This window comes from Hemiscyllium ocellatum, chromosome 42 (genome assembly GCF_020745735.1).
Source record: "Hemiscyllium ocellatum isolate sHemOce1 chromosome 42, sHemOce1.pat.X.cur, whole genome shotgun sequence".
Classification (NCBI taxonomy): domain Eukaryota; kingdom Metazoa; phylum Chordata; class Chondrichthyes; order Orectolobiformes; family Hemiscylliidae; genus Hemiscyllium; species Hemiscyllium ocellatum.
The window spans coordinates 23,851,721-23,984,012 of NC_083442.1; the positions used below are offsets into that span (position 1 = coordinate 23,851,721).

The following is a 132,292-nucleotide window of genomic DNA, read 5'->3' on the forward strand; positions in this document are numbered from 1 at the left end:
ATACCTTGGGTCCATCTTACATGTGACAGCTATTGAAACAACTATTCAGTTAGTTCCACTCTCATCTACTCTTTCACCTCAGCTGCCCAATTGTTTGCTTTGCAAATATCTACCCAACCAGCTTTTGAAAGTTATTAAATCTGTTTTCACCACCCTTACATACAGACATAGAGTCATAGAGTCATAGAGATGTACAGCTTGGAAACAGACCCTTCGGTCCAACCTTTCCATGCCAACCAGATATTCCAACCCAATCTAGTCCCACCTGCCAGCACCTGGCCCATATACCTCCAAACCCTTCCTATTCATATACCCATCCAAATGCCTTTTAAATGTTGCAATTGTACCAGCCTCCACCACATCCTCTGGCAGCTCATTCCATACACATACCACCCTCTGCGTGAAAAAGTTGCCCCTTAGGTCTCTTTTATATCTTTCCCCTCTCACCCTAAACCTATGCCCTTTAGTTCTGGACTCCCCGACCCCAGGGAAAAGACTTTGTCTATTTATCCTATCCATGCCCCTCATAATTTTGTAAACCTCTATAAAGTCACCCCTCAGCCTCTAACACTCCAGGGAAAACAGCCCCAGCCTGTTCAACCTCTCCCTGTAGCTCAGATCCTCCAACCCTGGCAACATACTTGTAAATCTTTTCTGAATTCTTTCAAGTTTCATAACATCTTTCCGATAGGAAGGAGACCAGAATTGCATGCAATATTCCAACAGTGGCCTAACCAATGTCCTGTACAGCTGCAACATGACCTCCCAACTCCTGTACTCAATGCTCTGACCAATAAAGGAAAGCATACCAAACGCCTTCTTCACTATCCTATCTACCTGCTACTCCACTTTTAAGGAGCTATGAACCTGCACTCCAAGATCTCATTGTTCAGCAACACTCCCTAGGATCTTACCATTATGTGTATAAGTCCTGCTAACAAGATATTCACTCATCTTCCCATGGAAAGGCAAAACTGCAGGGTGGGTAATTAATTTTGGTTCAGTCAAAATTCTGTGAACAAAAAAAAATCTTAATTCCTTATATGAATGCATACAAACATCTGCGTACACACACACACACACACACACACACACACATCTATTGACATAGAACAGAAATCAGCCAATTGTGCTGACCTTCCATCTGAATGTCCTTTCTCCCCATGCACCTGAATGCTTGGAAAATCTAAAACTTTACCTAATTCTTTCTTAAATATAGTCAGTGACTTGGCCTCCACAGCATTCTGTGATAGAGAATTTCACAGGATCAGTACCTTCTGAATGAAGAATTGTTCCCTCATCTCAGTCCGAAATGATTATAGAGTCTGCAACCAGGGAAAACATCCTCCCTGTATTTAATCTGCCAGCCTGTTAGAATTGTATATGGTTCAATTAGATCCTCCCTCATCCTTCTAAACTGCCGTGAATACAAGTCCAGTCAAACCAATCTCTCCTCAGGCCAGTCCAGACACCCTTTGTATCAGCCTAATGACCTTTCAGAGCACTCTCTTCAGAGCATGTATATCCTTTATAAGTTGGGAGAGCAAAACAGCATGTGAGAAATTTCAGGTGTGGTCCATTTAACATCTCCTAGAACATTTTCTGCTTTAAGGGGTTATTATGGTGCAGTGTTCCTAGCTCCTGGGCCAGTGTAGACCTAGCTTCAAGCCCGACCTGCTCCAGACATTTGTCATAACTTCTCTCTACAGATTGATTGAAATTTTTTTTTAAACTAACACTTTGTGCTTTAGAATAATCCTAGCTTCTCTAGTCTCTCCACACTGCTGAAGATTTAAGGAAAAAAGGGTCATGAAAAGTTTAACATTAGAGAAAAGAAGCTGAGACCAAATATCATAAGCTAGAAATTATAAAATGCAATGTTTGCGGTTAGAGGTTTAACATGTTTAAATATTAAATTTAACTCATTGACTACTTGAAATAAGGAGTTAAAGCACTGATGAATGAAGTAATGAAATCATTGTAAGGGAATATTGCAGTGTCATAACTAAGTTCAAATTACAAAGAATTTGGTTTCGTTATTTGCAGATAGCTGTCAGCTTGCTCAATATGTCGCACAAATGCCACAGATTCAGAAGATCCTGGCTCATTTCCCATTATATGCACAACCTAGAGCGACAGTCCAGTCTCGTACTGAAGGAGTGCCGTCTTGTCAGAAATCCTTCGGTTGAAGTGTTAAACTGAGGCCATGTCTGCTGTCTAAGCCAAAAATATTCCCTTGCACGCTTTCCTGGGAAACCTGGGAAACCTCTTACCCTGACGCTGATATTGGTTATTCATGTATTTATCTTGGCACATCAGTAAGATCATAATAAATAGGATCAGGAGGAGGCCATTCAGTCCATTGAACCTGCTTTACCATTCAGTAAGATCACGTCTGATCTGATTACAGTCTTTGTTCCTCTTTCCTTTTTGCTCGACTCACTTTTCAAATCTAAAAAAAACTGTCTAATTCATCTTAGAATATTTTTTAATGACAGTCTCCATTAATTGCTGGGGAAGGGAATTCTAAAGAATCACAATCCTCTGAGAGTAGAAGCCCCTCATCATCTCTAATTGAACTGGGACATCCCTTATTTTCAGTCTATGGTCCCAGGTTTTCATTTCTCCTGTGAGCGGAAACATCCGACCATTCTTCGACACCATCCAGAATCTGGCATTTCAATAATCTCTCATTCTTCTATACTCCAATGAGTACCAGTATCTGACCTGTTCAACCTTTCCTCATCAAGACAACCCCTATAACTCTGGAAAAAGCCACTAAACCTTCTCTGAACTACTTCCAATGTAAGTGCACTCCTCTGTCAGTATCATGACCAAATTTTTGCACAGTACACTAGCTGTGGTCTCATGAACGCTCTGTACAGTTGTAACCAGATTTCTCTACTTTTTGACTCCGTTCCCCAAGACAAACATACCATTTGAACATAGAACATAGAACATAGAAAAATACAGCGCAGTACAGGCCCTTCGGCCCTCAATGTTGCGCCGACCGAATCCTACCTAACCTACACTAGCCCAATAACTTCCAAATGCCTATCCAATGCCCGCTTAAATGACCATAAAGAGGGAGAGTTCACCACTGCAACTGGCAGGGCATTCCATGAACTCACAACCCGCTGCGTAAAGAATCTACCCCTAACATCTGTCCTATACCTTCCACCCCTTAATTTAAAGCTGTGTCCCCTTGTAACAGCTGACTCCATTAGCGGTAAAAGGTTCTCAGTGTCTACCCTATCTAAACCCCTAATCATCTTGTACACCTCTATCAAATCTCTCCTAAACCTTCTTTTCTCCAATGAGAACAGCCCCAAGTGCCTCAGTCTTTCCTCATACGATTTTCCTACCATACCAGGCAACATCCTGGTAAACCTCCTCTGCACTCGTCCCAATGCCTCCACATCCTTCCTATAGTATGGCGACCAAAACTGCACACAATACTCCAGATGAGGCCGCACCAGAGTCTTATACAACTGCAACATGACCTCAGGACTCCGGAACTCAATTCCTCTGCCAATAAAGCCCAGTACACCATATGCCTTCCTCACAGCACTATTTACCTGGGTGGCAACTTTCAGAGATCTGTGTACATGGACACCAAGATCCCTCTGCTCATCCACACTACCAAGTAGCCTACCATTAGCCCAGTAATCCATCTTCTTGTTACTCCTACCAAAGTGAATGACTTCACACTTAGCTACATTGAATTCCATTTGCCACCTTTCTGCCCAGCTTTGCAACTTGTCTATATCCCGCTGTAACCTGCCACATCCTTCCTCACTATCCACAACTCCACCGACTTTTGTGTCATCCGCAAACTTACTCACCCAGCTTTCAAGCCCCTCCTCTAGATCATTTATAAAGATTAAGTGGGCGGCACGGTGGCACAGTGGTTAGCACTGCTGCCTCACAGCGCCTGTAGACCCGGGTTCAATTCCCGACTCAGGCGACTGACTGTGTGGAGTTTGCACGTTCTCCCCGTGTCTGCGTGGGTTTCCTCCGGGTGCTCCGGTTTCCTCCCACAGTCCAAAGATGTGCGGGTCAGGTGAATTGGCCAAGCTAAATTGCCCGTAGTGTTAGGTAAGGGGTAAATGTAGGGGTATGGGTGGGTTGCGCTTCGGCGGGTCGGTGTGGACTTGTTGGGACGAAGGGCCTGTTTCCACACTGTAAGTCTAATCTAAAAAAAATAACAAAAAGCAATGGTCGCAAAACAGATCCTTGAGGTACACCGCTAGTAACTGCACTCCAAGATGAACCTATACCATCAACTACTACCCTCTGTCTCCTTCCAGCCAGCCAATTCCTAATCCAAACCTCTAATGCACCCTCAATGCCATACCTCCGTAGTTTTTGCATTAGCCTACCATGGGGTACCTTATCGAATGCCTTACTAAAATCCATATACACAACATCTACTGCTTTACCCTCGTCCACCTCCTTAGTCACCTGCTCAAAGAACTCAATAAGGTTTGTGAGGCACGACCTGCCCTTCACAAAACCATGCTGACTATCCTTGATCACATTATTCCTATCCAGATGTTCATAAATCTTATCCCTTACCATTCTCTCTAAGACTTTGCCCACCACAGAAGTCAGACTCACTGGCCTATAGTTACTCGGGCTATCCCTACTCCCCTTCTTGAACAAGGGGACCACATTCGCCATCCTCCAGTCTTCTGGTACTATTCCCGTTGACAATGACAACATAAAAATCCAGGCCAATGGCTCTGCTATCTCCTCCCTAGCTTCCCAGAGGATCCTAGGATAAATGCCATCAGGCCCAGGAGACTTATCTATTTTCATCCTTTCCAGTATTCCCAAAACCTCTTCCCTACATACTTCAATGCCATTCATTCTAATCACTTGTGACTCAATATTCACACCAGCAACAGTGTCCTGTTCCTGAGTGAATACTGACGAAAAGTATTGATTTAGTGTCTCTCCAATCTCCTCCGCCTCCACGCACAACTTCCCACTACTATCCTTGACTGGACCGATACCTACCCTAGTCATCCTTTTATTCCTGACATACCTATAGAAAGCCTTTGGATTTTCCCTAATCCTACCAGCTAAGGACTTTTCATGTCCCCTTCTCGCTGCTCTTAGCTTTCTCTTCCTGGCTACCTTATAACTCTCAATCGCCCCAACTGAACCTTCACGCCTCATCTTTACATATGCCGCCTTCTTCCCTTTCACAAGGGATTCCAATTCCTTACTAAACCACGGCACCCTCACAAGACCCTTAACTCCATGCCTGACTGGTACATACTTATCAAGGACACTCAGTAGCTGTTCCTTGAACAATCTCCACATATCATTAGTATTCTTCTCTTGAAGCCTGTTTTTCCAATCCACGCATCCTAAGTCATGCCTCACCGCATCATAATTTCCCTGCCCCCAGCTATAACTCTTGCCCTGTAGTGCACACTTATCCCTCTCCATCACTAAAGTAAAAGTCACCGAGTTGTGGTCACTGTCCCCGAAGTGCTCACCTACCTCCAAGTCTAACACCTGGCCTGGTTCATTACCTAGAACCAAATCCAGTATAGCCTCACCTCTTGTTGGCCTGTCTACATATTGTGTCAGGAAACCCTCCTGCACACATTGGACAAACACCAACCCATCTAACGACCTCGAGCTATAGCTTTCCCGGTCAATATCTGGGAAGTTAAAGTCCCCCATAACAACCACCCTGCTACTTTCACTCTTCTCCTGAATCATCCTCGCAATACTATCCTCTACTTCTCTCGGACTATTAGGAGGCCTGTAGAAAACACCTAACAGGGTGACCTCACCTTTCCTATTTCTAACCTCAGCCCAAACTACCTCAGATGGCAAGTCTTCCTCCATCGTCCTTTCCACCGCTGTAATACTATCCTTGACAAGTAATGCCACACCTCCCCCTCTTTTACCCCCATGTCTGACCCTACTAAAACATTTAAACCCTGGAACCTGCAACAGCCATTCTTGCCCCTGTTCTACCCTAATTTGCCTTCCTAATTACTTGTTATAGCTGCATGCTAATGTTTTGTGGTTCACATACAAAAATGCCTAGATCTCTCTCTCTAGCTCTGCATTCTGCAATCTCTCTTCGTTCAGTGTGGCACGGTGTCTCAGTGGTTAGCACTGCTGCCTCACAGCACCAGGGACCTGGGTTCAATTCCCGCCTCGGGCAACTATCTGTGTGGAGTTTGCACATTCTTCCTGTGTCTGCGTGGGTTTCTTCTGGGTACTCTAGTTTCCTCCCACAGTCCAAAGATGTGCAGGTTAGGTGAATTGGCCATGCTAAATTGCCCGTAGTGTTAGGTGCATTAGTCAGGGGTGAACGTAGGGGAATCGGTCTGGGTGGGCTGCACTTTGGAGGGTTGGTGTGGACTTGTTGGGCCGAAGGGCTTGTTTCCACACTGTAGGGCATAATCTTAACTCTAACACGATTTTTATGTTGTTCCTGTTAAGGTGAACAAACTCATAACCCTGGCAGATTATATGTATCCTCCTCACAACTTATTTTCTTGTGTATTCATTTATTGTCAACAACTTTATTGATAACACAGACTTTCCCTTCATCCAAGTCATAAATAAAGATCATATGTTGCTGAAAACCCAGCACCAATCCCAATAGATCCAAAGATGTTCAGGTTAAGTAGATTGGCCATGTTAAATTGTCCATAATGCCCAGACAGGTTAGGCTGTTTAGCCGGGGGGGGGGGGATGCGTGGTTACAGGGATAGGGTAGGAGAGTGGTTCTGTTCAGGAAGTTGTTTGAAGGGTCGTTGTGGACCCAATGGTCCGAATGGCCTGCTTCAACACTGTAGGGAATCTATGATTCTGTGAATCTGTTTGCCCTTCTGAAATGATCCATTTATCCTGACTTTTGGTGTTCAGTTGCAAAAAACATGAGTCCTTTCCTTCTGAAGTTATGTGGCACCTAATGAAAATTGGAAGTCTGCATACATTACATCTACAGGGTTTTTTGATTAGATTAGATTACTTACAGTGTGGAAACAGGCCCTTCAGCCCAACAAGTCCACACAGACCTGCCGAACCGCAACCCACCCATACCCCTACATTTACCACTTACCTAACACTACGGGCAATTTATCCTGGCCAATTCACCTGACCCGCACATCTTTGTGACTGTGGGAGGAAACCGGAACACCCGGAGGAAACCCACGCAGACACGGGGAGAACGTGCAAACTCCACACAGTCAGTCGCCTGAGTCGGGAATTGAACCCGGGTCTCAGGCGCTGTGAGGCAGCAGTGCTAACCACTGTGCCACCGTGCCGCCCACAGTCGATCTTGTTACTTCATCAAGCAGCTTTAATAAACTGGTCAAACATGATTTCCTTTTCACAAAACCATGTTAACTCTGCCTGATTGCAAGATAAATATCTAAATGTCCTGCTACTGCTTCTTTGATAATAGATTTGAATACTTCTTGAATGAAGTTAATGCCAATCCATCATTTCCTACTTTCTGTCCTGCTCTCATTGTAAATATGTTGCCAGTTTTCCAATCTGGTAGAACCATTCTCGAACCCTGAGAATATTGATAGATTATATATGTGGTGATTGTAACGAAGTCAGCCAGCTCGACCTCATACAATACGACTTTCTTTATTGGGGCTGTTAATATGGTCCAATCAGGGAGCTTTGGCTAACAGATAAAAAGGGTTTGTTTTCCCCCTCCAACTCTATTTTGATTTAGTCCCTGCCCTCCCCTTCACTGTTTGATCACACAGCATTGCCCTTTGACGTGAAGGGCACTGCTGGTCACTGGCCACTCGGGTGTTTCCTTTCTTCCTGGTAGTGTGGGGGTTAATTATAAAAAAATTTAAAAATGAAAAAGGAAAAAAATGGAAAAAAAAGGGGTTTGCTCACTCTGAGAGCTGGCTGTGAGGGAGGCAGAGCAGGGCCAAGTATTGTGCACGTGTAAATAAAAGACAAAATAAATATAAACAGGAGTGTCAGGGGTTTTGCTAAGAAAAAAAATGGGGAGTGTCAGACATTCTTTTCACTTCTAGAAAAAAAAGGGGTTTGCCAAAAAAAACCCAGAAAACAAACAAACAAACAAACTCAGTAAACAATATAAAGAAACAAAAGAACTTCAAAATAAAACTCCCCCTTACTGCAAAGAAACCAACAACAACAAAAAATCAGTCTCCTCTTCCCTATATAGAGCAGAGTCCTTCCCTTCACTCCACACTGAACCAGCACCCTCAGAGCCAGCTCTCAGAATGAACAGGATGCCTGACATTCCTGGGTTTTTTTTGGCTTATTGAAGCTGTGTTCAGCTGCACGGGCAGCTGTTACTATCACTGTTAAAAAAAGTGAAAAAAAAGGGGTGTACCACTCCAATAGCTGACTCTGAGTAAGGCAGTATTAAAGTCAAGGGCTGTCCATGTGTAAATAAAAGGTGACTTGGTGACGGGATACTGGCTTCCATTCAGTAATTTCAATATCCATTATCTCGACAGCCATTTCTTTTAAGCCCCAAGGATTCAGGTTATTACACCCAGAGTTGGATTTTCTTGGTCCTTATTTCTCTGAGGTTTGTGATAGTTTTAACTTTCTTACTCCCTTCTTTCTTATTACATGGATGCGTTATGTGTCTTCGACTGTGATGTCATATACAAAATTGTATAATTGTAGAGGAAGGTGATGGCCTAGTGGTGTTATTGCTGGCTGTTAACCCAGAGACCAAGGTAATGTTCTGGGTACATGGGTTTGAATCCCACCATGGCAGATTGTGGAATTTGAATTCAATGAATATCTGGAATTAAGAGTCTGACAATGACCGTGAATCCATTGACAATTGTATTAAAAACCCATCATGTTCACTCATATCCCCTTCAGGGAAGGAAAATGCCATTCTTAACTGGTCTGGTCTACATGTGACTCCAGCAATGTGGTTCACTCTTATCTGCTCTTTGAAATAGACCTGACACACCACTCAGGTCAGGGGGCAATTATGGATGATAATAAATGCTGCTCCACCCAGCGACACCCATATTCCATGAACAAATCTGAAAAAATCTTGAAGAAAGGATCCTCTAACACAAGATTATTAATTAATAATGTCTTGTGATGCTTTATCAGGTCTGAAATAGCCTCTTCCTTGCGTGGTTCTAGAGCATATAGTTCTAAGATAATGTCCATAATACACTCTATGTATTCATCCTCCAGGCTACATTTGTCAAATTGGTTTATACAAATCATATGAAAATTAAGTTCAATCTTATTACTGTACCTTTCTTACAAGTATGCAATGTTTTTTTCTTGGATGTAGACTGCGGTATCATTAGTAAAGTCTCCTTAGTCTCACTCTCTCATTAGACAGAGATGACTGGTGGTGAGTTTAACCTGAAGGTTATCATGCCTCAGGCAAGAGGTGAAGCTGACATGATGGGACATTCATGGTAACCTTAACTTGGAATTGAACCTGCACTGTTGGTATCACACTGCATTGGAAACTAGCTAACCGACCCCCACAATATACACTGTCCAATGGCTGTAACTGCTATTCACAGATAATTTACTGGCTATGAAGCCATTTACAGGGTCCTATCTTCTTGCCTTTCATCCATGCCCATTGTGATTGCGCCACCATTGGCAATTATGCTTTTGCTACTCAAGCCCTAAGCTGGAATGTTCTTCTTAAAGCACGATCATCTCTCCCTCTCCTCCTTTAAGCTATTTGAACCTTGCCTCTGACAATGCTTTAGGCCAACGTGCTTGTATCTCTTTATGTGAATCCGAATTTCTTCCTGATAATTGCGTCTACTAAGCCCCTAATGAAGTCGAGCTATGTCAAAGTGCTCTGGGGAGGCAAGTTGCAGTTGTATACAAATGCAAATCCTTTCAATCCTTCCCTTAGGCATTCTAAGAATTCTATTTGCAATATCCTTGTCTTCCAATTACAAAACAATCTCTTGCTCTCTGAATATATATAGGTCCATATAAATAAAGCTGTAGCCTCATCTGCTGGCCAAAGATAAGAATGTCATTTGCATTGAATTTTCACAATCAAAGTTCATCTCTGAAGGTGACTTTGTTACAAGGCTTGTTCTTAGTGCCGACCTGCCCTCTTCTGTTGACTTCCTGAGACTAGAAACTGAAGTCAAAATCTTAGAAAACTGCATTGCCAGCAGCAGTTAATCTGTTTCCTGTCAGCAGCTCTTTAAGTTTTCTGACTGACTTTAATGCATTTAGAGAGAGAATAATATTTACCCTAATCATGCTCGGAGCACTTCCATTAAGATTAAAGCAAAATTTTCTGGCACCACTTTAACCAACACTTTCCATAATTTCTTCCACAGTACAATTATAATGATGGAAAAATAGAATGAATCCCACAGAAAAACAAATGATTGAACAATTTAAAGTTATTTTTCCTCCAAACTTGTCTGCTTCTTTTGCGTCGCCTGAATTTCTACTCCATTGAGTTGGATTACTTTATATTCTTTAAACTACTCCTCAGATGAGGAAATGCTAAAATCAATGAAAAGTGACAGGCTGCTGGCAAAAGCAGAATGATTTCCCTAGCACACAGTAATTGTGTCTTAAGAAGACAGGGGTCTATGGGAATGCAAAGGACGATAGCGACTGATCAGCTGACGGGTCAAAGCATCTTAGAAATATCACGCCTGCGATATTGCGCATTATAGTCTATCAAGTGATTCCCTCAGGCCCTTATCCAACTCAGTCTTGAATTTCTGATGCAATCAGCCCCCTACAACCTGCCTTCGGCAGTCCATTTCAGATGCCCACCACCTTCTGTGCAGTTGAATGGAAGCTGTCTCTTTACCCTCTCTCTTCTAAGCTTGATGATATGCCCTCAAACTGTTTGTAACAATCAAGATTATTGTATTCTGGGATTGTTATGTTCTGTCAAAGCTACTATATAAATCAGCCAAGTTGCACTGTTAAGTGCCTAAATCAGTGTGAACAGGTCCTGAAAGGTAGACAATTGCAGTACTGAGCTTGTGGGCACTTGTCAGAAATAAGTAGATACCATAGCATAAAGCAATCTACTGAGTGAGCTTGAGTTAGATGGATCATTTCGCTGATCAAACATTGTGGAATCATAGATTCAAAAAACCAGAAAAAGCCATTCAATCCATCATGCTTGTGCTGGCTCTTTGAAAGAGTTGTTAGAATTAGCCCCAGTCTCCCTATTGCCCTGCAATTATTTCAAACAGGCATCAAAATTCCTTTTGAAATTTATAATTGATTCTGCATCATTGCCCTTTCAGGCAGCACGTTCCACATCCCAGTAATTGATTCTGTCGAGTGAATTCATGGATTTCCTAACTTTGCCAAATATTCTCAATTTCCATGTGTGGTAAAGCTAATGCAGGTTCTTCATCCAATGACGGATCCACATTTTCCAGGCTTGCATGACTTGCAAAGTGGAAACTGCTCCAGTGAATGTGAAATGTGGAGCCTCACTTTGGCAGTTGAGTCCCAATCAATCTCCAAAGTAAAGTCAAATGGAATGTGCGTCATCTGAGGAGTCTCAGGCATTTAACTGTAGCCACGTTCAGACTCCAGATACGAACAGTATCCAAAGAATAGCAGCATTGACATAAAGTAAAACTGCTGTGTAACACTGCATTGTGAATTTACCATGAGTGAGCCACAAATGGTGCCCCTTTCTCACAGACACTCTTTCTCAATGGAATTTACCTTAGCTCACAATTATAAAACATCTCCTTTATTGTCTGCTGCTGTTTCTCTATTGCCTTGCCCTTTAACCTATTTTTGTATCCCATTCGTTCTGTCTTTGTGCCTTTGTATTTACGCTGAAGACACTAGTTCGGGACCCACATTTCTCACCCTCAAATTCAATGTGAATTTGATCATGTTATGATCACTCATACCAAAAAGATTCTTATACTAAGAGGGTGCATTCTAGTGTTGATTATTCACTAACAGCAATTTGTCACTTTAAATATTGTGCTTAAAGGCTCCTCAAGTGTTTCTAAGTTACTTTAATTATTTCTATATAGTATATATTAAAATCTGTTCAATTGTTGATTAATTTCCAAATGCACTGAAACCTTCAGTTTTATTATCCATCACATGGGATTTTATTATTCCTATCAATTCTCTAACATACCTGGAACCATCCGAATAAATCATTTCTGCAACCTCTCTGACACCTTCACATTCTTTCTAAAGTGCATTAACCAGGATTCTTTCGGAATCACTGACCAGAGGGCACATTAATTGAACAGAAAAATGTAATTTAGTCCTCTTGGATGAGAAGGGTGTTTATGGCTGAATACTCTGGCATTCTGGCTGTGTAATTACTTGGCATTTCACCTCGGGGTGTGATGGATGCCACTAATGGGAAGGGAGAAAAGCTGCAGGTCCAGTCAGGTAGCTGGGTTAACTCCAGGCAAGGTAGGAGGGGTGGGCAGGTAGTGCAGGAGTCTCCTGTGGCTGTCCCCATGGCGAACAAATATACTGTTTTGGAAAATGTAGTCATGATTTGGAGGTGCTGGTGTTGGACTGGGTTGTGCAAAGTTAAAAACCACACAACACCAGGTTATAGTCCAACAGGTTAATTGGAAGCACTAGCTTTCGGAGTGATGCTCCTTCATCAGGTAGTTGTGGAGGACACAATTGTAAGGCACAGAATTTATAGCAAAAGTTTACAGTTTGATGTAACTGAAATTATACATTGAAAAAGACCTTGATTGTTTGTTAAGTCTCTCACCTGTTAGAATGAACATGTTAGTTTCACTTCTTTCATATGTAAATCACAAAACCTTTTTTAAAAGCTACATTCTCAGGTTAACTTTACAATTGGTGTCGGCCCAGATAATGTGTTGAAGGTGTTAGACCTCTGTGTGCTGTTGTCTGTGCCATAATGTTTAGATTGATTCTAATCTAAAAAATGAGTTAACCGAGTCTGGATTCATGCAGTTTTTGAGCACTCCACAACCACCTGATGAAGGAGCAGCGCTCCAAAAGCTAGTGCTTCCAATTAAACCTATTGGACTATAATCTGGTGTTGTGTGATTTTTAACTTGCAAAATGTATGGGGTGATGGACTCTCAAGGGAATGTAGCATGAACAGCCAGGTTTCTGGTATCAAGACAGGCTCCAACATAATGAAGGGTACGCTGAGTTCCAAAGATGTTGTGAAATTTCAAAGGATCAGAAAATATTTACAAGGATATTGCCAGAGTTGGAGGATTTGAGCTATAGGGAGAGGCTGAGTAGGCTGAGATTATTTTCCCTGAAGGGTCGGAGACTGAGGGGTGAACTCATGGAGATTTATAAAATCATGACGGGCATGGTTAGGATAAACAGACAAGGTTTTCTTTCCCTTGGGTGGGGGAGTCCAGAACTGGAGGGCTTCGGTTTAGGGTGAGTGGGGAAAGGTATAAAAGGGACCTAAGGGGCAACTGTTTCAGGCAGAGGGTGGTGCGTGAATGGAATGAGTTGCCAGAGGAAGTGGTGGAGGCTGGTACAATTGCAGCATTTAAAAGGCATCTTGATGGTTATATGAATAGGAGGGATTTAGAAGGATATGCACCAAGTGCTGGCAAATGGGACTAGATTAGGTTGGGATATCTGCTCGGCATGGATGAGTTGGACTGAAGGGTCTGCTTCCATGCTGTACATCTGTATGACTCTCTGAGATAGCATCTCTCCAGGAACCCTGACAATGTCTGTCATGTAATCTTATACTCATGGGCTCATTCGGTATGCAATTGGCCTCCACAGCTCCCTTCCCGTTGAGCTGTGCACTCACTGACACATAGTGCTTCTGCTGTGGGGACCGTCTGGTGCAGACTCTATGGGTGCCACACTTAAAGCAAAGCTGCGCACCATTACAAATGCAGCGAGCGGGAAACTAACATCTGAAGTCTTCTGCGCCATTGCACTTTGGAACAGAAAAATGGCAGAGGGAGAGAGACCACTTTGCCAACAAGGACTTGAAGTCCAGGTGGGTACAGAGGTGGCGGGGCGGCTTATACTTTTAACTCAGGACCAACCAGGGACAGTCACGACAGCAGTCACTACCAGCCTGGTTGGAGAATGCAAGGGGTGCCCACAGTCTGCGGAACATCTACCACACGAAGATGAATGATCCCCTGCACTCCACAAGGGAAATGACACCATCTTTACTCTGCTGTGCCACTCTCTCCCTAACTCTGCCATTGCCCATACCTCCCACTAAGTCTAACAGTCTCGCCAATGTGCACAGCATCTCCCTTCAGTTGCTTCTCATCCCCTTACAGTGCAGGTAGACAATCCTTTATCTGAAATCCCGAAATCTGAAAAGCTCCAAAGTCTGAAGGCTTTTTTTTTTAAGTTTTTTTTCCCATTAACAGGGTTGTTTGATGTGGAAACAGTTAACCCAAGTCCACTCCCACACGATGCGTGTCACTCAGATGGAATTGTGGGGGTATGACCCAGCACTGAAGGTCTCAATTTTGTTACAAGGCCCCATTTTACTGAGTGAGTCATGCTCCTCCAGTAAGATGTTTTAAAATTTCACCATCAAACTGTCACTTACTCTGAAATTTGAAAATTTATGACTTCCAAAAACCAGCTGGTCCTGAGCATTTTGAGTAAAGGATTGTGCACCTGTACTAACCCTGTGACCTTCCTACCCACAATTCCTTCTCTTCTCTTCACCAAGTACCAATGGCACCTCCACTGCCAGCTGCCATTAAAAGCCCATTGCCTCTGGTTATCAGCTCCTCCTCCATGGATTTCTCAAAGGATGCAGCAGCAAGACTGACTCCCGACCAGCTCTGATGCTCTCACACGTTAGTGAGCACTTAATCTTGATCTATATCTAGCTCAAAGCCCTTATCTTTGTCCTCGGAAGATTGCTACCTCTCTCCCGGCTTGTCAGAATTTGGGTCACTCCTCTTTGCCTGTTCCAGTTATGCAGAGCACAGCATGCCGGCATTATGCTACACACTCCTATTGGAACCAGATTGTAAAACCCCTCCTGATTTAGCCAAGTATCAGACTCTCCCCTTGAGCAGCCCCCTCATCTGTTCCACAATGGCCCTGAAGCCAAGGTTCATTGCATTATAATTGCTCTCTGCCTCAGCCAGGAGATTCCTTAAAGGATTCATCAGCCATGGTTGGCGAGGGTAGACCTTATCTCCCAGCAACCACCCTCACATGATATTCAGCCCTCTGAATGAAATAGCAAGTTCAGAGTTAGCAAGAATATAGTTGGTTATGGTAACAATGATCATTAAGGAGTGGAACTCTTTACTGTTAGTGAATTCAACTGTATTACAATACACTCAACATGACGTGTGTACAGTCTATGGTGCCCTGGCCCAAGAAGAAGAAGAAAGAGGTTCTTGGAAATCCCAATGCCTGTGTTTCAGTACTGGCCTAAACACAGGGAGAAGGGGCCAACAATGTGATATTGCACAAATTGCATATGGCTACAGTGCGAAAGAGACCATTAGACCCATCAAATCTTCATCAGCCCTTTGAAGAGCATCACATCCAGACCACATTCATTATTCCTAAACACCACATTTCACCACGTTTAATCCACCCAGCCTACACATCGCTGAACTCTACAGGGCAATCCACCCTAACCTGCACATCTTTGGACTGGAGGAGGAAACCAGAGCACCCAGCCAAACTCAGACAGGGAGAATGTGCAAACTCCACACAGAGAGTCACCTGAGGCTGGAATCGAACCCAGGTCTCTGGCACTGTGAGACAGTGGCACACTGTGCCAAGCTATGATACATCTTTGATACATTTGTGAGTTGAGATTTGGCAGATGTCACGCAAATTGCCTGTGGGCAATTGGAATGAGCCAGTCTCCTACAATTTAGCTGATGCTGGGATGGGATGGCCATTATCAGAGCATGTTCTGCTCCAGAAAAATACACAGCTCCATTAAAATGTCTGCCTTGTGCTTACACTGAGCTTCCAGAGGATATGAGACCAAGCTTGATACACTCCTAGCTGACCAACCCTCCTAGCATCTGAGGAGCATATTTTGCTGTGTCGTCTTCACGTGGACAACATTCAGTTTCTGCTGGAGGTTTCTAGTGTCCCCGGGCTTTAATTCTCTTCAATGCATCAACCCTGTCTATGTATCCATGCAACAGGCAGCCATAGCACTTCCTGTGGCTGGATCCATGTGGCATGGATCAAAGAACACATTGTGGGCAATGTGGGCTCCCTGGGAGTTATCATCAACAACAAGCTCTCTTGGACTCTTCATGTGGACGCAATGGTTACAAAAGCAGCTATGGAAATTTGGCATGACGGCGAATACCCTTGCCAACTTACAAAGGTGCGCCATTAAAAGCATTCTGTCTGGATGTATCACTACCTGGTATGGCAACTGTATCATTCAAGATCAGAGACGGCTACAAAGAGTGGTGAACCAGGCCCGTACAATCACAAAGGCCAGCCTCCCATCTATAGACTCCATCTACCAGGCCCACTGTCAAGGAAAGGCCGCCAGCATTCTCAAATGCTTTGCTACAAAATCTACCCTCTGGGAGAAGGTACAGAAGCCTGAACACACACACCAGCCAGTTTTGTAACAGTTTCTATGCTACTGTTGTTAGAATACTGAATGGATTCACAAACTCTTACCTGTGTTTTTGTTTTGCCGCTGTTTACCTATTATTTACTTATCTATACTATTTAACTCTGTGATCTGTCTGTATTGCTTGCGAGACAAAGCTTTACACTGTGCCTCGGTATTCAATTCAATTCTCAATTCAATTATAGAGTCATAGAGTCATAGGGATGTACAGCACAAAAACAGACCCTTCGATCCAACCCATCCAAACCGACCAGAGATCCCAATCCAATCCAGTCCCACCTGCTGCACCCGGCCCATATCCCTCCAAACCCTTCCTATTCATATACCCATCCAAATGCCTCTTAAGTCTTGCAATTGTACCAGCCTCCACCACATTCTCTGGCAGCTCATTCCATACACATACCACCCTCTGTGTGAAAAAGTTGCCCCTTAGGTCTCTTTTATATCTTTCCCCTCTCACCCTAAACCTATGTCCTCTAGTTCTGGACTCCCTGATCCCAGGGAAAAGACTTTGTCTATTTATCCTATCCATGCCCCTCATAATTTTGTAAACTTCTATAATGTCACCCCTCAGCCTCCGACGCTCCAGAGAAAACAGCCCCAGCCTGTTCAGCCTCTTCCTATTGCTCAAATCCTCCAACCCTGGCAACATACTTGAAAATCTTTTCTGAACCTTTTCAAGTTTTATAACATCTTTCCGATAAGAAGGAGACCAGAATTGCATGCAATATCCCAACAGTGGCCTAACCAATGTCCTGTACAGCTGCAACATGACCTCTCAACTCCTGTACTCAATATTCTGACCAATAAAAGAAAGCATACCAAACGCGTTCTTCACTATCCTATCTACCTTGGAGCTATGAACCTGCACTCCAAGGCCTTTTTGTTCAGCAACACCCTCTAGGACCTTACCATTAAGTGTATAAGTACTGCTAAGATTTGCTTTCCCAAAATGCAGCACCTCACATTTATCTGAATTAAACTCCATCTGCCACTTCTTAGCCCATTGGCCCATCTGGTCCAGATCCTGTTGTAATCTGAGGTAACTCTCTTTGCTGTCCACTACTCCTCCAATTTTGGTGTCATCTGCAAACTTACTAACTGTACCTCTTATGCTCGCATCCAAATCATTTATGTAAGTGACAAAAAGTAGAGGACCCAGCACCGATCCTTGTGGCACTCCACTGGTCACAGGCCTCCAGTCTGAAAAACAACCCTCCACCACCACCCTCTTTCTTCTACCTTTGAGCCAGTTCTGTATCCAAATGGCTAGTTCTCCCTTTATTCCACGATATCTAACCTTGCTAATCAGTCTCCCATGGGGATCATTGTCGAACACTTACTGAAATCCATATAGATCACACCTACTGCTCTGCCCTCATCAATCTTCTTTGTTACTTCTTCAAAAACTCAATCAAGTTGGTGAGACATGATTTCCCATGCACAAAGCCATGTTGACTATCCCTAATCAGTCCTTGCCTTTCCAAATACATGTACATCCTGTCCCTCAGGATTCCCTCCAACAACTTGCCCACCACTGAGGTCAGGCTTACTGGTCTATAGTTCCCTGGCTTGTCTTTACTGCCCTTCTTAAACAGTGGCACCACGTTTGCCAACCTCCAGTCTTCATTGGGGAGACAGGCCGCCTACTTGCGGAACGTTTCAGGGAGCACCTCTGGGATACCCGCACCAACAAACCCAACCGCCCCGTGGCTGAACACTTTAACTCCCCCTCCCACTCCACCAATTACATGCAGGTCCTTGGCCTCCTCCATTGCCAGACCCTGGCCACACGACGCCTGGAGGAAGAGCGCCTCATCTTCCGCCTAGGAACCCTCCAACCGCATGGGATGAATGTAGATTTCTCCAGCTTCCTCATTTCCCCTCCCCCCACCTTATCTCAATCCCAACCCTCAGATTCAGCACCGCCCTCTTGACCTACAATCTTCTTCCTGACCTCTCCGCCCCCACCCCCTCTCCGGCCTATCGCCCTCACCCTCACCTCCTTTTACCTATCGTATTCCCAGCGCCCCTCCCTTAAATTCCCTCCCCCCTACCTTTTATCTCAGCCCGCTTGGCACACCAGCCTCATTCCTGAAGAAGGGCTTATGCCCGAAACGTCGATTGTCCTGCTCCTCGGATGCTGCCTGGCCTGCTGTGTTTTTCCAGCACCACATTTCTCAATCTCCAGTCTTCCAGCACCTCACCTGTGACTATCGATGATACAAATATGTCAGCAAGAGGCCCAGCAATCACTTCTCTAGCTTCCCACAGAGTTCTCGGGTACACCTGATCAGGTCCTGGGGATTTATCCATCTTTAACCGTCTCAAGACATCCAACACTTCCTCCTCTGTAATCTGGACATTTTGCACGATGTCACCATTTATTTCCCTACAGTCTATATCTTCCATATCCTTTTCCACAGTAAATACTGATGCAAAATATTCATTTAGTATCTCCCCCATTTTCTGTGGCTCCACACAAAGGCCGCCTTGCTGATCTTTGAGGGGCCCTATTCTCTCTTAATATATTTGAGAACATATATATTATATATAGTTACCATTTTGTCCTTAATATATTTATAAAAATCCTTTGGATTCTTCTTAATTCTATTTGCCAAAGCTCTCTCATGTCCCCGTTTTGCCCTCCTGATTTCCTACCTCCTTTATACTCTTCTTAGGATTCACTCGATCTATCCTGTCTATACCTGACATATGCTTCCTTCTTTTTCTTAACTAAACCCTCAATTTGTTTAGTCATCCAGCATTCCCTATACCTACCAGCCTTCCCTTTCACCCTGACAGGAATATACTTTCTCTGGATTCTTGTTATCTCATTTCTGAAGGCTTCCCATTTTCCAGCCGTCCCTTTACCTGTGAATATTTGCCTCCAATCAGCTTTTGAAAGTTCTTGCCTAATACCGTCAAAATTGGCCTTTCTCCAATTTAGATCTTCAACTTTTAGGTCTGGTCTATCCTTTTCCATCACTATTTTAAAACAAATAGAATTATGGTCGCTGGCCCCAAAGTGTTCCCCCACTGACACCTCAGTCACCTGCCCTGCCTTATTTCCCAAGAGTAGGTCAAGTTTTGCACCTTCTCTAGTAGGTACATCCACATACTGAATCAGAAAATTGTCTTGTATGCACTTAAGGAATTCCTCTCCATCTAAACCTTTAACACTATGGCAGTCCCAGTCGCTGTTTGGAAAGTTAAAATCCCCTACCATAACTACCCTATTATTCTTACAGATAGCTGAGATCTCCTTACAAGTTTGTTTCTCAATTTCCCTCTGACTATTAGTGGGTCTATAATACAATCCCAACAAGGTGATCAGCCCTTTCTTATTTCTCAGTTCCACCCAAATAACTTCCCTGGATGTATTTCCGGGAATATCCTCCCTTAGCACAGCTGTAATGCTATCCCTTATCAAAAATGCCACTCATCTTCCTCTCTTGCCTCCCTTTCTATCCTTCCTGTAGCATTTGTATCCTGGAACATTAAGCTGCCAGTCCTGCCCATCCCTGAGCCATGTTTCTGTAATTGCAATGATATCCCAGTCCCACGTTCCTACCCATGCCCTGAGTTCATCTGCCTTCCCTGTTAGGCCCCTTGCATTGAAATAAATGCAGCATAATTTATTAGTCCTACCTTGTCCCTGCCTGCCCTGACTGTTTGACTCTCTTCTGTTCTCAGCTGTACCCATCTCAGATCGATCTCTTTCCTCACTATCTCCCAGGGTCCCACCCCCCCTCCCCTCCCCCTCCCTCCCCCCCCCACCCCCCCCCCCCCATCTTACTAGTCTAAATCCTCCCAAGCAGCTCTAGCAAATCTCCCTGCCAGTATATTAGTCCCCTTCCAATTTAGCTGCAATCCGTCCTTCTTGTACAAGTCACTTCTACCCAGAAAGAGAATCCAAAGATCCAAAATTGTGAATCCTTCTCCCATACACCAGCTCCTCAGCCATGCATTCATCTGCTCTATCTCGTATTCCTGCCCTCACTAGCTTGTAGCACTGAAAGTAATCCAGATATTACTACCCTTGAGGACCTCCTTTTTAAATTTCTGCCTAACTCTCTGTAATCTCCCTTCAGAATCTCAACTATTTCCCTTCCTAAATTGTTGGTTCCAATGTGGACAATGACCTCCTGCTGGCCCCTCTCTCCCGTGAGAACATTCTGCACCCTCTCTGAGACATCCTTGGTCCTGGCACCAGGGAAGCAACACACCATTCTGCTTTTTCTCTGCTGGCCACAGAAACGCCTGTCTGTACCTCTGACTACACAATCCCCTAACACAATTGATCTCTTGGAAGCCGACGTACCCCTCATTGCATTAGAACCAGTCTCAATATCAGATTCAATTCAATCAGAACTATAATGCCTTATCAGAGATCAGTGAGCAGTCATATCAAATGAAAACATGGCTGGGATACTGTAGGATATAAAGACCCTCCACAGAGAGGGACCTGAAATGCTTCGAGATATGAAGCCCTCCCAGAAAAACCTCTATATGGACTTCTACGATATTGTACACTAAGCCACTCAAACCTTGTTACACATTTGGATCTTGTGACTGTGGTAGCAACACATTTCCTTGCCCACAGCACCCTCGGCCCCAAGCAGGAATGAAATACGATACTTAAGATTAAGTTATGAGGAGAGATTATACAGATTAGGCTTGTTTTCTCTAGGATCAGGAAAAACTAAGGACACCAGAGTCAGAGTCGGAAAGTGTGACGCTGGAAAAGCACAGCAGGTCAGGCAACATCCGAGGAGCAGGAGAGTCGATGAGATTAAATTAGATTACTTACAGTGTGGAAACAGGCCCTTCGGCCCAACAAGTCCACACTGACCTGTCGAAGCGCAACCCACCCAGACCCATTCCCCTACATTTACCCCTTTACTTAACACTACGGGCAATTTAGCATGGCCAATTCACCTAACCTATTACGGGCATAATTCCTAATGACTCCTGATGAAGGGCTAATGCTCAAACCGTCAACTCTCCTGTTCCTCGGATGCTGCCTGACCTGTTGTGCTTTTTCTAGCACTCTGCCTTTCTTCTCTAGAATTCAGAATGTTAAGGGATGACCTGAGTTAAGTCTTCAAGGTACTAACAGGAAAAGACAGGGTAGATGAAGACGAACTGTTTCATTAGTTGGGGATTTTGGAACCAGGGAGCATAGACTAAGTATTAGGGCCAGGCTCTGTCATCACAAGAGGTGCTACCACATCCAACCCCTTGTCAGCCACTAATAGTCTACATTGGTAGCTATCGATTCTCCCAGGCTGACCTTTACCCATTCCTTTGTCTGTCCAACCAGTCTTCTCTTTGTCTGAGCTCCATCTCCACATATCATTTCCTCCTACCCCCCGCATCCTGCCTTCAGTATATATGCCAACACTTTCCTTGCTACAATCAGTTCTGAAAAATTGTCGCTGGACCGGAAACGTTAACTCTGCTTTCTTTCCACAGATGCTGCCAGACCTGCTGAGTTTCTCCAGCAACCTCTGCTTTTCTTTCAGATTTGTGTGCCTCCACAGTTCATTGGCTTTTTAAAAGATTTATCCTCATCTCTGTTTTAAATCTGGTTAGCAGCATAATAGTGGAACTGGTTCAATGGATCAAATGGCCCATTCCTGCTCATACTTTATACCTTCTGATGCATTACATGCAATTGTGTTATTGCAATCTAGTCAAAGAACCAGCACAGGTATGATGCACCAAATGGCCTCCTTATGTATTTCAACACATTACAATTCTGATTGAGATTGATATTCAGGTCCGAGGATTTATTGAGGTGAGAAAAATGCTGGATTCCAATGGATATAAAATGGCATATCACACAAATAATTCAAGCTGCTGCACTTTCATTCCAAACATCATTTATTATCGTTTATTATTTGCCAGATGGATATTAAATATTTGATGTGCATAACTGTGCATGGACCACGAAACTTACTTGCCTTCCAATGAACTGCTGAATTAAAGGTTCAGGATTCAAAGGAGCTGCTCGTTTGGGTAACGGTTTTAGTCTGACTCAGTTCTGTGTTCCTATCTGTGCTGTCGCAGTCTGAAAAAAGCTTAAACTGTAAAATAATGCTGTCCTGCTGCAAGATGGTTTGTGAGAGCTTTTCCATGTCAGTTTAGCTTCTTCTATTTGATTGTAAGGACACTTTTGAGTCAGATATGTTCTGCTCAAAGTTTTTTCCACTGATGGCTTGGTAACAGTTAAGTCAATTGTCAGGCATGGATTCAAGCTCTGGTCATTGCGTTTCTTTGTTGTATAATGCTGTAATATGCTCGCTTAATCACACCAGGCAGAATATTTATTCAAAGTTCTATTAAAGACAAAAGCTTTTTCCTTTGGTCAGTTGAGGTATGTAAGATTTTAAAAGGAATAGGCACAGAATTGTGTTACTTTAAGAAGTGATTGAACATAGAAATATTTTTTAAAAAGGAGCAGGAGTAAGCCATTCAGCCCATTAATCTTGCTATGCCATTCACTCTGATCATCCAGCTCATAATCCCACAACCATGTGGGCGGCACGGTGGCACAGTGGTTAGCACTGCTGCCTCACAGCGCCTGAGATCCGGGTTCAATTCCCGACTCAGGCGACTGACTGTGTGGAGTTTGCACGTTCTCCCCGTGTCTGCGTGGGTTTCCTCCGGGTGCTCTGGTTTCCTCCCAAAGTCACAAAGATGTGCGGGTCAGGTGAACTGGCCATGCTAAATTGCCTGTAGTGTTAGGTAAGGGGTAAATGTAGGGGTATGGGTGGGTTGCGCTTCGGTGGGTCGGTGTGGACTTGTTGGGCCAAAGGGCCTGTTTCTACACTGTAAGTAATCTAATCTAAAAACCCCCGCACCGCCCGTTTCTACCTCTTGCCCAAAATCTACAAACCTGACTGCCCCGGCCGACCCATTGTCTCAGCCTGCTCCTGCCCCACCGAACTCATCTCTGCATACCTCGACACGGTCCTGTCCCCCTTAGTCCAAGAACTCCCCACCTACGTTCTGGACACCACCCAAGCCCTCCACCTCCTCAATGTTTTTCGCCTCCCCGGTCCCCAACGCCTTATCTTCATCATGGACACCCAGTCCCTGTACACCTCCATCCCCCATCACGAAGGACTCAAAGCCCTCCACTTCTTCCTTTCCCACCGCACCAACCAGTACCCTTCCACTGACACCCTCCTTCGACTGATTGAACTGGTCCTCACTCTGAACATAGAAGGGCTCATGCCCAAAACGTCGATTCTCCTGCTCCTTGGATGCTGCCTGACCTGCTGCGCTTTTCCAGCAAAGCATTTTCAGCTCTGATCTCCAGCATCTGCAGTCCTCACTTTCTCATCCAACTCAATGGTCTGTTCCTGCTGTTTGACAATACCTTTTGATCCCTTTTGCCCCAAGTGCTATATTCTACTGTGTCGAAATCATATGATGTTTCACTCTTGACCTCTTGCTATGGTAGTGAAATCCACAGACTTACCACTCTCTGGGTGAAGAAATGTCACCTCATCTCAATCCTGAATGGTTTGCCCATCTCCTTCGACTGTAATCCTGGTTCTGGGCTCCTTGGTCATTGGGAACATCCTTCCCAAATCAATCCTGTTGAGCCCTGTTAATAGTTTGTAGGTTTCTAGGAGATCTCCCTTCATTCTTCTCTCTTCCCTCATACGTCAGTCCTGCCACTGCAGCGATCAGTTTAAACCTTCGCTGCACTCCCTCTACAGCAAGAACATCCTTCTTCAGATAAGAAGACCAAAGCTGCACGCAATATTCCTGGTGTGGTCTCGCCAATGCCCTGTACAGATTAGATTAGATTACTTACAGTGTGGAAACAGGCCCTTCGGTACAAATCCACACCGACCTGCCGAAGCACAACCCACCCATTCCCCTACATTTACCCCTTTACCCAACACTATGGGCAACTTAGCACAGCCAATTAACCTGACCTGCAAATCTTTGGACCGTGGGAGGAAACCGGAGGAAACCCACACAGACACGGGGAGAATGTGCAAACTCCACACAGTCAGTCGCCTGAGTCGGGAATTGAACCCGGGTCTCTGGCGCTGTGAGGCAGCAGTGCTAACCACTGTGCCATCGTGCCGCCCACAATGGCAGTAAGCCATCCCTGCTCCTGTACTTGAACCCTCTTACCATGAAGGGCAACATGCTATTTGCCTTTTTGACTGCCAATGTTCATAGGTTCCTTGAAATTGGATTTGCACGTAGACAGGGTAGTGAAGAAGGCATTTGGTATGCTTGCCTTTAATGGTCAGTGCATTGAATGTAGAGGTTGGGAGGTCATGTCGCGGCTGGACAGGACATTAGTTAGGCCACTTTTGGAATACTGTGTTCAATTCCAGCCTCCCTGCATTCAGAAGGATGTTTTTAAACTTGAAAGGGTTCAGAAAAGAATTTACAAAGATATTGCTGGGTTTAGGGGTTTGAACTATAGGGAGAGGCCAAATAGGCTGAGGCACTTCCCCTGGAGCACCAGAGGCTGAGGCGTGACCTGAAAGAGGTCCATAAAATCATGAGGGGCATGGATAGGGTGAATAGTCAAGATCATTTCCACAGGGAAGGGGAGAGTCCAAAACTAGAGAGTATAGTTTTAAGGTGAGAGGGGAAAAATGTACAAAGGACCTAAGGGGCAACATTTTCACGCAGTGGGTGGTGTCTATAAGGAACGAGCTGCCAGAGGAAGTGGTGAAGACTGGTACAATTGCAACATTTAAAAGTCATCAGGATGGGTATATGAATAAAAAGGGTTTGGATGGTTTATGGGCCAAATGCCGGTAAATGGGACTAGAATATCTGCTGATTATGGACGAGTTAGACTGAAGTGTCTGTTTCTGTGCCGTACAGCTCTATGACTCTACGTCACAACTGCATTCTTACCTTCAGAGAATGGTGTAAAAAAGACTCTCAGGTTTTGTTGCATATTCCTGTCTTTCAATTTACCGCAAATCAGATAACAATCTTTGTGTTGTTGCTGCCTTAGTGGAGACATTTATCCATATTATAGTGCCCCTTCCATTAGAATGGAATCACTCTACTTACTGTGCATCATCAACTCAAACACTGGGATAACAACTAATGTAATAACTAATGTAGCTGCAATTTGGTCAAATTCTGCAGAGTAAATGAGCCACAGCAAACTGAGTTCCAATGAAGTGTGTTAATTAAATATTAGGTTTAAATTGTTTGCTGAATCTTACCTTTTGAAATGTTACCAATATCAAGATCACAAGAGATGGATTCAATTGGTTCTTTTCTAATTGTTTAGAGTGACCTGCTTTAAAATTGAAAAACTTTGCAGAGACAAAACATTGAAGAAACGAATGATTTATATTTCAGTTGGCTGAATCGAAATGAAAATCTGGTGAATGAACCGCAAATGAGAAACTCATTCAAAGCATTTTTCATTCATGCTTTTTGGGTTCACTCCAGGTTTAGTTTAGCACTTCCCAAGATCTCCCCTTTTCAATGCCTCAGGTTTCCTAACAGAGTCAAAACCTGACTGAGGTCAGGCAGAGAGATAATGAAGTAGAGCGTGTGGTGCTGGAAATGCACAGCAAATCAGGCAGCATCTGTGGAGCCAGAGAATCGACGTTTCAGGTAAAAGCCCTTCATCTCCTGCTCCTCAGATGCTGCCTGACCTGCTGTGCTTTTCCAACACCACACTCTCGACTCTGATCTCCAGCATCTGCAGTCCTCACTTCCTCCATTGACGTAGGGAAGCCCATTCTTCAATGAGGGCCATTGTGAATCATAGAATCCCTACAGCCTGGAAGAAGGCCATTTGGCCCATCAAATCCACATCACCCCTCCAAAGAGCATCCCACCCAAACCCATCCCACTACCTTATTCCTGCAACCCCACATTTCCCATGGCTAATCCACATACTCTAAACAAGTCGGATGCTATGGGTAATTTCCCATGGCCAATCCATCCAATTTGCACATCTTTGGACTGTTGGAGTAAACTGCAGCATCCAGAGTAAACCCACGCAGGCATGGGGAGAATGTTCAAACTCCACACAGACAGTCGACCAAAGCTGGAATCAAACCCGGGTCCCTGTGAGGCAAAAGTATTAACCACTGAACCACTGCAGGCAAAAATTCAATCCAGGTTTTCCGAGTGTCTCTAGCCTGGTTCTCCTGTGTCTGTTTGTGCATTTCCACATAGTCTTACATTGAGTGCAGGAATTGGGAGGTCATGTTGCAGCTGTGCAGCACATTGATTAGGCCACTTTTGGAATACTGCATTCAATTCTGGTCTCCCTGCATTGGTTTGATTGGTAGACCACTTACTTTGGTAGGAGATGAGTGCATGGGTGTATTTAGATTAGATTCCCTACAGTGTGGAAACAGGCCTTTCGGCCCAATCAGTCCACACCGACCCTCCCAAGAGTAACCCACCCAGACCCACTTCCCTCTGACTAATGCACCTAACACTACGGGCAATTTAGCATGGCCAATTCACCTGACCTGCACATCTTTGGACTGTGGGAGGAAACCAGAGCACCCAGAGGAAACCCACGCAGACATTGGAGAATGTGCAAACTCCACACAGACAGACAGTCACCCGAGGCTGGAATCAAACCTGGGACCCTGGTGCTGTGAGGCAGCAGTGCTAACTGCTGAGCCACTGTGCAGCCCCCCTCACAGTACTAGGGACCTGGGTTCGATTCCAGCCTTGGGCCATTGTGTATGTGGAGTTTGCATATTCTCTCCATATCTGTATGGGCTTCTTCCAACAGTTCAAAGATGTGCAGCTTGGGGGAACTGGCCATACTAAATTGCCCATAGTGTTCATGGTTGTGTAGGTTAGGGCATTAGTCAGGGGTAAATGTTGGAGTGATAGGGTGGGGGAATGGGTCTGGGTGGGTTGCCCCTCGGAGGGTTGGTGTGGACTTGTTTGGCCAAATGGGCTGTTTCTGCATTGTAGCGATTCTTCTTCTATTTAGGCTGAGTGTAAGCCTGTGTGCACAGATTAGAGAGAATATTGGCAGTATCCAAGTCAATATTTATCCCTCAACCAACATCACTATAAAAACTTTGGACAGAATTGTGTATAAATTAGTCAAGTATCACTTTTCACAGAGCCTTTCCCTCCATTTAAAAAAATGGGAATCGGAATCTAAAACCACAATTTTATGCCTTAGGGGTGGAAGTGCGCCCAACTCGACACACACTAAAAGATTCAAACACAGCTTCTTCCTTGCTGTTATTAGAATTCTCAAATTTTAAATGTTGATCTCGCTCTCTGTGCACCTTCTCTCCAGCCATTACATTGCATTCCTCGCTCTGTTCTATTACCCTAGCATACTTTGATATAATCTGCCTGTACTTCTGCAAAACAGAACTTTTCACTGTACCAAGGTACATGTGACAATAATAAATCAAATCAAATCGAAACCAAATCAAATAGGTGCCATAGGAAACTGGGACGTGGAGAGTGACCTTTGCCATGGTTGGGCTTGCAAGTGGCAACAAGTGGCTATGTTCAACAGGTCAAATGGGACAATCAGTTGGGTCACTGTGCACCCAGATCCTTGTCTTTTATTGAACAACCTTGTCTGGGCTCCGACAACAAGAATCGAGGAAAAAGAAGCCAAAGCAAATCATTACCAATTGAGCCTGTAAACGTGAAGAAATTAATTTTTATTGCCATGTTCAGATGCAATAGTTCAACTTTGAGCTCATTTGTATCATCTCACAATGTGCGTGAGGTCTATGCATATAGCAATCTGGCTTCTTCGTACACAGCAAGGCTTAAATTTTGGTTCCAACCCACCACTGTTTATTGTTATCATCTTATCTTCCAGCTCCTCTCACCCACAGACCAATGCTAGATCTGCGATAACATAAGTAAATAGTGCGTTTAATTACTAATGGATCTTTGACGCGGCAAATCATTTAAAAACTGAATCGCTTTCAGGTATTTAAATTGTATAATTGCTCGGCTCCATCACAAAACATTTCCCCGAGAGGTCTTTGGTAAAAGTATATAATCAGATTCCTTGGTGCAAAATTGAATCTTCAAGCTTTGCTACCTTGTCTGTCATACTGAAACTAATGGAGCAGCCAGTGTTCGAGGACCATTGGTGACTTTCTTCATGAGGTATGAGGTTATTGCTTTAACAACTTCTTTTTGACCTCAGGAAAGATTTTAGTTTACTGGAGTAGTCCATTTTTACTGAAATGAATAACTGCTTTCGGACGTGACCATTTGATCTGAACGAGGACGCTGTCCAATTGATTTCCATCCTGCCCTCTAGCATCTGCTGGTCTCCTTTATTTTATTTGCCAATCTTCCCTTATCAGGATGCCTTAGTGGTAGCTCTCTCACTGCTGCAGAGTGGAAGTTCTCAAGCTAGTTTCCAGCCCCTAGTGTAGGCTGGCACTTTGTTGTAACGTACAGGAAGCGCCACATTATTGGAAGTGCTGCTTTTTGGATGAGATGTGACAATGAGGCCTTGGCTGCTTGTTTAGGTGAATGTAGCAGGTCCTGCACAATCTTTCTTGTGGAAAGAATGCAAGGCAACATTGATAGAATCATAGAATCCCTACAGTGTGGAAACAGGCTATTTGGCCCAACAAGTCCACACCTTCGAAGAGTGTGTGCCCGACAAGTCCTTTGAAGAGTAACCCACCCAGATCCATTCCCCTACCCTATTACTCTACATTTACCCCGACTAATGCACCTAACCTATGGGGCAATTTAGCATTTACACCTCACCCCCTGCCCTCACCATCTCCCCATCATCCACCCCTCCATCAACACCACCAGCAAAATGGATCAGTAGACCTCTTATTCAAGTTCTGAGGAAGGGTCACCGAAATGTTAACTCTGATTTATCTTCACAGATGCTGCCAGACCTGCCGAGCTTTTCCAGCAACTTCTGTTTCTGTTTCTGATTTACAGCGACCATAGTTCTTTCGGCTTCCACTTATTTAACTGCTTGTTGTGGGATTTTGCCGAGCACAAATTAAGGGGAAGTGATGTCCTAGCACTGGACTGTTAATCTAGAGATCCAGGTAATGTCCCGGAGACCCCGGTTCAAATCCTGTTAAGGCAGATGGTAGAATTTAAATTCAATACACACCTGGAATTAAGAATCTAATGATGACCAGGAATCCAATGCTGATTGTCAGAAAAAGCCATCTGGTTCACTAATATCCTTTAGGGAAGGAAAGTACCATCTTTACCTGGTCCGGCCTACATGTGACTCCAGATCCACAGCAATGTGGTTAACTCTTAACAACCCTCTTGGCAATTAGGGATGGGCAACAAATGGTGGCCTTCATCCTGTGAATGAATGAATAAAAAATAGGGCTGTTGATTTTGCCAAAATGTTGCATCAGTAACTACAGTTCAGAAGTGATACATTTACAGGGGAAATACCTGAGGATGTGAAAGGTGTGATATAAACGCTAGTACTTTTAATAGAGATGACGCTGACTAGAAATGACTAAATCAGATGAAGGAAACACAAATGGTACATGATATCTTGCTGGAAAAAGAGGCACATTCAATAATGTGCAGGCAGGTTAGATGGTTTGGCCTTGTGAAATTGCATTATGGTGCTTGGGTGATGTGCAGGCTAGGTGGGTTAGCCCTTGAAAATGTGTGGCTATATGGATAGGGCGGGAGCTGGTCTGAGTGGAATGCTCTTAGAGGGTCAGTGTGGGACTCAATAGGTTGTGAATGGCCTCTTTCTGAACTCCAGGGATTCTATCAACCTGCTCCATGGCAATATTACAGCCTGGGACAACTTGCTTTTTCTTGAATTTGAACAAAATTGTTGAGGGGAGTGGGATAGCTGTTCCCTGATGCAATCTCCATGGCAATGCCTCAACCAATCAGATTCCACATGCCAACCTTTTCTCATACAGCGTAGGTTGTTGTTCCCATTGAAAAGTGGCATTCTTGCATCTGTCCTGATGAATGCAAAATGGAAAGCTTCAACAACATGCCTCTTTTTCCAACAATAATTACGTTCAGTGAATTATATCTTTTATCTCGTTCACAACTGTAGTTATTTAACAACCCCGCCTCTGTTGAGTGAGCCTTCAGTTTCATGGTATTTCTTTGGAACCTAAAGAGACCAGTTGTTTAGCCCTGACAAGGGTAGACCAGAGGTTTGGCTCTGAAATCTGCATTGGTATTCAAGAGAATATTTGCCCAAATGAAGATGGGAACCACCCCCTGTTCTCTCACCATTGTCTGAGCTTTAGGACTCCATTAATCCCTCCAGCCATATGTGCCTGACTGCTAATATAAAGTCATATCCATAGGAATGGGTTCACATCATGGCCTGTCAAACTGTTATTCGGTCTCCAAATGTTTCTCCTAGGAATGAGTGTGGAAACACCAAACAGCCTTTGTGCCACTGGAAATTAATCAAACCTGCTTCCAGACCAACAATAATACCTTGTGTGATCTTCCACTGTGAGGGAGGCATGTTATAGTTCACTCAAGGAGTCCAGTTTTTTGCAGCACCATGTGATTTTACAGGTGTACTATAATCTGGAGAAATTGATAGAGACTTCACTTCTCTTTCCATCACCCAGCTGACCATAGGAATGCCTCCCCTGACGCTGGCAAATGTTGGAAGGATGTACATGCCAAAGAACTAGTACGCCACTCAGCCCCTTGAGCTCTCCTATTCAATAAGATACTCAGTGGTTAGCACTGCTGCCTCACAACGCAGGGACCTGGGTTTGATTCCAGCCTCAGGCGACTGTCTGTGTGGAGTTTGCATGTTCTCCCCGTGTCTGCGTGGGTTTCCTCCGGGTTCTCCGGTTTCCTCCCACAGTCCAAAGATGTGCAGGTCAGGTGAATTGGCCATGCTAAATTGCCCATAGTGCTAGGTGCATTAGTCAGAGGGAAAATGGTTATGGGTGAGGTTACTCGTCAGAGGGTCGGTATGGATTTGTTGAGCCAAAGGACCTGTTACCATACTGTAGAGAATCTAATCTAAAAAGATCATGGCTGATCTACGTGTAACCCCAAAGCAACATTCTCACCTCTCCCTGATATTCCTCTCCATTCTCTTGATTACCAAGAAAGGGCAGTACGGTGGCTCAGTGGTTAGCACTGCTACCTCACAGCACCAGGGACTTGGGTTCACTTCCACCCTCAGGCAACTGTCTGTGTGGAGCTTGCGCATTATGGCTGTGTCTGCGCGGGTTTCCTCCGGGTGCTCCTGTTTCCTCCCACAATCCAAGATGTGCAGGTTAGATGGATTGGCCATGCTAAGTTGTCTGTAGAGTTCAGGGATGTGTAGGTAGGTAGATTAGCCATGGGGAATTCTCGGATAGGGAGCAGGGATGCTCTTCGGAGTGTAAGTATGGAATCAATGGGCTAAATGGCCTGTTTCCACACTGTGCGAATTCTATGATTGTAAGAAACCATAAACTTTTGCCTTAAAAATACTCAACGACTTTATAGAGGGGCATTGATAGAGTAAATAGACAAGGTCTTTTTCTCAGGGTAGGGGAGTCCAAAACTAGAGGGCATAGGTTTAAGGTGAGAGGGGAAAGATTTAAAAAGGATGAAAGGGGCAACTTTTTCACACAGAGGGTGATGCGTATATAGAATGAGCTGCCAGGGGAAGTGATGGAGGCCGGTACAATGACAACGTTTAAAAGGTTTATGAATAGGAAGGGTTTAGAAGGATATGGGCCAAATGCTGGCAAATGGGACTAGATTAATTTAGGATATCTGGTCAGCATGGATGAGTTGGACCAAAGTATCTGCTTCAAGACTTTTTAAGATCTTATATGTTTTACTCAAGTCACCTCATACTCTGCTGGCCTCCAGCAGATAAAAGCTAAACTGGCTCGGCTGTCTTATGATCTGGCCATTGAAACCCAAAAAGGGACCCAAACCCCAGGCTTCTAGGCCAGAGTTGGGGAAGTTACCCACCGTGCCACAAATATCTCTGTGGGCTAATACCTGTTGTCAATCACGATCTCCTCCTGATGGCACATTAAGCATATTTAATGAATGGGCTATCCATCCCAGCAAGCCACCAGTCACCTTGTAAGGTACAAAGTCTCTGCAGCCACATGTGAGAGTAGGCCAAGGACCAGATACCATCAGCTCTGTGAAAGCAGACTCTGTGCAATCCTAGGATCAGACTGTAGTAGGCAGGAGCAAAAACGGGAAGACAGATTATCTGAATGGCAATAGCTTGGGAAGAGGGAAGATGCAACAAGACTTGGGTATCTTTGCCCACCGGTTACTGAAAGGAAGCAAACTGTATGTTGACCTTCATAGTGAGAGGACAGGAGCAGGGGTGTCTGATTGAAATTGGACAGGGCCTTAGTGACACCACATCTGAAATGTCGTGTGCAATTTTGGTCTCCTTACCTGAGAAAGGATGCTCTGCCTATAAACAGTGTGCAATAGTGGCTTACCAGACTTATGGGATATATGATGAGCGATTAGAACAGTTAGGAGTAGATTCACTGGAGTTTATAAGAATAAAGGGAGGTCTCAGAGAAACCAATGCAGTACAAGTTGGGTAACACAGGCAAGATGGTCCTGATAACCAGGGAGTCAAGAACCACGGTCACAATCTAAGGAGGAAACAAGGAGGTAGTGAGGACTGCTGATGCTGGAGATTCAGAGTGGTTAGATTGTGGAGTTGGCCAGGCAGCATCTGAGGAGCAGGGGAGCTGACGTTTTGGGCAGGACCCTTCATCAGGACTGGCTTCAGACCCAGTCAGAGCTTCATCAGAGCCATTTACACTTGAAATGTTAGCTTGTTCTCTCTCCATGAATGCTGCCTGACCCACTATGATCTCCAGCATTTGTTGTTTTCAGTACAGATTCCAGAATCTGCAGTAACTGGCTCCTGCTCTCACAGTCTAACAATACACGGGTCAGCCATTTAGAGCATAGAACATAGAAATTACAGCGTAGTACAGGCCTTTCGACCCTCAATGGTGTGCCGACCTGTGGAACCGATCTGAAGCCCATCTATCCCAGGACTGAGATGAGAAGAAATTTCATCACCCAGAGAGTAGTGACGCTGTGGAAATTGGTCACAGGAAGCAGTTGAGGCCATAACATTGAATGTTTTCAAGAAGATAGATAGATAGTAAGGGTAAAGGAATCAAAGGGCATACAGTGAAAGCACAGACTACTGGGTTAGATGAGCAGCAGTGACCATATTGAATAGTGGAGGAGAATCCTAGGGCCAAACTATCTACTCCTGTTCCTATTTCCTATCTTTCTGTGGTTCAGGTAGCACTGAACCAAGCCATTTATTGTATTGTGTTTGTGCTGCCTCCTCTACAGTGATATCTAATTATTTTCATTCCCTTAATCTTTCTCTCCAGCCTGCAGGTTTTTCCTATTCATGGATACATTTAATTGCCTGCTGTAAGTTCCTAATATTCTCACGTACTTAAAATGTGTTGCTGGAAAAGCGCAGCAGGTCAGGCAGCATCCAAGGAGCAGGAGAATCGATGTTTCGGGCATGAGCCCTTCTTCAGGGATATTCTCATGTAGCCTTCCAGATCATAGCAAGATACTGCATTAAAAAAACCTGTCCAGTTTCCCCTCTGGTTCTTTCGCCAATTACCTTGCATCTGTATCTACACTTACTAAACTATCCTGATTGTTTAAAAAATGTGTCTCTTTGTCTGTTCCAGAAAGATCACTAGTAATCTTGAATTTCTCCAGTAAATATTCTCTTAACCTATCGAAAGGTGCTTGATCCTGAAAGAATTAATGTTGATATTGCATTAGACTCCACCCAGTCCGATAATGTCACACACTGCTGGGTAAGATCTCTCTGGAGACAGAGACATCACCCTTGGCTCCTGATAGGAATTATGCTTAGCTGGTTGATGTAACTTGGAGCTATTGACATTATGCAATAAACTACATTTTGTTATTAAGGCACTTTCCTCTTCTTGTTAAGACTCAAGAGCAGCATATCCTCTGTCACTACAAATTAGATAGGCCCTTAGACTGAGCACAAAAAGAGAGGGTTAGTGGCAACACTCTATCCTGAACTCAAGCAACCAGTTGTTTGGAAAACCTATAAACATGGCGATCAGCGATTGCATAAATACCATGGCTAACAATGATGGGAAAAATAATCTGTTCAACCATGACAAAACATTTTCAGAGTTAAGGTGAGTTTACCAATTGTAGAACATTACCATTTTAAGTAGGTACAATCAGTGATCAAGTGAAAATGCATAAAAGAGCAAAAGGTCAGGCAGTGAACGTGCGAGATGCAGCATGGCAAAAGGCAACACACCCAATGGGTAATGAGGCAACGTTTATAGATGAGATCACTTACACTGTGGAAACAGGCCCTTCGGCCCAACAAGTCCACACCGACCCGCCGAAGCGCAACCCACCCATTCATCCCTTTATCTTTGTGGGCAGCACGGTGTCACAGTGGTTAGCACTGCTGCCTCACAGCGCCAGAGACCTGGGTTCAATTCATGCCTCAGGCGACTGACTGTGTGGAATTTGCACATTCTCCCCGTGTCTGCGTGGGTTTCCTCCCACATTCCAAAATATGTGCAGGTTAGGTGAATTGGCTGAGCAAAATTACCCGTAGTGTTAGGTGTAGGGGAATGGGTCTGGGTGGGTGCGCTTCGGCGTGGACTTGTTGGGCTGAAGGGCCTGTTTCCACACTGTAAGTAATCTAATCTAACTTAACACTATGTGCAATTTAGCATGGCCAATTCACCTGACCTGCACACCTTTGTGACTGTGGGACGAAACAGGAGCACCCAGAGGAAACCCATGCAGATACGGAGAGAATGTGCAAACTCCACACAGACGGTTGCCTGAGTTGGGAATTGAACCCGGGTCTCTGGCGTTGTGAGGCAGCAGTGCTAACCACTGTGCCACCGTGCCCACAAATTTATAATAATGGCACAAAGGTATAGACCAGGAAGGGTAAATGGGGAAAAGCATTTTCTCTCTGAAACAAGCATTACAGAAGTAGGCCACATGAGATTTGACACCAGATGACAAAGGAATGGCTAGAAAATCAGTTCCCACTGAGTCCACAGTATTGGAAAAAATCAGAGAACATTTGAGGTGACTTAAGGATAATTTTGAACAAAGATTCTAATGGAAGAAGATATAATAATTCCCAGATTGCAATATTTCTTGGGCATTCACAATTTAAATGGTAACTTCATCAGGAAGATTTATTAAGGTTGCAGCCTCAGAGGATTACTTTAGAAAATTGTGCTGGGGACATGTATTGTGTTTTAGACAGTGAAAGTTAGGAAAATATCCATTTTTTCCCCATAAGAAAATTGCGGAAATGTTCATTTTGCTGCAGAATGTTGGAAAAGTTTCAGAAGATAGGATACCTTTATTTTGGATAAAAGCAGAAATATTCTTGGTAAGCAGTTCAGAGATACAGTATTGTTATAAGATAGAATGTAGAGCTTTATTACAAGGATATCATGCAGTAGAGTTTAGAGGAAAAGAGAACACATACAAAATGAATAAAAGCCACAGTTTGTTCCTGCAATACAAACCAAATACTGCCATCATGACCAACATATTCTACAATAGTCTGCTACACCCAGCTGTTCTTAACTGGATCAGGGGTTTGATTTGACTTGTGGTGCTTGACGCAGCTGAGCTCTGTCATGAACAAAGAAAGCTTTGTTCTCCCAAATGTTCTCATCCTTTTCCTCAGAAGCCTACTCCCATTCCCAGTTTCTTAGTATCCAGCACATCACCTCATTGCCTGCTCCAGTTGGGCTGAGGATGGCGCAGCAGGATGATATGACACACTCTGTCTGGGGTATTCTGAAGGAAGATGGACAGGTAGGGCAAATCCAACCCCACCGCCCTGCAGGCAAAGTAAATATAGTACAACAAAAAAGTTTAAAAGTTTGCAGACTAAGAATAATTCAATCTTGCTGCTATACACAGTTTAAAAGTTTGAAGATACTTTGAGACAATGGAAATAAACAGCATCAATTCAATGCAATATTACGAATATTGAAGTCATCAGCAATTATCCTTGGCAGATAATTAAATCATGAGGAAAATAGAACAGTGTGGAGATGCTACAGGTTGAAAAGAACTTTAGAGTACTAAGAATAAATATCCACATTAAGAAGAAATAGAAAGAGAAACACCAGTAGCTTCAGTGGCATTGCTGTAATAGTATTAGTGCTCAACACCAATAGCTGCCAATTTCCAAATGCCAACCGAAAACTCCTTCATTGGTCAGAGAATTGAGTATAGGAGTTGGGAGGTCATATTGTGGCTGTACAGGACATTGGTTATGCCACTTTTGGAATATTGTGTGTAATTCTGGTCTATAGGAAGGATGTTATGAAACTTGAAAGGGTTCAGAAAAGATTTACAAGGATGTTGCTGGAGTGGAGGGTTTGAGCTGTAGGGAGAAGCTGGGCCTGTTTTCCCTGGAGTCTCGGAGGCTGAGGGTTGACCTTATAGAGGTTTACAAAATCATGCGGGACATGGTTAGGATAAACAAACAAGGTCTTTTCCCTGGGGTGGGTGAGAGGAGAAAGATTTAAAACCAAGGGGCAACTTTTTCATGCAGATGGGTGAGCCATGTATGGAACAAGCTGCCAGAGGAAGTAGTGGAGGCTGTTACAACACTGGATGGGTATATGAAGAGGAAGGGTTTAGAGGGATTTGGGCTAAATGCTTGCAAATGGATCTCGAGTCTGGTCGGCATGGATGAGTTAGACCGAAGGGTTTAGATTAGATTAGATTACTTACAGTATTGGAACAGGCCCTTCGGCCCGACAAGTCCACACCGACTCGCCGAAGCGCAACCCACCCATACCCCTACATTTACCCCTTACCTAACACTACAGGCAATTTAGCATGGCCAATTCACCTGACCCGCACATCTTTGGACTGTGGGAGGAAACCGGAGCACCCGGAGGAAACCCACGCAGACACGGGGAGAATGTGCAAACTCCACACAGTCAGTCACCTGAGTCAGGAAGTGAACCCGGGTCTCAGGCACTGTGAGGCAGCAGTGCTAACCACCGTGCCACCGTGCCGACCACAAACAGACTCTTGGGTCTGTTTCCATTCTGTACATCTCTTTGACTTTATAACTCATCTGCTTCATTTTTGACCATGTCTTCACCTTTGACAATCAGTTCTTCATTCAGATGCATGGAACAGCCATGCAGACCAAATTCGCACCCCAATATGCCAACATTTTCATGCACAACTTCGAACAAGATGTCTTCACTATGCAGGACCTCCGACCAGCGCTATACACCAGACACATCAACAACATTTTCTTCCTTTGGTCACATGGCAAGGAATCACTGAAACAACTATTTAGTGATATCAACAAGTTTCACCCCACCATCAAACTTACCGTGGATTACTCATTAGAATCTTGGACACACACACCTCCATCAAAGATGGACACCTCAGCACCACGCTCTACCGCAGTAACCTAATGATGATGCACTTCTCAAGCTTCCACCCTAAGCATACTAAAAGAGCCATCCCCTACAGATAAGCCCAGTGCATACACAGGATCTGCTCAGATGAGGGGGAATGCGATGGACACCAGAAGATGTTTAAGGATGCACTCATAAGAACAGAATACGATGCTCAACTCATCGATTGTCAATTCCTTTGTGCTACAACGAAAAACTGTAATATCCTCCTCAGGAGACAGACATGAGATATGACTGATAGGATACCCTTCACATTCCAGTACTTCCCTGGAAATTACTACGCCATGTTCTTCACGGCCTTCAACACATCATCGACGATGATGAATACTTTGCCCTGATCTTCCCTAAGCCTCCACTTCTCATCTTTAAATAACCGCCAAACCTGAAACAGAGCACTGTTCACAGCAAAGTACCCAGCCTTCAGGACAACATTGACCACAACACCATACAACTCTGGCACAGCAACCTATGGAAGACATGGCAGATCATCGACCTTGATACTACCATCACACGTGGGAACCACCCACCACATACACCCCCACTATGACAATGACTGAATGGACACCGCACAATGAACAACACAGTGGGGGAACATTTCGGCGATCCAAGACATTCAGCCTCTGATCTTCGGATGAGCATCTTCCAAGGCGGACTTCAAGATATGCAACAATACGAAATCACTGAGCACAGGCTGACAGCTAAGTTCCGTACCCAAGATCAACCATGATCTTGGTTCATGTCACACTACAGGTAATCCCACCACACTATATATTCCCACACACATTCACACACTTACACAGACCCACTCGCACACACATACATGCACTTGCACTGTCTCAAATACATAAACGTGCAAACACTCTCCCACTCTCTCAAATGCACACACACAACTCTTTCTCACACATGTATGCATATACACTCCCTTTCTCACACATAGACACACATTCTCTCGTGCGCATGCACACACACACATACAAACATTCTCTCTCTCTCGCTCACTCACATGCTCTCTGGGGTGAATTATTTCATTCAAGATTCTTTTCTGTCAAAAAATAAAACCAGACCTCAGGTTAAAACATAGATTTGATGCAGGACCTCACACCTAAAATGCATTGTCTAACCTGAGATGTTATCTCTTGTGGATTGATAAAAACGTTAATTATCTAAGGACAATGTCTTCAAAGGAATCTGGATTTTGCCTCCAGGAGGTAGAATCTGGAGTCTACTCCTAACTGATTAAAGGATTCAACAAGAGCAGAAGATTTAAAGTTGCTACCTTTTTGCTTATAAACACTGTGTCCAATACCTCTCGATCATACCATGATTGAGGAAGGAGCTGAGCTCTGAAAGCTTGCAATTTCAAATAAACCTGTTGGACTATAACCTGATGTTTGATTTTTGACTTTGTCAAACTCAGTCCAACTTGGGCAAATCCACATCATAGATTTCATGTCAGAGATAAACCAAACAAAACATATGATTGGAAACTTTGAGAAAACAATTCACAAGATACAAAACTCCTTTAAACCATTCGCTTGATCCCTCTCCGTGGATGTTGTCTGACCTGCTGTGGTCTCTAGCATTTGTTGTTTTTAGTACAGATTCTAGCATCTGCAGTAATTTGTTCCTTCAAAATTAAACTCTAAATCTCAAATTGAGCAAATATATTATATTATTCAGTAGGACTTTCAGCAGATGATGTGGTAAATCTCCAAACTATAAAAGCACAAATACTATATGAAGTTACAACAACTTGCAATGATAACAAACAATACATAAAACAAAGAAAGAAATGTTTATTTATTGAGAAGAAAAGGCCTGGAAAGAGACTGCAATAAGAGATAAGTTCAACATCAACATAGTTCTTACATAGCACCATTATTGACCTCTACAGATTAGTGGAAAACTCTTGATGATGAAGCTTTGAAATTAGAATACATAAGAGACAAGTTTGTTGTTGGAATTATTGCTGAGTCTGTCAGACTTATTCAAGCTCAAGGAACGTATGAGTTTGGAGAGAGCTATTCATATTGTGTCAGAAGTTGGAGTCAGAAATACAGGACGATGTGAGTTTTCAGGTCATCTATGATTATGTTGAATGGTGGAACAGGCTCAAGGGACCGAATGGACTACTCCTGTTCCTATTTCTTATGGTTTTATGGCATTAAATCCTCAGAGGAGAAGAACACCCTTACTACAGAGTAGAACCTATCCACTTCATAAGGTGCACATCTCTATAGGTAAACAAAACAAGCCAAAACAAAGAGTAGAACTAAAGGTTAAACACAGGCAGGTTAGACAGCATCTGAGGAGCAGGAAAGTCCATATTTAACTGGAAGCATTGACTGTCCTGCTCCTTGAGTACTGTATGACCTACCTGCCTGTGCGTTTCCAGCTGCACATCTATTGACCCTGGCTTCCAGCATCTGCAATCCTTACTGTCTCCAAGAACGAAATGTCACCTCCTGAAAATGCGTGACCATGCAAGATATAGTTTCAGAGCAGCAAAAGATTGTCAGAAAAACCCATCTGGTTCGCCAGTGTCATTCAGGGAAGGAAATTGCCATTCTTACCTGGTCTGAGACAAAAAAAAACCTGCAGATGCTAGAATCCAAGGTAGAGAGGCAGGAGACTGGAAGAACACAGCAGGCCAGGCAGCATCAGGAGGTGGAGAAGTCAACATTTCGGGTGTAACCCTTCTTCAGGATCAAAGACTTCTCCACCTCCTGGTGCTGCCTGACTTGTTGTGTTCTTCCAGCCTCCTGCTTGTTGTCCTTACCTGGTCTGGCCTACACGTGACTCCAGGCCTATAGCAGTATGGTTGACTCTTAACTGCCCTCTGGGCAATTAGGGATGGGTAATAAAAGCTGGCCTAGCCAGTGACGTCCTCTTCCTGTGAATGAAAAAAGAAAAACAGACACTTACACATCCAAAGAGGATATGCAGTAGAAGGTCATTGTTTCAAAAAACAATCTCTGCATTAGTCAATGAATCTGTATTTGAAAAGGTATCTGAAAAATTCCTGGAAGAACTGGTGATTCCATTGATTTGAGATTTACAATATTCATGCATGTCACTTTTAAGTGTTAAGCACCTGTTAATTTTAAGTGTGATATGGGTGCAAGTGACATGGTCCTGTCAGATCAAAGCTGAAAATATGTTGCTGGTTAAAGCGCAGCAGGTCAGGCAGCATCCAAGGAACAGGTCCTGTCAGGTCAAATACAATGGTTGAAGTTACAGAAGCTACCGCCTACAGAGATGAAACAAAATTGTACAGAAATAATTCCTTCATTGAACAAGGGAAGTGCTATGCAAATGCAAGTCATTCTTATGTTTCTCATCAACATCAAAATATGAGCATAGCTGCAAGCCACATTCTGTGGCAGTAGCTTACAATCTGCCAAGTCTTACTTAAAACAAAATAGCTCCCTGTACACCGATAACATCTAAAAGCTATCATTTAAAATCCTTTATTTGCTGTACCAACCTTGCTGAACCCACACCCCCTGAAACTGTTCATTACAGTCCCTTGTTAGTTCTATTCAAAGACTGACAGCTGGCTTCTATTTGAACAGAAACAAAGTGTGGGAGTTAGTGGGAACCTATTTAATAATTTCCCATGTTAAATATTATAATTTCCATACAAATTTATCCGCATTGAGAGGTATAATTTACTATTTGTTCCCAAATACCCTTACCAAAAAAAATCCTCTCCAGTTTAATTACACCAAGTGAGTGTTTAGTTCAGGCTATTAAACATATAATCTACTCACTATGGAATTCCCAATTTCATTTTTTTTATTAAATCTATTTTTCTGTTCTACAAGAAATAATTGTCTGTAATTTTTCAGCGAAATCAACCTCACCATTTGGTCATTATGTATAATTACATCCCTCAGAGAGGCCAGGAAAAAAAAGACTTCAGCACTATATCTCCCAGATTCTGATTATCACCTCTTTAAATGTCACTTACAAAATCAACCTCACTTTCGAAAACACATAGGCAATTGAATTCCTACTGCATTCTTGCATCAAACTATCAGTTTAGTTAAATTAAGTTGTTATTAAAATTTTGCTCATTGCATAAAATATCAACTAGTGTGCTCATGACAGTAAGAGAAGGCTAATATTGGCAGACTGAATACTTGGTCAGTGTGGATTTAAAATTATTTAAAGAAGGTGCGTTGAATTTACAGGAAATCTCCTTTTCTCTCTGCCTAAAAACATTTGTGGACGGCACGGTGGCACAGTGGTTAGCACTGCTGCCTCACAGTGCCTGAGACCCGGGTTCAATTCCCGCCTCAGGCGACTGACTGTGTGGAGTTTGCACGTTCTCCCCGTGTCTGCGTGGGTTTCCTCCGGGTGCTCCGGTTTCCTCCCACAGTCCAAAGATGTGCAGGTCAGGTGAATTGGCCATGCTAAATTGCCTGTAGTGTTAGGTTAGGGGTATGGGTGGGTTGCGCTTCGGCGGGTCGGTGTGGACTTGTTGGGCCGAAGGGCCTGTTTCCGTACTGTAAGTAATCTAATCTAATCATGAACTCACAAAATGTTAGTCACGGTTCAGTTACACCACAGCATTCATTGAGGTACTCAAGAGGGCACTGGATGTTTTTTTGAATAGCAATGTAGAGATATGGATAAAAGGCTGGAGATTGCCACTGGATAATAGAATCAGACTCGAAGATTGAGCCAGAATAGATAATGAAGTTCAACTAGATAACCGCAGGTTCTATTATCACAGGGGAGGCCCTGGCTTCATGGCATTATCACTGGAAACTCAGTTAAAGTCCCAAGTTTGAATCCCACCATGGCAAATGGTGAAATTTGAATTCAATAATGAATCTGGAATCAAGGATCTAATGATGACCATGAAGCCATTGTCAATCGTCATAAAAACCTATCTGGTTCACTGATCGGGAAGAAAATCTGCCATCCTTACCTACTCTAGCCTACTTGTGACCCACAACAACTCTTAACTGTCCTGGAGCCAATTAGGGATGGGTAGTAAATGATGGACTAGTCAGTGACACCTACATCCCATGATTGATGGGCCAAATAGCCTCCTCCTGCGTCATCATGATTCTGTGAAATTGTGGGCTCAAAGTTCACTCCAGAAACTACAGCATGCAACTTACGGGAAAAAAACTCCAGATGTAAGTGTTTACAAGGGGAAGTGCTAGATGAGCTGTTAAAGTGAGGCACAGCTTGTTGTAATGATCACACTTCTTTTTTTAAAATCGTTAATTTTCGATTGTGGATCAAAATGGAAAAATGATACTACCTTCAACACGTGAAACTGTGGATAAGGATGTTGAAGTTTTAAAACAAGTGACTGAAACTCATTGACAGTTGTATTTACACAGTTCCTTGTTCAAGCTGTGCAGGGGAGTGATGGTTGGTGGGGAGATGGTGAACACTGATTGGCACAATGGGTAGGTGTTCAGAACAGTTTTGCTCAGCAACAGACTGGTGATTGGTTTTCAGTCAAAACAGTTGTGTAGGTCATGTGTCAACAGCATAGTAACACCTCTCTGATTGGCTCCTGGGCAGGTGTACTGTTTGTGTACAGAAATACAGCAGCAGAAAGCCTTCAGGCTCTAGAAAGTCAACATCTCTTTATTTTTGCAGGGAAGTAACAAAGAATTGGAAATATTCTCACTCATCATTTAATTATTAGCTGCTACGTTTAACCAGTGACTGAAACACTGAGCAATCAGTGTGCTGACTGCCTTGCGTCTGCAGTAAAGAACTGAATGGACTTGGAAAGAAGAGAAAGAAAATTGGAGGTCAGAAGTATTCAGAAGAAGCAAATGGAAACCTCATTGAATTCTGTGGACTGGTGCTATTGAACTGTGTTTCCCTAATATTTTCTTTTCAACCCATAACCCATAAGCAGGCAGCACGGTGGATCTATGGTTAGCACTGCAGTCTCACAGCGTGAGGGACCTAGGTTGAATTCTAGCCTCAGGCAACTGTCTGTGTGGAGTTTGAACATTCCCCCGTGTCTGCGTTGGTTATCTCCAGGTGCTCCGATTTCCTCCCACAATGACGTGCATGTTCAGTGAATTGGCCATGCTAAATTGCCTGTAGTGTTCAGGGATGTGTAGATTTGGTGCATTAGTCAGGAGTAAATGTAGGGTAGGGAGAATGGGTCTGGGTGGGTTAGTCTTCAGAGGATTGGTGTGGACTTGTTGGGCCAAAGGGCCTGTTTCCACACTGTAGGGATTCTACAATTCAAATTAACAGATCATGCAAATTGGTTACTGTGTTTCCTACCTTACAAAATTGACGATACTATAAGAAGTATGTATTTGGCTGCAACACATTTTGGGAAGTCATGGAAATTGCTATGTAAATTTAATTTCTTTCACTTGTTTTCACCACTCTGACTTGGAAGTATGTCATTGTTCCTTCGGTGTCTTTAGTTCACAATCCTGGATTTCCCTTCCGAATTGCATTGTGGGTCAACCTACAGCTCACCCCACCTCCTCAAGGCCAAGTAGAGTTGGATAAAAAGTGCCCACATCCCATGAAAGAATAAAAATGAATTCTGATTTTGACTTGATTCCAATGGCTGCTATGGTATCACTGTACATTATATCACTAATAGATAATGCAATGGAATAATCAGACAAGAATTGTTAGCCCTGTTCCACCTTCCAAAACACTGCTGCTTAACTCTAAAGCTAGTGTATGTCACCATAACGTAAGGATAGGATTGGGATCATCTGTGGTAACATTTATAAGTCAAATGTCCTTCTAAACTCAGACTAGTGAGCCGTACAATGACCAGTTGAACAAGGTACAATACAGTTGACTTTGAAGCTATATCGAAATCCATTGTCTCATGTGTAGGTTCAATCCAAATGGATTTGTTTCTTCAAAGAAACAGGGAGGAACGTTTTTTTTGCCCACCCTGGAACTGACAGGCCTGCGCAGCCATTCCAGACAGCAGTTGAGTCAACCACATTTCTGTGGATATGGAGTCACATGTAGATCAGACCAGATAAGGATTGCATATTTCTTCCTTTCAAAGACACGAGTGAACCACATGAGCTTTAACAACAATCAATGATAGTTTTCCAATTAAAACAGAAGGTGCTGCAGAAACTCAGCAGGTATGGCAGTATGGACACCGACAGAAGCAGGAGGTAATGTTTCAAGTCTGATATGACTCTTCTTCAGAACTGAAAAAGCAATGGCACTTACGTTGTTGGGAAAGAGAGCATTGATAGTTTGATCACCATTATTAACGAGACTAGCTTTCCATTCCAGAGATTTTAATCATTAAATTGAAATTCCATGCACTCCTGAACTGAAGCTTGAACCTATGACCCAAGCCTGGCCCTCTGGATTGCCAATACATCATGATCAAACTTGCAGGTGCTTAGGTCATCCCAATATACTTTACAGGCAATTAAATGCCTTGCGAAGTGTGGTCCATTTGTAATGCAGGAAACCATTGCTGCATGAAAGCAGCACTTTGTCCATTACATTGTTTCCTTACTTTATAAACGCAATCACCTATGTTCAGTTAAAGAAGACAGAAGCAAATTAATAGTCCCTCATGTAATGCACACTCTCCTTTTCCACAAACCTATTATCTCAATTCAAAGAGCAAGAATGGCTTTAATTAAATTAGCATGGTTCCACTACATTACTAGCATTGAGGACTGAGTGCATCATTTGATTTTAATAAGTAAACATTCTCCACAGCATGGGAGCTCTGCTTATTATATTAGTCATGCAAAACTAGCCACAAGGGACAATCATTAGAAGTCAGTGCAAAATCCCTTTAGCTGCCTCCTCCTAGATAAAAGATTCTCTTACCTGTCTTAATTATAATTGTTCAATGAATTTGCATTTCATTTATTTCAAGTCAAAGTGATTAACAACTCAAATTGTATTAACACCACAATAAACTGTCAATGGAAACACCTCAAGTAGCCCATTCAGTCCCTCAAGCTTGTTCTGCTCTTCATTGGGATCATTGTCAATGTGTATCGCCACTCCATTATTGTAATACCATCCATCATTATTATTCCAGGTCCTGTTAAATAAGCAACTGTTTTAGAGTCATAGTGATATACAACATGGAAACCAACCCTTCAGTCTAACTCACCTATGCTGACCAGATAACCTAATTTAATCTAGTTTCATCTGCCAGCATTTGGCCCACATTCCTCTAAACCCTTTGTATTCATATACCCATCCAAATGCCTTTTAGAGTCATAAGTCATAGAGATGTACAGCACGAACACAGACCTTTCAGTCCAACTCATCCATGCCGAACAGATATCCTTAATAAATGTAATCCCACTTGCCAGCATTTGACCCATATCCCTGTAAACTCTTCCTATTCATATACCCATCCAGATGCCTTTCAAATGTTGAAATTGTACCAGCCTCCACAAATTCCTCTGGCAGCTCATTCCATACATGTACCACCCTCTGCGTGAAAAAGTTGCCCCTTAGGTCCCTTTTATATCTTTCCCCTCTCACATTAAATGTGTGCCTCTCTAGTTTTGGACTCCCCTACCTATCCATGCCCCTCATGATTTTATAAACCTCTACAATGTCACCACTCAGCCTCTGATGCTCCAGGGAAAAACAGCCCCTGCCTGTTCAGCCTCTCCCTATCGCTCAAACACCCCAACTCTGGAAACATGCTTGTAAATCTTTTCTGAACTCTTTCACGTTTCACAACATCCTTTCAATAGCAGGGAGACCGGAACTGAAAACAGTATTCCAATAGTGGCCTAATCAATGTCCTGTAAAGCTGTAACATAACCTCCCAACTCCTTTACACAAAACACTGACCAATAAAGGAAAGCACACCGAGCAATGTCTTCACTATTCTATTGGCCTGTGTTGTAATTTTACCAATTTCTACCACTTCCTCTGGCAGCTCATTCCATACACGCACCACTCTCTGCATAATAAAGTTGTCCCTTAGGTCCTTTTTATATCTTCCCCCTCTCAGTTTGAATCCAGGCTCTCTAGTTTTCCCTGGGGGAAAAAAAGACTTTGTCTATTTATCCTATCCACGCCCCTCTATAAGGTCACCCCTCAGCCTCCAACGCTCCAGGGAAATCAGCCCCAGCCTGTTCAGCCTCTCCCTATAGCTCAAACCCTCCAACCCTGGCAACATCCTTGTAAATCTTTTCTGAACCCTTTCAAGTTTCACAATATCTTTCCTATGGTAGGGAGACCAGAACAGAATACAGTATTCCAATAGTGGCCTAACCAATGTTCTGTACAGTCACAACATGACCTCCCAACTCCTATACTCAATGCACTGACCAATGAAAGCAAGCATACTAAATGCCTCCTTCACTATTCTGTCTACTTGCGACTCTACTTTCAAGGAACTATGAACTTGCACTGCAATCGTACTGGGTTCTGTAATGAAGATGAGGCATTCCAGGACAGTAATCACAGAAAAACAGGGAGTCACCCCAGTGTCCAGTCCAACATCCTTCCATCAGTCAAAGAAGCAGAATAACTGGACATCCAATCCACTGCAGGTTTTGGGATCTTGCTGTACCCAATGCGCGTGTGTTGCATTTCCTCACAAAACAATCTCTACATTTGTGGGAGATCGCTGCCAGTTGTAGGAGGCTATTTATGGTTCTATATAAATGCAAATGCTTCTTTCATGCTGTATTAGCTCCACAGTGACAATATCATTGATTTTTCTTTACCTCTGCTTTGTTACACCTACACGCATCTAAACCATCCATCCAAGATAAATAGATGATCAAAGAGCCTTGAAGGAAAGCAGAGGATAAATACTGAGCAGGTGACTAACATTTACTACTGTGTTCTCCAGCTCGCCCTTGCATGCAGTGGAATCATCCCTGCCTCTGAGTCAGGAACCCCAGGTTCAAATCCTACCTGTGAACAGGTTGAGGTTTCTTTTTAAAAGTCTAACCCCTGATCCATTAAGTACCTGCTGTGATAATTGGGAGCAGTGAAGATTCCATGCCTAGTTAATAAATTGTAGCTCTTGTTGTTGTTTTGCTTTCAAGCTCTGATCTTTGCGGGCCCATTTTGATTTTTGTTGTCATCAACATGATCATTATCACCATCGAGAGCAGCAGCTCGATAGAGTCATAGAGGTGTACAGCATGGAAACAGACCCTTCGGTCCAACCCGTTCACGCCAACCAGATATCCCAACCCAATCTAGTCCCACCTGCCAGCACCCGGCCCATATCCCTCCAAACACTTCCTATTCATATACCCATCCAAATGCCTCTTAAATGTTGTAATTGTACCAGCCTCCACCACACCCTCTGGCAGCTCATTCCATACACGTACCACCCTCTGCGTGAAAAAGTTGCCCCTTAGGTCTCTTTTAGTTCCCCTCTCACCCTAAACCTATGCCCTCTAGTTCTGGACTTCCCTAACTCAGGGGGAAAAGGCTTTCTCTATTTACCCTATCCATGCCCCTCATGATTTTGTAATCCTCTATAAAGTCACCCCTCAGCTTCCGACACTCACAATAGGTAATCCCAGTTCTGTTGGAGGCTTCTCTCCAAAGCACAGAATACATGGTGGCTCAGTGATTAGCATTGCTACCTCACAGCATCAGAGACCTGGGTTCGGTTCCAGCCTTCGGTGACTGTCTGTGTGGAGGGAGTTTGCACATTCTCTGCGTGGGTTTCCTCCAGGTTCTCCGGTTTCCTGCTATAGTCCAAAGATGTGCAGGTGAGATGGATTGGCCATGCTAAATTGCCCATTGTGTCCAGGGAGATGCAGGCTAGGTGGGTTGACCATGGCAAATGTGGAGTTAAGTGGATAGGGTGGGTTGGGTGGGATGCTGCTCGGAAGTTCAGACTTGATGGGCTGAATGACCTCTTCCTACATGTTAGAGCTTCTATGATATGATTCAATGCCAGGGCTCAGCACAGAGAGAATTAGGGTATATCAGGGCCCAAGAATTTGGACCTGGAACCCTTCTAGGCCCACTGTGCTCGGGTCAAAGGTGAGGCCTCAGCTTGGGGGTCAAGGGCCGGATCCTCTGCTCCAGCCAGGAGTCACTGTGCTGTCTGCTCTGGGGTCCAGGCCAGGGTCAGAACCGACACCCGTGATTTCTCTCCCTGTCCTGACTGTTAGCCGTCCATACACCACTGCGCAATGTCACAGAGGACTAAATAAGGCAAAGCTCTGTAAGTATGGAAGAATGGTAACCAAAAGTAAGACATCATCTACCAATGGCCCATCCATTGACAAGGCTCAATCTTGCTTGTGCTAGTTTCTTTGTGACCTCTTTTCCATGGACATGGCTATCACGGTGCGCGTACTTGTTTCCCTCCAAGCCAAACGGTGGGCGACACGGTGGCACAGTGGTTAGCACTGCTGTCTCACAGCGCCTGAGACCCGGGTTCAATTCCCGCCTCAGGCGACTGACTGTGTGGAGTTTGCACGTTCTCCCCGTGTCTGCGTGGGTTTCCTCCAGGTGCTCCGGTTTCCTCCCACAATCCAATGATGTGCGGGTCAGGTGAATTGGCCATGCTAAATTGCCCATAGTGTTAGGTAGGGGGTAAATGTAGGGGTATGGGTGGGTTGTGCTTCGGTGGGTCGGTGTGGACTTGTTGGGCCGAAGGGCCTGTTTCCACACTGTAAGTAATCTAATCTAATCTAATCAAACACTCCATCCTGATTGGAACAACATTACTGCTCCTTCACTGTCACTGATTGGAAGTTCTGAAACTTGCTCTGTTCTGGATATTCCTCTTTCACAGGGAATGTAACGCCCACCATCATCTCCTTAAGGGCAGTTAGTGATGGGCATTAAATGCTGGCCCATCTGGCAACACCCACATCATGTAAACTTAATGAAAGAAGATGTTGTCCATCGTTAGTTGTCCTTTAGAACGTGGTGTCAAGCTGCTTTCTTGACCTGCTGCATACCTTGTGTGTGTGTGTGTCTGTGTGTGTGTGTGTCTGTGTGTCTGTGTGTGTGTGTGTCTGTGTGTGTGTGTGTGTGTGTCTGTGTGTCTGTCTGTGTGTGTGTGTGTGTATGTGTGTGCACGTAGACCCACAGTGCTGTTAAGGGAGCTCTAGCATTTTACCCCAGCAAATGTGAAGAAATGATGATATACTTCCAAGTTAGGATGGAGCATGACTTGAACCGGAACTTGCATGTGGTGATGTTCACCTGCCCTTGTCCTTCTAGATATAAGTTTGCTATCAAAGGAGTCCTAGAGCATCTTGTACATGGGACGCACTGCTGCCCCTGTTCTGCTCTGTTCTTTTTCCTTTCCCTCTCTTTGGTTTCCTTCTTCTCTCAGCACTAGAGGCAAATACTAGCATAGGGCAGGCGCCAGGAGCAAGGACCTGGAGCAGCAGCATGGGGAAACAGCGCTGGGGCATGGTGCAGGCAGCGAGTCCTAACCAGAGACGGGGACAGTGGAGGCGGTCCTGAAACTTACCTCGGAGCAGCTGAGTGCCGGGACAGAGCGGTCTGAGGCTTGGAGTGGAGGAGGGGCGGCTATTGGACTAGGATCTGGCGCAGGCGGTCAGACCATGTGTGGAGACCCTGTGCTGAGCTGTTACAATGTAATGGCTACTTGAAATTTCCTACCTCACTGTATTGTCAATCCATTAATGATGTCTTACTTTTAACTTGTTGTGTTTTTAATTCCATTAGTAACACAGCTACTTTTTATTCCTCTGCTGTATCCAAGAATCATACCTAGGTACTTGTACCTAAAGATATCACCATAAGAAGGCAGACATTGTAAAAGCTTTTCACTGCACTCCTATGATGGAGCACACGTGACAATAACAGGACATTGTATATGACAATGATAGGGAGAGTGAAAGCTGGATAAACTGGATGGTAGTGCGCTGACCAAGCAGTCGGACTTGCCCTGGCTTGTGTTGAGCGTCTGAAGTGCTGTTGGAGCTGTATGCGTTCAGGAGAATGTTCCATCATGCTACTGACTTGTGGATAGGAGACAGGGTTTGGCAAGGTGGGAGATGAGTTACTCACCTGGGAATTCCCAAACTGTTTGAACAGTAAAGTAAGTGGAGAAAGATTCAGTTTACCTTTTAGAACTGGTGGCCTGTGCACCAAATTTGTATTGTTGAAAATGTTTTGCTGGTTAAAGCACAGCAGGTTAGGCAGCATCCAAGGAACAGGAAATTCGACGTTTCAGGCATAAGCCCTTAATCAGGGCTTATACCTGAAACGTCGAATCCCCTGTTCCTTGGATGCTGCCTGGCATGCTGCATTTTTCCAGCAACACATTTTCAACTGTGATCTCCAGCATCTGCAGACCTCACTTTTTACACCAAATTTGTATGTACTTTTCTGAAAGAACAGTTCAGATGATCAAATCACTGCAACCTGATTGGTTGCGTAATATTCCAGTTTTGTCACATGAACAACAAAGTTGTGTGTAATCATTTAATGAAGCAGTCATTGTAAGGTGGGTCATACTGAAACTTGAGCTTTTGATGGGCTTTACAAAGAGGCATACAAAGTTTTGCTAAATCTACATAGAACTTTCCGATCCCACTGTAGCCATGGTTCCCAATTCTTGGCACCCACATAACGTGAAGGGGAGAGTAAAAGTGTGGCTGGAGCATGTTTGGAGCAGTTAGAACTTGACCACAAGCTTTGTAGTACCGTTGCAAACTAGGCCCCCTATTGAATCACTGGCTGAGGAGAATAATATTCATGCTTTCAAAGTCTATTTGCACAAAAATCCTCCAGAACACAAAGCATTTGAGTGATCATTTCTTTTCCATTAGATACTTGACATTGCTGTCCTCATTAATGCACTGGGACAGCACGGTGGCTCAGGGGTTAGCACTGCCGCCTCACAGTGCCAGGGACCCAGGCTTGATTCCAACCTCAGGCAACTGTCTGTGTGGGGTTTACACATTCTCCCCTGTGTCTGTTTGGGTTTGCTCTGGTTGCCTCCCACAATCCAAAGACATGTACGTTAGGTGGATTGGCCATTGGAAATTGTCCCATAGTATTCAGGGATGTGGAGGTTACGTGCATTAGTCAGGGCTAAGTATAGGTTAGGGGAATGGGTCCGTGTGGATTACTTTTCAGAGGGTTGGTGTGGACTTGTTGGGCCGAAGGGCCTGTTTCCATATTGCAGGGATTCAATGATTCTTTGTTAACATGGAAATCAGATACGTACATTTTCTAGAGGTCCTATTACAAGGCTTTAATCTATGATCGTTGAATTATATTACTCATTTTGGAGGCCTGTTCCATCTCGCTCACTCATCATCGTCAACAGCTGGGACTGCTACTACCACAACAAACAAACATTATTATTGATGGTTCAGCCCTATTTATTGATCCTGTTTCATTAGCCACCAGCAACAGCAGTTAATAAAAGATAACTGAAAACTCCAGTCACATTTTTCACTTAACATGCTCTGATATTTCAGTCGAGCCCAGGAGCAGTGGAACTATGACAATAAGGCCATTTCTGGCAGATTTTTTTTCTTCTTACAGAATATCACTGACAGGAGCCTTTGAGCACATCGCTTTCCTCCCAAGCTAGAGATTATGCATGAAGATTCGAGGAGGACGCTGACAGAAGGGCACAGATAAAAAAAAGTTGTACACAACAGCAGAAACATTTTAACCACCACTTAATGACTTGCAGAAGAGAGCCTTTGGAACAAGAGCAGAAATTGGTGAGCTGATGGGTGGCCAGAGAGATGTTTACCTTCATCTTTATTCATTCACAGAAAGAGAACACTATTGGCTGGGCCAACATTTATTGCCCATCCTTAATTGCCCACAGGGCAGTTAAGAGTCAACCCCAGTGAGTCTAGAGTCACATGTAGGCCAGACCAGGTATGCACGGCGGATTCTTTCTCTAAAGGGAATTAGTGAACCAGATGTGATTTTCCGATAATTGGCAATGGATTCATAGTCATCATTAGATCCTTAATTCTAGGTATTTATTGAATTCAAATTGTCCCATCTGCCGTGATGAGATTCGAATCCAGTCCCCCAGAATGTCATATGGGTCTCTAGATTAACAGCCCAGCAATAATATCACTATGCCATCACAAGATGAGGGGACTATTATAATCAGGCCAGCACAGAAGAGCAGCTGAATAAATGATAATTAGTGCTGAGTGCAGAAGAGAATGGGTTGGCTGTGCTGAAAGCAACTAATGTCATGACAGTACCAGGGTCTAGGGACAGTAAAGAACATGGAAGGATGGAATCAAACTCTATTGGACTTGATGCAGAGTCCTAGAAGTCGCACTGTCCCCAAGTGGAACACTGGAGTAGGCCAACGCCAGAAACAGTGGTGTAGGAGTTTGGTTGTGCGTTAAAGTCATTAGAACCTCGGGAGAGTCTTTGGGAGCATTCAGATTATAGAAATGTCAAGGCCCCTTTGATCCTCTGAACATGCTAGGATCCTATGATACATTGTGTACTCTGTCACCTTGCTTGCCCTCCTAAAATCCATCACCTCTCACTTTTCAGGACTAAACTCCATTTACCATAGTTTCAGCCCATCAAGGCCTTCGACCTGGTTATTTACCACACCACCAATTTTTCCATCAGTTATTATCTGTGATAGGATCCATGTTTACAGCCATCACAAACGAGTCAGAGAAGTTATAGAATCCCTGCAGTGTGGAAGCAGGCCATTCCACCCATCGAGCCCACACCAACTCACCAAAGATCGTCCTACCCAAACTCACCCTCTATCCTATCCTGTAACTCTGCACTTTCCATGGCTTATCCACCTACCCTCACATCCCTGAGCACTATGGACAATTTAGCATACCCAATTCACCGAACCTGCACATGCTGGAGGGAATCCTGAGGGACAGGATGTACATGTATTTGGAAAGGCAAGGACTGATTAGGAATAGTCAACATGGCTTTGTGCATGGAAAATCATGTCTCACACACATGGAGTTTTTTGAAGAAGTAACAAAGAGGACAGAGTGGTAGATGTGATCTATATGGACTTCAGTAAGGCTATTGACAAGGTTCCCCATGGGAGACTGGTTAGCATTCACAAAATACAGGATACAGAACTGGCTCAATGGTAGAAGACAGAGGGTGGTGGTGGAGGGTTGCTTTTCAGACAGGAGGGCTGTGACCAGTGGAGTGCCACAAGGATCCACTACTTTTTGTCATTTATATAAATGATTTGGATGCAAGCATAAGAGGTAAGTTAATAAGTTTGCAGATGACACCAAAATTGGAGGTGCAGTGGACAGCAAAGTAGTTTGCCTCAGATTACAACAGGATCTTGATCAGATGGGCCAATGTGCTGAGAAGTGGCAGATGGAGTTTAATTCGGACAAATGTGAAGTGCTGCAGTGTGGGAAAGCAAATCTTAGCAGGACTTATACACTTAATGGTAAGGTCCTAGGGAGTGTTGCTGAACAAAGAGACCTTGGAGTGCAGGTTCATAACTCCTTGAAAGTGGAGTCGCAGGTAATTGGATAGTGAAGATGACATTTGGTTTGGTTTGCTTTCCTTTATTGGTCAGAGTATTAAGTACAGGAGTTCGGAGGTTATGCTGTGACTGTACAAGACATTGGTTAAGCCATTGTTGGAATATTGTGTGCAATTCTGGTCTCCTTACAGTCAGAAATATGTTGCGAAACTTGGAAGGGTTCAGAAAAGATTTACAAGGATATTGTCAGGGTTGGAGGATTTGAGCTATAGGGAGAGGCTGAACAGGCTGTCAGGAAAGAAAAAAAGTGGGTGGCGTGGTGGCACAATAGTAGTACTGCTGCCTCACAGCGACAGAGATCCGGGTTCAAGTCCCGCCTCACGCGATTGACTGTGTGGAGTTTTCACATTGTCCCAGTGCCTGCATGGGTTTTCTCCGGGTGCTCCGGTTTCCTCCTACAGTACAAAATTGTGCAGTTTAGGTGAATTGGCTATGCCAAATTGCCAGTAGTGTTAGGTGTAGGGGAATGGGTCTGGATGGGTTGCGCTTCGGCGGGTCGGTGTGGAGTTGTTGGGGCGAGGGGCCTGTTTCCACACTAAGTAATCTAATGAGGCTGGGGCTATTTTCTCTGGAGCGTCGGAGGCTGAGGGGTAACCTTGTAGAGGTTTACAATATTATGAGGGGCATGGATAGGATAAATAGACAAATCTTTTCCCTGGGGTCAGGGAGTCCAGAACTAGAGAGCATTGTTTTAGGGTGGGAGGGGAAAGGTATAAAAGAGACCTAAGGTTCAACTTTTTCACACAGAGGGTGGTACGTGTACGGAATGAGCTGCCAGAGGAAGTGGTGGAGGCTGGTACAATTGTGACATTTAAAAGGCATTTGGACGGGTATATGAATAGGAAGGGTGTGGAGGGACATGGGCAAATGGGACTAGATTGGGTTGGGATATCTGGTTGGCCTGGACAGGTTGGTTCCATGCCGTACATCTCTATCACTCTGGACGGCAGAAGGAAACCGGAGCATTCGGAGTAAACCCACACAGAACAGGGAGTATGTGCTAACTCCACACAGATAGATAGCCGGGGTGGAATCAAAGCCAGGTCCCTAGTGCTGTGAAGCACGTCTTGCTAACTTCTGATCAGACATTAATAAATAAAAATAGGGGAAATTCAAAAATTAAACATACCCAGAGCTAGTCTCACAGACCTACCAGTTGTAATCATAGAATGGTAACAGGGCAGGAGGCCACTTGGCCCATTGTACCCTCTCTGGAGGTGCAACTCATTGGTCTTTTTTGTTCCATTAGCCCTGCACATTCATCCTCTTCCAATCATAATGGCTGGAAGACATCAAGGAGCAGGTTTCCTGGGTGTACTTTATATTACAGAAACTGTGCTAGATAGATGACTTTGGAGTAAGGCAAGCCTATGAAAAAAAATATTTTGGAAAACAATGCATGTCAAGACTATGCATTATCTGGACAGCTCATCTCTACATTTCTCTCTTCTGATACAGGAATTGCATCTAACTTACCATAACCTTACATTACCGCATATTAGGGATTGAAAATCTACACATTGAAATGGAGTTATTATTGTAACAGACCAGAAAACATAGGTCAGGTCCAAGCCGCCTAGGAATAGTTACTTCCAAAGCGAAAACCTTGTGACTTGTATAGTATCTTTTCGAACATCCTTCGATGCAGTTTTCATTCGAAAGAAAGCTAATGTGCCAATGGCTGCCACTGTAGTGTATTGAAAATTGCAATGTTCATATACAGACGTACCAGTAGAGAAATTCCGTGAGGAAAAGATAACCAATATGTTACCAGGTGGAGCATTTTTAACTCAGGACATTACTGGGGTTAGAGGGTTTGAGCTATAGGGAAGGATGAATGGGTTGGGGCTATTTTCCCTGTAGTATCAGAGGCTGAAGGATGACCTTATAAAAGGTTTCTAAAACCTTGAGGGGCATGGATAGGATGAACAGTTAAGGTCTTTTTTCCAGGGTAGGGGAGTCCAAAACTGGAGAGCAAAGGTTTAAGGAGAGAGGGAAAAGATTTAAAAGGGACCTAAGGGGCAATGTTTTCATGCACAGGATGGTGCATGTATGGAATGAGCTCCAGGGGAAGTGGTGGCTAGGTGCAATTACAACATATAAAAGTTGTCTGGATGTGTACATGAATAGGAAGGGTTTAGATGGATATGGGCCAAGTGCTAGATAAATTCCAAAGGGACTAGATAAATTCAGGATCAGGTCCAACTTGTCTATAGTGACCAAAGGATCTGTTTCCAGGCTGCACAACTCCATGAGTATATGACGACTTCAAAAACCTCTGGCCGAGTATTTCTACCCGAAGTTCTTCACTCCCCTTCTTGACAATGACCACACCTGAGATTGTCGGTTGATACAATGTACATTTAATGACATAGAACACATCTACCTCTGGGCTCCCCCATCATCTTATCTATTATCAAGAAGCAAGCAGCGAAAATAATCCTACATTATTTTTGCTGCTTACTTCTTTTCTGGGCAGTAAACAACCCTGTGGTCATAAGTACAGGATAGCCTCTAAATATTGAATGGGGGGTTCACGCGGAATGGCTGCTGCCAGAGAGTGGTAAGAAAGTGAAGCTTGCTAGAGCTGAGTACATGGACTGAATGACATCAACACACTGAAGGGGGACATATAATTAGAAACAGGAGTAGCTCTGCTATTCAGAGATAGGTGCCCAATAACGACTAGGCCCGAATCCACAACGCCAGATCTGCTGGCTTCGCAGTTAACGTGTCCCTCCCAACCTCACGGCTGCTGCTGTTCCAAGGTAAGTCCCCTGTAAAGGCTAATGGATGTGGTGGATGCGGATACAGTTACATTTAAAATAAATTCAGACAAGTGCATGAATAGGAAATAGGGATATTGGCTAAATGACAGGAATGTGGAAGTAGAAGTTTGGAAACATGGTCATCGTGGACTAGTTAGCCTGAAGGGTCTGTTTCCATGCTGTATGACACTGAGCAGGCCTACCAGTCCTACTCAAATTGTTGGAAAAGCTCGGCAGATCTGGGAGCACATGTGGAAAGGAGTCAGAATTAATGTTTCTGGTTGAGTGACCAGAGTGACTAGGAACAGAGTTAATGTTGAGTCTATCAGGACTTCTGCAGAATTGAAAAGGGCTGGAAAATGATAAGCTTATGCTTTCAGAAGAGGAGATGTGGAGGAACAATTGGTGGCACAGTGGACAGTGAAGGCGGCTACCCAAGAGTACAACGTGACCTAGCCCAGGACAGATTGGAGACAGTGGAGTATATACACCAGTTTGTACAATCAGCTTCCTTCTATTCTGTAAATTCCAGGCATCTTTACATCCATGTAATTGTTTTGCAAGAGTCTATAAAATACCTTTAGTGTAGTTGTCAATTCTTTTAGGAGGAGTAAATAGCTGTTAAAATAATGAATAAAATGTATTTATGCTTTAAGACTGTTTTGATAGTTATGTGCTGTATCTGTTAATTTGGCAATCTACAGGCTATGGCTGTAACCGTCTCTGGCTCGCTCTCTAAATCAGAAAAAACCCATCTCTAGCCATTGCAGAATAAATGCAGAAAAAACAGCACATAAAAGATCCAACTCCCACAACAAGCCGCAGCCTCCAATCTCATATTAGTATGTCTATGAAAGAAATATAAGTGCAAAGTAATGGGATTAAATAGTAGTAAAAACTGAGCTGGTGGAAGATTGAACAGTAATATAAAGAATTGTTTAAGAAAAGGCTTCAAAAAGGCTCCTATTTTCCAACAGGAGATTTAGAAATAACAAATGATGCTGTAGGAGGAGGATAAAGAGGTCACTTAAAGCAATTGGTCCATTTCAGAACATTTGACATTTTCTGGGTCATTTTTGCACTTGTCTGTTATGCAATTAGCAGCTGCTGGGCAGAAGCAGTTCGGTAATTTGATGGAAAGCTTCATTTTTCTGAATCATCTGAACAAGAAACTGTTGGAGGTGCTAAACTCCAATGGGGGGGGGAAAGAGAGAGGAGGAGGCGGTGTGGGGTAGTGGGGGGGGGGGAAAACAGTGGAGCCAGGCACCAAAGTTGGATACCAGTTAACCTTTCTACTTCGCAAAAACAATTTTAAAAATGCTTGCCATCAAAAATACATGGTCACTGGAGAACATTCATACAGTAAATTCAAAATGAAAAGATATTTTCAACCCCACCCCACCAGCTTTGTTTGGATTGGAGTGTCCCAATAGGAACATGACTGGTTTGAATAGAGAATGTGCACATGCAAAGAGGATGCCAGTGTCATCGTCGAGTCAGGAAAAACATCAACCAGTTTCAAAGAGGAAAAATGATCTAAGTATGTGTAGTTTAGGTGAACTGGCCATGCTAAATTGCCCATAGTGTTCAGCGATGTGTAAGTTTGGTGCATTAGTCAGGGGTAAATGTAGAGTAATAGGGTAGGGGTCAGGCCTGGGTGGGTTACTCATTGGACAGTCAGGGTGGACATATTGGGCCAAACAGCCTGTTTATACACCATAGAATCATAGAATCCCTATGAAAAGGGTATTTAAATTTTTAAAAATATAGTTTTTCAAATTGACATCTGGTTTGGACAGTGCATTTGGTAAAATGGGAAACTGAAGGTGAGTTGTGGTGTTAAGGCTGTAATCCTCTTTCACTGACAACTCATCAGCTACGTAGCAAGAATTTCACCTCATTGCACAACAGGGGCATAGAGGATGCAGCGCAGCGATGAAATCAGATTCTCATCAGATTCTGACCAAATTTGCTATTGCCACCATTGCTTGGGTGCAATAAGATTTCATCCAATAATACAAGGGTGTACAGAATGACTTACCAGGTTAAACTGCTTAAAAATAGCTGTTGCTTAAATGGTGGAAGGGTGAGCTAATTGAGGTGTTTAAAAAATGGTGGGTGAAATTCATAAATAATTGTTTCTTCTATATGAGAAATCCAGAAGGTATGGCTATACTCTTAAAACACAAACGTAGCACTGAATAATTTCAGCAGGCCTGCCAAAATGTGCAAAACAAAATTAATAAAAACAAAGAATTGCAGTTGTTGCAAATGAGGAACAAAAACAAATTGTTGGAATAGCTCGGCAAGTCTGGGAGCACATGTGGAAAGGAGTCAGAATTAATGTTTCTGGTTGAGTGACCCTTCCTCGGAACAGAGTTAATGTTGAGCCTAACAGGACTTCTGCAGAATTGAAAAGAGCTGGAAAATGATAAGCTTATGCTTTCAGTAAAGGAGATGTGGAGGAACAATTGGTGGCATAGCGGGCAGCGAAGGCGGCTACCCAAGAGTACGTGACCTTAATCAGATAGATCGATGGGCTGAGGTGTGGCAGATGGAGTTTAATCTAGATAAATATGACGTGCTACACGTTGGTAAGGCAAATCAGGCAGGACTTACTTATTGGTAAGGACGGATAGTGTTGCCAAACAAAAGGAGCTTGGAGTGCAGGTGCATAGTTTCTTGCAAGTCATTATGGACCAGACCAGACACCCCTCAAAATGTTTTAAAGGTAACCTAGATCCTAACTTTTTCTTATTTTAAAGGAAGTGGGTGTTCCAGAGGTGATGCAACTGGTCAAACCACTCTGCTTTAAGCAACACAATGTATTTAAACACTACATTTAAAATATGAATGAAAAAGTGCAATGTAGAATAACTTGTCTATTGGATAACCTAACCAAATACTCAATATCCTAACTTAACTAATTAACTGTTCTAATACAGCAACATCCCATTAATATAGCCCTTGGTAAAAAGGTAAATTTAAACAGATTCATACAGGCAGGAGGGAACATCATCCAGAGAGATATTTCAGAGAAAGTCAAAGGAGTTCTTCACTGAAGCTTGCAACTCTTCTGGACTCAAACATCTTGTGGTTGCTACAGCTAAACAAAAAAAAACTAGAAAATCCTAGGCTGGGAGAACTACAGGCAGTCACTCCTCTTTCATTACTTAAATATTTTAAAAAGTTACCTAAAGGCTCTTACACTATTGAATGGAAGAATAGAATAGAATCCCTACACTCTGGAAACAGGCCTTTCGGCCCAATAAGTCCACACCGATCAAATCAGGTCAGTTCCCGAGCCACTTCAGCACCTCTGCCTTAACAATCCTCCCTTACAAGAAAACCCAGGACAAAATAACCTTTTTAAAAAAAGTGATAGAATCACCACAAGGTAGACAGGATGGTGAAGGCGGCATTTATTATGCTTACCTTTATTGGTCAGTGCATTGAGTACAGGAGTTGGGAGGTCATGTTGCAGCTGTACACAACAGTGACATAACCAATTATGTGCAATTCTGGTCTCTCTGCTCTAGAAAGGACATTGTGCAGTTTGAAAAGGTTCACAAAAGATTTACAAGGATGTTGCCAAGATTGGTGGGTTTGAGCTACAGGTAGAAGTTGAATAGGCCGAGGTTGTTTTCTCTGGAGTGTTGAAGGCTGAGGAGTGACATTATAGAAGTTTACAAAATCATGAGGGGCATGGATAGTCTGAATAATCAAGTCTGTTCCCTAGGGAAAGGGGGTCCAAAGCTAGAGGGCATAGGTTTAAGGAGAGAGGAAGAAGGTTTAAAAGGAACCTAAGGGGCAAAGTTTATGCACAGAGAGTGGTGCATGTATGGAATGAGTTGCCAGAGAAAGTGGTGGGGCTGGTACAATTACAATACTTTAAAAGCATCTGGATGGATATATGAATAGGAAGGGTTTAAGAGGGATCTGGGCCAAATGCTGGCAAATGGGACGAGATTAATTTAGGATATCTGGTCAGCACAGATGAGTTGGACTGAAGGTTCTGCTTCCGTGCTGTACATCTCGATGACTAAGTAGAATAAATGGGGAGGGTGATGAGAGTAAAAGGTAATGGGGTTGATAATAGTAGATGAAAGCCACGGGCGAAGAATAGATGTTAGAGGGAGTGAATAGCAGAAAATGTGAGAAAAATCGCAAACATACTGGTTTGGGGTGGGGCAGCAAGGGGAGGGTATTGAAAATATGAGGAGCTCACAATTTGAAGTTGTTTGAACTAGATATAAAGTCCATATCCAAGCAGAAAATTAGGCAGTATTCTCCCTTCTGTTTTGTGCTTCCCTGAAAGACTGCTTTAGATCTGGGAAAGAAACAAGAGCGAGATGGGGTATCAAATTAGCAAGCAACTTGAAGACTAAGGACAGGGCTCATGTGTTCCACAAAGTCATTACCCAGTTTGCAATTGGTCTCAGTAATTTAGGGAAGACTGCGTTGTGAGCAGTGGATACAGTACATGGAAAGGGGTACAGGTAGCACAACTGTTCTACCAGAAAGGTGTGTTTGGAGGCTTGGATAACGTAAAGGAGAGTGGAAAGGCAAGTGTTACACCTTCAGTGATTACATGACCACTGAAAACGTGGTGAAGAAACATCAGGACTGATTGGGGAGTGAGCCAGGTTGTTGTGGTTGGAATAACTCGTATAGGGAGGGAAGGGAAAAGATGTGTTTGACATTACTCACGACTTCAATAGTGATGGCAAAGGTGGAGGATGATCCTTGAAATGCAGAGGCTGGCAAGGAAATACCTTACCTGGTCTGACTTACATGTGACTCCAGACTCCACAGCAATGTGGCTGGCTCTCAAGTGCCCTCTGGGGCCATTAGGGATGGACAAATGCTGGCTTGGTCACATCCTGTGAATGAATAAAGGAAAACCTTAGAGGCAAAAGGTTTCTGAGTGGACTTCACAGGGCAGACGCTCTCCCTTGCTTAGCTGTCTAGAACTAGGAGGCATAATCTAGTATGGAGTCTGAGACAAAAGAGACTTTAAATTTCTCACTCCAACTCAGCAGTGGAGGACCATGGATTAGTAACGCAACTGCTCTGCCCAGGTCTGTAAAAAACTGCAGAGTTGTTAACACAACCCAGTCGATCATGCATGTCACCTGTTGACTCCACAAACTTCTCAATGCTGTGGAAAGACAGGCAAAGACCCCTCTCACTCCAGTTATAACCTCTGCCATCAGACAGAAGATACAAAATCTTAAATACACATACCAACAGGTAAAAGAACAGCTTTTCCCCTACTGTTCTTAGACTGCTGAATGAACCTCAAAATTTCACATCTACTGCTGACCTTGCTTTTTGTGCACCTTCTTAGCAGCTATAGCTTTGCATTCCTCACTGTCCAATTACCCAATGATCTTTGTATGTTATCTGACTATACTACATGCAAAACAAAACTTTTCACTGCACCTAGGTACAGGTGATAACAATAAACCAAATCAAAGGATTGACCACTAAACATATTAAGTGCAGTTAGATATTTGATTAAATCGGTGAAGGGTGATGGGATGCTGGTAGGAAAATGGAGATAAAAGCCATGATCCAATCAGGCCTGATTTATTTGAAAGGCAGTGCAAACTCAAAGGGCAGAATGGCCTATCCCTAATTCAACTTTGTTGGTTCCAGGTCACTGAGAAGAGAAAGAGAAATTCATTGTTTGAATTTCTGAAACTATCACATGCGAAGTCCAGGTGTAAAACAAAACAAATTTATGCTTACTCTGAATTGCTTAAAGCCCATTAATAAAGACGTTGTGCACTGTATCTGGTCTTTCAGAATTATCTGAATTGAAAACCCAGGGGACCTACAATGAAGTTATAGATTGTATTATTAATTGCCTAGATAAGTGGAAAGCAGTGCCGCTGTCAATAGTAATTGATCTAACTGGGCTACAATGCCCATCTGAACCCAGAGGGACTAGTCAGCTTATCCTCACTTTTCAAAATATTTTAAAATGAACTGAATGGAAATATAGAAAGATGTCAGCATTTGCCAAATTAAATCAAATTGAGAAGTTGAATGCTCCAAGGATAGGGATTTCATTAAAAACAGATCCATAGGAATCCAATAACTGTACAAAGAGAGAAATTCTTGTCAACATCTCTACAACAATTAAGAAAAATTCCACAATTAAATTACACCATATATTTGTTTAAGTACCATCTTACCAGCCAGAGTAAATACTATAAATATAATTTCAGCCACTTGTATAGCCATTTGTGCTGTAAGTTCAATTACCTCAGGGTACACCAAGCAGTTTTTAGCCAATGATGGAGTTTTAAGTAGTTACTACAGTGAAAGTCTATACATTTCTACTTCCAATGCATTCACCAATAATGTACCTACTCATTGTGATTTTTAATGTTATTACAACAGCAGGTTATAGTCCAACAGGTTTAATTGGAAGCAAACTAGCTTTCGGAGCGCCACTGCATGAGGTGATTGACAATCCAGTCCAACACTGGCATCTCCAAAACATCGTAATGAGATGCAGTTTTTGAAGAATTCAATTGTTTTAAATGTAAAGTCATTTTAGTAGATTAAATTGAAAATGCTTCCTGGCAATTGAGTGTTTGTACTAAGAGGTTGATTAAGATGGTTCCATCACTTTTTCAGCCAACCCGACGTTTGAGAAACTGTTGCGATTGTAGGAGGGAGCCAAACTCTTCAGTTTGAAGCTGTTGTTTAAACAAAGAACTCTGGTTTTTAGGCCAGCTTCAAATACTACTCTTATTTGACAGGGCAACACAATTAGATTTCATTCTGATCCTGGTCAAAAGATCATGTTAGACAAGCAGGAGGCTGGAAGGACACATCAAGCCAGGCAGCATCAAGAACTAGAGAAGTAAACATTTCAGGTGTCACCCTTCGTCAGGTGGGTGCAAGGGGAGCTGCAGTTGGTGAGGTGGGGATAGGTGAAGACAGAGGGTATGACCTGATTGGTTGATGGGAGGAATGAATCGGTTGGTAGTTGGAAGGAAGGGTCGATCAGAGGAATGGAAGGGAGGGGGAGGGGCTGGGAAGGCAAGGCAAGGCAGTCAGGGGGATTGGGGAGGGAGGTTATTTGAAATTGGAGAACAAATAATCTGCAGTCTAATTTGCTGTGGCAATGGAAGAGGCCAAGGATGGTCATGTCAGAAAAGGTGTGGGAAGGGGAATTGAACTGGGCGGTGACTTGGGGGTGAGGTTACCCCCTGCAGGCCCTGCTGAAAAGCTTGGCAAAGCATGCCCCGAGTTTATGTTTAATCTCCCTGATGTAGAGAAGACCACATCAGGAGCACTGCATACAGTAAACTAGGTTGGAGAGGCAGGTGAACCTTTGTCTCACCTGGAACGACTGTTTGGGACCCTGGATGAAAGTAAGGGGTCTAGTGAGCCAGCAGGTTTTGAATTTTCTTTTTAAAACAGTTGCAGGGAAGGTACCTGGGGTTTGGTGGGGACAGTAGCATAAACCAAGGATTGGGGGGCAGGGGGAGGAAGGAGAGAAGAGGGGGTTAGTGGGGAGAAACTTCCCAGGAGCAGATCCCAGGAGACTAGTTCTGATCATTCTGTTGTAGGAAGGATATTATCATGCTAGAGAAGATTCAGAAAATGTTTCCCAGGATATTGCTGGAAATGGAAAATTTGAGTTATAAGGAGAAACTTTGTTTTCACTGTAGTACTGGAGGTTGAGGGGTAAGTGTTATAGAGACTGAAAATCATGAGGGCTATAGATAAGATTAATGGCAGGCGTCTTTACCTTACAGAGGTGTGTTTCAAGATGAGGGAGCATATATATTTAAGGAGAGAGGAGAAAGATTTTTTAAAAAAAAGGACACTGGTGACAATTGATTGTGTTTACACAGACTGATGTAGGTGTAAATGAACTTCCAGAGGAAGTGATGGATGCAGGTACATTTACGTTTAAGAGGGGTTTGGATAAGTTCATGAATAAGAAATGTTTGACATGGACTGGTTGAACCAAAGGCTTTATTTCAATGCTGTGTGGATCCATGAAGAGACAGGAAATGGTATAGTAAATTAAGCAAGGAACCGTTGTTACCCTTAAGGAATCTCCAGATTTATGTTAATAATCTTTAGAGAAATTAAAGTGTTCATTTCTATATTAAATGAGGGCTACACTTTGCATACCAATTTAGATCTGCTGTATTGCCTTTGCTAATAGAATTACTAAAAAAAGGGATGTGTGAAACGATTGTGAAGGAGAACTGAAAATCAAGACCTCATGACCATTTAAAAAGGCACAAAATCATTATTACAAAACTTCAATATTTGCTATCCAAGTTGGAGCCACATTTAAGATCAATTTGTAAACATATTGAAGTATTTTTACTCATTAGCACCGAGTTTCCTCACAAAGACTTATTTGTGATGAGCAAATTATTTGCTCTTCTGTGAAAACACAGGTCCCAATTCAATATTTCACCATAAAGCATCTCTCACCCAAGTCCTTAACTTTGAAAGGTATCAGCAATGGGTTTGGAGCACTTGCTAAACTTTGAAATTGTCACCTCAAACTCTTGTGGGTTGGCTAAAGAATTTTTTTGCTAATAAATAGAATCACAACTCCTGAAGGAACATCAATTTTCACAGCTTAAAAATTGGGACTTTTTCTCCCCCATTATTTTGAATTCTAACAGTATCCCAATCTAAAAATGTGTAAACAGGCAATTCTTAAATTAGATGAACTACAGCAATAGGCACCATATTGTTTTAAAATGGAGACAGAAATGTATGCATTTGCATAGATGAAGGCACTATTCTGGTGAGATGGGAGTAAGAATTTGCAAAACAACTTCAGAGACAGTACAAGATAACACAGCTACATGGGTTTTATCATTTATTTGTCCAGAATGATACTGACACATTGACGTATTGGAATGACAATGATATAATTTCTCAATAGGAAAAAGACAGTTTTGAAGAATTACTGTACTGTAAAAAGTGATAAAATAATGCAGACACTTTCTATGTAGCATTTGTATTAGCAGAGTAGCTATTAAATAACATACAGTAACAATTCTTCAGCTGTTTTTGTAGAAATGCCCTTTTACGTTGTAGAGAGTTAACAAATTGCACTGTGCAGTTAGAATGACAGTAATTTAGGAGTTAAATAATGAACCTCCAACTGATCAAACAGCAGTACCAAGTTAATGGGGGAAACATGTATCCATGTTTTGCATAATCTTATGACTCAAATATAATAAGATGTTCACTCAGCAATATTACACCAATCTGATGCAAATTATAATTCATTAAACATTAATACTGAATTAATCCTAATGCCTTCACTATATCACCAAATTAAATTCCAAAAGTCACCAATACAGATACAATTTCTATATAACCTTAGTACACAGCAAAGTCTTAATAAAGCATAATTACCATCTTGCTACTTTTAAAATATATTTACAAATATTCAAGTATTTTTGGATGGTGAAAATTGTACAGATGAATGGCCAACATTATTCACTGGAAATCTAGATATGGCAGCTCCAAGTTTTTAAAAAACAGAAATAACATCTACCTTTTTCACATTGTGTCATGATTTCTTAAGTTTACTTACTTTATCTTAACCCTCTGCCTGGGTTAACCCGGATTTAGATTTCACTTGATCAAATGGAGTCTTCAGTGATACCCAAATTTGACAAGTAATTACCAGCATGCCATGATTTGCAGGTAACCACTTGGGAGGAGGAACACAAACCTGGATCCTGGCTATCAGAATCAATTGAAATTGTAAAGGCTGTTTTGGAAGGCTCCCAATGACGAGTCTAGTCTGTGTAGCAACACTTCTAAAGTAGCCCCACCAACCTCAATAATCATTGTATAACATAGATTATCAACAGTTCCAACATAATGTAAGTGTAACAAATTATTAGTGAGCAAAAATTAAAAATTGCCGAGTTCCTGAAAGTTCGCATTTGAGCAGGAAGTATACAGCAGAGAGAAGTAAGTCATCTGCAAATAATAACAGAATCCAGCAGTTGGTCAAATTAAAAAAAAGCTAATGATTCAATTTCTTTCGAAATTGAAAAATCATTAATCCTATATACGTATAAGACAGGAAAATAAAACGTCCTTTATCAAACTGCTAGGAACTTCAGATTTTGGATTAATCACCCTATTTTAATGCTTAGGACTGGATCAATAAAATGTCAACACAAGCATATTGTTTTGCCATGGCTGTGTCAGGAAAGAAAATTGGCATCACAGCAACGCAGTTTATTTCAATGTATTTTCTTCCTGTACATATGGACATAGGGGAAGAACTGCTTTGCTGAATCTTCAGAGCACGGGCTATCAACCAGCAAAAATGTTTAAATTAGAACATTCTAGGTCTCTTAATTCATTCATTCATTTCTGGGGCAAGAATATATTTAGCTAACACACTGGTGATTTTCTGATGCCCACTGGCAATACAAAAATAGGTCTCTCATCTGCAGTTTAATTGTGAGAAATCTGACCCCATTGTGCTGACAATCAGGGACCTAACTTCGTGCTGAATGGAAATATTCTTGGGTCTAGGCTTCCTTCTATTGCATGAAAAATAGCCACCATCAGCAATTTACATTAAAGCCTCTCTTTCACCTTGGACAAATTGTTTTAAACTAAAAAAAAAGTACAAATTAATGTTCACTTTATGATTGTAACTGCCTTTAGGCAAATCAATGATTTGATGAGAAAACACAAAAATAACAGTTTTGTTTTATAGTCTATTGAGCTAGCCAATAACTCCTGTACACTTGCAAGATACTGAGGTGCCAGAGTGCAACTGTCAATTGGTCCTAGGTGTTAGATAAATCAACAAATCATTTCATCCAAGCATGGACTTTGAGACTCATACCCTGGAGCAAAATAATCCCCCTATAGTAAATGGGATAACAATGAGAATAAGTGCATTCATTTTTGATTACTACATAGCACAATGTTTGTGCATAGGATAGAATGAAATACCTGAAATAATTGGAGGTACATTAAAAGAGGGCAGTCAACTATTTTAAACAAAGACTCTGGCATGGAATCAAGCAGCAGTTCGAGCAGTGTTCCAAAAGGATGATCAGTCACATTGAGGTCTTTTCACAATAAGGAACGATTTTTAAAAATCACTTCAATTATTCACAGCAAATCCTTAAGAAAATGAAGCCACTCAAAGATATTTTACTGTGAAACATTTAAGGGCATAATTTGTAGTTCTAACATGCAAGGATTTCTGCTTTGAGAGCAAGTGTTTATGTTCACTTAACTGCTATTTTGCAATGTAGAGAACATTACTTACTTAAATATAGTTACGCTCCAAGTGCTACAATTGCTTGTCCAAATGGCATAACATTTCCTCAAAGTACAATTTGACATCTTAAATCTAGATAGAACATTTTCTAAGTGCTAGTTTCTGCAAACAATAATCCAACATCGAGCATGCCTTCGAAAATGTTAGCTTCAGAATAAAATGATCTAAAACCAAATTGTGTGGGATTAAGATGATTTTAAAAAAAAAGCCAGAAAATGTTAATTGTGTAAATGTACTTTTAAAAGGAAATGCATGTTGACAGGTTATGCACTACTTGTACCACGTGGAGCACTTCTACAGCAGAGAGAGATACAGGTCAAAACAGCCTCTGTGTAAACCAAAACAGCACGAGCAAACAGCTGGACCAGATGTAGCTAATAATGATTATTTATACTAAGTCTGTACTAATATCACAGGTTTCAATGTATAGATTAAATAGTCTTATGTACATCTCACACAAACGTAGCTCTCAATTTAACTTCTTCTAATTTCTCATTATATTATATAAAATTAATCCGTTTTATGCCTCTCCATAAGTGAGCATTATAGACTGAACATCTTAGCAGCTTTTCAAATAATTAATTTTTTTTCTTGAAACAAACCAAAGTACAAAACATTATTCCAAGCACATTGCCCTCATTTCTTTCCCCTGCTGTGTCATCCAACAGTCATATCAAGTTGAAGATATGAGCAGAGACTCTACAATTTGGAATAGAGTTTTAGAAGGAGATAATAAAGAACAAAAAATGTTGTTATTTTTCTCTGATTTGGTTTGAAAGGACAACATTAACTGGCCACGTCTCTGCAGTTGATTTTATGAGCAACTGCCACAGATACCATTTGCGCTCTCACACCTTGGTTCATTTCGTGACCTTTAACCCATCTATCCATGCTTCTGCCTTGTGTGTGATGGGTCAACAAAATTCAAAGTGGATCTTAAATTAAATCATGTATAATAAAATATATTTTCACCTGCTGAGACAGATTTAGAAAATAAATTGAAGTCCCAAATTGAATCTTTCCTCATAGGAATGTATAGCATATAGCAATGTGGATGCAAATAAATTTCCCTGCAGTTACTGCATAAAGTCATACCTTCAAGTCCCAAACCTAGCAGCCCAATGTCTAACATGCATTAGTTTTGTAGTCATCTTTTACTTCATAGTATCAGTTTTCAGGGGCACTCTTCTGGCCCTGACGATATTACATGAGAGGATTATCATCTAGATAATTCCTTACATTTCAGTAGTGTGAGTTGCTATGTCCGTTTTTCCTTTCAAATCAAACGGTCAAACGCTTTCTACAAACATGTAGAACAAGATCTTGATGTGCAACAAGATAAAAATTCCTTGAAGTGAGAAAAACCAAACAACCAGAACAGTTTAAAAATTAAATGACAAAACCCAATACACAGCTAACAAAATAAATTAATCTCCTGTGCATTATGACAAGTTATTTACACAGTTATTAGTGTTCCAGCTTCAAAGTCCACATGAGGCAAAGCATGACTGCATTGCAAAGATATGGTTAATTTAAATAGCAGAGAAGTTTAACCAGGGCAGTGTTTAACCAAAAAACAAGCACTGTTTGCAACTGAGCTTGGGGAGGGCACATACTGAAGAACTGACCAGTCTTTTTCAGCATACAAAGTGCATTAAATAAACAGATCTACCCCTTAAATAAAAAGTCTGCAAAATAAGCCTCAATTTAGCAAGTATGCAGAGAAAGTAAACAAACTGGAAAATAAGCAAATTAAATAGGTTTTCCTCTTTGTTGTCCATGCCCTTAGCTCAATAATTACTGTAGGAATACTGAAGATACCAAGATAGGATGGTTACAAATTATGTTGCCCTTTCCACACAAGGAAATTTAAAGTGTCTGCATTAGCTTGAATTTGCAATAATCAGTACCAGGATTTTCTTTTGAAATCTCACAATATGTGCTTTATTGAAGGGGTCCAATTAGGTTCAAGGGTAAGAAGCATGTTTTTTTTTAAGTGTGAGCAAAGTAATCTATGGTGAACTCAAAACTGAAAGGCCTTCATGTACTCATTGATCATGATCCTTTACAGGTACAGATTTGATCACTGTGCAGCTACATGATTAATTTATCTGGGGTCTTTTGTTATTTAGTGCCATTATATTATCTCTACAAACTGGATTATACAATAAGCATTTCACAGAACTGTTTTGCAGGTACTCACAACGTTGCTCTAGGATACATCAAAACTAACAATCAATACTGGGTAGGAGTGCAATGTAATACAAGGGCAGGGAATTCTGCACCCATCCAGAAAATACCTGATTATTCCTAGCAATATGGTTAGTGTTATTATGGTCAGAGTACCAGATATTATTCTGTGCATGTGTGCGTACACACAGATTTTTTTTCTCTTAAATCTTTTTGCTCCAGTTGGAAGTGACCTACATCATCACAAACACTTTCAATACCAATAACATCACATTTTTAAAAAGGTATTTGCACATTGTTCTACAGCCACCACGGTTTCAGTTTTAAAGAGTATACCACAAACATTAGATGCTTTGAGAAAAGGAAGCTGTCCGAATCATACATATGTGGGGGGGGGGGGGGGGGGGGGGTAGGATTTTTGCATGTCCCAACTGAACCCAGTAGAGGCTCTGTAAACTTGAGGGTACATTAACGCAGCAGGCTTACATCTGGTTGTTGTAAGCGTAGTTGGGAGTGTCCGAGTACTGCGGGCTTTGCATGGTCCCTTGCACTGCGCCGACAGCAGCCTGCTGGGCTGCCTGTTGTACATGTGGGTTCTTCCACGCGCCAGTGGTCCATTCCTCTTGTGCCTTGCTCATGCTGCCACCGCTGCCACGGTAATAGTTGTGAACCTGCAGTTGGTGATTAAATTATGGAATTTAGTCTTCAAAAAAGACAACAAAATTTCAGAAGAAAAATGCCTCAATTAACAGAACCCGAAGCCATGCAGATGAACAGGTTGGTGTTTGCACTCTGCTAAAGCTTCCTCCTGCCAGATTTCATCTCACCTCGGCCTTCTCAAGAAAATGATCTGCAAGTACTAGAAGTCAGAAACAAAAAACAAAGCTTACTTTCCGCAGATACTACCAGACTTGAGTTTCTCCAGCAAACTTGGATTTATTCCTGCTACTTTCTATTCCTTTCTCCTTGAATACATCTATGCTATTTGCCTCAAAAGTTAATTGATAGTGAGCTGCCTAATATAGCCAGTCTCTGGGCAAAAGGTTTCCTCAGAATTCTTTATTTGTTTCATAATAATCACTAGCTCTTTATGACCCCCAATTTCAAAAATCCCTACAAAAATTAAAAAGTGAAAGAGCAAAAATAAAGCTGGGGACAAAAACAGGAACAGAAATTAGCTATCAAAATGATTTGTTCATATTGCATCGTCAGCTCAATAGTTGAGGAAGACAGCCAAATGGCCATAGAACCCAGGGCTTCAATATTTTGCTATTCAAACACTGGGCTGCAGCTGATCCACGGCACAGCGGTACTGATTTAGAGCAAACAAATTAAAGACTTCTTTAAAAAGGTGTGTCTTGGTAAGACCCCAGAGGCAATACAAGAGGAAGTAAGGCCTTAGTGGTATGCTTAGTTGTTAATCTTGAGACCCAGGTCTGAATCCCTGCCATGGCAGATGGTGGAATTTGAATTTAATAAAAATCTGGAAATAAGAGCAGAATGATGACCATATTGTTGGCTGTCAAAAAGAAACCCATCAGGTTCACTAATGTCCTTTAACGGAAGAGAATCTACTGTTCTATACCAGTTTGGCCTACATGTGACTCCAGACCCAAAGCAATGTGAAAGACTCTTAACTCCCCTGTGGGTTTTGGCCCAGTGAGGCCAACATCAATGACTTTTACAAAATAGTATGCAGAGTTTTGGTAGTCTTCTTTGAAAGTGGATATAATTGTGCGATAAGCAGTTCTGCAAGATTCATTTTACTTATCCCTAAGAAGAAGAATTTATGTTATGAAAGGGTAGGCCTATACCCAATGGAAGGCAGAAACACGAGTGGCAATCTTACGAGGTCGGGGGGGGGGGTTTCTCTCTCTCTCTCATGAGACATCAGCCCAATGGTCTGATAGGACAATGACGACTTCAATCTGTGGAATTCTCTACCCCTGACAACAGTGAAGGCTGAGACTTGGAGAATATTCAAGGCTAGGTTAGATACATTTGATCTTCAAGGGAACTGGACAAACAGGAAAATGAGAATTGAGGCGAGATGAGAATCATATCAGTCATGATCTTGCTAGCAGTGAGACAGGCTCAAAAGCAACAAAAATGGCTAATTCAAGCTCTCAAGATCCTTGAGGTGCTACCATCTCAAAAATACAGAGCAAAGAACTAATAGTCTAAAAACAGAATATTCAAGAGAAAATACCATAACACTTTCAGTCAGCTAAAGCATGAGATAAATAACTTGGGTTTTAATAAAAGGAAATGAATAACTTTTAAGTTGAAATAGTAAAAGACTAAAGGAATATCAGGAAGACAGATGTAGCAGCCAGAACTACTTAGTGCTAATATTTCTCAATTTGAAAAATGTGTTACAATAATAATGGTGCAGGTCAACATCTGGATAGTTTTAATGCATGTTTATTCAGCTTTTCAGGGTGCCAACACGTCTCTGGACCTGCCGACTGTGTAAGCGATAATGCAGTAGCTTGCAAATACACAATTAAATATTTATCATTTATTATGCAGAGCTGATTTCTTCCAAATACAGGTCCAGGCGACCAAAACCCAGTTTGTTATCCAAATTAGTGTAATGCTTATTGAACACAGAATCTCGTCAAATGTTACAGATGATAATCTATTCAGCAAAATGCAAAAATGTAGACACTAAACATCGAGGAAAAGGAAGGAAGGAAGGAAGGAATACAAACACTAGACAAATCATGACTAAAAGAAACAGAGCTTGGTCATCACCATCTAAGCCTACTCAATTTATGCTATTCACAGCCAAGTGCAAATACCTACACCACAGGTACATGATGTAGCCATCAGCCTTATAATTTCTTAAGATTGCTATTTAAAGTGGAACCAAACTGTTTAAATTCCATTTCTGCACATGCACAAAGGTGAGGCCATAAAGTCAGAACAGTAGGAATTTCTCCAGAGGGCAGTGAACCTTTGAAATTCTCTACCCAGAGGCTGTGGAACCAAATCAAACACGGCCAAGACAGAAATCCCAACATTTCAGGATGCTAATCAGGAAATCTGCAGAGATTGCAGAAAAGGCAAATAAAAAGCCATGATCTAGGATTGATGTGGAGCTGCCAGTATTGGACTTGGGAGGACAAAGTCAGAAGTCACACGACACCACGTTATAGCCCAACAGGTTTATTTAAGATCACAAGCTTTTGGAACTTTGCTCCTTGGTTAGGTGAAACAACAAAGGAGCAGGGCTCCAAAAGCTTGGGACGTCAAAAAAACCCATTGGGCTATAACCTGACGTTGTGTGACTTCTGACAAAGGATAGCACATGATTTGGAGGTGCCAGTGTTGGACAGGGGTGTACAAAATTTTTTTAAAAATCACAACACAAGGCAATAGTCCAACGGGTTTATTTGGAAGCACTAGCTTTTGGAGCACAGCTGCTTCGTCAGGTGACTGTGCTAGCAAGTAATTTTAGTGAATTCCTAATAATACAAATAGAGTGAGGGCATGGTTGACTTATTATTTCGAGTTGAAAATGTGTTGCTGGTTAAAGCACAGCATGTTAGGCAGCATCCAAGGAACAGGAAATTCGACGTTTCGGGCCGGAGCCCTTCATCAGGAATCCTGAAGGAGGGCTCTGGCCCGAAACGTCGAATTTCCTGTTCCTTGGATGCTGCCTAACCTGCTGTGCTTTAACCAGCAACACATTTTCAGCTCTGATCTCCAGCATCTGCAGACCTCACTTTTTACTCACTTATTATTTCGAGTGCTTACAAGGGTGGGACAGGGTGATGGGTTGGAGTAGATGAAGAGGATATATGGAGAAGGACAACGATCATATCTGGACCATATTTAATCCAACAAATGAATCCTAGAATCATTCAACAACTCCAAAACAAGTTCTGTATTACACACTCCACATGATCAAACCAGGACATTATGCTGAAGGCCATTCTCCTGAAAATGGCTCGAGTGTGTGAAACTACTAAAAGTGAGTGCATCTAAACAAATGGAGACAGACAACACAACTGTGTTAAACCATTATATTCAAATCCTCAGCTATTGTAAAGGGTTAGACTGTGTTGCAAACTTCAATAGTATTGGATAAATCAGCATCTCTAAAAGGATTAGCACAATAAACAAGGAACCGTTTATATAAAAAACACCATGGTTCATTAACTGCTAGAAATTAGTGTTATAGTTCTTTTGTCAGAAAACTACAGACAGAACCCATAACATGCAGCTTTACATTATGTGGACTTTACATTGAAAATTAATTACAGGACATGGCATTTGTTTATACTGGCAATATATGCTAATCTTAATTGAATCCAAAAAGTGGCAGCTGAACTCATTAGGAGAGCTGCAGTGTACATTATTCTAATACTGTCATTAATCAAATACACACTGCACAGATTCAGAACGCAAAAAGTAGAAGGCCCCAACAAAATGAAGCAATTTTTTTCTTGATTCAAGTACAAAAGTTCATCACCTTTACCCTCTTATCACAGAAGAGAATACATCCTGCTAAATTGATTCCTTTTTCCCTAGAATTTTTTTTTTAAAATTGAAATTAGGGTTCAGGTAGACTGCCATGCACTACACTCTCCCATTTATCCAAACCCAACATTAAATCAAGGAAATTGGAAACATCAACAATAAAAATCCCACATCTCTTGATGCCATCAACATTATGGGGGCTTTCTGCTTTACATCAGTGTATGCCATCAATAGCAAGTCTTCAATTCTAAGCTTTAATGTTCAAATGTGCAGCTTAATCTCAGATCAGGTTGACTCATGGATTTAATTAGCAGCTGTTTTCTATGATAAAGGGGTTCTGGTTTATTCCATTATAAATAACACTGATTCAATTAACTAACAAATCCAATTCCTCGGCTCCTGGAAGTTTTTTTTATTCTCGAGAGAATATTTTGTCTTGGTGGGTGTGCAGATCACAGACTCCCAGATTAATGGGTTTTTCAGCATACATTTGATTCATTATCACAATCTCATGAATGAAACAGTGGAACTGCAGGACATATTATTTGATATGAAATAGAAATGAAAACATACAGCATGCCAGGAGTGCACATTTTGAAGCCGAGAGAACAGAGGGAGAAATGCATTCAAAGACTGTTGAGAAAACTCAGGCTATCCGTTAACCTATTGAACCTGTTCAAACAATACACTTGTTAAAAGTCAAAACTAAATCATTTGGTTCATATATCCATTGCCTTCACTGGCAAATAAAATTTATCAAGGAATTAACAGCTTTTTCTTAAATAATAAGGATTTCTTCAAATATCTCAAACAGCACATTAGTATAATTTAACAATGCAATGCAAAATAATCTAGCAACTCCCAACCCACAAGCCAGATTAACAGTTGACAGTCTTGGAATGCATCTCTGGAAGAGGAAAACATAGAACATGATACCTACTATTTGAGGTGAAAAGTGAGCATATAGAAACAGTAGTAAGACCGTTGCAAAAAAAAATGACAAACAAAAAAACTTAAGTGAACAGAAATAATTAAGCTTTTAATATATTTACCCCTTCCAAGTGTGAAAATGCTTACATATCCAGACTGCTGAAAGGGAGCTTTGGGTGCAGATGATCAACTATCAGTGGAAGTTGAATTAACATTCTCAGATACAGTCAATAATTTTGCAAGCTTCAGTGATCATTTCAGTTTGATGCGTTAATCCAGCTTTGTCACAGTCAGAGCCTCTAATTTTTCCAGATTTGGAGGAGCCAGTGTTCAACTGGGGTGTACAGAGTTAAAAATGCCACAACCTGGTTATAGTCCAACAGGTTTATCTGGAAGCACTAGCTTTCAGAGTGCTGCTCCTTCTGACAACCACCTGAAGGAGCAGTGCTCCAAAAACTAGTGCTTCCAAATAAATCTGTTGACTAAGCTGGTGTTATGTGATTTTTAACTCAAATTTTTCTAAGTCACTTCCTTGCTATTTAAACCAAATAGGAAAACAGATGCCACTCTTAAATCAAATCCACTTTTCTGCTATTGTCTGATCATCAAAGCCATGAGCAAGGTAACCAGGTGTGTGAGGATCTTCAACCTTAATTTGGGCCATCTGCTGCTGAAATCCTCACAAATTTTTTAATCATCTCCTGAACAGCCTCCCATAAATCACCCACTTTTTCGGTTCGTTCAAACAAAATTTCTGTCCATATGCTATCCTGCATTCATGCCCAGGCACCCATCACTTCAGCTGTGCTAGCCTGTAGTGGCATCTGTGCCCTCAGCAAGTGCTCAAATCTTACAGCTCTCAATCGGATGTTAAAATCCCTTCCTGGCCTCTTCTATGTCTAACATTACCACAACCTAACAATCATTTATATAAATATCATGAATAAATTTTGGAAATCACCTTTCCTGCAGTGAAAAATATTGTCCTGTACAACCTATTCTGTGCCCTCATCTTTCCCCAATGCACTTTTTTCTTTGAGCACTGTCTCTTATTTGCTGGAGAGTCAGAAAAGTAACTTGGCACCACACAAATACAAAGGATTTGGATGACCCTAGACAAAAGGGAACTGTGCACTACAGGCAAGGCCCCCCCCAAAGAGAAAAATCAAAATACCCTCCTGGCCTGGACCAACTAGAACAAAACCGTTACCAGGGTTTAGGGTCAGGGGTTAGCCCTAATGCAAAAACCAGTGCAGATGTCCATCTTGGGGCAGAAGAGTAACTTAAGCATTTCATTTCTGCAGTCTATACTCAGACAGATGTTCCTATTGTTAATGCTCTTCTTTGCACAGGAGTAGAGAAGGAGAAAAAAAGTCACAAACAGAGAGGGAGAGGCCTATCAATACCCAGCAAATGGATGTCAATAAAACTCAAATAGTAAATACTAATTATTGCCTGAGCTATCAGATCGTGTCCAGTCAGCTGAAATTTTTATTTGATCTTCGCCAACTGGAACTGTGCAAGCCCAGCTGACCCAGGAGTCAGACTGCAGTCCCCCAACTGATTTGTTTCAAAGATTTCACAATTAGTTGGGTATGACAGGAAGTATTCATCAATAGCTGCAAGCTATTTCACGGGTATTCAAGGAACTTTCAACAAAACAGACAGAAGAGTTGCTCAAAAAGTGCTACTTTTCCAATGAGATTCTCTAATATTTCCCCATGACAACCCCTTTTCTGAGATGCTGCTTTCACCTGCATATGGGTTTGGGACCTATGCTCCCCACCCTAACTTCCAGTCGATTCAGCTATCTAAAGCTGACAACTCCACTGTCAGAAACAACTCGTCAGAGCTTTTGTGGAAATTTCAGCCGTATGAATCTCAGAGGCAGATGGATCCTCTGAAACACAATGAAGTGACTGTGCCTTCTTTCGGAGTTTATATTAAAATGCAAAAACGCTGTTCCTTGTAAAGCAGCAACCGGAGATCTCCCTCAATTATTAAATACCATGGTGGCAAGTCCTGAACATCAGTATTGAAAATTAAGTTGCAAGGTGGTACTGCCGAAAAATATTCCCAAATCATGGGTAAATAAAAAGTGGCTTATAATTCATTTGAAATTATATTTTAAAGCAACTTCATATTTATTAAAACTTACTCCTTTGTCTATGAATACATAGCTGAACAGCAGGTGCCCATGCTACAGCCCAATCAAATGAACATTACCTTAGTTAGAGCAACGAAAGACAGCACAGCCACTGCCGTAAACATCACAGTTGGGAAGAGCATCACAACCGCTGAGCCTGCATTTGTTCCAAAGAAGGAAATTGTAGCTATCCAGCCACTGTGTTTGGGGGGAGAAAAAGAGAGGGAAAAAAGTGATACATACATTAGGCTCATCCACCAAGTACTATTAATCTTGTTTTAGGAATGCTGGAGTAAACTTGAACAGCAGCACATATTAAATCAATGCCAATATTACAAACCTTTTACACAATACCTTTATAACTGGGATCACAATGTAAATTTATTGATTTGAGAGGCATTTGTACCCCATGTAGAGTACAAAGTGTTACAAAAATGCATGTTTTTTCTGCATCAGATGTATGCCACAATTCCTGCAACCATTCTTATTAAAAACAATTCTATTGACTTCCCAACGTCTTCCATAACAAGTTATTTTAAAAGTTTTAGGAGTGGATTATTTGCAACTGCTAAAACTACATGGTTGGACGGAAAGCATGTTTTATTTGGCAAAATGATCAAGGGCTACGAAATTGTGCAGAAGATGGATGCATTTGGCAGAGACAGTGGCAAAATTGCCAATATTATTGTTAATTGCAGACAATGTGAATAGAATTGTACAATTTAGAAAAAAACTTGATTACTTACAATTTCCAAAAGAAATCACTGCATAATTTGGGGGCAGAAGAGGCAGGGGTATATCAGGAATGTGAACACAAGATTCATATTGCCAGCTTTATGAAATCTGCTACAACTTCAGGGGTTTCATGTCAGGAGGCATATTGGGGAGTCATAGTTGGAGATGTACAGCATAGAAACAGGCCTTTCTGTCCAACTGTTCATTCCTACCAGATATCCTAAATTAAACTAGTCCCATTTGACAGCACTTGGTTCATATCCCTCTAAGCCCTTCCTATTCATACACCCACCCAGATGTCTTTTACATGCTAAGTGTACCAGCCTCCACCACTTCCTCAGACAGTACATTCCATACATGCACAACCCTCTGAAAAAGATGCCTCAAGTCCCTTTTAAATCTTCCCCTTTTCATCTTAAACCTATTCCCTCTAGTTTTGGATTCCCTGACTGTGGGGGGAAGACTTTGACTTTTCACCCTATCCAGGCCCCTCATGACTTTATAAACATCTAGTCACCTACAGGGAAAAATGCCTCAGCCTATTCAGCCCATAGGTCAAACCCTACAGTGCTGGCAACATCGTTGTAAATCTTTTCTGAACCGTTTCAAGTTTCCTGAAGCAGGGATACCTCATTTTAATTGCATTTGACATTCATAGGGGAAAGAGGTCATCCAGTGTATTTCCTATCATGAAACTAATGTATGATAGGATGATCTGTTCATTCTTAGTATTTATAATTACCAATGTGGCAAATAGGCACAGATTTGGACTCATGACAAATTTTCATCAGAAAATTTGGTTTTACCTCTCCGGAGATATCACCCACTATACCATGGCAGGTATGAGCCATTTTTACTTCCTTGCATTACAGATGAGTGAGGCACAACAGCAGTACTGGTGACCCGATGACACTAAATTCCAGACTCCTTCCATATCAGGAAACCCAGCCTTCCATGGAAAACAATGTCAGGATAGAACAGGAACATGCGTTGGCATTCAAAACACTCACTTGATTAAATCATTCCCATAGTACGATACAGATTGTTTATTCATTCGTGCGCTTTATTTGAAGGCAGATCCTTGGTGCATTGTCTGATGTTTCATCCAGAGACATTTCCATGTCTATCTCAGTTGGAAGTGGAATTGTAGTTGCTGTGTAAACATGATCCTGAGGCACATGCTAACCCCCTAGCCAACAGAACCAACATACTCCAAATGGTGCAGTTATTGGAAAATAAATTACTGTGCACATGAGCACATTAACAATCAAAAATTGCACTTCTACAAAATGTTGAATATTGATTACCATTAATATACATTTGCAAAACTTCCTAGTTAATTGAAACAAAGTTTGCAGCTAGCAATTTCTCCTACAAAATGGGATGTTTTCCAGTAATTTACACCATGACCCACTCTTTAGTCAGAAATCGACTCGCTTTCAACTCCATTCCTTACGAAGCAGCATGGTCAATACTTCATTTACAGCAATCTCTCGGAGCAAAACACATGGGACTTGTGGTTTAGTAAATGAAATTTCCATTGAATCCGTCACACTCTCTATTTGTATTTGCTCATCGCTAAGCCTAGTCCCAAGAAAAAAGTGAAAATTCAGATTGGATTTATTCCTCTTCTACTGCCAAGAGGCTTTCAAATGATATTTGATACTTATGCACTGTGACAGTGTTTACACTTATTCACCTTAAGAACTCATTAAAATGCTGTTGACAGAATAGATTGGAGGTATCAAATGTCCACAGACTAGTGTACACATAGCGACTCAGAACCAAAAGAAAACAGAACAGAAGAATTTAGATTAGATTAGATTGCCTACAGTGTGGAAACAGGCCCTTTGGCCCAACAAGTCCATACTGACCCTCCGAAGAGTAACCCACCCAGACCCATTTCCCTCTGACTAATGCTCCTAATACTATGGGCAATTTAGCATGGCCAATTCACTTATCCTGCACATCTTTGGACTGTGGGAGGAAACTGGAGCACTGCAGGAAACCCACGCAGACACGGGGAAAATGTGCAAACACCATACGTAAAATTGCCAAAGGCTGGAATTAAACCAGAGTCCCTGGTGCTGTGAGGCAGCAGTGCTAACCACTGAGCCACCGTGTCGCCCCCAAAATGGACAAAGCTTGCTGATCGATAGCAGATCACATACAAATCTATTTCTCAGAAGTGGAGAAAAACATTCCAGTGGTTTGGGCGGGGGGGGGGGGGGGGGGGGGGCGGCACTCAAAACTTGGGCTTTCTATACAGTATTTATCATTCTTAATGCCCACTTTTGTGCAAGTTTTGGCAATCAGAAGAAATTAATATGAAATATTGGACTGATTGAAGTTGAGAACGATGCTCTTTTAGCAGCTGGCATCTTATAATTTGTACAGACCTGCTGCAGCCAATTTTCAGCATTTAATTACAGCACCTTTTATCACTTTGGGGCTAAACTTGCAATGAACTCAATACAATATAAACAGCTGGATGGGTGATTCTTCAATATTTTGCAACGAGCAACATTGGTGTTTAAATTTAATGCGCTGGGTAAATCCCTAATCAACAGTCCAACACCAAATCAATATCTAATACTGCGCTCTAAACACCCCTGCAGCTCTCTGAACAGACCTTCTGAAGTGACAAATCCACCATAAAACAGCAAGCAAGATACTGCAGGCAGAAACATCATCCTAAATCATCCACCCATTTCAACAAGTTTACCAAGGGTACATACAATCAGAACATTAAATTGTGACATTTTGTTCATTATGATTATTCAGCTGTTCAACACTAATTTTTCCTTTAACAGATCCTAATAGTACTTATTCTGAAGGAAATGGGAAATAAATACCATTCCAAGATTTTCATTGCAATGTTCATTCCTGCACAGTTAACTGATTAGTCCAAAACTATACTGATTAAGTGTCTAGAATACAAACTACAACTGTCACATTAATATATAACCACTAAATTCTATTATATTTAAAAAATGAGTTAGATTCCACTTATGAATTATGATGTTTTGAGAGTCATTTTGATATAAATTAAACTTACTGAAGCCTACATACTATTTAATTCATTCAGAAGGTATAAATCAAACCAGTTGAATTAACTTGCAGCGAATTTATATTATTAAAATATTTTTCAGACAAGTTTCAATATAGTTATTATTAGATTCAGGATATGAAACCTAGAGTCTACTTTTCTTAAAAATGGGCTGAAAAAGTTAAAGGAAACTTAAATGTTAAGATGATCATAAATCACAAAAAGGTAGCATGCAATTAGGAAGACAAACAGAATGTGGGTCTTGATTGCAAGGGGAAGAGTATAAAATGAAGGAAATCTGGCTACAAACAGCGCAGGGCACCCATGTGTACTGTGCAGAGTTTTGGTCTCCTTACTTAAGCAGGAATATACTTGCATCAGAGGCAATTCAGCGCAGTGTAATCCTGGAAAGTAGTAATTAGCCCATGTGGAAATGTTGAGCCAGTACCCACTGAAGTTTAGAAGAATGAGAGATGATCTTATTAAAATAAATACTGACTGTTGGCTGGGTAGATGTTGTGTGTAGGTGTGTGCGGGAGAGAGAACCACGCAGAAATTACAAACATAATGTCCTTGCAACGTTCTCTCCAAGATGTGCTAGCGCTCTAAGGTTCTGCACACATCAATTGATGTTCCAACAAATTCACCCAGTCATGGAAGTCACTCTGGAACTCTGTGGTTCAAGCACTGAAAAGAAAAATTAGAAGAAGGAGCATAGTCTCCTAGTCAAGATGGAGGCAGGTAGGAATTTCTTCTGGGATGGGGTTTGACTCTTCAGATAGGCAACTCCAGAGAACAGTGGCAACTGGCTAAATGGTATATAATCAAAGGTTGGCCTAGATTTTTTTTTTGAGTAAAAAGTGAGGTCTGCAGATGCTGGAGATCAGAGCTGAAAATGTGTTGCTGGTTAAAGCACAACAGGTCAGGCAGCATCCAAGGAACAGGAAATTCGACGTTTCGGGCAAAAGCCCTTCATCAGGAATGAGGAAAGTGTGTCCAGCAGGCTAAGATAAAAGGTAGAGAGGAGGGACTTGGGGGAGGGGCGATGGAGATGTGATAGGTGGAAGGAGGTCAAGGTGAGGGCGATTGGCTGGAGTGGGGTGGGGGCAGAGAGGTCAGGAAGAAAATTGCAGGTTAGGAGGGCGGTGCTGAGTTCAAAGAAATCAACTGAGACAAGGTGGGGGGAGGGGAAATGAGGAAACTGGAGAAATCTGAGTTCATTCCTTGTGGTTGGAGGGTTCCCAGGCGGAAGATGAGGCGCTCTTCCTCCAACTGTCGTATTATGATGTTCTGGCGATGGAGGAGTCCAAGGACCTGCATGTCCTTGGTGGAGTGGGAGGGAGAGTTAAAGTGTTGAGCCACGGGGTGGTTGGGTTGGTTGGTCTGGGCGTCCCAGAGGTGTTCCCTGAAGCGTTCTGCAAGTAGGTGGCCCGTCTCCCCAATATAGAGGCGGCTACATCGGGTGCAGTGGATGCAATAGATGATGTGTGTGGAGGTGCAGGTGAATTTGTGGCAGATATGGAAGGATCCCTTGGGGCCTTGGAGAGAAGTGAGGGAGGAGGTGTGGGCACAAGTTTTGCATTTCCTGCAGTTGCAGGGGAAGGTGCCGGGAGTGGAGGTTGGGTTGGTGGGGGGGGTGTGGACCTGACGAGGGAGTCACGAAGGGTGTGGTCTTTGTGGAACACTGATAGGGGAGGGAAATATATCCCTGGTGGTGGGGTCCGTTTGGAGGTGGCGGAAATGACGGCGGATGATACGCTGTATACGGGGGTTGGTGGGGTGGTAGGTGAGAGCCAGTGGGGTTCTGTCCTGGTGGTGGTTGGGGGGGGCGGGGCTCAAGAGCAGAGGAATGGGAAGTGGAGGAGATGCAGTGGAGGGCATCGTCGATCACGTCTGGGGGGAATCTGCGATCTTTGAAGGAGGCCATCTGGGTTGTTCGGTATTGGAACTGGTTCTCCTGGGAGCAGATGCGGCGGAGACGAAGGAATTGGGAATATGGGATGGTGTTTTTACAGGGGGCAGCGTGGGAGGAGGTGTAGTCCAGGTAGCTATGGGAGTCAGTCGGTTTATAGTAGATGCCCGAATCAACACAGACACTAGATTTTTTTTTAGCAATAAGAGAATCAGAAGTAATGTGGGGCAAGTAGGTTCAGGCAGCTTAAATGGCTTACTCCAGCATTATTTACCATAATTTTGTTTAGTCAATTGCTTTGCATCCTGTCTTTACGCCAAATCCAGTTTACCACTGAAAATAGCCATCAATAGACAAGTGCTTCAAATTCCATGAGGAGAACCCTTAAAAGATGAAATTTTGCAGATCATAAAGTCTGGACACACTAAATGTGGCATGCTTTGTTTCTCACTTTTGTCTAATCATAGTAATAAATGTGAAGCAGTGCCATCAACATACAGGATTGTTCTTTGGTCTTAGGAAAGTGTTTTTGCCATGACAGCAAAATAGCCAAAGATCACTGAAACGCCACACCCAGAAGACTAATTGTTAATCTGGGCACCAGAGTCTTCATGAAATTTGTTTAAACTTAATAGACACAGTTAATGTTCATAAATGTCAAATTTTCTTGTTCACGATAGAAGCAATATCTTAAACATTTGTTGATAATAGCTTTGTTGTCTTAGTATTTTTAGTCAAAATTTCTAACTGAGAGAACAGGGTTGACTTAACAGCAGCTCCACAACCTGCACTATCAACAATTGTGGTTATAAAAAAAATCAGAAGGGAGATATGGATGGAAACTGATTTACCCAAGGTATGCAGAGGGGACTTTTGAATCAGTCAACTTGGTACCTTATTGATTAAACAGCTGCTGCTCATGATCAGTGGAAAGGAGACGGAGATCACCATAGCTACCTGAAACATCCTTTGCAAGAAATAAAAATGTTTCAAATAGAGTAAATTCTTACCATGTGAACAATCAAGAAATTTAAAATCTATTCATTAATACTATAATTAATAATCCATGAACTAGTTCTATTCTAACAAGCCATCATCTTTGGTTTCATAATGAGAAGTCATATGGGACCATTGATGAAGAGGACGCATGCAAATAAAGATAGATGAGGAAGTACGGGAGGTGGCTTGGTGGGGCATAAACACTGATATGAACCATTTGGGCTGAATGGCCTGGTTCTGTGCTACACATTCTATGGAAAGTATTGAATATCCAAAAGGTAATTCACAAACAAGGTCAAGTACACATACAAGTAAGGTACATGGCTGGAGAGGTGAGCATGTGTGGTTTACAAAACAAAACACTAGTTTTAAAAAGATACTTTTGAAGTTTGAGGAATTGAGAATTCTAGAATGGGGGAGGAAAAGAATGTTCACAGGAAATAAGGGTTGCTTATCCAGAGATACCCCACCTCCAACACTAACATTCAGTAATAGCCAACTAAGATTGAAACTTCACAGCTCACTCACAACTGAGTTTTCCAGTTGCTTAATTCTGACTGGATCCCTTTAATAAACCTGTTTTAGATGAGACACAGATTAAAGTCAGAGATAACAAATGCCAGCAATATTCAAGCCTTAATTACTCAATATACTATAGCTAGTGCAACAAGAAATTGATTCTTACCAGACTCCCCAGCCAGGGATTCCCACTGCTTGAATAATGCTGATTACCAGCTGGGCCATGAACGTGAAGAAGAATGCCATAAAATTGAATGAACTATCTGACCTAGGAGTGCAAGAATAGTACATAATACATTTTCAAGAGCTTTTTTTTTCCAAAGTGGTTCTTCATGTCTAGGTACACAATAGTCTCCAAAGATATAAAAGATTTGGATCAAAAAAAGGGTCAATTTAGTGTTCATTTGAAACATTAGCTTAAAGAGTGAAAACTACATTCAAAATCTCCAAATAGCTGCAGCAATTAAGAATGGTCAGAAAGCGGAGAAAGAATATCTCAAACAAAAAAAACTGCACAAACTTAATTAAAATCAAGGCTGCCTTGCACAATAAAACTGAACAGTACTGTAGCAATTAAAAAAAAACTGAAACACAAAAAGGATGTTAATTAATATGAAGGACATGAATGAATGGCATAGATTATAAATACAAAAAGGTTAGTTGTGCTGGCAAAGATTTTACACACAATTAGTATACTACACAGCCCAAAAGTCTTACATATACACGTTTCATTTGCATTTTCCATAGGGTACTCTGTAACAAAATAACTGTTTCCTTTCACATTAAATAACATACCTGGGAAGAGGGAAGATTTATTTAACGGTTTGCAAAAAACAAAAGGTAAACAGTGCTTATGATAGAGGTTTCAATTAAAATTAATAATGAAATCAAAGTCAACACTAGTAACTTCACTGGGTTGGGTGAGGTGATTATTTGTAGCTTGACTGTTGTTAGGAGGGAGGGTGGAGAGAAGAACAAACGAACGAATAATAGCAAGGATCAGTCGCACCCAGCAGACCCGATGAGGATTACAGATTGGAACTGCTCGAGTCAGTGTCACAGAGGAAGTGCGGCAGCATGAATGGAAAACAAACAAAGAAAATTTTGCTTGCAAAGAACCACTAAACAGACTAAAATTGGTTTGGGACTTTGACGCTTTGTCCTATTGATTCCATTTGTTTCATATGCTAAGAGCCTGCATTCAGATGATATTTTGGCACAGGAACCAGTGCACCATGGACAACAATTCTGGCATCTTGAACATAATTTCAGGCAAAGGAGTAATCCCACTGCATGACCCAAGATCAGAAAAACTGGATTCAATTAATATGGATTTTGTGTCCTCAGCCAAATAAAAACAGAAATAGAAAGCAATAGAATTAGACATGAATCAGAAGCCCCACTGACATGGAGGTTTCAATAATCAGCACAGAAACTTAGACTGAAAAGTAATTTGGTCAGCCCAGCACTATAGTAATTTTTCACTTATTGTATTCGCTTTAGGTGGGTAGCTTTCAAAATGCTATTAGAAACCCTCAAGTCTCTTTCTCCCCCTCCCAAATGAAATTCTACTGCTTGCACTTGAATGGATGTTTGCATTGCTAAGTATAATCGGATGCATGTTGTATGGAGTCACCAGCATACTGGGTCTCTTCATCTGCAGATCTGTATCGTCTCAGCATGCTGCATGCAATCTTCAGAAATTTGGTGTTGCTAACTCCATAACACTGGTGGTTGCACAGAGAAATCTATTAGGTGGCACCAGATGTATTTCTTTACCCCCCACCCAACCCCATTAAACAGAGAACTGTAACTTTCCTTTCCCCTCCCTAATATCATTGACAAATATTGACTCATTTTCCTTAAGATATAATTTGCCATTACTTTTGCAGAGGGTTCTAAGAATGTGAAGTGTCTCATCAAAAGTAAAATGTCCCAAATGTCTTTTTGTTTTCTCCAAGAAACTAGTAAATCAGTGGAAAGAGTTGCCCCAATTTATCTCATCAAGCACCCCTCTACGAAATCTGGACAGTGTTTTCAACAAAAGTGTCCTAATGTTCTCATCCATGTGAATGGGGCTGAGGAAAAGTGAGCGACAGCTCAGAGTACTTACTTGAAGGCTTTGTAGATTGGTCTAAACCAGCAAACATAAGAGCATGGTGTGAACAGAATCAGCCAGAGAAAGGCCAGTCCAAAGTTGACAGCTCCACCTCCTCCAATCAACCAAGCTAGACAGCCAATCAGATTCACTGCAAGTGTGATGCTGTTCACTGCAACAAAGTATCAATAGCACACAACAGCCAATGATCATTCACATTGCAGGCAACTAACATGGAGGTCAGCATTTCCACAGGTAAGGCAATGAGCCAATTAGCAAAGCAATGATATAAGCCAATGCTCGGCAAGGTGTTATGCTGGAGAATTTGTATAATTTTATTAAACATGGCACAACTATTCTGACATCAGCAATGGGAGCAGGCAATCTACCTTTAGGTCAACTCAATACTTATTCTCCTTTCACTATTTTCCATAAACTGTATAGAAGTCACATTCTGAGCACACTTATGAAAACTTCATAGTTACCTGCCATATAGATATTACATAAAGCCCTAGGACATCCAATACTACACTGGCCAATATTAACCTGAAACCAAACTAGGAAGCCACTCATTTTTGATCGTCCCAACCTTTCCATAAAACACTACATCATTCAGAATTTATGGAGACATCAGTTTGTTATGCATAAAAGGCATCCATCATTTGAAGATGAATTCCAAATGTATTTTGAAATTGTAATATTAAGATACAGGGTCTGGAACTGCTCTCAAGGATGGATGCACTGGCATTGGAGGGGATCCAGAGACGGAATGATCCTGGAGATGAAGAGCTTGTCATGAGGACTGGTTAAGGACTGGGTCTGTATTCAGTGGTTTTTTTTAAGAAGTGGTTGGGGTATCTGATTGAAACCTACAGATACTGACAGATCTGGGGTCAAGAAACATAACCAGCTGTAACCAAAATCGTGGAGAAGACTCGACAGGTTTAATTCTGTGCCTGTGTCTTGTGGCCAGATGAATTTAAAAGCCAAGTTCAATGGTTGTTCACCACATGACTGCTTTATCATGTGACGAAGTTAAACGCAGACTGTAGCATCCAATAGATGGGTGATGCTGCTCAACATAAGTTACAATCTGGTCTAGAGCTCTCAGGTAATATATTGGTGCAACGACACAAATTCCCCCTAAGCTGATGCACTGCAGAGAAAGTAGCAGTGATCTTAGCAATCTCTTGATTTGCTATTTCACTACCGCAATAGAAAAGTACAGGCCGACTAAATAGATCATCCCACAATTTCTTGGTGCACTGCAAAATGCAATTCTTCAAATAGTCTTAGAAGCAACATGTTCACAGTAACAGTGCTCTAAAGCTGTAGACAGTTCCTTGTACTACACTTGAATGGAATTATATATGGCTCAATTGTTCTGTGGTATTTATGATGGATACATGCTAATGCACAATAGTTAGGAGGCTAGTGCGTAGAAAATATTTGCCCTAAGAACTCAGTCACCAAAAAACCATTACATTGTACTAGGCATTTCTGAATCCGTTGGGGAAAGGAGTGGAGAAATGTTTGAATAACCATTCTTTTCATAGATGGGAAAATAACTAACTGCTTCTCTCGCCATGGATGCTACTTGAGCTGCTGGGCATTTGCAGTATTTATTTCAGATTTCCAGCATACACAGTATTGCGCTTTTGTCTTTATACAAAATGAGAGTTTGGTTGGTTTTGGTTTTTTTCCATTAAGGAATCCACCAGTTGTTCTGTCTGTTTCACTCCCATTACATAGCTGTAATAGCTTTTTAAAAAAAAAATCCCAGGGCTAATCATAGCCCTGCTAAGGAACATTACATTAAGATTTCACTGCCTAGATAAAATAATAGTTAGATATGTTAACACCTGATTAATCTAACCTTGCATCTTCAGATAAGGTCCCAGAAAAAGCAGTCTTTTAAGGAGGCAAAAACAAAATGAACCGCTACAACCAAGTCTTGAACACGGGACCAAGAGTCATTTTTGTCTTTTCAATAATTGAGCCCACCTTCAGCTATTTGGCTTCTTCAAACTGGAAGCGATATATCACAAAAACAGGACGTGGAGCATCATAACAATGCAGCATCCACCATTCATCAGCACAACACAGAAAAACAAAGCAATTTTTAAAGAGATAATTTGCCTTTATCTCACCACCTGCTAGAGGGCTTCACAAGGGTATCTGATTCATATCAGGAGTATGTTATACAAATTTACCCCATGGCATCCTTTGCTATTTCCTGATCAATTGACAAGGAATCCAGAGTAACATGCAGGAACAGCAGCCAACATTTTTTTCTAAAAAATAAGTTTCTTTCTTCACCAATATTAATTCCAACAAGGCTGCACCATCAAAGGCTGGCCTTAGAGCTAACTAATCTCACCATGTATAATGGCTTAAGTGATTCACACATGAGCAGATTTTCCAGTTTTCAAGCACATCAAAAGGGCCACTATTAAAACCATTAAGCCATGGCTTTGTTTGACCATCACTTTAATTCAGACACACTAGAAATTCAGTATCTATTCAATTCAAATTTGCAACACTCTTCCCAATTGATTTCCCCTTGGGCACACGGGATGCTTGAGAAGGAACGGAGACCCGTTTATGCTTCAAGAAAACGGCTGGGTTTCAAGCTGCTCGCCCTTCATGGGTGTTAAGACTATCGTCATAGCAAGGACAGAGTGAGAAATAGAAGAAAGAAAACAGGTTGTTGGGATGCAAGAGATCTAAGACATCAGGATGCACAGATAACTGAAGCAAAGATCAATGACATAGCTCTCAATTAGCTTAGGCTACCAGGTTCAGAGGCATGCCTGCACAGTACACAACGTGCACTTATATTAGGAATTTACATCAAAGTTTAGCAATGCAGGATTCTTGCACATACAATTTGAGAGAGTAGGGTCTATTTATTGTGACAATGTATTCCACCATGAGCTGAGAGGAAACTTATCACCTTTCTCTAAACTATTGGTTTTCAACAATGGGGGATTTTCCCTGTAAAAACCAACACACTTCAGCAATTAGTCATCTGGAAGAAAAGGATGGCTCTGCAAAGGCTTTCGAGAAAAGAAAGTGAACTTGTTACCATGTTAGAATAGGAACGATTGCCTATGGGGCCTAAGGGGAAAAACAGAAGAGCAGAGCTTGCGCTCATTAGGAACATACCTCACTAAAGGTGGACTGAAACCTGGTCAGAGAAGCAGAAAGTCATTTCAGACCAGAAGGAGGTCGCACGGCCCATTATACTTACTACCAGCTCTCAAAGAAATCTACATAGTTTGCAATCTTCAGCGCAAGTATTTTTTTCCCCCCATCGAAAACCTCGATTCTGATGTGCAGGGGCTGAACGGTTTTACCTGATAAATAGAGAACATCACTACAAGAATATAGCGAGTGTCTTGAATGGTTTTTGAACGCTTTTAGAATAGGGAAGTCCTCCTTAAAAGAGAATAGGATTTAAGAGAAGCAGATTAATGTTTTACAGAATTTGTTTTGCCTTCAACTCAAATACAGCATACCTTCTTCTCTCCCGGTTCCCAATAACCCACTCCTCCTCGGACTTCCAGCTTTATTCAGGTTGCGGGAGGCTGCCACAGTGCTGCTTGAGCACCTTCATGTCAGCAACCAGTTTAAGTATTTGACAGGTGGGTTTGCAGCCTTTCCTATCACTAACCCTCTCCATTTATTCAGACTGCAGGCAAGGGTACAGACACATGCCAACTTGCGCACACCAGTGGCTGGTTTCAGAAGCACTTTATATAGTCTTGATATGGTTTGAACCAGAGTATCTTCCATGTCAGGAGGAGGAGATCCACTGAGTCACTCCAGCATTCCCAATCCTAACAGCTTTCTTTATATAGAGCTGAATGGGTGATCTACAAAAGTATTTCATTCCTGTCTGGCGCAAGACTGCAAAAGAAAACGATAGCAAAATCATGGCTCAGGAGGGAAGTTAGAGATAGGGTATTAGATGCAAAGAGGGATACAAATCGGCAAGAAAAAAACCAACAGACCAGAGGGTTTGTAACAGTTTTATACATCAAAAGGAGCATCAAGGGATTGATTAGGAAGGGGGAAAGTAAAATATGACGCGAGGTTATAGGAAACATAAGAATTGGAGTGTAAAAGTTACTATCTATATGCAAAGAGAAGAAGATTGGTGAAAACTCATGTAGGTCCCTTACAGTCAGAATGGGGATCAAAGAAATGGCTGAACTAAACTCATACTTTGAGTGCCCTAACAAAGAAGGACACAAACAATATGTTAGAAATGACAGAGCACACAGACTTTAGTGAGAGGGAGCAACTGGAGCAAATCTGTAGAGAAATTGATGGGATTGAAGACTATAAGGCCAGATAATCTAAATCCCAGAGTACTTAAAGACTTGGCTGTAGAAACAGTTGTATGCATTGGTGGTCAACTTCAAAGGTTCTTTCGAGTGTAGAATTGGACTGGAAGGTAGGTACTGTAGCCCCATTATTTAACGAGTGTGAGATAGAAAGAAGAAAAAAAGATGCTTCTGGACCAGAAGTCTGTCAGGAGTGAGGATGCCATCAGAGTTAATTATCAAGGATCTTATTGCAGAGCACTTGGAAAACAGTGGTAGAATCAGACACAGCCAGCCAGCATGGATTTACAAAAGGGGAATAATGCTTGACAAATCTACTGGAATTCTGTACTGTTGATTGGTGAAGCTGGTGATTATGGTTTATTTGATCTTTCAGAAGGTATTTGGCTAAGTCCCACATAAGAAATTAAAGCACATGGGATTAGGGTTAGTTTATTTAAATGATAGCAAAATTAATTAAAGGCAGGAAACAGTAGGAATAAATGGGTCATCTTCTGAATGGTAAGTGTGATGGAAGGGGTACCTTCAACTACACTAGGTGTCCAGCTATTCACAATGTGTTAATGATTGAGATGAGGGAACTAGATGCGATCTCTTGAACTTTGAGATGATTGAGGTTGGAGGAAAGGTGACTTGTGAGGAGGATGCAGAGATGTTGCAATGTCATTTAGACAGCTGAGCAAGTGGGCATATGTGGATAATGCCACATTATCCACATATACGATACGCATTTAGTGTGCATAAATGAGAGGATATACACTTTGGTACCAAAAAATAGAAAGACAGATTATTTGAATGGCTGTAATTTAAAAGAGAGGAATATTCAAAGAGAGACCTGGGTGTCCTTATATGCACCAGTCACTGAAAGCAAGCCCGCAAGTGCAGTAGGCAGTAAAGACAGCAAACTGGGTGTAAGCCTTCACAGCAAAAGGATTCAAGTACAAGGGTGTATTATTGCAATTACACAAGCATTGGTGAGGCCACATCTATTTCGGTCTCCTTATCAGAGGAGGAAGGATGTGCTTGCTACGGGGAAGTGCAGCAAAGGTTTACCAGATTGATTCCTGGGGTGGTAGGACCCAATGCTAAGACTGGCTGGGTTAAGATTGTGTGGTGCTGGAAAAGCACAGCAGGTCAGGCAGCATCACACTCTCGACTCTAATCTTCAGCATCTGCAGTCCTCACTTTCACAGAGTTATGATTGTATTCACTGGTGTTTAGAAAAGTGAAGGGAATCTCAGAAACCTATAAAATTCTAACAGGACTAGACAGGTTAGATACAAAAATGATGTTTCGGATAGTGGGGTAAACATCAAAACTATGGATAATAGTTTAAGGATAAGGAACTGAGATGATAAGAAATTTCCTCACCCAGAGAGTGGTGAGCCTGTGAAATTTGTTGCCACAGAAAGTGGTTGAGGCCAAAACAGTGTTTTCAAGGAGGTGGTATATATAGCTCTTGCGGCTAAAGGCATCTAGAGAGAAGGTGGGGAGAAGATGAATGACAGGGGTTCAGATGGGATTAGAATCTGAGTTCAACAATCATATTGGTTGGCAGAGCTGGCTTGAGAGACCAAATGACCTATTCCTAATCACATCTTCTATGTTTCCATGTTAAATTCTCCTTTTGTTCTTATGATGGTGCCTATGATCAACTTAGCAAATCTGAATTATGAGCAAGAGGAGGTCATTCAATAAGATCATTGCTGATTTCCTATTTAACAAGTATATGTCTACAGCCACCGTTAAAATATTCAATGACCCTCAACTTCACCACCTTGAACTAGTGTTCCAAAATCACACAAAAAAAAACTTTTCACCTCTGCCCTAAGACGATCATCCTTCCTAGCTCTGGACTAACCCACAAGTATAAACATCTTTTCCACGTCCATCTGGTCAAAGTCAAAGAGCTTGTATACTTCAAATCATGGAATTCTAAAACATCAGCAAAAACAGGTCTCAATCTGACCAATATTTTAATCATTAGACAGTTTATCCATTCCTGGTATCAATCACACCTCCTCTGAATCCCCACCTTTACATCCTACCTTGAACACAACTGCACACAGATTGAGATCCCCTTTTCAACTGTAGCATAAAATCCTCTCTAAATTGTTTCTAAAATACTTTATCCCTGTACTTCATTAGCGCTTAATTCTTAATATCTTGATCAAACATCCAAATAACCTTGTTAAAAAACTTTAGCTCCAATTTCCAACGGCTCTTTGGAACTCTTGGGTTAGACCCAGTTTGAAAGTGTCAGCATTCAACTTGAAGGTTATATTTGTCATACAGTAGGTCACAAGAACAGTGTGAATGTTGCAGAGGACACAATGCTCAAAGAAATGAGCCATCGACTATTCTGATAATATCCCAGAGTGCTGAAATGGAATTTAGTGAACATATGTGCAGAACTGCACTTTTGAGATTAACTTGCAAAGGATGATTTTTTTTGAAGAAAAATTTATAAAAGCTAACCTTAGAAAAATATAATTTATCAGCTGACCTCCATGCAGAGCAGTTACATCATTAATTAGGGAGTCAGTATCAGAAACAACACAAGTCACACCCAAAAGAAAAGCAAACATTGTTACAAACACCCTTTCAATAACAATCCTCAAATAGGAAATCAACTTCAAAAGATTATATATCCTAACTCCACTTTGTCAGTCAGTAAACATGATATCCATGTACCACTTTTCTTAATGCTTATAATACAGGGACAGTTAATTATGAAGAGTCTTTGAAGTGGTTTAAAAATGCATAGAATTATCTTTAAAATTAAAATGATATTTTAAACATTGATTGCTTGAATTTTTCATCTTGTACCCATCAGGAATGCTAAATCTCAAATGACGACAATAATTTATACTAGAAAAAGATGACGACTGATTAACAAGTCAACTGATTAGACAAAACATTGCTACAGAGAAAGCAAAAGGGAACTTTAAGCTCCCCTAGCTCTCTTACTTCCTGTAGTAGACATAATAGCAATTGCAAGAATGACAAATTTCAAACATTTGTCCTGATAAGTACAAGACAAAGTGCTTCAATGGCAGGACTCTCCTTTCATCATCGTCCAAATTGTGTGTTCAACCAAATAACTAATTACATATAACGGTATAAAAAGGTTTGTGCAAATCATGTGGATAATTCTTATTTACGTGCCCACTCCTGCAAGAGAAGCTATTCACCTTAGTAGAAATCTAATTAGAGAGGCAACACATTTAAAAGATCGGAGCAAGTTAGTGCAATGACTAACAGGACTGCTATAAAATAGTAAGGACTTTCCTCGAGTACATCATTAACCAAGCAGCTCAATAGAACTGATCAATGGGTGGTAACAGACTGCAGGCCTGGATTTGTATTTCTACATGGACATAATGTTTACCGCTCAAACGTTCAGGACATGATAATGAAAGCACACAATAATCCTCTGCCTACCAGCCTTTTGAACTCTGTCCAAATACTTCACATAGATGCAGAAGCAGCCTCAAAGCAGCTGGAATCAGTTGTTTAAACAGTCCTACAGCACCCCTCACAGGCCACTTTAAACATGAATGTAAATATCATTTCAACTGTACTTCAGTTAATTCACACTCCTTCATGCTAGCATGATATCAGATGTGCATTTTGCAGAGATCAATTAAAACTCCCTTTACATAGTGGGTAAGATAGATAAATAGATAGAAAAGCCAATGACTTGCTATCCACTCCTGCATAAATGCAAGTCTAGAACCATAGCTACCTAATACATGAAATGAAGGGAGTGAAAATTTCGTGAAGTCAGACTTGGAGGAGCAAAAAGGTCTTATGGCTCGAAGATTTGAGGAGGTTAGAGACAAAGACAAAACTGTTGCTCCAATCAATGATACTGCTGAACAAAATTGAAGTTTAAAAACTCAACATTTAATAATCACATGCTGAAATCAAATTTTTAAAATGAAGGTCACAGTAATTTTTAAAGTTCAAATAATTTGCTCAAGTTCAGTGCCAATGTAAATCCCTGACAGTGCACAGTTAATCAATTGCTTCAATGCTTTAAAATGGTGAAGTACTGCCATCTACTGGCAATCACTTGCAGCATAGCATCTACCGTTAATGCAAGATTTGATATGCAATGCTGCATTTGCAGGGACCTGGTTTAACACCTTTAAATTAGACATTGACAAGCAGTTCAAATTGTCAATGAATGTGGAGACAGTTAATCCTTCCCAATTTCTGTAGGCAAAATACCAAAATGAAAGAAAGAATGTACATTACCACAAACCTGAAAAGTAGAAATTACCATATAAAAGCAGATTGAGAACACTGCCCTGCTAACACTACCAGGTCTGTTTTTGACTGCTCTGTAACACAACTTTCAACATTCACTGGGAACAGACAAAATGATCTTGAGCTATATTTCAGCTGGACAAATATGACTTAAGAATTGAGATAGTCCATTTGGGAGCTGGACAACTCCTTTTATGAGCTGAAAATGAGCATCTGCAGACCTCACTTTTAACTCCTTTTATGAAGCAAACAAATAAATATTTCTTATTATGTTCTAAGATTACACATCGTATTTTGTACAGCAAGCAGGGCTGCAATTTTCATGTATTCATTTGCAATCAGGCGTTATATCTAGCCTAATGATTCTCTTAGGTAGAGGAATTTCTGTCTTTCATCATATGTAGTTTGCAGCAGTTTGTGCCTCAGAATGGACTATATTCTGACTAAAGGAGAAAAAGAAAGATAGGAGCTGACCAAAATCTGAGAATAGGTTTTCTGATAAGCTCCTTTGGTAAGTGACACCTTACAATGTGTAATGTTTTAAGTGTTGCACGGGAGACGAGGTGCCCTCTTGTGGCGCAGTAGTGGTGCCCACAAGCCTGGATGGAGGGGCCTGGGTTCAAAACCCACCTGTTCCAGAGGTGCGTAATAACATCTGAGCAGGCTGTCGAGAAAAAATGTTAAAATTGAAAAAAAATTAAGGAAAAATTTCATGAGCTTCTATTTTTGGGTACAGTTGCAAAAGTCAAAAACAGCAGGATTTTGAAAAATTGCACATATCTTTCAATCAGGTTTCAATTGGGATATGGTTGTGAGCAGAATAGATTAAAATGTTAACAGCTGTAGACTTATATCAGCCAAACGGTAACTTCCAAACCTGGTCAGGTGTGAAAACAGACTGATGAAAAGAACTACCAAATTGAAGTTGTTGTACTCTTGACTACTAAAATACATAAAAGCATCTGCTTCAATAAGAAATTGTTTTATACAGTTAAACAGGACATTTATGACCATCAGAAATGGTTTCTGCTCATGAGGTTTACAGAGACTTGCAGCTCACGCACTTACGTCATTATGATCTCATCTGGAAAGCCAAGTGATTGTTCAAAGGCTTAACTTAAATATAAGGGAGCATTATGAGAAGCTGATCGATCAATTTTCCAGAGGGGAAAAAGAATGATTTATTCCTCCATTCTTTGATATGGGTTACTGCTGACAAGGCCAGCGATTATTCTTCATCTCTAATTGCCTTTGAACCTAGTAATTGCCAAGCCATTGCAGAGGACAGTGAACAGTCAACCAAATGACTGTGGATCAGGAGCAAAACATCAACTCCACTAGCTAAGTATGAACCTCCTTCCTCCAAAAAAGACTTTAGAGAACCAGATAGGTTTTTAAACAATTGATGAGCATTACTGAGCTGGCTTTATTCCAAGTTCATTAACTCAATTTGAATTCTACCGGTTGCCATGATGGGATTTGAACCCTGAATCTCCAGAGGGTGAACCAGAATCTCTGGAGTACTAACCAATGACATGACCATTAAATTACCATCTCAGCATGATGAAAAATCACATTAGTCTTGTGCTAACATCCAGTTTCTTTATATGTTTTATATTATTGAGTATCTTGCGTTCAATCTGAAGTGTTATGGATTTTATTTTAAAATAATATCAGTTTGATGCGTTTTTCAGGTAGAAAATTCCCATGAATTAATTGTTAGGCCAGTGATACTTAAGCAGCATCTATTAGCTAGGATTTAAATGATTTTCATAATTTCTAATCATTCCAAAACACTTTGGTGAAGTACTTTTGAAGTGCAGTGCCTTCTACAACATGGAGAAACTTGGCAGTATGTGCACAGCAAGGTCCCATTGGAGAATAAATACTAGCTTCAGTTCACGGCTCAATCTGTTATGTAGAAGTGCCAGTAAGCTAATTAAACCAGTAAAGATTGACAATAAACTTGAACCGTTACTGATATCAGATTCCTCAGACAAGTCTCTCGAGGTTTACAGCACAAGAACTAAAGATTTGACAGCCCAAGGGCAATTAGGCAGAGGCAACAAGGGCTGGCTCAGCCAGCAATAGGAACACCCTGGGAAAGAATATATGAAAACTTCATCTGTCTCAACTTTCGGCTGAGGGTATCTGAAGACAAATTCATCTTCCTGTTTTCTCTCCATTACCTTGCAACTTTTCTGCTGTTTATATTTAGCAATTTTTCCCATGAAAGAGGCCATGATCAACTTAATATGTACAAAAGTTGTGCTCTGAAAGACCCTTTGTCTAAAATAATTCCTCAAATCTTTCTTTTCAACCTCAACAGCAATTTTAAGTTGTTCTCACTTACAGGTTAAAAGGATAGAGTAACTATGTATGAGACTCATAAGTTCCCTTTCCATCACTGACAAAAGAACCAGAGAGGGAAGTTTCTCTTTACTCATGTTATTCTATGCAACATCTGACAGTGATGAAACTGAAATTCAGTAGTAACAATCCAAAAAGGACTGGTCAAATCTATGAAGGTAAAAGAATATAAGTGAATGAGGAAGCAGCAAGGTAGTTGGACTGATTAGATAACTTTTAAAAAGAAAAAGTACAACAGTGCAGAGGTGATGAGCCAAATAGCCTCCTTTTCTGATTCAGTAACTTTTCAACCTGAGGAAACAGTTTTACCGGTTAATCCTTTTAAAAAGTTAAACACCTCTATTAAATCTCCTTTTAGGTAGGGATTCAGGGGAAAAAAAAAATGATGTTTCTCATGTAAACCAATACTCAATCTATAGCTGCAATGTTTCTTCACAATTTTGACTTCCTATTTCAGGAAGAGAAAAATCCCACTACAGCGAGGCTCGTCTAACTCTACAGTGAAGCAGCAGTGCAAAGCAAATCACTTCAGTTTCACAACTTGCTAATTTAAAAAAAAATGTGGGGCTGCATCATTCAAAATCTATTACTAAAGAGAGAGTGACAGTTATATTTTTGATTTGTCCCAAGCAACAGATTCAGATGCTTTAGGTCATTGAATTTAAATAAACTTTTAAACATGTGTTTAGATTTCCTGTTAAAATTTAGCAGGTTAATAAAAAATGCTGTCTATTCAGGTTCAGTTTAGTCTCATCTCAATTTTTAAGTTTAAAAAAAAAAGTAGGGTTTAGTCATTATAGGAGTAACATTCTGAAGGGGTTGAATTCCAATCATCTCATCACAGTGGATTGATTGAAGACTGTTCTTGCCAAATCTATACCTAAAAGCAGCACAAACATACAGCATGCGCAGACACAGAGCGGAACAACCACCCTCAGTGTTATACTATGGTTTATCAAGGGTGTCCAAGAAGCATGTGCAAGAGGAACTTGGATCATGGATGCAGAAGAAGAAAAAAAAAGTTGACTTATATACACGAGATTGATGAAAAAATGAACGATTTCTTGGCCAAAATTTGGGGGTCAACGTTTACACAAGTTCAACCATTATTCAAACTGATAGTGAATATGCGTCCAAAGAAATTTACACTAATGACATTCAAAAATTTGAATTGGTGCTAGTATTGTTCATATTCTTCTACATTTTACTATTGTAGCTTGGATTTGAAGTTCTGAACATTTCTCAACTTAATGACAATTGGAGTTTGAATGAACAAACACACAAATAGAACAAGGACTTTCAATAATTAAACTCTACAGTAAGATTGCTATTACTAGAAATATTCTAAATCTGGTCTCTGAATCAGAGTGCACACAGGGTCATGGTACTTTCTATGTGAAATGGCTACTAAATTTCTAAATGAGATTTTTGGCATGCTGACAAGATTAGCTACCTTACACTTATAATCCTGAGCTGCACTGTGTACCCAAATCTTACTTGCAAAATCCAAACTGAAACCTCAGCCCAAAATTTCCACAATACCTGGTACTGAAAGGATGTTTTCTTGGGTAATTTCCAAATCTTCTCCTTTGTACAATCTGTAGTGATTGCTCGCCTTCCTTACTACCACCTTAAACTAGCAGCTCGGCTTCTAAACTGTTGACTCCTTCACTAGTATGAAGTTAGTTTTATTGAGCACTGCTTGGCAATTAGGTACACTTCAATAGTGCTCAATGCTGTTTTGGTATGAGGAACCTCAAATGCAAGACCATATCAGGAACACTGCATGCAGTTTTGGTCCATTTGCTTGAGGAAGGATATGATTGTACTAGAAGCAGTTCAGAGGAGGTTCGCTTAATTCCAGAGGTGAAAGGTGTGTCTTATTAGGTGACATTGAGCAGTTTTAGCATACATTTGATGAAGTTTAGAAGGGTGAGGGGAGATCTATCGGCAGCTTAAAAGACGACACTAAAAGGAGGTTAACAAAGTACAGCAAATGTTACCAGTTATGGGAATAAGAATTTTAAGGCTAAGAGGTGGCAAATTTAAACAGAGGAGCAGGATGTGTGTCAGAAAGTGTTGTGAATCTGTGAAATTCATGACCCCAGAGTGCAGTGGACATCATGACACAATGAATTAGGAGGAGAAAGAGAGTTTATTTTAATAAATACTGGATTAAAGGGTATAGAGAGCAGACAGGAAGTGGAGTTGAGGCCAAGATGAGATCAGCCATGGTTGCATTGAGGAGTGAAGTAGGCTTGAGGGCCAAATTGCCTACTCCTGCTCTCAGTTCTTATGCTGTTGTACACCCATAATCTGACCTTAGTATTGCCTCAAGTTCTGACTGACAAAGCCAGAGAGCTAACAGAAATCAAAAACTATCAAAAACAAAAGCAGCTCTTGGTCAGCATAACGCAATGTTTATGCAAGTGGATATGGTGAGAAATCAGTTGATCAGAAATTAGGTTTGCTTCAAACAAAAGCTCAGACAACGTAATTGCACCAGAAAACAATTTTTAAAGATATATGCAAGCCTAAAGCCTGACACATTTTACTATGCTGTACCATTAAACCTTCCACTTAGTGAGGAGTTAAAAAACCTCTTAACATAACACACTGAAATTCAATGTCTATTTCTAAAGATATCTTCGACAATAAAAAATGCACTGCGGTTTGCTGTAACCTTGTTGGCTGGGTATCCTAACCTTGAAACATTACATGGAGGCCAAGCAACTTAAATTACATCTATAAAAGTAAGACAAATACTGGGCAGCAAAGTGCACCAGAGGTCAAAGGAAATGAATTTAGGACTGACCAATAAGATGCAAATTCGCTACATTTCCCTTCCTCAAAATAAATTTCACACACAGCAATTAACTTGATTAACATACACTGCTTGTAAAACTAACAGCATACAAACACTATTAACTCAGCGTTTCCAGCTCATCTTTTTGGCCTTTGCATCGAACATATATCTTTTCATTTAGGAGCATTAACGTTAAACCCAAAACAGTTACTGAAGCTTTCTTCAATGAGGCAGAGTGTAGTTGCCATACAGAGTACAGCTCCCAACAATCTAAGCTAGGAATAAGCTTCAAAGTCAAGAGAATGTAAAGCTTACAGAAACCCCTAGTTAGGGTGCTACAGCAACTCGGGTGTGGTAGCATCTGTAGAGAGAAACACAGTCCTTTGTTTGAACAGTTCTGATGAAGGGTCACTGGACTTAAAACATTAAGTCTATTTTCCCATCTACAGATGCTGCCAGACCTGCTGAGCTTCTCCAGCCTGTTTTTGTTTTAGATTTCTAACACACAGTTCTTTCGTTTTAGCATCGAAGGTTTCGGTGTTGTCTCCATGGCATTTTCCCATCTCAGAATCCAAAGGTTGTGAGCTCAAGTCTCACTTTGGAGATCTCAGCACATTATTTTCACTGTCAGAGATGTCATCTTCATTTTGAGATTTAAGCTAGCCATTCTCGCAGGAGAAAATAAATGATCAAAATGACAATTCAAAGAGAAACCACAATATTCACTTGGTATCCTGGTTAAAATATACCCCTCAAATCAATACCCAAACTCAATCGTTTATTTCATTCCTACTTATGGGAATTTTCTATGTACAAACTTGCTCCTGCATTAACTTACAATACAACATTGACTACACTTCAGAAGTACTTTATTATTTGGGATTGCTATTATAAAAATAATTTTAAAACTAATATTACCATGTGGTACAGTACTTCAACAGAAGTATGAAGACCATTTAATAGTCAGAATATATAGTACAATTGGATAAAAGTTTGTATAAAATCTGTATTTTTGCATTATCACAGAATTTGTTGACTAGGGATAGACGGTTTAAAGATGGTTTGTGGGCGGTATAGTGGCACAGTAGTTAGCACTGCTGTCTCACAGCGCCAGTGACCTGGGTTCAATTCCCGCCTCAGGCAACGGTGTGTGGAGTTTGCACATTCTCCAGTGTCTGTGGGGGTTTCCTCCGGGTGCTCCAGTTTCCTCTCTCAATCCAAAAATGTGCAGGTTAGGTGAATTGGCTATGCTAAAACGTCGGGGAATGGGTCTGGGCGGGATGCTCTTTGGAGGGTCGGTAGGGACTTAGTGTGGAAGCAACCCTTTGGCCCAACAAGTAATCTAATCTAAACTTGACTAGATTAAATTTTGACTTTACTTAGCTTTGATCCTTCTCTTAAAATATTTGTTCAGTGTTATCAAAACTTTAACAATAAACAGACATCAAATTTGTACCTAGCATTTGTACATCCTTTGTACATTCAAAATTTTTCACAGAATTCACATCATTATTTCATTCATTCATTACTTAAAGAGTCTGAGAAAATTACAATGTATTGGTCCAACATTTAATATCTGAGCGGCTGCAGAGCCAGAGTACAAGGGAGAGAGTCTCAGAAGCCAGCAATGACAAAAGATTGCAATAATTTACCTGACCTGGTGGCTGTTTAACAGCAATATGAATTAACAAGCAAACAGCTCCATCCAGCAGCAAATATCAAGTACTGCAGCAGAAGCTCCTGCAGTCTACTACCCCAGTGTGTTGTTTGTCATTACATCACTGCTTTAACACTGAAATAAACTGCTTATTGACACAGAAGATTCACACTAGCAATTTAATCAAGTAATTGTAAGTGGGATATACTAGACCTATTTTATACTGCTCTAATACAACAATGAATAAATATAAGTCTAGACCAGTGTAAATGCTTTCAGGCAGCTTCTGAATCACATGCATGTTAAGATGAAACTGAGATTTCTCCAGCTCCCTCAACTTTCAAAATTACTGCGTTCAGAGTCAATAGCTGGAATCTATGACTTTGGGGATAAATAAAACAGTTCAGCCCTTCAAGCCTATCATTGCACATTGTAAATGCCACAATAAGATTGTTTCGTGACCCACTAAATACAAAGGAAACACGGGCAATGTTGACACCAACTTTCTTCACAGTATTACTAATTAAGCCCTGGTATCATTTTGGCAATAGACACTAAGCTGCATTAAAGGCTGTGTGTGTGTGTGTGTGTGTGTGTGTGTGTGTGTGTGTGTGTGTGTGTGTGTGTGTGTAGGAGAAGGGAGGAGAGTGTCCATAATTGAATGCAGTTATCCAGAATGGAGCAAACCAAGACTTCATTGTAATTTCCAATCCTTTGCATTCCTGGCCCCTGAAGATTAAGCCCAGCAGTGTTACATTTTTTTGTAATTGTTCATTATCTGTTTGTTATTACATGGCTATCAAGAAGCACTTTCGACAAAGTTACAATCCAAACCACATGCATTTATATTATACATTCTGTTCAGTTTTATCCTGATCTCTTGTGTTGTATAGGGAACTGTTGTGAATGCCTTTGCAATTGGATGAAAATTCATCTTATTTGCTTACTGTAGTTTTCTTTCTTAAATAAAACTGATCTTTAAAGCTTTATAGAAACAAGCAAACAAACTTGAAAGAAAATAACTCAAGAATACTACAAAACCCAAAACTCAATTGAATATTGATAGCTATCCCAAGGTATTGGGAATGAACAGGCAAATACTCAGACTTAAGAAACAGCAGCCGTCCAGGTTGTGAGAAGATTGCAGTAAATGAAAGCAATATCGAACAGTCAAGTTCCAAAGCTTTGAAGAATTATCAAAAAAACATGTCCCAGGGGAGCAGCACAGTCAAAGGAAGAAAAATCTCCTTTCTGATTAAAGTTATTATATTGATTCCTTTTCTGAACCTTGCGGATAATTGATTTACACTAGGTAAGCTGTTGGGGAGTGTGTGGCAGGTAAAGAAAGACAGATTTCATTTAATTTGTGTTATCGAGAGATCCTCTGTATTCTAACTTGACAGCTCTTAAATTGATTGTTCAATGAAAAAGATTTTCATTTGTAATGCTCAATCATGGTTCAAAATAATTAAAGACAATTGCTCAATGCCAGACTAACAAATCTGTTTTGATAAAAAAAAGTGCTAAAGACACTCATAACTAAAACAATCGGGACGGGGGTTCACAGCAAGAACTACATAATTCATGAACAGTTCTTATTCTGTAATGGACAAAAATTGAATTTTCAAATCGTTGGAGAAGGTAAATAGTACATTAATAAATTACATCCCTCAGAATTCACCACACCCACAAATCACAGAATCCCTATATAGTGTGGAAACAGGCCATTCAGCTCACCGATTCCACACCAACCTTCTGAACAGCATCCCACCTAGGCCCATCCCTTACCCTGTAACCTTGCATTTGCCATTTCTAACCCACCTCGCATACGCATCTTTGGACACTACAGGCAATTTAGCCTGGCCAATCCACCTAATCTGCACATCTTTGGACTGTAGGAGGAAACCAGAGCACCTGGAGGAAATCCATGCAGACACAGAGAGAACATGCAAACCTCATGCAGACAATAGTCAGAAGGTGGAATCGAACTCTGGCCCCTGGCTCGGAGAGGCCGCACTGCTACCCACTGTGTCACTGTGCCACTCCAGAAAGTTCTCAGTCAATATATTGATCAAACAGGCTGGGTGCCCTTCTACTAAATCTAAAATCACCTAGCCTTACAGAATACTGGTTTTGTAGTATTTGGTAGTTTGCATGTCTTAAGTCTGAACTTCAATGATATGTATACTTTTTGTTCTCCCAAAAGGAGTATTTTAGGTTGAGCATTATACAAAATGACAAAGGCCCACCTAGGACTGAGATGAATGAATTCCAAATGATATATTGTAACCAAAAAGAGTGTATTTTTGGTTTTAAGTCTGTGACAGTGACTTTGAGTTAGCAAGTAATTTTGAACAGAGTTCAAAACAGCATCTCACAAAAAGCATGAGATTAAGAGATCAGATAAATGCCCGATGAGATAATTGAAGTATTTAATAAATTGAGCTTTCAATTACCTGCAGAAAGGCAGTCAGGAGCCAGAAGGAGGTCAGTTCAGAAGAATGAAAATAATCTTTAAAATCTGATTGAAGATTTGTAGCTCGGGTATCTGTTGTTGTGGTTCTGCTCGCCGAGCTGGGAGTTTTTGCTGCAAACGTTTCGTTCCCTGGCTAGGGAACATCATCAGTGCTGTTGGAGCCTCGTGTGAAGCGCTGCTTTGATGTTTCTTCCGGTATTTATATTGGTTTGTTCTTGCCGCTTCCGGGTGTCAGTTTCAGCTGCAGTGATTTGTATGTGGGGTCCAGGTCAATGTGTCTGTTGATGGACGTTCTTGCCGTTTCCGGGTGTCAGTTTCAGCTGTAGTGGTTATGGTGTCCAGGTCAATGTGTCTGTTAATGGAGTTTGTGGATGAATGCCATGCTTCTAGGAATTCTCTGGCTGTTCTGTCTGACTTGTCCTATGATAGTGGTGTTTTCCCAGTCAAATTCTGGGAAAACACCACTATCATAGGACAAGCCAAACAGAGAACAGCCAGAGAATTCCTAGAAGCATGGCATTCATCCACAAACTCCATTAACAGACACATTGACCTGGACACCATAACCACTACAGCTGAAACTGACACCCGGAAACGGCAAGAACGTCCATCAACAGACACATTGACCTGGACCCCACATACAAATCACTGCAGCTGAAACTGACACCCGGAAGCGGCAAGAACAAACCAATATAAATACCGGAAGAAACATCAAAGCAGCGCTTCACACGAGGCTCCAACAGCACTGATGATGTTCCCTAGCCAGGGAACGAAACGTTTGCAGCAAAAACTTCCAGCTCGGCGAGCAGAACCACAACAAAAGAAGATAATCTATACCATCAGAAGGGCAGTTTTAGTTTTCCAGGCCATCAGGGGTCAAAAGTAGTTGCTAGCTGTTTTAATGTTAAAACAGGAGGGTTGGAAAAAAGGTCCTGAGCATTTCTCAAGAGCTCAGTAAAAAGGTCAATCAGCCAGCCTGTTAGTGTGTCGATAGAAAAGATGGGGGAAGAAACACATACGGTGAAATGTGTAGGAAGTCACCAAAGTGCAATGCTTACAACCTTTGCAGTTTAATAGGAAATTTTAAAAGTGAAGATCAGAATGGGGTTGAGCATCTGTAAAGGATATTGCTGGGAAACAAAAAGGTTGAATCTTTCTTTGTGCTGTTCATAAGAGCTTTCCAACTTATCAAAACATTGTTTTTGCATAATAACCTAGCATACTTCTGTTAAAAGTACTCGGACTGCCTTGTGTTAGTTAATATGTTCAGTGACTGCCCTAAGGCAAAAAAAAGATCGATCAAGTGAGGTTTAATTCTGGAATCTGATTTGTCCAGTATTCTCATCAGCTGGGATCACCGAGACTGAAATAAACCTTCCAACCTCAAAATTACGAGCATCAACTCCTTAAGGCAGAAGCAGAGAAATGTGTCTTTTGCAATGCTTCAAAAACCAACGTGAACATTACGATAGCAACACTAATTATTCAGCTTGCTGCACTAGTTATAACTGGTAAAGATAAGATTACATGGAGTTTAAGGTATATGTATGAGTCAGGAGCTAAAAACTGATCACAGGAGACCTAAACCTTTACAAAGTTTGTGATTACACCTACAGAATATGGATTTGTATCTGGATTCCAGGAGGTAAATGGAATGTTTACAGTTCAATGTTCTACCTCGGCTCATTATTCAAAAGTATGATTATGTATATTTTAATCAGTGTAGACTTCAGTGTGCAAGCAGAGAAGATTAAACCATTTAATTGGTTCATTCAACTTGCATGGACTCTGACACAAACAGAATAGAAATTTCACCGTTTTGAAATACAGACACAATCAACATTAATGCCCTTGAAAGAAAAAGGGTCTGTAACAATGTTTGGAAGGTTAGAGATGTTACTGGGGTCCACAGCACATCTAGGATGCAAACACATTCACTTGTGATATAGTTCTCATACTCACGCATCCAAAGGTAGTAAATGCGTTTTGCCAGGACTTTGTGTGGTTCTGGAATTTCATTAAAATCCTGGTAAAAACATGGTTTCAACGGAATGAACTTCGGGAGCGGTGGAAAATTGTTTTCTAGAAAACAAAAGCATCATGTTTAGATGAATCTACAAGCAGTCAGGTTTAAAATTATTAATAAACAGCAAATCTTAAATTATGGTAAATCTTAGGCGCTACTGAAAAGTTAAAGAATGTTACTTTATCCTGGGTCTACTTCTGGACGGCAACAATTCCTCCTACTCACCCTGTTCTCTTCCTACCATGTTAGTTTTTCCAAGCCCTTAGATGGATGTTTCTGAATATAGTTGGATAACTGGGCTGCATTTCCTTTATTATCCAGCTCCCTTCATTAACGGTTTCTCTTACTTTCCCAGCTCTCATCCATTTAGGTCCTCAGACCCACAAAGTGAATATGCTAAGGTCCACACCATTTCCAAGTTGACTGAAAGCATGCTCTCTCTTGCCATGTTACATTCCCTTTTCCACAGAGAGGGCAGACACACAAGGAGTTTCTGCTTCATTCCTTTTACCCATCACTATTTACCAGGCTTCTGTTTGTACCTCCATAACATTTTTCCTGATCCACGTCTAATATTTCTTCTCTCTGCAGAAATAATGTTCTTTTGCACCAGCTTTTACTGTGATGATCCTATTGGTTTAAGACGTGTATTTTGTTCTGCTTTTGTTTTTGTTTTAAAAGCAAGGTTTTAAGACAGAGGTGTCAGATATCTATTGAAAACTTAAACAGTTTGTTAGATCTTTGGGTCATTATTTTTTAAAAGTTGGAACAATAGAAGCAGTCTGATGGGGTGTGGTCAAGCTCTGGCACAACCAGGATTTTTAGTTTGAGTTTTCAGCATTAGCAGTTGTTGCTAGGTCTGTTGCTGCCGTACATCTCCCCCCTGCTAACTCCGTTCTCTTGATGTTTTTCCTCCTGGGGAGGTATGAGAGATAATCTGTTTTCCGAATATTTTGCCAAAGGTGTGTTTATGAGATGTTACTGTAGTGGAACAGTTACTATTTAGTAGCTAAGTAATCCTTTACTCTTAAGTTTTCCAATAGAATTACAGCTAAGCCAACTCTTTTTTTTTGCTTTCTTTTGCTGTATTTTAAACTGCAGTGTACGAATAGTGTTTTGCTCTTCAAATCTGGTAATTTGACCAATCGAACTGCATCTGGAACGCACCATCTTACACTTATTTCTAAATTAACAAAAAAAAGTCTAGACTATGTTGTTAATATGAGGAGGTCTAGTCTGATCCATAACACTTGCCCTTCTACCACATTTTATATTTTCCTCTTTCTCCAAGTATTCCCGTTCAGCTTTCTATGCTTTCCATCACTTTGCTCAGTTCCTTTGTTTAATTTCTATTCTTCAGACACACTCCACTTATCTGCCCTAAAAATGAAGACTTTTTCTCATCTGCTAGATGCACACATACTGCTCAGCTCTCCAACCAAAATAAAGAGAAGGGTCATCTACCAGAAGGGCACTATTGGACACGCATACCTGTGTCCATCATGGCCACAGGTGGATTTCAAGCTAGCAGATGCTCCCAGCAAAGCATTTCATACTCATCCATTTAACAGGGCACTGACAGCCAGTAAATCTGCACAGAACTGGTTTGCTACTTCTATCTCTACCATGTTTCACTTGCACCTCAAAAGTCAAATGTGGGGTACACTCAATAATCCCACATGTCCACAGATTCACAGATTGTGCCAAGAAGGTCCCGAAATAGCAGCAAGTGGAGAAATATTGGAGGAATGCTGTGATTTTCCTGTTTGCTGTGCTATCTTTTTGACACTGCATATTTTGGAATATTTATAATAGATGCCTCAATTTCTTTTTACTTGAATGGGGGTGGAATCTTTTGGTATTTTGCGTAAATGGGAAAAAAAATTGGGAAAACAAGTTTCGAGTACAATAATTGGTGAACAGCAATTAGTAAACCCCCTCTAATTTAGTCTTGGGCAAGGATTACTTAGACATTGGCCTCACTGCCAAACCACAGCAGGCGGCTTGTCAAATAGCTTTCAGCAAGTTATTCCAATTATGCAATAGCATTGAATTGACCTTTATATTGCAATTCATTGTAAATGTTGCATTGTTCATAGACAAATATTCAACTTATAATATGGAGCAAGAATACAGAATATCATTTAGCATTAATTTGCAAAAACATCCCTTCAAGCAATACAAGCACCTTGCATTTAAGGGTTCTAGTACTCAAATTTTCAAAAATCAACAGAGCACAGCAGGTAATTGTTCGTGGATTACATAAAATAATGTTGCTTGCCAGAGATTGGAAAACAATTATGAATGAGGGGAGCATGCTTTTCTATTCAACTTTCCAACACCTTCAAGTCTCCTCACTACTGCATTCAGTTTGATCAACTGAACATATGAGATCCAAGTATTTGGTGTGCTTATAGCTGAAAAACACCGAGCACTTATACTACAAGGAGCAGGTTTCAATGATTCAACTTCACTGAAAGAATGTGCAGAACCCAGGACGTGGCTTTGAATCCTTTAAAGGGCTCATTATTCTGCTTTTATCTTTAGTGCTCTTCCTGTCTTGTGAATGACTGTGTTGTCACTCTAAATCAGATTCTGTCTGATCAGTCTTCAGCACGGCGATTAGTCAGACAGGGCTAGATGCAGGAGCAGAAGACAAGGTGGAGGATCAGGGTATTCAGAGGTTACAGGAGGGCAAGATTGTTGACAGAAAACACTGACAGAATTAGCTCCTTAGAGGCAAGTGAAAGAAAATGGGTAAAAAAAAATTTAAACATCATAGGAATTATCATTGAAATCACAGAGATAACGGAAAGGAGACCTGCTGATGGTTTGGAGATACGGCCCTTTGCTCCCAGGGAATGCTCAGCAGAAATTCAGCTGTACAAACTAAATGCCATCCATCCTTACCAGTCATATTTAAGATGGTGTTTGCTCAGTATCCGACGTCTCTAATGTGCAATACGATCTCACCTGAAAAACAAGACAATAGACTTTTAAAACGTGGGCTAGTGTGGAAAAATGGATGGATGGACAGACGGACAAATGAACGAAGATACGATGTAGTAAGCAAATAGCAATGAATAGAGTTACCGGTATGAATGAATGAATGCAATATAGTAGAGTCAACTTATACATGAGATATGGAAAAAAAACAACTTTTTTGCCAAAATAAGGGGTTATCTTATACATGGCATCGACCTATACACGAGTATATACAGTAGTCCAGATTAGACTGCTCTTTTCAGGTCCTGAAACTCCCTCCCTACAATGCTCATTTACACACTCTGCAATGATTCAACTCACCATCTCCTCAAGAGCAATTTGAGATGAACAAGTGCTGGCCTATCCAGCTATACCCACGTTCTTTCAAAGAATTTTAAAAATCTAATAAAATTGAGTGCATGGTCTCTTCCACTGGAGGGTGACAATCAAATTTAAGCATACTTCAATGAGCAATGGCAAGTCAGCACGACAGAAGCACCTACTCCTGTCACACCCACCCATATATATACACACATGAAAGAACTAAATATTCTAATAGAGAATTCTTGTTCACATTAATCAACATCTTGCATGTGCCAACATGTAGTCTCTGCTTTCTTTCTGGAAAATGGTCTGAACAGCATTCCAGCAAAAACAAAAAGATATCTGCAAACCTTCAAACTGAAATTTGCGTCATTCTTCTTCCATCCCTTGTTTCCTTGGAAAACAAAGATCGTGCAGTTGTACTAACTCCAGTTGGCTCATGACGTGCCCAAATGCCACCATTGTTGGGCTGAATAGCCGGTTTTGAGCTTATGTCAAACACAATGCTTTTTCGGTTGAAGAGTATGGTGCTGGAAAGGCACAGCCGGTCAGGCAGCAGAAATCAACATTTTGAGCATAAGCTCTTCAAAGCAACAGCTTATGCCCGAAGTGTCGATTCTCCTGCTCCTCAGATACTGCCTGACCAGCTGTGCTTTTTGACTCTGATCTTCAGCATTTGCAGTCCTTACTTCTCCCACAATGCTTTCTGGCCCAACCTGTTGGCAGTTATCTTTCATCTAAGCCTATAACCCCAAACGCATTTACTTGACCTATATGTGCTTTATTCCTTCATCTCTCTATTACAGCCTTCTAATATTCCCCAAAACCATCTATTTCCTTTTAGTTCATCATTGGCTACCCCTCATTTTCCCTCCCTATTGCCTCTACCCAGCTCCGATGTCTTACATTGTAAGTTAAATGGAGAAAACCAGCAAAGAATTGCTCACAAACATTCCAATTATAAAATGCTAGTTTTAACCCCTATAGGTCACGCTCACTTGGAAGACTTTCTGGCATTCACCACTTTGAGCTGAACTGACATACTGAACATATCACGATTATCCAGTTTAGAGGATAATATCGATTGAGTAAACGCAAACTACATCATCACCAGTCCACAATGAGGACCCAAGTTTAATTTTTCACAACACATTAAAATTGACTAGCTAATCAATAAACAAAAAACACACCCAATCTTCTTCTTGGTTATACAAATAAGAGCTGAAAATGTGTTGCTGGAAAAGCGCAGCAGGTCAGGCAGCATCCAAGGAGCAGGAGATTCAACGTTTCGGGCATAAACCCTTCTTCAGGAATCCGGATTCCTGAAGAAGGGCTATGCCCGAAACGTTGAATCTCCTGCTCCTTGGATGCTGCCTGACCTGCTGCGCTTTTCCAGCAACACATTTTCAGCTCTGATCTCCAGCATCTGCAAACCTCACTTTCTCCTATACAAATATTAGGCCAAGGTAGGGACTCCCTGGACTATTCCCTCAAAAGCTCATTTCCAACCCACAAAGTCAAAAATTAGCTTGCATTTGCTTACAATAAATCTTCATTTCATCTAATTAAAAATAGTGCCAAGATTTTTGTGCCAATAGTGAAATGAAAATATGCAAGGACAAACAGAGTCCATTTTCTTTCTCTGTCCCAACCTCTTCACTTAAGACGCTCAGCAACTAAACACTAAATACTTGCCACAAGCTCTTCTGCCTAATATTTACAACTTCTAATACATCAGCTAGTGGTTCGGTTTTAATTAAAAAGTATAAGCTAATTCAATTGTCCTGTTTTGCATCTGGGTTCTAATGGATGTGAAAAAGATGGGCAACTCACCACAGGTAGTTTATAACTAATTAATGTTGGCCACAAAATAAAAAAGAAAATCAAACTGAATCAATGAAAGTAAAGCTGTGAACTGAACATGCTATACACTAGGCTAGATTGGAAGTTATTTATATTTATTACAAAAGAACCTCAAGTCCTCCATGAAAGAAACAAAGCAGACAGCAGCAAAAGTAAAACGCGCATTATGCTAGATGAAAATTAGTTCAGTGTCCGGGTGCAAAAAAAAAAGTAGGATTAACTTGAAGGCAAAGACAACTTTAGAAAGAGTAAACATGTGGACAGAAAACCTGTTGAGGCTCACAGATAGTGCCACATTGTCATACTTTGGGAAAAGCCCAGGTTATCATGTTGGAATAGGACTCAATTACCAGTAAGTCTGTGCCTCAAGAAGTGACCTTGAAAATGAAAGCTGGTGCATACAACGTGCACAAAAGAAGCCATATTGCTTCTTCAGTCTGATCCACATTTCAATACAATCACGGCTGACTTTCTCCCTCAACTACTTGTTCCCAGCTACTCCCCATAAACCCCAGTTTCCTGACAGATAAAAGATCCATCCAACATGTTAGTCAGCAATGGATGACCCACTGCTTTCTGGGTTTGGGAATTCTGAAGGTTTATCATGTCTCAGGGAGGAAATTTATCACCTCAGTCCTAAGTGACCGATTCCTTAACCTGAGACTATGCCCACTTCCCTACACGCAGTCCAAACAGTTACAGCACAAAAACCCAAAATACTAATATTATAACTAAACTGCAGTAAAATGGTTGACTCTTAGCTGCCCTTTGGAATGGCCGAGGGAGCTACTCAGTTCAAGGACAATTAGGGATAAGCAAAATTGCTGGCTCTGCCAGTGATGCACACATCCCACAGAATAAAACAAATAACTGCAATGAGACAACTGGACAAGTTATTTCAAAAATATTTGAGCTAAATGTAACAGTTCAGAATTTTACTGCAAGCTTATGAAGTGTTTATTTGCATCTGAAATTGCACAAAGCACTGTTCAACTCTGTGGAATTGGAGTCGTTGACCTTTCCTCTGCTAAATTATTCATTTTACAAATACAGATTCATAAAATGTTTTCAAATTTAAATAAAGACTGAAAATCTTAGCCAATAAACAAAGTGCAGCTTCTGCCAAAGTTACTTTATCGATCCACTGCAAAGGTAGACAGATTTTATTGAATTCCAAACAATTAACAACGGTCTATGCAGAAAGCTCCAACAGCACCTCTCTTTTGCATTTTGCAATTCTCGCCATACAATTTGCATTCAACAGCTTTAAAGTGGATTTTTTTTTAATTGCAAAAGACAAAGGGAATCTTTGAGGTGTTTTTAGCTTTACACCAACCTTGGATACATTACCTTTTATTGAGCAGTCGTATCAGTTATCATTAGTGATTATGCTGAAATGAATACGGACAAAACAATGCTCTAAGTGCTTCTTCAAGCAACCTACTTCATTTTAAAAAAACACCTTCAGTTAATAAGCTGACTGCAAACTTCGCCAAATACTTTATCCATTCAGTTGCTGAGGTGTAGTTTTAATCTAAGATATCAAAATATATGACACCACAGCCACGCAAGTTCTTTTCTATGCTGTTTGTGCAATTTTAGAAAAGTCCAATATCAAGGAGAAGTGCTTCTACATCTCAGAATTAAACACAGCAATAACGGCTTAATCCCAGACTTCAGGATTCAGAGTTGGAGGATTGCAGAATTGGTACGACACCCAAGTGCATAAAAGTCACCAAAGTATCAGAAATGATTTAGCGGAGTTTCTGACATACCTCCCATTGCTGAGTGATTTGCTTGCTGGAAAACTAGCACTGAATGTTCTTTGCCAGAAATTTCATACATAAAAAAAATGAAAGGGTAAGGGTGATCCAAAAAAATCAAGAACTCTAATGCAATGATGTGACTTAAGGTCGGGTTTGAGGTGATGTTACTTAAGAATTCAAAGTTAGACATAATAAAGGACATCACAAGTAACATCTTTACGTGAGGAATAAGTAAGTTTCTAAAAAAAAAATTCATTGATGAAGTGTGGGCATTGCAGGCTTACCCATCCTTAGCTGCCCTTGAGATGGTGATGGTAAGCTACTTTCTTGAACCTCTGCAGTCCATTTAGAGTCAGATGTACAGCATGGAAACAGACCCAATCAGTCCCATTTGCCAGCACCCAGCTCCACACAATGCAGTTGGAGGGGAGGGGGTTCAGGACTTTCACCCAGCAACAATGAAGAAACACAAACATTTAAGTCAGAACGGTGAGTGGCTAGAACAGCAGCTGATGTTGTTCTTATGTACCTTTTACCTTCATTCTCCCAAATCATAGTGTCATGAGTTTAGAGGCACTGTTTATAAAAGTTCGGGTTGAGTAAATCGAACAGGCAGATTTGTCTTTGACAGTATCAAGTTTCTTGAGTCAGGCAAATAGGGAGTATTTTGTTACATTGCTGACTTTGGTGTCTTGTATATGGTGTAAAACGCAAGTTCTGCAGATGCTGGAGATCAGAGCTGAAAATGTGTTGCTGGTTAAAGCGCAGCAGGTCAGGCAGCATCCAAGGAACAGGAAATTCAACGTTTCGGGCATAAGCCCTTCATCAGGAATGAGGAAAGAACAAGCAATATTAATCCTGACCATGTCTTCACATCTTACAGAACTGAAACTCACTAGTTTCTTCAGCACTTGTGCGGTAGCCATGGCTCTGGTGGTAGGCACTTTCACATTAGTCAGAAGGTTGTGGACTCAAGTTATACTCCAGGACTTGAGTATAAAAACCATGACCAGAACAGCAGCACAATACTGAGCAATAGGTGATTTTAACCTTTTGAGGAGATGAGACATTCAAAATCTCATCTGGCTGTAAGCTCTAACAGCTCCATTGGCACTAATTTTCAAAAGCGAAGCAGCATGATGCTCTGCGCCACATAACGATTCCCCCATATTCCTCAAACAGCAGCTCAAAAACAAAGCCTCATCATTGTGTTGTTGCTTGCTCTTCACAAACTGGCTGCTGTGTTTCCAACACTTCATAGTGATTGGTTTCAAAAGTACTGCATCAGCTTTAAAAGCACAGATATCTGGTGGCTGTGAACAGCACCGTGTGAATGCAAGTCATTCTCTCAGACAAATGATAACACATGACAGGGAGAGATGGCTTTCCATCAAAAAGAAACTCAGCAGGTTTGGCAACATCGGAAGAACGAGAGCGAGAGTTCAATTCCGTCTAACCAGTCCATGAAGAACATGATCCCAAACTAAACCAGTCCCACCTGCCTGCTCCTGGCCCATATCCCTCAAAATGTTACATTTATTAAAAGAGCTCCAGTATGTACTACATTGCATGTGAATATAAATGTAGAAGGACATAAGAGATACCAGCGGTAGGAAGTTATTTAGTCCTTCCAGCCTTCAACAACTTTGGCTGATCTTTAACCTCAATTCCATTTTCCTGTATTGTACCATACTGCTTATGTTCCTTATGTAATGAAAGTTGTGCAAAATATTATGATTTTTGGAACTTGCTTTGGAAAGAGGTATATAGATAGTTAGATAGATTAGTGCTGTGTAGGAAAAGTCAGAAAGTCATTCTGGAACTAATACTTAAATACATCAATTCCAAGTCGACAAGTAACTGCCATGAAGGGCTTGGGACAATCAGATTTACCAGAACCAGCTGAGGAAAATTAAAAATTTGAGAAAGGAATATAATTTATTTTGACTCAATAACAGCTAGCGTTGTGAAACACTAGACACTGCTTCTACAGAAGCAATTAAAATATCTTTGGGATAGCTGAGACTACATACTTGGGAATAAGCTATGCTAGTAGCTGGAGAGTCAGATACTTACAGATTACAGATGGCTAACAACAGGATGTGGTCAGTGCGTCTGTAATTAGAGCCTGCCATATTGGATATAATTATAGGGCAGGTAGTCAGGTTTGAGAGCGCTCTTGGGAGTCTGTGACGAAGACAGACTCGGATCACCTTGAAAACAAGAAGTTATTCGAATGCTTGTCAGTTAATAAAATATTAGTAATAAATCTATTTGAAAACTGCAGCAAGTCTAAATTAAAACTTGCTGTTGAACAAATGATGGTGTTGGAGTCAAACAGAACTGTGTCTTGTAAGCTAAATAGCTCTCTGTTGCAACATTAACCAACAAATAACCTCCACTTACATAGATGCAGTCAATGCTGCAGTACTCTGGTGAAAAAGATCAAAATTGACTCAATCATGTGCATATGATCCACTTGACGGTGCTGGGACTAACAGCTTTAACTCGGTCATATCCAGCAGTTCAATTCTAAATTGCCCAAAGGATCCAAATTCACAGATAACAGGATTAGAGTGGTTTGAGAAATCAAACCAGAACTTTCACAAATAGGTCCTTACCTCTGACACAAGTTACATTAAGACGCCACCAGTGCTGTTTCTTTCCCCTCTTTTCTTGCTTATCAGCCTCCAACTTCTTTGGTCCTGCAATTTTTAAAAGCACAAAAGAAAAGGTTTTAAATTCTAGCCCAGCGTGGATGCTGTTCAAGGATGTTGTGTGTACATAATTAATGGTTTTCAAAACTAAGTGCTGCAACTTCCATAATAATAATTAGAGCCAACACCCGCTCCGCCACAGAAAGCTAGCCAATCCACAAGGATACACTCGAAAAACCTCAATTGTGCAGTAAGCCAAAATATTAACAGTACAAGAAATGGTTTCTTTGGAAGCAAACACCTGTTTTGTTTATCGTACTAAAATGACTGCAGTGAGCAGAATCACTCCCTGCTGGTGACATTGCCATGACAAAATGAAAAGCAAAATTCACTTCAACACAATAGCAATCTAACCAAATTTATATACAATAAACAAAACCATTGCTAAGTGCAACACTTTCTCCTATCTCCCGCTGTTGACAAAAACTCAATTGTTAAAAATAGTATTATTAGACTCATTGTGAGCAACACCATGGGTTAGCTAATCAAGAAAACAGAGCATCCATTATAAGTAACAAATACTAGATCAACGAAAAGCTACACTGGGTTAGAATTGCAATGTCAGCCATTCATAGATATGGCTATTATAGTATTAACAAATAATCAAAGTATGAATTGCAGTAATAAACAAGTTATCCTTTCCTTCCTTGAATCAAACGTGATCTGATCATGCTTTACAAATTTATGAATTATGAGCAGCAGTAAGCCACTTGTCCTTCAATATTGTTAATAAGGTCAAGGCTGATCACATTTTAAGGGCAGCATTAACTCCCCAGTTGGTCTTAAGAAGATGGTGGTGAGCTGCATTCTTAGGTACATCCACAGTACTGTTGGGGAAGTAGCTCCAGGATTTTCAAACAGTGACAACAAAAGGAACAACAAAACTGATCCAAGTGAGGATGGTGCATAGCTTGGAGGGGAACTTGCAGCTGGCAGTGTTCCCAAGAATCTATTGCCCTCATCCTTCCAGGCAAATACCACAGATTTGGAGAGTGCTGTCAAGCGACTGGCCGCAGTGCATGGATAGTGGAGGGACCTAACAGTTTAAGGTGTCAGATGAGGTGCCAATTAAGTGGCTGCTTAGTCCTGGATTGCGTGACACTCGTGTTGAATATTGTTGCATCTGCATTCATCCTGGTAAGTTGAAAAGAGGCATTCACTTCCGATTAGATTCCAAAAGGAAGTGAGGAATTTCAGGATACGTGGTCTAGTTCTAGTGGTAAAAACATGAACACATTTTCTTCCGGGAAGTAGCTAATGGGCAACCTAGAAAACGGAGGAACAGGAATTGGCCATTTAGCTACCATTAGATCATGGCCAATCCAAGACTTAACTTCATTTACCTGTTTTAGAATCAAATAGATAAAGAACAAAAAACAACTTAAGTTTTAAACCTGGCTAATTAATTGTTCAGTACCTTTGCAGACAAACATGCAGAACTTATTTTAAGTGTTTCCACATGTTCACTTCTGAAAGATCTAGATTTACAAATTAAAACTATTCCTCATCCCTTAACCAGTCTTTAATTAGCAAAGTAGTTTCTCCCAATCTATTCTGTCCAATTCTAGAGAATTGGAATCAAATCACTCTCTGACCTTTAAACTCCAGGTGTACTCCAGCTTTAGGCTAATCTGTGAGATTGTGTTGTACATAAAGAATGGTGTGTGTTTAGGGCTGTTGTAGTGAAGTGGTAGTGTCTCTTCCTCTGAGCAAGAAAGCTTGAAGTGCTATCAGTTCCAGACCTTGTCATAACATGTCTGAACTGACTGAATAAAGATAATCCACATTCCTTGTTTGATTGCTTCTTTGTACCTCAACTTTTGCAACCTAGGTTGCATCTCAATTTATCTAGAAATGCAGTCCCAAAGGCCAATATGTCCTCAGGTATCAGTCAAAAATTGCACACAGTACTCTTGTGAGATCTAACTGGTGCTGCGTGCAACTGAAACAATCTGTATCAGCTTGGATTCTATCACTCTAGCATTGAGTTTTTTAAAAATTCTATGAAAATAATTAAACATTACAGCAGGGTGGGCAGTCAGCCTGTTGCATTGATAGGCTTTCTGCAAAAGCAATTCCACTGAAACTACATCGTCACCCTTTTCTCCCCAAGTCTGCAAATCTTTCTTCAAATAATGCCAATTACTTTCTGAATCAAGACCACACTCTCAGGTGATACATCCCAGATCTTAACCACACATTACATAGGACTGTTTTACCTCCTATCACCATTGCTTCTTTTGCAAATTACTAAAAATCAGTGTCCTCTGCTCCATGATCTGTCCATTGATACAAACAGTTTCTCCCTTGATTCTATCCAGACTCTCGATTTTGAATACCTGTCAAATCTCCTCCTGACCTCTTCCTCTCCAAGGAGGACAACCTCAACTTCTCCCATCTGTCTCCAACTCAAGTTTTGTTATATTCCAGACTATGAAATTGATGTTACAATCTGACTAGAAGGGGACCATTAACAAGGTTTTGAACAAAAAAAAACACTATACCATACAACATTAGAACAATGTATGACTTACATTCTAACCTCAAAATTACCCACGTGGGTTGTCAATAGCTAATCTTATGAAGACAAACTAGATAGGATGCAGTTGTTTCCACTGAAGTTTATAAGAAGGGTTATGTGATTGAAGTGTAAATGATTCTGAATGATCTTCACAAAATGGTACAGATAGGAGATTTCTTCTTGTGGGACTGTCCAGAATTAGGTGATTTTTTTTAAAACAAATGAAAGGGTCACCCTTTCAAAAGCATAGATGAGGAGAGGTTTTGTTTCAACTCTCAACGTCATGCACTTTTGGACCTCGGCGGTGAAGGGGTGGTCAGAGTATTTTTATAACTATTGGATCAATTTTTGATAGACCTTTATTTCCTTGCCTATCAGGGTAGATAAAAAACATGAAACTCAAGAGAGAATAGCCATGATTGTAATTGTAGGGCAGAGCAGTCTTAAGGGGCCCAACAGATGACTTATGTTCCTATTTCATACATTCACAAACCAGTTAACAAAAGTACAACACAGATGCTGAAAATACTCATCAGGTCAGGTAGCCTCTGCAGAGAGAAAACACAATCACAAATTTCCAGTTAAACTGTTCCTCACTCATTGACAAATTCAGCACTGGAAAAGCACACAGTCAGGTAGCATCGGAGGAGCAGGAGAATCAACACTTTTGGCATAAGCTCGTCATCATTCCTGATGACTTAATTCTCCTGCTCCTTGAATGCTGCCTGACTGGCTGTGCTTTTCCAGCATCACACTTTTTGACTCTGATCTGCCATCCCCACTCCACCAGAGCAGCTTCACTTAAGTGTTTCCAGCAATTTGATTTTTATTGAGACAAAATTGCCTCAAATAATTAGCTTGCAACAACCGGGGGGAGAGAGAGAGAGAAAACAAAAGACAATAAGCTAGGAGCAAATTCCAAAGCACTGGTGCAAATTGGCTGAGATTACATAATGCAACATGAAGGCAAAAAGATTCATCAGTAACCAGCCACCATGTTTGCATACACCCAAATAAATACAGGTATGCCCATACACAAGAACAGGAGTCATGCATTCATTCAGTCCCCCTGCATTTGTTCCACCATTTAAAGGAGATCATGGGCGACCTGGGGTTTAATTCCAGGTGTTTGCCTTTAGCTAACATCTCCTAAATACCATTTTTTTTGGGTTAAATCAAGCTTAGGTAACACACACAATATTAGATTTAACTCGAACAGCAGAGCCTGCATAATCACTTGGGGAGGGGATGCATAAGGTGAAACACATCTAATTGCAAACGAGATTCTCCCCGCTCAGAAACCGGCAGCGGGTTTTATTTTTTCCAAATAAACCTGCAGCTGACAGTCACCTCAAAGGGTGTGATGTCGGTATGATTTGCACTTTTATTAATGCGAGGCCGTGCAATGCGCCTGGCCTGAGCTGGACGGTGCATTTTGCCCTGTCAGTGCCTGCCCTCTGCACCCCCACCCCCCGGGTGCTGCACAAACCCAGCTCCCCTGCTGCAATGCCAGGCCAGGCCTAGCCTGACCCTGGCCCTGGCCGAGCCTGGCCTGCCCTTACCTGCCAGGGAGGGAGGGTGGGGGGGGACCCAGCCCGCGGGTGGAAGCGGAGGTTCAGTTGGCTGGCTTCATTCTAGCCTCTCTCTCTCTCCCTCAGACACACACTCCCCCAGCCCGGGTGTCCAGGCGAACCGTCGCCGCGGCTTCCCTTCTTATCTCTCTCTCTCTCCCGGCGACGCTTCCTTCGCCTTCGCTCCCGGGAGCCGCCTCTCGCGAGCAGGCTTTCTGAACCCGCCCCTTCGCCGCCCGCCACTCAGAGCGGTCCCCCTCCCCCCAGCCGCCCCGCTCCGGTTGGTCAGTACGCCTGCCACTCAAAGCGGTCTCCCGTAGCAGCATCCAGACTACCCGCTCTGGTTGGTCGCTGCTCCTGCCACTCAAAGCGGTCTCCCCCCCCTCCCCAGCCGCCCCGCTCCGGTTGGTCAGTACCCCTGCCACTCAAAGCGGTCTCCCGTAGCAGCATCCAGACTACCCGCTCTGGTTGGTCGCTGCTCCTGCCACTCAAAGCGGTCTCCCCCCCCTCCCCAGCCGCCCCGCCCCGGTAGGTCGCTGCCCCAGCCACTCAAAGCGGTCTCCCGGAGCAGCATCCACACTACTTGCTCCGGTTGGTCGCTGCTCCTGCCACTCAAAGCGGTCTCGCCCCCCCCAGTCGCTCCGCTCCGGTTGGTCAGTACCCCTGCCACTCAAAGCGGTCTCCCGTAGCAACATCCAGACTATTCGCTCCGGTTGGTCGCTGCCCCTGCCACTCAAAGCGGTCTTCCCCGCCCCCCAGCCGACCCGCTACGATTGGTCGTTGCCCCTGCCACTCAAACCGGTCTCCCCCCCTCGAAAACAGCCTCGCTCTGGTTGGTCGCTGCCTCTGCCACTCAAAGCGGTCTCCCGTAGCAGCATCCAGACTACTCACTCCGGTTGGTCGCTGCCCCTGCCACTCAAACCGGTCTCGCCCCCCCAGCAGCCCCGCTACGATTGGTCGTTGCCCCTGCCACTCAAACCGGTCTCGCCCCCCGAAAACAGCCCCGCTCCGGTTGGTCGCTGCCCCTGCCACTCAAAGCGGTTTCCCTGTGGCAGCACCCAGCCGCCCAGCTCCGGTTGGTCGCTGCCCCTGCCACTCAAAGCGGTCTCCCGTGGCAGCACCCAGCCGCCCCGCTCTGGTTGGTCGCTACTCCTGCCACTCAAAGCCGTCTTCCCCCCGTGGAAACGCCCCGCTCCCGCCTCACCGCCATGCGCCCAGTCCAGTGGCTGCCGCCCCTGTCACTCAAACCGGCCTCCGAGCGGCAGCGCCCTGCCCCCGCCCCCCATTGCCGCCTGCCGCTCGCTCCAGTTGGCCGCTGCCCTTGTCGCTCCAAGCAGTCTCCCGTAGTAACGCCCCACCCCCACACCGCCAAGCGCTCAGTCCAGTGGCTGCTGTCCCTATCGCTCAAAGCGGTCTCCCGTGGTAACACCCCACAGTAACCCCGGCATAGCCTTGCGACCAGTCCAGTGGCTGCCGCCTCTGTCACTCAAACCGGTCTCCCGTGGTAACGCACCGGCCAACCCCCCACCCCCTCACCGCCTGCCGCACAGTCCAATGGCTGCTGCCCCTGTCACTCAAAACGGTCTCCCGTGGTAACGCACCGGCCCCCCTCATCGCCAGCCGCGCATTCCCAATGGCTGCTGCCCCCTGTCACTCAAACTGGTCGCCCGGCAGCTCCTGTCAGTCAAACCGATTTGCCTTGGCAACGCCCCGCTCCCTCCCACCCGGCGTGAGCCCCAATCGCTGATGCCGCTGTCACTCAATCAATATCCCGTGGCAATGCCCCGCCCCTCCCCGCCCTGAGCTCGCTCCAGCCTTTGCAGCTGCTGTCACTCAAATCGGTATCCCGTGGCAACACCCCGCCCCCTCACACCAGGGTTGCTGCCCCTGTCACCCAAACCGGTCTCGCGCGGCAGCGCCTGACGCCGCGCCACCAGCCGATCACTCTAGTGGCTGCTGCCGCTGTCACTCAAATCAGTGCCACGCGGCAATTGGCCGCCCCCTCGACCAGCAGCTCAGCCTAGTGGCTGTTTAGACCGTCATTCAGATAGATCTCCCGTGGCAACGCCCCGGCCCCTCACCAACAGGGGCTCGCCCCAGTGGCTGCTGCCGCTGTCACTCCAAACGGTCTCCAATAGCAACGCCCCGCCTACTGTCAATCAGGGATGGCTCAATGGGACAAGTCTCTGCCAAAGCCTGCCATTGAAAGGGACCCCTGGATTGTCCTCAAGTGTGGCCCAGAGAGGGCAAAGCAACAGGAGGACAATGCCAACCTCATAATTAATTAATTAATTAATTAATTAACAATAATTATCCACCTCAGGGGTGGCGACGGTGTGATGGAAGTGTCAAGGGCTCTCATGTCGCAGAGGTAGACTCCCTGCCTCTGAGGCAGGAGGTCTGGGTTCACCTCTAACCTGTTCCAGAGGTACGCAATAATACCTCTGAACAGGGAGATTAAAAACAGCTGGAACTGTTTCTTAATGGCTCACGTGGCACAGCGGTAGTGTCCACATCTCTGAGCCAGGAGGTCCCACCTGCTCCAGAAAGGTTCAATAATGTCCCTGAGTAGGGGAATAACCATGATGGTCATGTCAGAATTAAGTAATCCAAGGTCCCAAGCTGATGCCCGAGTTCAAATCCAACTTTGTAACTCAGAGATATTAGATATTATCCAATGGTCCTATTCAGGGTCATTAGTGCACATCTCTGGAGCAATTCAAATTCTATTAATAACATAAGGAGTTGAAAGCTAGTCTTTCAATTCGTTTGTGATAAAATCTGCTGGGTTGGGGCTCCAGTGGTGCAGGGTAGTGACCCAGGAGGCCCACCTTCAGGTCCCACCTGCACCAGAAGTGTGACATAAAGTTTTTAACAGCATCAAACAAGGCCTTTTGGCCCATCGATCAACATTGATTACCAAACATCCATCTGCTGTAATCCCATTTACCAGCAGAAACATTTCTGAAGCGATTGTACGTATTTCATGTCATAGACAGTCATAGTCGTAGAGATATACAGCATGGAAGCAAAACCCTTGGCTCAACTCGTCCATGCCAGCAAGATATTGAAAGTGGTAGGAATTGTGTACTTGGACTTTAGTAAAACATTTGACATGGTAGACTAATTAGTAAAGTTGGGTCACATGAGATTCAGATTGAGCTTGCCAACTATAGCAGATGGATGTTTGGTAATCAATGTTGATCGATGGGCCAAAAGGCCTTGTTTGATGCTGTTAAAAACTTTATGACACACTTCTAGTGCAGGTGGGACCTGAAGGTGGGCCTCCTAGGTCACTACCCTGCACCACTGGAGCCCCAACCCAGCAGATTTTATCACAAACGAATTGGATTAATGGCAGGAGACAGAGAGCAATGGTGAACCCTGAAGGATCCATTTCAGTGCTGTATAACTCTATGACTTTACAGCTTCCCTTCTTTGGCTTATAAAACCGGCTATGGACCAGGCCAGACCACTTAAAACATTTCAAGAAAGTAGCCCAGACCCTAACTTTGAGAGCTGTTTTAAGCAGGTGTAACATGAATATTCCAGGAGTGATGCAGCTGGTCAAACCATTTAGTTTTAAACAAGACAGAGTTTATTTACAAGATTACTGAATGAAACACAAACAAAAGAGAACAGAATCTAGAATAACTTAACCTATCCGAAAACCCAACAGACTGTCGCAATTTAATGATGCCATTTCAATTACTTGCAACAATCCCCATGAACACCCCCTGGCACAAGACGTAAAATCCAACACAGGGTCTTACAGGAGAGATGTCAGAGAGAGGGAGGATCAGCATGGGCCTGCTTCTTTGTGTCGTGCAGCTTCACAACAGACTGACTGCTTTCAGTGAACAGCCAGACCAGACCAAAACCAAACCAGAGATAAGCTGAGCTTGGAGAACTGGCCACTCCCCTTTCATTGTACAGTGTTTTGTTTTAAAACTGGAAAGCTCTTTGCCTAAGGAAGGATCTGTTGACCGTAATCAAAATGGCCCTAAAACCCACCCAAGCCAGACCTTCTGGAATCGCTGCTTTTATGACCTCTCTGAATAAAAAATGCCAAGGATGGCATACCCTTGTTAAAGGGACAGCATCATCACAAACTGAAATGGAAGCCAAATTAGGGTTATACAGCTGAAATATCAGGAGATCTCCACAACTTGGCAAATTCAACTGATGCACATTTTTACTTGAGTAAGACAATGTTGCTTTTCAAAGCAGTGGGATCTCTTCTTTGAAACCGAGTGGCACCAAGAGCCTTTGACTGAAGGAATGATTGTTTGATGAATGCCCTTAGATCAGTTAAACTTCAGTTTGCAACAAATCTTTAAGTGCAGGGCAACCAGACACTTCAGAGCCTATGAATGGAATGTACCTCTCTCTCTTGCACCCCCCGCCATCCCCCTTTCAGTGCGAGTGAAGTAAGAAAACTGAAAAAAAGAAACAATTCTAGCAAGAAATAACCTATCACTGGATTGTCCACCGACGTAAAGATCGACTATTACTTTACAAACAACAGCACGTCATCATTGCTGAAATCAAAAGAAACTGTGAGAGGCAATTTAAACTATCCTCATGGTTTTGACAATTGATCTTCAGAATTTTTTTCTCTGTCTAATTGTTTTTGCACTGAGATGTAAAGTGTGTGGTCATTTTATGTATAGTGTATTTTACTTCATGAATTTGCTTTTGAACTAGTAGCATATGGGGTTTTCTGTGTATTGAAGCTATCTAATGATTAACTTGTAAGTATTTCTACAACCATGAGCCCTTTCCTGAAGAAGGACACATGCCCGAAACATCGATTCTCCTGCCTCTCGGATGCTGCCTGACCTGCTGCGCTTTTCCAGCAACACATTTTCAGCTCTGATCTCCAGCATCTTCAGTCCTCACTTTCTCCTTTCTACAACCATAGTTAGGTTTACAAAACACATATGACAGCAATAAATTTGGAACTTAAAGGGAACAGAATTACATTGGGAGAGACTATGAGTGATCAAAGTAAATGTTGTGCACTAAGATTTTAGATAGAAGATTCCAGATTTTTGTTTGGGGGGGGTTTAAGGGAAACAACCAAACCTTGGAAAACAGTTTCTTTGTTTCAGTTTGTGGCAGTTCTGCAGGTTTCTTGGTTGAAGCTGGATTTACAACAAATTGTTCATAAAAAGGGAGAAAATAAAATTATTGATTTACTTTATTGTAAACAGTTCAGTAGAAGTTCCAGACCTGAAGTGTTTGGTCTAAACTCTGAAGAAGCAATTTGAAGCTGAGAATGTTTATGTTCAGCTATATGATGAATCAAGGTTCTTAAGACCAGGAGCTGAGCCACGAATGCTATGTGAGATGGAGATATACTTTAACAGAAGCTATTATGTTTAATGAGATTAGATTAGATTAGATTCCCTCCACTGTGGAAACAGGCCCTTCGGCCCTTCAGCCCAACCAGTCCACACCGACCCTCCAAAGACCCAGACCCAATTCCCTCTGCACCTAGCACTACCAGGGGAATTTAGCAAGGCCAATTCACCTGACCTGCGCATCGTTGGACTGTGAGAGGAAACCGGAGCACCTGGAGGAAACCCATGCAGACACAGGGGAGAATGTGCAAATTCCACACAGACAGAGTCACAGAGTCATAGAGATGTACAGCAAGGGAGCATATCCTTCAATCCAACTTGTCCATGACAACCAGATATCCTAAATTAAGTTAGTCCCATTTGCCAGCATTTGGCCCATATCCCTCTAAACCCTTCCTATTCATCTACCCATTGAGATACCTTTTAAATGTTGTAATTGTAGCAGCCGCCACCACTTCCTCTTGCAGCTCATTCCATACATGCAGCATCCTCTGCGTGAAAATTCTGCCCTTCAGGACCCTTTTAAACCTTTCCCCTCTCACCTTAAACCTATAGCCTCTAGTTTTGGACTCCCCTATCCTGGGAAAAAGACCTTTGCTATTCAACCTATCCATGCCTCTCACGATTTCACAAACCTCTATAAGGTCACTCCCCAGCCTTTGACACCCCAGAGAAAACAGCCCCAGCCTGTCAGACTTTCCTTAAATTTCAAACCTTCCAACCCTCACAACATCCTTGTAAATCTTTTCCGAAATCTTTCGAGTTTTACAACATCCTTCCTATAATAGGGAGACCAGAATTGAATACAGTACTCCAAAGGTGGCCTCACCAATTCCTGTACAGCTGCAACATGACACCCCAACCCTTATACTCAATGCTCTGACCAATAAAGGCAAATCTACCAAATACCTTCTGCACTGTCCTGCCTACCTGTGATTCCACCTTCAAGGAACTATGAACTTGCACTCCAAGGTCTTTTTGTTCAACAACACTCCCCAGGAACTTCTCATTAAGCTCAGCCCCGATTTGCCTTTCCACAATGAAACACCTCACCTACATTTAAATTAACTCCATCGACCCAGCTGACCAATGTTCCGTTGTAGTCTGAGATAACCTTCACTGTCCACTACACCATCTATTTTGGTATCATCAGCAAACTTACCAACCATAAGTCTGATATTCACATCCAAATCATTCGTATAAATGACCAAAAGCAGTGGATCCACCTCCAATCCCTGAGGCACACCGGCCTCCAGTTTGCAAAACAAGTCTGCACCACCACTCTCTGTCTTTAACCTTCAAGCCAATTTTGCATCCCCATGAGTAGTTCCCACTGGATTCCATGTGGTCTAATCTTGTAATTTGTCGGATGTTTGAAAATCTTTAAATATATGTTACACATACTTTGGTTTACTCTATTTTAGTTTTATTTCTTTTATTTGCATTATTGTGAAAACCCAAATTTGCAGTATTGTGAGCTTATGTTTCAATGACATTGTTTAAACCAAAACAAAACTATGATTTATCAAGCAGAATTTCTGTCTGAAGTTTGACATGTCCATCAATAGCATCAGCTGAAATCATAATACTGCCTTAATACTTGTGTCAAACTGACAGTTTTTTTTGTCTATTTAATTGCGAATGAGTACATGTGTATTTGGATTTTTAAGGGCGTACAGTTAAGTCATGTAGTAGTAGATTAGAAATCATTTCTCTTCTTTGTTATCTGTTGGAATTGAATACAATTTATTGTCAGGTGTGCTTTTACATGAAAAATACAGCGAAAAGTTTATGTCACCCAACCACAGCACGTACAATGAGAGAAGTCATACATAATAATAAAGAAAAGTAAAATTGAGTCAAAGTTTATCACAGCAGGTCAGGCAGCATCCAAGGAACAGGAGAATCGATGTTTTGGGCATAAGTCCTTATTCCCGAAACATCAATTCTCCTGCTCCTTGGATGCTGCCTGACCTGCTGTGCTTTTCCAGCAGCACATTTTCAGCTCTGATCTTCAGCATCTGCAGTCCTCACTTTCTCCTCCAAGTTTATCACAGTTCAGTTAATGGTTCCTAGGATTGGGGAAAATTGATTTAGAAATGATGGAATACCTTGAAGTTGCAGCCGGATGAGACCATCATTCTGGGAGAAGACCACCGCTCCTGGAAGACTGGCCTGGAAGCCTCCACCAAAGAAAATCACCATGCCCGGCCAAGACCATCACTTCTGGATGAGACTGCCCGCCAGCAAGCTGGACGCTGAAGACAAAGAAGACCTCCACATAGGGACAAGACCTCCATGCCAGAACAAGACCACCACACTGGGCTGAGGTCACCTTTCTCCTCCATCACGTGCCTAGGCCTAGTGGTGGATCTGGAGCATCGGTCTAGCCTGTGACTCCAGGCCATGGCGAGTCAGCCCGAGACATGCTGGAAGACCCTGGGCTGAGGTGGAGCCATGTCCGGCATGTCCTGGCATTGCCATAGGCTTAAGTTACCCAGTGAACCTGACTGGCAGTCACGTGAATCTCTTGCTGCCTGAGCAGGGACTAACATCTGAGGGCTTGCACCAAAACTGGGAGAGGTGACTCATAGGCTAGTCAGACAGTAGCCAAACATTGCCATACTAACTGAATGATAATTTAGAGACAAATCCTTTTAATAGTTAATTCTGATACAATAATTCAACTTATTATCTGTTAATGACAAATTATGAAATGAATTGCTTTTAGTCTAAACAGGAGTCAGATGGGCAAATGGATAACTTTGCTGGTGAATCGTGACTTTGGTGGTGAATGGGTAAGTTTGGTGGTGAATGGGTGTCTCTGGCAGTGAATGGAAAACTTAGTGGTGAATGGGTGACTTTGGCAGTGAATTCTATTGCGATTTTACAATAGTTTGTATTATTAAAAGTGCAAATTTTAAAAACATAAAATCTATAGAATCAAAATGAAAATCTCTGCATTTAACTGTAATAAAAATCCCTGTTCTGATTTAACTGAACAAGTAGCAGTTGAAGGAAAGGAAAGGTCTCCAAAATTGATTCCATAATTCTTATTACCAATGTGCAACAAATTTCCGCACAGTGTGTTGAAATTTCTAATTGATGCCCACCACACAAATTCTCTACTCAGCTACACAGTGTTGTTGGGGCTCTGCTCATTTTCTTTAATCTCTCTCTGAGTGTCTCTCTCACTCTTTCTAGAGATATTACGATGAGCAAAGGAGAAAGAGAATTCACTGAAAAAAAACCTCAAAACTTCCAGTGTTAAAAAGGGAGACGGCTTCAGCCTTTACTTTGATGTAATAGCAGACTACAACCACATGGTGGCAGAAAGAAACCATTATTGTGACCAGTTAATTCTTCAATTGGTCCAAAGTTTCTCCTGAAGATAATTTGAAGATGCCAGTGTTATACTAGGGTGTGCAAAGTTAAAAATCACACAACACCAGGTTATAGTCCAACAGGTTTAATTGGAAGCACTAGCTTTCGGAGCACCACTCCTTCATCAGGTGGTTGTGAAGGACATAATTGTAAGGCACAGAATTTATAGCAAAAGTTTACAGTGTGATGTAACTGAAATTATACATTGAAAAAGACCTTGATTGTCTGTTGAGTCTTTCATCTGTTCGAATACCATGATAGTTTCACTTCTTTTATGTGTAAATCACAAAACCTTTTCTAATACCAACATATTGTCTAGCTAACACCAATTGTTACAGTTAACCTGAGAAGGCAACTTTAAAAAAAAACCTGTTGGACTATAACCTGGTGTTGCGTGATTTTTAAATCTCCTGAAGATAATGACAAAGTTTTACTGGAACATGGGGTCCACTCCGTCATTAGAGAGAGATGACTAATGGTGGTGTAACCTGATGATCATAATGCTTTGGGTAAGGTGACAGACTGAGAATTAGAGTCCTTCATGATCTCTTGAAGGGACAGTGGGTCTGTTTCCCTGTAACTGAGCATGTCCCACATCATGGGTTTATGAAGGGGGCTGGTTAGTTCAGTTCATCATTCCTGATGAAGGGCTTTTGCCCAAAATGTCGACTCACCTGCTCCTCGGGTGCTGCTTGACCTGCTGTGCTTTTCCAGCACCACACTCCCCACTCTGATCTCCAGCATCTGCAGTCCTCATTTTCTCCTGGTTAGTCCAGTTGGCTGTCGTCCAACACTGGCAGCTTGGGTTCGATCCCCCCGTTTCCAATGAGGTTGACTTTGGGAACGACCTCTGGGACTGAGGGCAAGGTCAAACCATCGCTGACCAAAAGGATCTTAAAAAGGACCACCGTGGATATTCAGTTAATAGTTTAGTTACTATAACCTGAATGTCGGGCCCGACATTCAGTTTATATTGTCCTTCCTCCATTTCCAAGTCAGGATAGTGTGCCACTTGGTTGGGGGTAGGGTGGAATTTGCAAGTGGTTGGTGTGCCCATGCGTCTGCTTCCCTTGCCCTTCCAGAAGGTAGAGGTCATGGGTTAGGAAGTTGCTATCGAAGGAACCTTGGCGAATGGTTGCAATGCATCTTGGGATGCTACACACTGCTGCTGCTATACTTCAGAATGGCAAGAGTGAATGCTTAAGGTGGGGAACGGGGTGTCGCTTGAGTAGGTCTCTCTGTTTCAGATGGTATTAAACTTTATTTGAATACAACTGGCATATCATAATCACTGTCTGCATTTAAAAATTACATATTATTCAACAATAATTTGTCTTAAACAATATCAATAAAATAGCAAATTGGAAGCACTGCCAGATTATTTTAATTATGAAGCTTTAAACTAAGAATAGAGTTCATATTACCTTTTTTGATTTCGTTTTTGGTAGGATCATATTACTGCAAACCTATCCTACGTTTGAAAAGATAATTGACACATGAAGAACAATGAGTTTGAATTTCTATCTGGTAAAAAGCGGAGGTTGACCCCCTTTTCTGAGAACTAAAACTGAAACAGCCAAAGAGGAGTACCTCGCCGTATAACCTGTTGGAATGTGAAAAGTGGTGTAACCTGCTTTTCAGCAACTTCCGGTTGTTAAATAAACTAAATTCCTCACACTCGGTTTAAAATCAACAGGTAACAATTTATTTATCTAACTCTAACAGTATACAAAGTAACTAAACTATTAACAAACCAAATAAACCCGTTCTAACTACTAACTATTCCTGAATAAAGCAAGAATCTAATGCTATGCTGTTCCAATAAAAACAAATTCCACTCGTATTAAAAAAAATAGAAATTAGTCTCTCAAAATTACAGCCAGGTCACTTGTCTTCCAGAATGTTCTGCGCCTTCTCCATTTATTCTTCTGTCAGGAATATTGACTAGTTGTGCCGTTGGTACTGTTGTTATTTAGATGGTGTTTTCTCTAAGACATCGATGAGACTATGAGAGCCAGTGATTCTCTCTCTCTGACTCTCTCTCTCTCTCTCAATCTCTCTCTCTCTCACTCACTCTCTCTCTCTCTCTCTCTCAATCTCTCTCTCTCACTCTCTCTCTCTCTCTCTCTCGAGGA

General features: G+C 41.8%; 1 protein-coding gene across 2 annotated transcripts; it reads right to left on the reverse strand.

Moving 5' to 3' along the window:
• Positions 1-40,926: 40,926 nt before the first annotated feature.
• On the reverse strand, positions 40,927-121,624 carry LOC132834664 (secretory carrier-associated membrane protein 5). Of its 2 annotated transcripts, XM_060853604.1 has the most exons (11): positions 121,399-121,624; positions 117,220-117,303; positions 116,675-116,811; positions 110,571-110,633; positions 107,597-107,716; positions 87,714-87,870; positions 85,767-85,868; positions 78,467-78,584; positions 71,309-71,493; positions 62,101-62,189; positions 40,927-40,957 (listed from the first exon to the last, which is right to left on the reverse strand). In XM_060853604.1, the coding sequence occupies exons 4-10, from the start codon at positions 110,575-110,577 to the stop codon at positions 62,183-62,185; spliced, it is 696 nt and encodes a 231-aa protein (XP_060709587.1). In that variant the 5' UTR covers positions 110,578-110,633; positions 116,675-116,811; positions 117,220-117,303; positions 121,399-121,624; the 3' UTR covers positions 40,927-40,957; positions 62,101-62,182. The 2 variants fall into 2 exon arrangements, with proteins under 2 accessions (XP_060709587.1, XP_060709586.1); XM_060853603.1 differs by lacking the exon at positions 116,675-116,811.
• Positions 121,625-132,292: the final 10,668 nt, after the last annotated feature.

What these genes read in the sequence shown, in the direction of transcription:
- LOC132834664 (XM_060853603.1), bottom strand. An exon ending in CATTTACTACCTTTGGATGC is followed by an intron (nt 87,871 to 107,596) that starts GTGAGTATGAGA and finishes ACTTTGTTGCAG; the next exon opens with TGAACAGCATCACACTTGCA. An exon ending in CTTTCGTTGCTCTAACTAAG is followed by an intron (nt 71,494 to 78,466) that starts GTAATGTTCATT and finishes CACCAACTGCAG; the next exon opens with GTTCACAACTATTACCGTGG.